Below are 131268 nucleotides of genomic sequence, written 5' to 3'. Positions count from 1 at the left end.
TCCCTATCAAACTACCAATGGCATTTTTCACAGAATTAGAAAATTTCACAGTTTGTATGGAAACACAAAAGACCTAGAATAGCCAAAGCAGTCTTGAGGGAAAAAAATGGAGCTGGAGGAATCAGGCTCCCGAACTTCAGACTACACTACAAAGCAACAGTAATCAAGACAATATGGTACTGGCACAAAAACAGAAATATAGATCAATGGAACAGGATAGAAAGCCCAGAGATAAACCCACGCACCTATGGTCAACTAATCTATGACAAAGGAAGCAAGGATATACAATGGAGAAAAGATAGTCTCTTCAATAAGTGGTGCTGGGAGAATTGGACAGCTACATGTAAAAGAATGAAATTAGAACACTCCCTAACACCATACACAAAAGTAAGCTCAAAATGGATTAGAGACCTAAATGTAAGACCGGACACTGTAAAACTCTTAGAGGAAAACATAGGAAGAACACTCTTTGACATAAATCACAGCAAGATCTTTTTTGATCCACCTCCTAGAGTAATGGAAATAAAAACAAAAGTAAACAAATGGGACCTAATGAAACTTAAAAGGTTTTGCACAGCAAAGGGAACTACAAACAAGACAAAAAGACAACCCTCAGAATGGGAGAAAATATTTGCAAACAAATCAAGAGACAAAGGATTAATCTCCAAAATACATAAACAGCTCATGCAGCTCAATATTAAAAAAACAAATAACCCAATCCAAAAATGGGCAGAAGACGTAAATAGACATTTCTCCAAAGAAGACATACAGATGGCCAAGAAGCACATGAAAAGCTGCTCAATGTCACTAATTGCTAGAGAAATACAAATCAAAACTACAATGAGGTATCGCCTCACACCAGCTAGAATGGGCATCATCAGAAAATCTACAAACAACAAATGCTGGAGAGGGTGTGGAGAAAAGGGAACCCTCTTGCACTGTTAGTGGGAATGTAAACTGATACAGCCACTATGGAGAACAGTATGGAGGTTCCTTAAAAAACTAAAAATAGAATTACCATATGACCCAGCAATCCCACTACTGGGCTTATACCCAGAGAAAACCATAATTCAAAAAGACACATGCACCCCAATGTTCATTGCAGCTCTATTTACAATAGCCAGGACATGGAAGCAACCTAAATGCCCACTGACAGACGAATGGATAAAGAAGATGTGGTACATATATACAATGGAATACTACTCAGCCATAAAAAGGAACGAAATTGGGTCATTTGTAGAGACGTGGATGGATCTAGAGACTGTCATACAGAGTGAAGTAAGTCAGAAAGAGAAAAACAAATATCGTATATTAACACATATATGTGGAACCTAGAAAAATGGTACAGATGAACCGGTTTGCAGGGCAGAAATTGAGACACAGATGCAGAGAACAAACGTATGGACACCAAGGGGGAAAAGTGGCGGGGGGAGGGGTGGTGGTGTGATGAACTGGGAGATTGGGATTGACATATATACACCAATATGTGTAAAATGGATAACTAATAAGAACCTGTTGTATAAAAAAATAAATAAAATAAAATTAAAAAAGAAACCCAAACAAAAAAACAAAAAACCCCACAAAACTCTTGTAAATATACTTCTTTCTATACCAGAATGAAACACAGGAAATGCTTAGGTATCCCTGGTTTATAAAGGGCTTCTCCAGCTATAAAATTGATAAATAGCTAAGAGGGGTAAACCCTTCTATTTTTTAGACTCTACATGGCATCATGCATTATTGTTTAGAGGCAAACATCTTCTGTCACCAATGTTTACTTTAGTGGGTGCCATTCTCCAGCCATTTGTCATTAAGCACTATTTCTAATCTTGCATTCACAGAATATAAATGGGACCAAAATTTGTAGGAGAAGTCTAATGTTAGTAAAATAGGCAGTTCAATTCAAAGGCTATAAAAAGCAATTTTAGTTTCTTTCAAAAAACAGTAATGGCTTATAATCACGATAACTAAATTTTAGTTTTATATTTTTCAGAGAAAAAAATAATATGAAATAAGCCACACTACAATTTTCTCATTTGCTTATAACTTCCTAAAACTACATTGCTAAATTATGTTTTGTTGGTTGTACATTTTATTTTTACTTTTAAAAAACTGATTAGGGGCTTCCCTAGTGGCGCAGTGGTTGAGAATCTGCCTGCTAATGCAGGGGACACAGGTTCGAGCCCTGGTCTGGGAAGATCCCACATGCCGTGGAGCAACTAGGCCCGTGAGCCACAACTACTGAGCCTACGCGTCTGGAACCTGTGCTCTGCAACAAGAGAGGCCACGATAGTGAGAGGCCCGTGCACCGCGATGAAGAGTGGCCCCCGCTTGCCACAACTGGAGAAAGCCCTCGCACAGAAATGAAGACCCAACACAGCCAAAAATAAATAAATAAATAAATAAAATTAAAAAAAAAAAAAAATCATCTGTTAAAAAAAAAAAAACTGATTAGATGCAAATTCCATAATAAAAATACTTTGATATTGCTCTGGAAACATGATGGCACACAGACAAGGCCTTTACAATGATCAAGAATTCATCAATTTATCTTATTCAAATTCCATGAATATTAATAACTATGTGAAAGACTTTTTTGTTGGACTGTTTCTAAATTTATTATTTTTTTATTGAAGTATAGTTGATTTAAAATGTGTTAGCTTCTGGTGTACAGCAAAGTAATTCAGATATATATATATACATATATATATATATATGTATATATATATATGTATTTTTTCAGATTCTTTTCCCTTATAGTTTTTTTTTTTAAACATCTTTATTGGAGTATAATTTGCTTTACAGTGGTGTGTTAGTTTCTGCTTTATAACAAAGTGAATCAGCTATACATATACATATATTCCCATATCTCCTCCCTCTTGCATCTCCCTCCCACCCTCCCTTATAGTTTATTACAAGATATTGAATATAGTTCCCTGTGCTATACAGTAGGACCTTGTTGTTTAACTCTTTTATATATAGTAGTTTGTATCTGCTAATCCCAAACTCCTAACCTCCTCACCTCCTTTCCCCTTTGTTAACCATAAATTTGTTCCTATGCCTGTGAGTCCGTTTCTGTTTTGTAAATAAGTTCATTTGTATCATTTTTTAGAGTACATATATAAGTGGTATCATATGATATTTGTCTTTCCCTGTCTGACTTACCTCACTTAGTATGATAATCTCTAGGTTCATCTATGTTGCTACAAATGGCATTATTCCATCTTTTTTTTATGGCTGAATAATATTTGACTGCATATGTATAAAGACTCCTTTTTAAACATAAATTCTTAGATGAAAGACCTCGTGACCTCATTAGGATAGAAACTGTGCCTGTCATGCTCTTTATGGACTTCAAGGTTTACCCCAGAGCATTGTACATGGGAAGACTCAATGGAATTAATCGGCAAGATTTCCATTACAATGAACAAATAACAATGAGTTTGACAGTTGGGTAGTTTATGCTCTTAGTAAGGATAGATGAGAATAAATGAACAGATCCTTTAATTATTTTATAACACACATATGTGTGCACACAAATCTCTCCCTCTACTACACAATTACCTGCGATATGCTTGTGTGGCCATACCCTGCCATGGAAATAGAATCCTAAACACACATATAAAGACACAAGGGGAAAATACAATGGGACCATCAATAAGTAGCTGGATGAGAAAAGCATTTATAAACACCATACACAGAGTTCTCAGTACCATTTAAATAAGTACATAAAGCTCTCTTCATTTCATGGAAAAATAAAATACCTTTCAGGTTGGCCTTGAAATTTATGAATATATTGTCTGCAAGAAAATGCTCATGAAGCAAAACCAAAGGCTGCAGTTGTAAATCTCTAAGAGGCCACTGTAAATCTGTAAACCATCTGCTATACTTAAATTCTATTTTCCTGATCTCAAAGCATCAACACCATCATTTATTCCTATTTTTTCTCCTCTCTAGGGCTTAATTCAGTCCAGTGGGCCAGATCTATGCTAATCAACACCTCATAGGACGACAATAAGGTCCAAATGTAGAGTTCAACCTCTTTTCAACCACTGTGAGCAAACCACCTGTGGCCGAAACTTTCCAACCAGTATACCGCTCCTCAGGCATGCTGATCACTTCAGCTTTCAAGGCTTTAAATAATTTATAGAGCTTAAGTGCATATAGCAATTTACTAAAGTTCTACAAAGTACTGAAAGAATGAGACACTGAAGATAATTAGTAATGAACTCCTAAAGCGAGCTCCCAAAGTGGATTCTAATGAAAAGACTGAGGCAGACCATCCTCAGTTCTGCCAAGCGAAGTCTCTAAAGATAATTGTTTATTGCTCAAGGGGAAATAATTATGCCAGAAGGAACTGTCATCTTAGTAATAAGTTACTGTACAATTAGAGGGAAAAGTCAGTTTGTCTGGGCATGCTAGGGGAAGAACAGGCTGGAGAGTTTTCTAAGGATGCAAATAAACACACTGGATCATCTTGGGTTATACGAAGAAACCATTTTTTTATTTGATTATGGTTCAAATCCCTCCTGGTACTAAATGATGATCTTTTAAGGGGATGGCCAAGTAAATTAAGGATGCTTAACACTGATAGCATTAGCAAGCCAGAAACAAAACACTGATTTCTATCCTCCTTCTCCAACCATGTTCTACTGGCTACCTTCCAGTAGAAAATAAAACCAATTCTACTGCATCATCAGAAAGATTGACTTTTTTGAATGATTGTTACAAGCACTTAAGTATTTCTAAAATATGGCCAACTTTCTTTTAATATAGAATTTATAAATAAGTTTACATTCTGGCATATAGTTAAAGAGCAGATTTTTATAATTTCCTTTCTGTACTTTAAGAAAAGGTGGATTTGCTAAGGAAAGCAAAATCAATCAATCCTACTTGAACATACTTTAGAGAAGGTTTAAACAAAGTACAATTCCAAATAATGAGATCACAAAATGCAGCTCTAATGAAGGATTGGGGCCAATAGACTAAAAGTAGGGAAGAATTTGTTTGATGGCTGCACTTCTCAGATTTCCTAGGACAGTCCAAATTCCAAATACCCTGTCCCACTCTTGCCATCAACTACTGAAATGATTTCAATATTTGACATGCAAGTTAGAATTTCCACATATCTTTTTATAGACAAAAGTAATACAGAAATCTTTTTAAGAGCATGCATTCTGATTATCTGATACAGAGTATGAAGTAAATGTGGAAAACAAATCTAGTAAACGTTGAAGGAAAATGAGTTTTACAAAAGGTACTGATAAACCACGTTTAATGGTTGATAAAGAAACAAGCAGCTCCTGGCATCCAGGTGCTGGCCAGGCACACACAGCTAGGCTGCTGTGTTCACCTACGGAACATCGACAGTTGAAAAGAACATCAACCTCAGACAAGTTCACTTGGTGACAAAGATGGACCAAGACAAAAACAAGACCATTCTGTAACTGTGTGGGACACAAACGTGTGAACACAAAAATTACTGTCCTCATATTCTGGTTAATATCTTTACCAATCACAGCTTTAGTCTCACTCCTCTTTTCTTGCCTTCTAGTTAAGAATTCTTAAGATATTCTGTTACAGATTATTCCCATTTTCAGACAGCATCCAATTCAGAGCAAAGCTTCGCTTCCTTGAACACTCCCCAGAATCACCTAACACAAGACTAAATCCCATAACATCCTCTTACTAACAGATCCACAGTTCCTCATGGTCTGCATTCTCCATTGTTACAAAAAGTAAATAAACCTAAGTTTGTTCAAATACAGATGTGTTCCTGGTGGTCTTCGGCTGAAGGTAATTGACATAGTAAATATAGATGCATTGCATGCCAACAGAGAAAACAAAATATGTTCATTTTGCTATAATAATGTCATTAATACCAGCTGAAATATATCATTTCTTCAAAAGATGTAACAACTAAAAACAAGACCAATGATTTTATGGACCAGCATTCAAGTACTATCTCTGCCTCTCTCTCTTCTTAATTCTCAAATAATTGCATTAGGAAGCCATGTGAGTAACTGGAAAATACAATAATCATATATGTTGAAACTAAACAGGAAATAGAAACTTAGTGCCTGTGTAAATTCACACAAAATCAATTGAGAAACAAAGGCTGAAATGAATAAAAGGGTTGTATGAATGTATCAACTCTTTAAATCACAAGTAACACATTTGATAAATTTTAATTTGAAATTTAACACGTTAGGAAGATGCCACAGAACATTTATACAAGAGGTAGATCGGAGTGTTAAAAGTATTAGCAGAAACAAGAAATACTTAATCGCCCACTTTAAGAAACCAATTTTACATTGATTTCAGGCCTCCTGTCCTATAACTGACCACATTCGATGCTTCTTATCTGTACCATGTGAAGTATTACAGACTATGGTGATAAGGCAGTGCTTCTTAAACTTTAATGCTCATACAAATCATCTGGAGATCCTGTTAAAAAGCAGATCCTGATTCAACAGATTTGAAGTACTGCCCAAGATTCTGCCTTTCTATCAAGCTCCCTGGTGATGCCAATGCTCTCTCTCCAAACATCATACCAAGTAGCCCAGTCATAACAATTCAGTGTTGTAAGGGCAGGCTAGGAAGTTTCTGTGGCTGATGCTTATGCCTGCAATCATACCTACTGAACTGTTACAGCCCATGACAGGCCCACACACTTCCTCTAGAGACGGCTGGCAGTCAGCAGTTTTTGGAAGTTCTCTGGCAGCCTAAGGTTGGCCTAGCAGGAGGGAAGCAGCTGAATAATGAAACTGCTTCCTGCGGCGTTAGCAACTATTCATATTCCACCAGGGCAAAACCAGAATATTCCTTTTCTGTACTTAAGGCAAAAGGAACCTTTCTTTTACTGGGATTTCCAATCTCATCTATCTTTGTCTCTTTGTAACTCTGCAACATTCACCTGCAAACATATTTTCCCTACTCCCCAAAGCTTGCTTCAATTCAGGCTTATATATATAATTCATATCCTAGGCATTGAAATTTCATAAGTGGTTTCCTGGAGGTTTTGGTCAGTTTGCTCTTAAATAATCATAAACACCAAAAATCTAGAGGCTGCTCAAGAGAAACCAGGAAGACCTTATATACCCTGTGTTTATAGCCCAGAAGTTGAGAGATAAAAGGGACCTAAGTGTTCTACTAACTCAGTGGGCCCCAACAGTCTTTGGTTTGGAAGCTGTGATACTTGTAAAGGACGTGGGGGTCAGGCCAGCTGGGCCACAGTGCAGCAGATAAACCATCACACACGCCCACAGACTAGCATTGTTCCACAGTCTGCAGTGCAGCTGTGCCTCTGTGTTAACTAACAGAACTAGAGGCTCAGTATGAAACTCCACCCAGAGCCTGGATTTTAGACTCAGGTGACCTGAATTCTGAAGGTGTTCTTACACCCACATTAAGTAATGGCACTAGAATTTCAGGGTCAGTGACATGGGGAATCAAGGCTTAGAAAAGACCCAATTTAAGGCTCCTCTGTATTGGCTGACAACTATAACCAACTTATAAGTGTTTTCCCACGTGAGAAAACTAGGGAGGACTGCAACAGACATGCTTACTTCATTTGATGCCATCCTTGTATCTTTTGCTCAGATCTGAATCAATTTCACTCACCAGAGAAAGGATCATTTGACTAAGATCTATGTGTCTGTAGGCTCATTCTCATCCTTTCTCAAACCAGTCCTGTGCTGGACTCCTTTCTGGAGAATACCACAGAATTGGGGTGTGTTTAACATCATTACATGAACTTCTAACTACATTATATACTAATTATATGTACTCAAAAACAGCACCACTAGAAGGTTCACAAAATTAAAATACAAATAAGTAAAACAAAAATCATAGAAGTAATCACACAAAATGGTTTGTGAGGTTTTCTTATAATTCTCACATGCTGAATATTTTCTTTAGTTGACCACTAGACATCAAAGAAAAGACGTAAATGCAAAAACTCTTTAATTGAGAAAAATCTATTTTTTAAAAAGGAAGCTATTTTACTCAATCAATTTTAGTGTTGAAATACAAGAATTCTCGGGAGAAAAAGCCAATTGCTATAGTTTACAAAAGAGCAAACCAGGATCCAGGAAAGTAGAGAAAAATAGCTCAAATAGGTGGTTGGTAGTAAAGCCAGAACTGGAACCAAGGTCCAGTGTTAGTGCCAAGACCTGTGGTCTTTCCTCTATATCACAATATGTTTACATATTTTAGGACTCAGTAATAATATCTTGCACAAAGTAAACTCTCAAATGTTCATTGGATATTTTACTGAAAAAGAAATATCTAACTGCAAGGGAAATATTAAATTCATACTCTTAAATCAGATCACGATGGGATTCTTATTTTTGTTACTGCTCTCATGTCACTAAAGAGATCTCTAGAAATTCAATGAGCCAATTCACAGTTCATCTTCTAGCCAGACTTCTAACTGTATATCCAGACATTAAAACACAGATCTTTAAAGCAAATGCAAAAGCATTTTGCTTTTGTATTGAAAAAAATGAAATTCATCTAAGCATCAAGAATGGATTATAACTTTACCATTTACTACAAAGTATATGGATAATCAGCTAAACAACCTATAAAAATAAAAACGAGAAGTTATTCCATACTGTTGCTCCAATCTATTTTTTAAAAAAAGAATGCAATTACCAGTTTGAGGCAGTAGAATTTTGGAGTCTTCAGATATTTTACTTGTAGGCACAATCCATGGCTTTTGACTTGAAGCTACAGCAAAAAAGAAATGGAATTCACTGAGAATTTTTTTGAGAGGATAAAGAGACAGAAATAGGTTGCTGGTGTGGTTAAGTGGCTACCAGTAGCCTGAAATAAAAAACACATACTGGTCCAATTAAACATCATCACATATCAAGAAGAAATCAATATACACCCATTCAGAGAGCATTTGAGTAGAGACTAGAAGGAAACTAGAGTTTGGTGTCATACTCTCACCTTTTTGAGGACGGAAAACTAACTAAATGGGCTATATATAGAATTAAAAGATTGATAACTGTTACTGAATTTGTAGAAAATCCAATCAGAGAAATAGTTGTTTTTGGCTTTTTTTTTGTTTAAACCAAATCAACCACTTGTTTGGCTGAGCTGACTGAATTCAGCAGTTCATTGAGGTTTGCATAGATAAGATCCAGTAAACGTGTTCTACAGAATTAAGCAATCACCACCCACGTCATAACACCAGATTTAAGGTGCTGTTATTACCCAAGGTGCCCCCAGGTTTCTCAAAAGGGAAGGGTGTTTTTGCCTGAGGAAATTCTGGAAGCCTTTTCGGAGCTGCAATGAAACACACAAGAAATGTTATGGCTTGAAGTGTGAGAGAAAAGGTTTTTAAAATCTCAAGCTTCAAAAACAAAAAACAAACACACAAATGCAAATTACTCAGGTAAGGTAAGGGACTGTTAGTAGTATATATTTCTTACTCTTGTGTTTCAATGATGGATAATATAAGACAGCTTCTTTTTCTATTTTGTATAATCAAGCCACTGCATGTGAGGAGTTTGGGTTCTTCTTTTCATCCTTATTAAACTAGTGTCCTAATTTCTTCAGCTATGCGTACGTGTGTTCTCAGATATATTAAGTTTAAACTCAAGTCAAGCACCAAACACATATGAACTAGAAAATGTCTGTCCAATAGTTTTTAAAAATAGAATTTCAGTAACTACATGACTTTATATTTAAGCTCCCCCAACAACTTTTTTGATATTGCACGTAAATTCTAAGAATTCTAAGAAGCAGTCTGCAGAAATACATAAATATATCTTCTCTTTCAAGAGAAACAGTTGAGTAAAAAGATATTTAGGAAAAATATAGAAAATAGTTTATTCAGTGACACAATAATGTTGAATTAAAAGAATCAAATATAATATCAAAATATGACTACGCCCAAGAAAAATTACCAAAGGATTTGTCATAGAGAAAGACTCTTTAGGATCCTAAATTATAAAATAAAGAATTTATAACATTTAAGGGCTTAGTATTGGAGAGTTTATTGTTCTATAAGCCATGTGTCCCTTCTTTTCTGTGAGGAGATAAATTTGAATGAATTAGCCTAAGGACTTCTTTCAAGCATGCATAATATTTCCAAGGTAATAATAAGCTGCAGTGTTTAATAATTTTTACCTAGAGTGCTCAGTGGCAATTCAAACCTAGGTATTAAAATAGTTTGCGGTGTTTCAGGGGTCCTTCCCCTGAGAACTGCAATAAAGAAGGATTCAGTTAGAAACTCCCTGAGTCGGGATTTGACATTGTGGCTTAACCATGTCATGTGAGGCATGCTCATAACAGAGGGTGCATTGGGCAGCTGATGCCTTTCATGGAAATAGCTGGCTTTCCCTGGAAAAGTTTTACATAGTTATAATTTGAAGGTATATGTTCAAATGGCCATGGCGTGGCATGGAAGATCAACATCGCAAGTACAGAACAAAATACGTACATGCTACTCCTTTTTTTTTTTTTTTTTTTTTTTTGGAGAAGAGAATAAAGCAGGTTAGATTCTCTTGGGCCAAGAAGCAGCTAACTCACATGACATGAAATTCTTAGTAAAAGGCATGACACTTTTGGGGATTCTCCTTAAGTTTAGTACACACAAGACTTGGAAAAGCCAACTGAAATGGAAAGCACAGACATAGTCAAGACTCTCACTCCTCCAAGCTTTGTAGGTTAAAAGGCTGGCATTCTGTTTTTCTATACCTCCCAAGAGACTGGTAAAAAGGGTGTACAGTTAGCATATAGCATCCAGAGCTGCCTAGAATATTAGTCATCAGGATCAAGGTATGTCGTTAACTCTTTAATGGAATTGGTCTGAGAAACAGAAGATGAACTACTGCCAGTAAGGTAGGAAAGAAAGTGGGGAGGATGGGAAGCCAAGGCATTGGGGTTACTTTTGTATGAGGGTTGGGAGGTTCTTTTTTTTTTAAGAAAAAAAGTTCTTAGAATTACCCGGTATTGTTTCTGAAATGTCTAATGCACTAGACACAGTGGGTTTAGTGGTTCTTGGAACTGATTCAGGAGTCACTGGAAGGTAAAAAAGACGACTTTACAAATTAAGATAAAATGATGAAACAACTCAAGACCATAAGGCACTTTTGTTGCCCTTTAGAATTAGAACTGACACTTACACGGACTAATTCTTTTCAAGTTAATTATGTTAAGGGCTCCCTGGCTTGTGTCTGAACTGACATCTCCTCCCGACCCTTCCTTTCTGGGTCTGTCCACTTTCCATGTGTTCCAAAAAGCACATGGAACTGACCCCCATGGAAGCATTTATCAGATTAATCATAATGTTGGGTCTGCCCTTTTTTCTTAGCACGAAGTCTGGGGTATAGTAAGCAAGCACAGGATCAATATTTATTAAACAAGTTAATAAATGGGCAGATAACATAATGACCCAGGTCAAAAAGATTTATTTAGAACTATTACATTTTTAAGACTTCTTTCTTCCAAACTGTAGTCAACATGCAAAGCTTGGAACTGGGTTGAAATTATGAGGATTCAAATGCTCAGTCACAGGGTTGTTTCAAGTGCTAGATCAAAGGTAAAGATGACCTTCAGGTAAATAGTTTTTGAGGAATAAGAACCAGGATCACTGAGATCCGGAACGAATTGTGAGCTACACAATTCCAGAATTTTGTAGGGTAAGGATATGAAATAAACACAGTAACACTGAATAATGAATTATGGTGTTTGCCTAAGTGTTTCTGAAGTGGAAAATCCTGAGGAAGGTTTGGCAGAGAACTAAGAACTCTGTTGACTCTCCCATCAGATACTATGCCAAGAGAAGAAGTGTAGTTGGGAATGCTTTTCTTGGTATTGGCTAATTATATTGAAATCAGAAAACTACCTAGGAATTTCATTCAAATAGCTTATTCCAGCATCAGAGTCTACCCTCGCTCCAACTCCCATGAACGTGGGGGATGGAAGGTCCATTTCTCACCTTTAGGTAGGACCAAGTACTTCTTACTCTGTCAGAAATATTTCTACTTGAATAGGTTTCTTGAAATCAAGACATTTTATTTCCCCACCAATCTTTATTTTCTCTGGACTAGTTAGGAGTCCAAGAGTTTAGTACAAGGTAAATATCACTGATATTTCAATTTATGGCAATTTTATGGGTTAAAAAATTCACTTTAGATTGGAGTTACTTTGCTAAATGTAGATTTGGAGGAATTCTTGCCAGATACTTGTTTCACAGAGCTCTGGATGAAGCGGTATTGCTCTGGCAAAAACTCTGTAGTTCAGAGAATAACGTGTCCCCAGTGGGCTGGACTTGGGCAGTTCATCCATAGAAGACATGCTGAATGTTTGTTAGTAATGGTTGATAAACTAGGGAAAATGCATACTGCGTTTATTCTTTAAAGGATTTTTACTGAACTATTAGGTATTTTCTACACGAGCATTGTTAATCTTCAAGAGACATTGTTACTAAATGATTCCAAGGTATTTTCATAGATATTAAACTATGGATTTATGAGGGATAATGGCATTTTGCTAAACCAATCACTTGTGAAAGTGAAGAAATGAAAAAATGCTCTCATGTCTTCTTATAAAAGGAAGGCACCAAAACCATGGTATTACATCTTAGTATAAAAATATTTCAGAATGTTGCGGTAACAGCTTTCACTTAAAGTGAAAAATACAGCTTCCATATTACATAGCAGTTATAGAATTCAATGGTTCATTTTGCATCTGCTGTTTTTCCAAACATTAAAGACCCAGAATCTCCTACTGTTGTGTGCTTATGATCAAAATGAATTTCCTACTGGCTCTTCACTGCAAAAAAAATGCAGGCTTGTCAATCAGTTACTATTTGAAAAAACATATTATTTATTTTCTCAGAGTTAATAACGTAGGGCTCTCATTACCTGTTACGGGCTGTGCTGGGATTTTTTCTACTTCTGGTGTTTTAGATTCAGCAGGCAGTGCCAAGGTTTCATTCTTAGCTAAAAAAGTCAGAAAACAAACAATTTATCTCACTTCCTCATAATACAGTGTCCAAATATAATTCCCTCAAAACAATCAAGCAACAGACTATTTCAAGAAATCTATTCTGCTCTTATCCCTTCCCACCAGGCAGTCAATAAATTCATTGTGCATTTCTACCAGGGATTAGTATTAGTAGTGACAGTCTTCAGAATTCCTTCTCATTAACCCTAGGTAATTCTTTAAGATCTAAGTTGGCACTGGAATGAGGAAAAAAATCACAACCCAGTACTTGGATAGCTCTCAAGTCATTCTGACTCATAAACAGAGTTTCTTGAAGGCACAGGCTGTAAGGCATAGCAAATGCTCCCTGGAATTTTATATTCAATTACTCCTAATTTTTTTTTTTAAAAATCAATGAATAGAAATTATCCGTTATTATGCATGGTAAAAAATATAATAGGTTCTGGCTCTAAAGTTTTAGAAAAACATGAATAACACACATAGGAAACTAAGTTATTTGAAGATATTTGTGGTTAGGAAAAAATACCAACAGTTATTTATCTGAACCTCATGTTAACATAGATCTTTTCTTTGGGTCTGTGTGGGAATTCAGTGTAAAACAATGAAGTCTGATTTTTTTTTTTTTTCTATTTCTTTTCTCTTCTGACAATTAGTCAGGAAACTTTCTTCTAAAATTTAGGTATTCCTTTTCAAAGGAAGTACTTTTCTGTACCAGAGTTGCCCAATGATTAAGATATTCTCCATATTCTTCAAAATGCACTTAGGATTAACTTGATTCAGCTATTTAGCACACTGAATCAATGACCTATTTGTAATATTTTGAAACAGTCTAGTGGCATGAAAGAATTCATTCATTTTGAGATACCCTGATCGTGTCACCTTGAACTGATTATAATCAGATGGGATTTTTTAAGAGTCCTAAGGCTGTAAGGAACTTCTTGGGTTTCTCAGCTTTGGCACTATTGACACTTAGGGCTGGACAATGTTTTTTATGGGGGCCTTTCCTGTGAAAGGTAGGATAATTAGCAGCATCTCTGGCCTTTACTCCCTGGATTCCACCCTTCCACAGCTGTGACAACCAAAAATGTCTCCAGACACTGCCAAATATCCTGGGGAGGGGACAAAATTGCCCTCTGTTGAGAACTACTGATCTAATCTGTTCTCTCAAAGTTCTTTGAGGATGTAAATTTTGTAACTTCTTCCTATAGTTCACATCACTGTTGTAAAGACCATTTTCTTCTTTTCAGTTAGCATGGGCACAAAATATTCATTTACTTCTGATGGACTTAAAGACAATTATAAAGTCATCCCCTTCACAAAGATCATGGAAGCAAATCAATTTTCAATCTGTATTATGGAAGTATATGATAGATTCCTAGAGCTTATGATTTTCCGGAGTGATTTGAGATGCTAGAAATAGGCGTCACAAGTGCTAGTGTACTTGCCATAGCTATCAGTCAAGTGCGTGTTCTGAATTGCTGTGCTCATGAAGCTGTACAGCATGTTTGTACAACAGAAATGTTTAATACCGTTGCTCAAATTAATTTAGCAGGGCATAAAGAGAAGGGACTCTTTCTGGAATAACTAAAAAAATAAACAGATCCAGTATAATTTTATGATAAATTCTATTTTTTAGATTTCTAAATCTCATCAACATTTTTTTCCTTCTTCTTTTGTAGTCACAGCTTTGGTTTAGAACCACTGTGAGTGTTAGCACAGGAAAAAATGTTCAGATTACAAATTTTGATGAGCTCTAATGCTGTTATTTTCAGCATGTACCACAGGAAGTTTTTTTTTTTAAACATAATTTTTTTCAATGATCTCTTCTTTTTCAGTGTCCTCTTCTCCTTCAGGATTATTTTTGCTAATCCTCTCCTTCCTGTGTAATATCCTACACTCTTGGTGTTTCCCTGGCTGACTAGGACTGTGTATTTATTTATTTTAAAAAATTATTTATTTATTTTAACCTCCAGATTCTAGACTTTCAGGCAATGCTCTGAATTGCTTTGCTTTAGCTCCTTATGCATGCCCTTATGGGGTAATACCATTAACCTAAAATTAGGCTGCTAATGAAGAAAAACAGTAAACTACCTTCCCAAGAGGTGTTTGTATTCTCTACCCATCACTAATTCCTTATAGAGGCATACCGTATTTCTAAACATGGCCCTTCGGGCGTGAGAGAAATTGATTGAAGGGAAAGAACTTGAATGGGGACTCTTTGTGACTCCCATCAAGCCATGAGCATTCACCTACATCATCTATGTACAACTGGTCTTGGCAACAGCAGAGTAAAATGCCATTAGAACACGGCCTAAACCCCAGGAAATTCCTTTTCCTCTCTGACTCTTCTGTACCGTTTTTCAACACAGTTGTTTCCTTTCATTATTGGCAGGCTAAGTCTTGGCTTTGGCAAACCCTTTTTATGCCCCTGGGAGGTGTGTGTATTACTATCTTTCTTGTTTATTTCTTTCATTATTCATACCATGTGTTCTTAGAACAAAAGCTATTAATTTCTTGATGTCCCACATTGGGTCCTGCTGGAATGAGGATATTATTTTTAGGATTTACCCCCTCACACAGTAGGACTTTTCTGAATTGCAGTGATAAATAACTTCAGGAAAGTTTATTTCTCCTTCATTGGTATAAAGAACTGTTTATGCTCACACTCTTCATAAAAACCAGTAAATCTAAAATGGAATTTGTAACATAGTCTAAAATGGTACATTTGATGGGTTTACTGGACATCTTCAAACATACTGCCTATCAGTCTCTTCAATGTGTAAGAAATTCACCATGTATTCAATTTAAGATAGGTGCTTCCCTAGAAATAAGTTTTAAAATACATTTACTATTTGCATTTTAATTTGTCTTCATTAAAATCACACTTAATCCTGAAGTTTTAGTGATTCGTATCAGAATAACAAAAGCAAAAAGCAAAGCAAACCAAAAAATCAACTGTTTAATTCTCTAAATTAAAGAAAATGAAAAGCTTGAACTGATATTAAGGTAGCAGGTGGAACTTTGCAAAAACAAAACAAAACAAAAAATTTAGGAAATAGTCCTTAAAACCAAGAACTAAGGAACAAAACACATTTCAGTTCAACAGTGACATTTCTCCAGAGACGACATACAGATGGCCAAAAAGCACATGAAATGATGCTTGACGTCACTAATTATTAGAGAAATGCAAATTAAAACTACAATGAGGTATCAGTCACACCTGTCAGAATGGCCATAGTCAAAAAATCTACAAACAATAAATGCTGGAGAGGGTGTGGAGAAAAGGGAACCCTACTACACTGATGGTGGGAATGTAAATTGGTACAGCCACTATTGAGAACAATATGGAGGTCCCTTAAAAAACTAAAAGTAGAACTACGATATGACCCAGCAATCCCACGCCTAGGCATATACACGGAGAAAACCAGAATTCAAAAAGATACAGGCACCCCAATGTTCATTGCAGCACTATTTACAATAGCCAGGACACGGAAGCAAACTAAATGTCCATCAACAGAGGAATAGATAAAGAAAATGTGGTATATATATATACAATGGAATATTACTCAGCCATAAAAAAGAACAAAATAATGCCATGTGCAGCAACGTGGATGGACCTAGAGATTGTCATACTGAGTGAAGTAAGTCAGACACAGAAAGACAAATATCATATCATATTGCTTACATGTGGATCTAAAAAAGGGTACAAATGAACTTATTTACAAAACACTAGTAGAGTCACAGATGTAGAAAACAAACTTACGGTTACCAGGGGATAAGGGAGGTGGAGGGAGAAACTGGGAGATTGGGATTGACATATACACACTGCTATATATAAAATAGATAACTAATAAGAGCCTACTGTAGGGGGCTTTCCTGGTGGCACAATGGTTGAGAGTCTGCCTGCCAATGCAGGGGACACAGGTTCGAGCCCTGGTCTGGGAAGATCCCACATGCCACAGAGCAACTAGGCCCGTGAGCCACAACTACTGAGGCTGCGCGTCTGGAGCCTGTGCTCCCAACAAGAGAGGCCGCGATGGTGAGAGGCCCACGCACCGTGATGAAGAGTGGCCCCCGCTTGCCGCAACTAAAGAAGGCCCTCACACAGAAACGAAGACCCAACACAGCCAAAAATAAATAAATAAAAAAAAAAAAAAAAAAAAGAACCTACTGTATAGCACAGGGAACTCTACTCAATACTCTGTAATGGCCTATATGGAAAAAGAATCTAAATATGAGTGGATATATATATATATGTATAACTAATTCACTTTGCTGTATACCTGAAACTTACACTGTAAATCAACTATACTCCAATATAAAAAAAAAGTGACAGCAGTGGTGTGGGAAAAACTCTGCTCATTTTTGGTCTCCTTCACAAATCCTGGTTTTTGAATTTTGATGAACAGATTAGGGACCAAATCAGTAAGAGACTGGCCAGCTCCTTCCTTTTCTTCTCCTTCCGAACAACTCTTTCCCAAGAGGCCACAACTAGAAACAAGAAAAATCACAAATAGGAAAGCTCACTGGTAAAGACAAACATACAGTAAAAGCAGGAAAGCATTCATAAGCAAACATGATATCAAAACCAGCAACTGTGAGAAGAGGAGAGTACAAACACAGGAAATCAGAATTGCATTTGAAATTAAGAGACCAGTAACTTAAAACAACCTTGTATATATATAGACTGCTTTATCAAAATTTCATGGGAAATGCAAACCAAAAAACTACAATAGATACACACACAAAAAAGAAAAACCTACCCAAATACAACACTAATATGGTCATCAAACCACAAGAGAAGAAAAAAGGAAGCGAAGGAAAAAGACCTACAAAAACAAACCCAAAACAATTAAGAAAATGGCAATAGGAATACACATATTGATAATTACCGTAAATGTAATTGGATTAAATGCTTCAACCAAAAGACACAGACTGGCTGAATGGATACAAAAACAAGAACCATATATATGCTGTCTACAAGAGACCCACTTCAGACCCAGGGACACATACAGACTGAAAGTGAGGGGATGGAAAAAGATATTCCACACAAATGGAAATCAACAGAAAGCTGGAGTAGCAATACTCATATCAGACAAAATAGACTTTAAAATAAAGGCTGTTACAAGAGACAAGGAAGGACACTACATAACAATCAAGGGATCAATCCAAGAAGATATAACAATTGTAAATATATATGCACCCAACATAGGAGCACCTCAGTATATAAGGCAAATGCTAACAGCCATGAAAGGGGAAATTGACAGTAACCCAGTAATAGTGGGGAATTTAACACCCCAATTACACCAATGGACAGATCATCCAGACAGTAAATTAATAAGGAAACACAAGGCTTAAATGACACATTATAAAAGATAGACTTAATTGATATTTATAGGACATTCCATCTGAAAGCAGCAGAACACATTTTCTTCTCAAGCATACACAGAACATTCTCCAGGATAGATCAAATCTTGGGTCACAAATCAAACCTTGGTAAATTTAAGAAAATTGAAATCATATCAAGCATCTTTTCCAACCATAGCGCTAGGAGATTAAAAATCAATTACAGGAAAAAAAACTGTAAAAAACACAAACACATGGAGGATAAACAATATGTTACTAAATAACCAGTGGATCACTGAAGAAATAAAGAGGAAATCAAAAAATACCTAGCGACAAATGAAAATGAAAGCACGATAATCCAAAACCTATGGGACACAACAAAAGATGTTCTAAGAGGGAAGTTTATAGCAATACAATCTTACCTCAAGAGACAAGAAAAATCTCAAATAAACAACCTATTCTTACACCTAAAGCAACTATCTCAAGAAAGAAGAACAAGCAAGTCTTTCCCAGGCAACGGGCTAAGTATTATATAGGCTCTGGGCAGAGAACAGGTGAGTGCAAGAGTCCTGAGCTCTGGTTCTAAACACAGGTCCACTCAGGGAATTTAATATGGAAGCTTCCTGGCTTTTAGCACAGCATTTAGATGATGTAGAGTTGAGTCTCAGGGTTTACAGGTAAACAGGAGGTGATCAAGTCTGATGCACAAATTAAAGAAATAAAGCCTAGAATCACTTGTCTAAATTCTTGGAAGTAACTCACCATAGGACTAACAGGTATGAATGTTTTACAGTAAAAATGTAACAGCTGCACAAAACCACAAAGATTTATGGGCAAATATGTTCATATCTTAATAAAATGGTGATGCATAGATTTTGAAAAATTTTCCAAAATTCTAAGTCCACTAATTATGCTTTTCTACCCACTTATTAAGGCTTTGCTCCTCCTTCTTCCAGGAAGTTCTCAAATTAACAGCTAAGGAGAACGTAAAGGTTTACCTTTTAGAACTGTTACAATCTGATTGCTTAACATCAAACAAGTAAACAGGTCAGACCTTCAATGAGGGAGGAGAAATTAAGCCTGAGGTTCCTGTGTGGGTGGGTCCTCTGCCTGTGTAAATCACAATCATGTCCCGAGCCACTTGCAGTTCTGGCCCCGAGTAATGCTTAATAAATATTTGTTGAATAAATGTTGCCAAACAGGGGCTTGGGCCTGTTTCCACACCCATAAAATGTAAAGATTCAAGTATATAAGTGCTGAAGTTCTTAGCCATTGCCTAGTTCAAGGAAAATATTCTACATTTTTAAGTCTTGTTCAATTTCCACCACATCATGCCACCTTCTTCCATATTTATCAGTGGCCCAAGACATTCTCCAGAGACTTTAGAGGGGTGGTTCTCAAAGTGTGGCTTCCAGACCAGCAGGACCAGTATCACCTGAGTACTGGGTAGAAATACAAATTCTCAGGCCCCACCCTAGACCTACGGAATCAGTATCCTGGGCGTGAGCCCAGCAGCCTGGGTGTAACAAGCCCGCCAGGGCTTCTGATGCTTCATCAAGGGTGAGATCCTCTGCTATGGAGAGAATTCAGACCAATGTGATACCCAAATGCAGCAACTAGCTTAGCCCACTGGCCACCTCAATTGTTTCCTGGACTCCTTTTACAGAATTTTGCTGTTTTTTTTCCCAAAATTGTTATGTTTTATGTTTTTTAAACACTAAAATCATATCAGGTGCTTTCTAGAAGTAGGAAGCAGTATCAATCTCAAAGTAAATAATAATTCTAACAGACCTGACCCTTACCTCAGTTACCACTGAAGACCTCTAGTGGCCCCTTGACAGTATAGTATAATAAGTATAATTTATAACAATGACTTCATTTGAAAATGATACCTGTATAAATGTGTATATTTTGGTTAATTTGATCATTCACTCTTCTTTCATAAATATAAAATAACTATTTCCCTATAGAATGTGATTTATATGAATAACTCCAACACTCCATCCTATCTACCCTTTACTTTTTTTCCAATTTTTTTTTTAATCGTGGTAAAAGATACATAACAAAAAATTTACAATCTTAATCATTTTTCAAGTGTACAGTTCAGTAGTATTAAATACATTCATAATGTTGTGCAACCATCACCACCATGCATCTCCAGAACTCTCCTTATCTTGTAAAACTGAAACTCCGTACCATTAAACACTAATTCCCCATTTTCCTCCTCCAGACTCTGGCAGCCACCATTCTACTTTCTGTCTCTATGAATCTGACTACTCTAGGTGCATCATATAAGTGGAATCACACAGTCATTTTGTCTTTTGTGACTGGCTTATTATACTTAGCATTATGTCCTCAAGGTCCATTTATACTATAGCAAATGTGAGAATTTCCTTCCTTTTTAAGGCAGAGTAATATTCCATTGTATATATATACCACATTTTGTTTATCATTTCATCTGTTGATGGACACTTGGATTGTTTCCACATTCTACTTATTGTGAATAATGCTACTATGAATATGAGTGTACAAATATCACTTTAAGACCTTTTCCCCACCCAGTTCTTTTGGTTATATACCCAGAAGTGGAATTGATGGATCATATGGTAATTCTATTTTTAATTTTTTGAGGAATCGTCATACTGTTTTCCACAGCAATTGTACCATTTTATATTCCCATCAACAGTGCACGTGCCTGTCCCTTAGTTTTTACTTTGAGATCCCCAAACAGCTCATTTGCTAGATCCCTTGGATATCCTAGGAATATCACTGTTAGTACTATCACTGCAAAGTTCACCTATAGATCTTTGCTGCTTACCTAACTGTGTCTTGATTGCATCCGAAATCTCAAACATTATGGAGGTAGGAAGTTTTAGGGTGGTTTCATTAAGACCTGGAATAACAAGGTGGACTGAAAGAAAACAGAAGGAAAAGAAAATGCATCCCATCACAAAGTTCAGAGCATTAGAAACCATGAAGTTTAGTGCTTATTTTGCTGAGTCAATTTTAACCCAAACTTTAAAATGTTGGAAAAAATATGACAGTAACTTTTATACAGAATCTTTTTCATATTCAGAACTGAACAACCAGAATATTCTGGCTTTTAATCCATAGACTCAAAAATTGTAAAATGGTTGCTTAAAATGTGTGAACAAACACCATTATTAATAATAACTTTTAAAAGAGTAATTCAATATGACAAAGACTCCCTCATAACAGCAACAGCCCTGTGGGGTAGGCAGGAGGGGAGCCATCATGCCCAACAGACACAAGCTAGAGTTGTTTCTCTAACACACTAGGATAGAGGTAGCATCTCGTGGATCCTGGCCTGGAATGGACACAAGCCAGGATGCTAAATACTGAAAGTAAATGAACCAACATCAATTTAACAGACCTGCTCACAGTGCAAAATTCCATAAGGCCTTATTATCAAAAAAAGAGCCTGACTTGACTAATGTAGGTGTAGATTTCAAGATAGACTCACCCAGTATTGTTCCTCCATAGGGAGTCTTTTCTGGGGATTTAGTTGAGGCCCTGTGAGTAACATTCTGAATCACTGTTGAAATACCAAAAGATAACAGTGTGAATGGAAAAAAAATAGTCAGGAAGCAGAAAGAAGCTAATAACATGACACCATCTGCACTGGAGAAACCCTGATCTAACTTTTTAATTAATAGAAAGGAACTCATTGGGCTGGCTACACAGGCAACGAAAGGTCTAGAAGGCACATCTTAATTCCTGTGCCTTTAAGTAATGAAAGTGTTCCATTCTAATTAGCTAAGAATTTCCTTTCTCAGCTCTACTCCCTGCAGCCTACCCAAGTTAAAGAACTAGCACAAAATGAGGCAAAGACTGACTCAGTAAATAAAGAGATTTAGGAAATGTATATTTTCAGAGCAAAGAATCGTTGGATAATTCCAATACTGACTGACACTGTTTTGAGAATACACTTGGGACACTGTGTTTCCTTAAAATGAATAACTATTTTAAGTGCTCAATCTCTTCCACCAAGAAACTTTCTGGAAATAATGGAGTCATTTAAATAATTTGAAAAACTGAAAGTCAAAACAAAAATGAGTGGATGCTGAAATAAAACATAACTCTTAAAACCTGGGTTTCCTTACTTTCCTTAAAGTGACCTCTATATCATGGTTATCATTTCATTAATCCAAATATCCTATTAATGATTTTCTACATGTAAGCTATCTTAATCCTGAAGAAAGCCACATATATTTAATTGGCTTTTTAAAACTTAATGCTTGTTAGGCTTGTTCTGTCCCTTGTTGTCCAGCCAATGTGCTTTGCCAAGACCTGGCCTAACAGTACAAGAGTCAAAATTATCTGTCAACTTCTAATTTACTAGACTGATTTCTTCAAACTTTTTCTGGAAAATAATCAGAAAAATTGAAAAAATATGTGCTATGTTTAATTATCTCAGTTTAAAAAGTATATTAAAATAGTTCTAAACACATATCCAGAGCAGACGCATACAAATTACCTTGCTTGATGATTGTTACTGGGATTAGCTTTCTTGGGACATATGCTGGCTGAAAAGAGAGGAAGAGAGTCAGCTTCTGAGTTACTGTTAACTTAAAAAAATAAATAAGTAAAAAAACTGGAAGTAGACCTTGTCTTTAGTGAAGTTCTCCATGACACGGGGGTTTAACAGCTGCTGAAAAGATCTTTAGTACATATATCTGCCTCTATTTTATTGTACTCACTTGGTTTTCCCCATAAGTGTCCAAAGATTTGACAGAAGCAGTTTCTTCAAAACTCCCCTTAGTTTAATTTACTTAGAAACTGCAATGGAAAGATATTAAATCCTCTGAATTGAATACTAGTTTATTTTCACTTCATTTGAGATGCGAACCAGCCAAATTCTGTCCTTACATTTCCTCTCAAAAAAAGATTTCAAGCTACATATTCTTTTAAAACCAATCAACATCAATTGTCTGAGTATGCCCCACTGCTGCCCTGCTACTTCAGACACAACTGCCGTGAACTCCTGATGCCAAGTATTTCCTTGTCCATGAAGGCAGAGCTGGGACTCAGATCCAGACATTTCTACTTCCAAAGCCTGTACTTTTAACTATTCTGTACATATTCATGCCCAGAGGACCTCAAAATTGGAAGGGCAGGTCCCAGAGGACTGTGCATTCTCCCTTCTTCCAAGTTGCCTCAGACGTCCCACAGGAAGTTTTGACGCCATAGAGTGGCTTGAGCTAGGGGCACGTTTAGTGTTAACTTTACAGTGGAGTCATCACTGGAGATTGTGAGCCAAGGATAAGACGGCCGTGGGAGAGACACGGAACAGGATAAGAGAAGGGCAGCAAATATACAGAGAAGAATTAGATTGAGGTAAAGGCGTAAGCATGACGTGCATTTTTTGATGCTTGATTTAACCTGTATGCATGGTATAGATACTCCATGTACTAGATCTGCTGACAATCCAGGATATGCTCAATGAGTTACTTAACCACATAGGTGTTTACAGTTGTGAACAGAAGAGATTTGCTTACAGGTTCCCATTCTAATAAACGATATGCCCGTAAAAAAGAAGTGCCACAATACCACATTAACTGTTAGCTATTTTTCTTCTTGTAGTAAAGTCCTTATGTTTGAAAAACGCAAACACTAAAAGTTTACTTTTATCAGATTATTTTTAAAAAGAAGTATCTATACTTCTTGTACTGTATATTGGCCCAGCGCTGTAGACTGAATGCTTGTATCCCCCCAAAATTCACGTGTTGAAACTTAATCCCCAATGTGATGGTATTTGGAGGTGGGGGCTTTGGGAAGTAAATAACTCATGAGGGTTCCACCCTCTTGAATGGGATTAGTGCTCTTATGACAGAGAACTCCCTCCACCCTTCCACTGTGTGAGATGGTTGTCTGTGAGCCAGAAGTGAGTTCTCCCCAGACACCAAATCTGCCAGTGCCTTGATCTTGGACTTCCCAGGCTCCAAAACTGTGAGAAATAATTTACTGTTTAAGCCACCCAGTCTGTGGTATTTTTGTTATAGCAGCCCTGATGGGCTAAGACACCCAGTAATTTCCTACTTAGCAGTCTAGCCTAAGGAAGTAATCCAAGATACAGGCATCATTTACGTGTAAGGGTGTTTATTACCACAATGTGAAACAACCTCCTCATTCCAAAGCAGAGGTTTTGTTAAATAAATTATGGTTCAAATTTCTGACATCTATTTACTAAAGTGGGAAATACATACAGTATAAATACAAAGGACACAAATTTATATTCATAGTATAACGTAACTGTATAACAAATATGTATAGACAAAAGACCAGAAGGAAACAGCTCATTTTTTTTAACATAGTTATTTCTTATAATCTCCTATTTTATTTTGTGTACCTTTCTATATTTTCCAAGTTCCTTACAAGGGTGAATTACATTTATAACTAGGAAAAGCTATTTTAACCAGCAGTCTCTTTAGCTACTATATATGCTTCTGTACTGCATAGCTCATACACTCTTGGTCAATAGAGGAATGATGTAAATATAATCTCTACACAACTTTTCCCAGGCAAGGGGAGGGGAATAGCAGGAATGCAAGTATAAACATCGGTAGAAAAAAAAAAAAAAAGTCAGCTTTGATGTCACACTGGCAGAAGACCTCTGGATTTATCATAAGAAAATTAAATAAATGTACCTGCTCACAGGACCCTTCCCCAGAGAGGGACAGGCAGGCCCACGGCCCTGCACTGGTGTGTCCACCTTACGTCCACCTGTGCTGCTTCAGCGAAAGGGTTGCCACACGTGGCCTGTATCATTCCTGAGCATTTAACCCCTGCTGCGGCAGCCTCCGGTTCCACGGGGGATGCTGGCCCGCGGAGCCACACTGTCCTTCCCGGCGCTAATAATCACGTTCGACAGAGCTGTGTCTACCGTTCCAAAGACTGTTGAATGGCTGGTCCTCTGTTTGCCCAGTGAGTCCTGCCATGTAGTGTATACTTGGCAGAGTGTGAAGTTTTTCAGAGACACATCACATTATAGCAGAAACGCCTGTGGGTTGCTATGCTGATTGCCTTTGAACGGCATTATCCCAATTCTTATTTCCTTCCCTGTGGATGATTTGTTTTAAACAAGTTTTTGACAAAAACAAATGGAAAATATTCCACTCTTCACTTGAATGGAACACAGTGTCTGTTCGAGTTCTTATATGGGTACAGACCAGTGTTCTGTTAAGATGATGACACGACTATATGGGCAGCGTGTGCTGCCAAAAAAAACAAGGAAACCATTTAGCTGCAGAATCCAGTTCTTTCTAGACCTATAATTATTCTTTTGCCCAATGTACAGTCCAAAGATGCGCCAAGACTAATGTGCAAGTACTAGCTCCCTCTCTGTAAGTAGGGTTTTTTTTTTAGTTGAAATATAGTTGATTTATGTTGTGTTAGTTGCAGGTGTACAGCAAAGTGATTCAGATTATACATATATAAGAATGTATATATGTGTGCATATATATATATATCTGTATATATATATATATATATATTCTTTTTCAGATTCTTTTCCCTTATAGGTTATTACATAACATTGAGTATAGTTCCCTGTGCTCTGCAGGTCCTTGTTGGTTATCTGTTTTATACATAGTAATATGTATATGTTAATTCCAACCTCCTAATTTATCTCTCCCCTCCCCTTTCCCCTTTGGTAACCATAAATTTATGTTCTATGTCTGTGGGTCTATTTCTGTTTTGTATAGAAGTTCATTTGCATCATTTTTTTTTTTTAAGATTCCACACATAAGTGATATCATATGATATTTGTCTTTGTCTGGCTCACTTCACTTAGTATGATAATCTCTAGGTCAAGGGCATCAGGAAAATCCTTCTATCCAAAGTGTTTAATGCTGAAGGCTCTAAAATTCCCAGTAAGAAATCCACACTATGAATTCTTTGTATGAATTCTTTGTCTTTCACTATGTCTTTTTATAAAAATGTAGGGAAACATCTGTAACCTGGACTTACTGAGAAATAAAATATTACGATAATTTCCAAGTTTAACAGTATGTAACCAATTACAACTCAATTTCAATTGAACTGTTTCATGTATGATGTTGTTTATAAAGTTACCAGTAACCTTTCCTTACAGTCACAGGTTTGCTGTTATGAGCATCTGTCAACGTGTATAGAAGTCTCAGTGCAGCTGGTGTCGGATGTCGGGGTGGGAAGCGAGGTAGTGAAAGTCCCGCATCCCACAAGATGCTGCGACAGTTTTGCTGGGGTGGCCTCAGCACAGTACTACTGCTTCCCACGGACACCACCCTGGTACCAGTTTCCTTTCTTAGGCCATTTCCTCCCTGGCTCTCTTTTCTCTGCTGCTTGCTGACCCCATTCCTGCAGCAAACCTCCATCACCACTTCCTTCTTCAGCTCTCATCCCTCCCTTCAGCAATTATTTTTTAAATGTTTATTGTATGTCAGGAAGTGAGCATATTTCCCTCCTACCCTTTAAGGGATTAATTATTGTTTTCAGTTTTGAGAAATGCTATTCCTTAAGAACCCAGGTTGTGCTATATCCTGAGCAGGGTGACTGGCTAAGGGAATTCATTTTTACCATTTTTCTGGGGACATTGTGGCTGAGTATCCAGTTGGTGAGATTCAACGGGGAGAGGATGCTGAAGTGGTCAAAGGCAATGCCCCTGGGGGCCAGCCCAGCTTGCCTTCCAGTCCCGGTTAGGGAAAACCTACACTCATCTAGAAATAACCACAGCAGCAGTAGCCACATGAAAGATTTTGGATTCACCCTGCGTTACACTACCTTCCTCCCGATATTATTTTGAAAATTAGCTTTAATAGAAGTAGTGGTAACACCAGGGTGCTGTTCTTTGCAAGTTACTCTTTACAGGTTTGTCCATTTGATATTTTTGTGGTGGCAGCATATCCATTGTAGATTTAACTTTATTCTTAGGCCCTGAGATAAAGAGGAACTGTCCATTTGGGGAGTGGCTAAGGGTTGCTCAAAATCAAATTTCAGTGACTCAAGAGCTAAACAACATGAGAAAAACTTGGGCATGTTACATTCTGGTTTTAATTCATTTTTGGATGTCCTGATGAAAGTTATGAAATATACTGATTCAATCTAACATCTGACTAAAAGTGAATCTAACATCCTTCTTGCGAAAGTCTCCGTATTTCCAGTCAGCTAGGGAGGAATCAGACATACACCTTTGGTGATATCAGTGGTCTAGATATAAAATTTTCAAGTTTCTGCTTAGGACAATGATTGCTAAGAATGGAAGGACACCTGATGTACTCACTGCATACAGTCTTAGGGTGCGGGTGGGGACCACACCGTATTTTTCCCTATTCACTCATCTGCTAACTGTTACACTTTAAAAATTGATACCACTTCTCTTTTTGCCAATGATTGAAATGGCTTTTTAAAAAGGTAGGTGGATCTCTGATGGAAAAAAATGGAAGGGTGAAAATAGATGTCATATTTTAGGGGAACACTTATTCTAAGGAGATTTGGATTAATTCAATAATTAAACTTATATTTTAAAATACCTGTTAATAAATGCTACATACTTCAAAAATTTATTGTTTGGTTAGTGAACTAGTTAGATAACTAAGTTTTTTTAAAATATAGAGAGAATGTATTAAAGTTAGGTCCTTTTAGCCATCGTTCCTTTTTTTTTTTTATATAATAAAACCTAATGAACTTATTTACAAAACAGAAAGACTTACAGATATTGAAAACAAACTTATGGTTACCAAAGGGGAAATGTGATGGGGAGGAATAAATCAGGAGCTTGGGATGAACATACACACACTACTATATATAAGACAGATAACCAACAAGGACCTACTGTATAGCACAGGGAACTCTACTCAATATTCTGTGATAACCTACATGAGAAAAGAATCTGAAAAAGAATGGATATATGTATATGCATAACTGAATCACTTTGCTGTACACCTAAAACTAACACAACATTGTAAATCAACTATAATCCAATAAAAATTTTTTAAAAGAACCTAATAGTAAACACTAGGTTTCACCTTGATAAAAAGAGTGTTCTTGCTTCTCAACGTGAAGAAAATAGCACAATTATCATCTGTTTTTTCTTCCGCAGTTACATGGATCTCAAGTGATACAACTAATATGGGAAGAATCAGGGTTATTGTTTATGCATACATCTTTTCTCTGATTTTTCTAGAGGTGTAGGCAGGGATGATATTGAAAGTATTTAACAAGCAGTAGAAGGAAGGCACTAACCTATCAGAAGAGACCCCTGCTAAGTGTCCCCTGGCACAAGTGTACTGGGACTTGCCTGCAGAACACATGCTTAGATACATGAATTACAATATATCATGTAACAAGATGCTTAAGATGGGGCTGTATTTAACATTCAAAATTTTAATCTAAATATTATTTATCTGTTAAAAATGGATCACCTCAAGTTCAAATTGTTTTTCACATTTCCAATCTCTTTTCAGAAGGTGTGAAGGAGTTTCTGCTGCATTTAAGTTTTAGGTATAAGCATGCATACATGAATAAAAACATTTTTCAATGTATCTTTTACTTAAAACTCTGGAATTAATTTCATATCTCTTGAAATACTGCCTTCTAAGATCAGTCTCAGAGAAGAGATGGGTAAACATTGGATTGATATCGACTTAAAATATTAAAATATACCTCTAAAATATCAAATCAACTTTCAGAATCAATTCTAAATGATCATATAAGATGGTCAAAGGCTATCCCAGCTGGTTCCTTTTCAACTCTCCCATGTTCCAGAGCTACCCAAATGCACAGAACGCAGCTTGGGAAACATTTTTTCTGCTATCTAGAAGGTAACAATGAAGAAAGGCTTACAGAGAAGCCTTAAAATATCTTTTCAGTTAATTCGACTTTTCCTTTGGAAATACCCAAGAGTTTCAGAGCACTGCTCATTAGAGCTGGCTGCAGTTTGGGGTACTCTGCCTCACAGCTTGAAGTGATAAAATATCTGGCTCTGTGTCATAGATGCAGGAAGTTTCTAACTGGACCTTCTTGCCATGGTTATTTATGATGTGGAAAATAAATTAAATTTCTTGGAAATAAAATGTCAATCATCTTTCCCAATCTTGGTGAGTAACTCACCCTAAGTGAAATATTCTGCCAAAAGAAATACAAATTATTGAGATATGATTGCTGAGAAGAAGGAATGAAAGAAACGACATCGAGCCACATGTAAGATAAAGCAGGACAGCCAAGAGGATGGGAGATAAGATGTGCTTCCTAGAAAACAACTCACAACAGTGAGGATTGTTCTAGAAGAGAATGGAAAGCAACTCTATTCCCTGTGATTGGATTTAAGAGAGACAAAGACAAAGGGACCTTAGGGAATGGCAGAATTCAATACTTGGTGCTAAGCCAATTGGTTAATTATTTGGGAAAAGTATATAACCTCATCAATATAGGACCTTACTACATATAATATAGCAAAATAAAATCCACATAGGTTAGAGTTTAATTACTACAAAATCAAACCACTTGTAAGACAAAAAAAAATAGAGAAATATTTATCTGATCTCTGGATAGGGAAGGGCTTTCTAAAATATAAGGCAATTGGAGATATGACAATGGAAAAGACAAATACCTTGATTAAGCAAATTAAGACTTGCCTATTTCACAAATTTCCATAAACAAAATTGATAACGAATGTGCAAATAATGTTTCTAGATGATATCACAAAGAGTCTTTGCTCTTTAAAGTCTTTAAACTATTCAATAAAAAAAAACCATGAGATGCCCAATAAACAAAGAACTGAAACTAAAGGTCATTAAGTGGAAAATACAAATGGCTAATAAATAAGTGAAGAAAGTGCTGCTTTATCAGCAATCAGAAATAGAAATTTAAAAACCATTTTATACTATTATACTAGCCAAAACTTTAGGGATGGAAATACATAATGTTGAAAATCAGGGTACTACGGAAAGATAACTCTGATCCATTGCCAGCAAGATTGTAAATTGGTAAAACCTTTCTGGAAAGAAAGTTGACCAAACATATTAGAAAGTTTAAAAAAATGTTAAAACTCTAAACTGTTAATTCCTCTTCTAAGTATTTACTTTAAGGAAACAATCAGAAATGGGAACAAAAATTTATGATCATAAATGTTCACCATAATATGACATAATTAAACTATTAGAAATAACTTAAATGCCTACAAATTGGAAACAGATTGAGTAGCTGATAGTGTACTTAGATTATGTAATACACAGCAATTGAAACTATGTATATGAAAAGTACTTAATGACATGAAATATGCTAGGCCATATTTTGGCTAAGTGAAAAGAATGAGATATAAAATTGCACGTATAGCATGATTTTAATTTTATAATGAAAACATGCTTGAAAAAAAATACAATGTTCTAAAAGTTTTAACAGTAGACCATAAATGGTTTTCTACTGGTCTTTATTTGGCAGTGTTATAGGTAATTTTGTTAATTTTTCTTTTCTCATTTTTATACATTATAAATCTTTAAATGTCAGATAATTAGTAAAATAGTCAAAACCAAACAGAGAAAGAGAGAGAGAGAGACGAGATGGAGGCAAGAGAGAAAGAAAATAAATGAATCAATCAATCCAGGCCTCAGAATTTACCTACAATCTCCTTTCTTATATTTTGATTTTAAATATACCAAAATACTGTCCTGGGCAGTCACAATAATTTAATAATCATGACAATAATTTTCCAATATACACACTTTTCTGCCAGTTCAAACCAAAGAAACATTTCCTTTATCAGCAGTAATTCTCAGTTCTATTTTATCCAAACCCATTTTCTGTCACTGAAAAGAATCTTGCATATTTTTATTCACTGAGGTATGTACTACCTTTTTTCCCCCACTGGGCTACATGAACAGTGGGTTATTCTGTGGACTATTCAATAGACATAAAAAACCATCTATCCACATACATCATGCACACATCGAATAGAACAAATTTGCAACCCTGAATAGAGTCTTTGCGTGTTCACTTGACTGTAGAATATTTCCCTGGCCGCATACTCCCAATACATAGAGACCAAAGCCAGCATCAAATTCCCCTCTTCTCACCAAAGTGCCTTCTCTGCCTGCTCTATGATGTAATGTTCTTTACTTTATAATTAGGCATGTGATTTCAATGGCAAATGTCTCTGTGATGGTTCTAACAATGGCTTACATTTATAACAGGTAGTATGGAACTGATATAATGCTTCCTGAGAACAGATTTTGAAAAGTGGAGGGAAAGAGGAGAACAAGGGACTGAGCTCCTAAGGTGAGAGAGAAAAGAGTTCTAGATGGGGAAAATGCTGGGCACATAAAATATACAAACATTCACTGCACTGAATAGAAGTTGGGCATGTTACAAAACCAAACCAGTTGCTTCATCATTTTGAAAAGGGTTGGCTCTTTTAAGTAGGAAATGATAGAAAATAGAGGAAAAGATTTGAACAATCGCAGGGTTAAGTAGTGCATGTACTTATTCACTCTTGAAACATGTTATAGTAAAAAACAACCCACAGGACAGAAGATAATAAGAATAATCTCAGAATACCTGGAATACTGAAATACTAGATAACTATACAGAATATCAGAATTTTAGAGCTTTAAACATATTAGAGATAATCTGGTCTCATGCTTCCACCTCCATTTTCTGAGAAAGAAACTAATTCCTAAAACATTATGGATCAAAACTTGACCCAAAACCCTATAGCTAGGCAGTTAATTCAGTTTCAGTATCTCATAATAGGACTACTTCCTTATTTAAATGAGAGTATAATGCAGACACATTTTTAAAAGAACATTCTTGAAAATAAGCTGGTACATACCACTGTGTGGACTTGGTCATAGGTACTTTGGATTTTCCCATTTACTTTGTTTTTACCTGACAAAAACAAGAGGAAAATGACATTCTTTTCATTCTTCTTTTCCCTAAATCAGTTCTTACTTGTCATTATGAAGACAGCTACAACTCCTGCTCTAACTTGGGCATATTATTTTATTTGCTCTCATTTCAAACACTGATTCCAATGATGTTCAGAACAAGGGATGATAGGAAACAAGCCCAACCCCACAAAGTCTTTGCACGTTCATTTCCACTGGCCCAGCTTTTTAACTTAGCATTTGTACACGTTATTGATTTTTGGCTCAGTTAGTGTTCATAGGTCAGAGATTGATTTAAAATATGACAATGGCCAAATAAATTGTTATCAATGATTGCTACTGTCAAATATTAGTTTACCATTTTAAAAAAAAAACACTCATTATAAAAAAGATTCTGAAATATCAATGCTCAAATTCTGTTTACTTTTGTATTTTCATAAATACAGATAATGAGAATTAACTCATTTCCTATTATGCAACTAATAAAATAATTTAAAATTTGATAATTAGGAAAAATATTACAGAAAGCTCACTCAAATAGTTCTAGGTACTTACTTCCAACAATAGTCTTGTGATTAAAAATCTTACTCCAAATTCCACCTTCTACATTGTCTTTCACTCCGAATTCATAAACTGTGTCAGGCTTTAGATTTTCCACAATTGTTTCAGTGGCCGGACAGAGTTGAAAAATCCATTTCTTTTCCTTATCCTTTTCTCTATAGCGAATTGTATAAAATCTGTTGAATAACCAAAATATGCTGTAAAACCACAGGGAGATTCAGAATGTACTTCAAGTTTCTTAATACATCATAGACTCCCACCTACTCTCAAGATTTAACATTGGCTTCTGTTTAGATTTTTTTTTAATTTTCAGAGAACATGAAAAAGTTTCTCAGTGTGTGCTTAAGTTTTTAATTTCTAATTGCAAGTTAGGGGACTAGGTAACAGCACAGTCATGGTCTAACAGAATTCCAGATCTCTCAATTCTATTATTTGATACTTTCCAAAATGAAAGTTGGAAAACACTAGGCATTCATTTTTTTCTAATTATGCATAGAGAAGAACATAGGCATATTTTTATAAATAGTTAATAATATAGTTTCATAACTGTATGGGTTTAAGCTCATGGAAGGTACATTAGAGGTAATATCATTTAACACCATGGAAGGTACATTAGAGGTAATACCGTTCAATTTTGTAAAAGAGGAACCTGATGCACTCTAATGCATCCAGGACTTTATTTCAAGGGTGAAATTTTCTTACTATTAAAAAAAGGATCAACACCAATAGTCAAGCTGAGAGTACAATGAGAAAAATCGAACAATGCAAATTCAAGATCACTGTTACCTATTTCCTTAGGGTTTCATAATATTCAGACATATATATCACAAGGTACTAATAATCCTCACTACTATTTTTTTTTTGCACCTTTATCACATGGTAGGTTTTATATATATTATCTCATTTAATTGTCACAAAAACATCTTAAGTGGTAGAAATCATTAATCCTATTTTACAAATGTGAAAACCATGTGTCTGAAAGATCGCTTAACTTGCCCAATGTCATCCAGCTAGCGACTTTTACTAGTGGCAGAAACAGAAAAGCAGGAAAAACTCCTCTGGCTCTGCTCTAAATAGTCTCACGAAGTGGGGAAGCAGGTCAGGAAAGGAAATTGCATTGCTACTGGATACAGCAATGAGAATGAATGAACTAGGGCTACATGTATCAATATGGCTAAATTTTACAAACAAAATAGTGAATGAAAATAGCAAAATGACGCATGGAGTTTCACATCATTTGCACAAAGCTTAAAACACTCACACAGGGCTTCCCTGGTGGCGCAGTGGTTGAGAATCTGCTTGCCAATGCAGAGGATACGGGTTCGAGCCCTGGTCTGGGAAGATCCCACATGCCGCGGAGCAACTGGGCCCGTGAGCCACAATTACTGAGCCTGCGCGTCTGGAGCCTGTGCTCCGCAACAAGAGAGGCTGCGATAGTGAGAGGCCCGCGCACCGCGATGAAGAATGGCCCCCACTTGCCGCAACTAGAGAAAGCCCTCACACAGAAATGAAGACCCAACACAGCCATAAAAATAAATAAATAAATAAACCCAAAGTTAAAAAAAAAAAAAAAAAAACACTCACACAAAATATGTTACCATATATCATTCCTGGCAGTGTAAAGGGACAAGAAATACTGGAACGATACAACATTTATGATAGTGCTTTGGCTCCCAGTGAGCAAGTAGGGAAATACATGAGACTAGAGATGGGGCCAACAAATAAACTTCATTTGCTTTTTATTCTTAAATAAACATTTTAAGTAAATAGAATAAAATAATAATTGTCATGTATTAACAATGGAAACATACATGCTTGTTATACTATTTTAGACTCTTTTTTTACATTCTAAATTTTCTCTCAAAAATTTAGTACCTCTCCCCAACTCCTCACCCTGACTAAGAATCAGGTCAATTGCTTTTATTTAAAGCCCTAAAATCCCTCATTTACTCATGCTAAAAATGTTTATTGTGTCCCCTCTAAGTGCCAGGCACAAGCTCTTGATACAAAAAAAAAATCACCCAGAATCTTTGGAAACAAGGGCCAGGACTGGCTACATCATTTGTGGAGTTCACAGCAAAATGAAAACATGGAGCCCCTTATTCAAAAATGATTAAGACTTTTAAGACGGTGACAACAGAGCATTAAACCAAGCATGGGCCCTGCTAAGTGGGGAACCTATGTGACTGTACTGGTTGCATGCCCATGAAGTCAGCAAGGGGGTTACAGTTTCTTAAGTACAGAAAAGGGATGTATTCGTACATTCAGCCTACTTTCTTACTAGTCACAAACTACTGAAATGCTCGAAATCATTCATTAGCTTGCTTCTTCCTCGTAAAAGCAGCTCTCTGGGCTTCATACCCCATTCCAAAGTCACGAAAAACAGAACAAGTGAAGGAGGCTGTTCCAGCCAGAACACTAACTGCTACTGAGAACAAATGTTATAGAATACGAATGCTCTGTGTCCCGTGAGTTGAACCATCAACAGTAGTTTATGAAACACATTTGTTGACAAGTACGTCGAACAGAATTTCTGTTGTTTTTCCCCTGCCCTGGCTATTACAGGACTTCAGGGAAGTGCAGAGAAACTAAAATCAGACCAGATGGGCCTCCAGAGTTATGCATCTCTAGTTTGGATACATTTCTGAAGTCCTGAACTGCTTGCATGATCTGGTAGGGGTGTGGGGCAAGGTTAACAGAACTACCAGAGGCCAGATTCCAGGATTCCCAGGAAGTTTGATTTTATATCCTCTTCCTAGGAATAAAATGAGACAGACATGTTCTAAGACTTTGTTAAAAAAAATCTAGCCTGTAAATTTTTTTCTATTTTGATCACGAAGCTTTCTAACTAACCTCTCTTGTACCAACTTGGTCAGGAAAAATAAAAGTACAGGCAGCTAGGCCTTCTCCTAGGCTTCAGTTAGGTTACCCTCACCAACATTGGCTTAATTGATACTTGTATAATATAGGCAAGTTCTAAATTTTAAAAGAGATAGTAAACAAGGCTACTTAGCTATAAAGTGGTGAAGTCTATTTTCTTGATTTTAAAGCAAAATATAGGCCTTATGATGATAATACTGTACAACCTAGCACAGAGTAGGCACTCCATATATGTTGTGGAACAAATAGAATGGAAACTTAGGTGCTCATAGGGTCATTCTAAAATTATAGTTGCTCTAAATGGCCAATGACTCAATCACCAAAATATACTGATTTAAGCCATTAGGTCTACAATTATATTTTGCAATATGTCGTTGCATAAGAGTTCATTTACCAAACCTCAGCATTCTTACAGAATCAATGCAAATGGAAGGAAAGTTCAATAAATGTCTACATGGTACATTTGCAGAGGGCTTAAGATTTTTAAATTTATTTCCATGTATTCATACAATAAATTCTGAAATGAGCACAGCAAGAATTATTATAGAAGAGAGAGGCCAAGAAGTGTCTAAAGCCTGAGAATCAGTGACAGAGCCAGGCAAATGGCTGTTTTCTGACTCATAAGCTAATACCTTCTGTGTTGCATTGGACTATCTACTGCAGGGCTCAGCAAAAGGAGATGCAAAAACAAGGTAAAATGACCCAGAATGGAAGAGAAGTAAAAGGAATCAGAAGTTCTTTTAGCATTACTTAAGGCTTTCGCATAATCACAGACTTCCCAATATTGTCTGAGGACATCCAGGATCAAATGTTGATTGCACTTTTTTTCTGTGGTTAATTAAATTTGGACACAAGTGCATAGAGAGGCAACAAGCCTATTAAAGACAGAGGTTAACAGCCAGTGAATGTCATCAGAGCAGACCTCTGCAAAGCCTGAGTAGCAATTTGGATTTTAGAAACAAGGATATCTCACATCCTAATTAAGTGGTAAGCAACTGTTGAGGGCAGTGTTTGGTTCAACTGGCGATATTCTGTGCTTGGGTCTCCCCAAGAGTCTCAAAACTGACAATAATCGTTATTATAACTTAAAAAATACCATAGCTCCACCAAATGTAATGGAGAAGGCAGATAGTGGCTTGGCTTGGATATCTGCCAGCTGCAAACTAGTAGCACGCCCTCAGGAGAGTCTCTTTGCCCACTTATACATCAACTTTCTACTTTGAAAAAAAGGGGTTAGATTAGACAATCTTTGAATCCTTTCTGTTTCTAAAATCTGATTCTAGCTACAAATTAGACATTCTATTCCAATAAAATACAGAGGCATAACACAGGCTAGAAACTCCAGAGGCAGAAATCCCATAAATAAAATTTATGATGTAACTGGCATTGAATTCTGCCAAGTGGAGAAATTGAATAGTGTCAATAAATTTAGTCCCTTCACAAACTAGCCTGGATTGATGCACATGGTTGGCCATCTTTGGGACTTTCTATACTTTTTTCAGCAATTCTTTTATTTCTATGTGATTAATTACTATATTTCCTAGAACATCTATTCCACACATCACACATTTTTTTTTGCTCTCTTCACATCAAAGGACACTTCCTGACGCCCCCCCCATTGTCAATATCCTTGCTTCTTGCCTTACTGAGACTGTGACTGCTGATATAAAATCTGCCCTCACTCCCTTCCTCTCAAAGTCTCTCTCTCCCCCTTCACTCTCTCCTTGCCCCTCTCCGATTCCAGGGTTCTCCCTTCTTCTGAAAAATAAGTGTCTTGGTAATTTTATTCCATTTTCTTATTCCACCTACTCTGCATCCTTTCTCTTGATTCTTCAAGGACCTTTCTCTGAGTCAAAAAGTTGTTTAACTATTTTCTACTATATCAAAGCAAAACTAAAACTAATACTCACTTCTTATTCCTGCCATTACCTTTTAATACAAGATTTCTCAAAATTAATCTACTTTCTTCTGTTTTCTTACCACTCATAATGCCTAAATCTCTTTGCAGTCTGGTGTCTGACCTGTTAGTACAGTAAAACCTCATGGTCAAATCCAATGATTTGATCATCTGTGAACTTCATAACTACTTTAAAATCTACTCATCTTTTCCAAATCTGTTCCTATTCCTGTTGTCTTCACATTCCTTCTCCCCGTGTTCAATCAGTTTTCAAGTCCAGTTATGTTTCCCTGAGTGATACCTCTTGCACTTGTCTTGCCTCTACTACTAAGTAACACTTAAAGGACCAGTTTGGGTCCTTACTATCTCTGAACTCTTAGAATAATTTTCAAACTGGTAAACCATTTCCAAAATCTTTTTATCACTCACTGCTGGCTGGTTTAAGCTCAACAAGAGAAAGAAGTTTCTAGTGATTTTAGCGCTATCTAAAATGGAATACCTTGCTTGAAGTGGCAATTATCACATAATATAAGGTAACTAATATCAAAAATAACAAGAAGACTAGCAGCAAACTCAGTATCATTTCTTTTTTTTAAAAAAACATCTTTATGCGAGTATAATTGCTTTACAATGGTACATTAGTTTCTGCTGTATAACAAATTAAATCAGCTATACGTATACATATACCCCATATCCCCTCCCTCTTGCATCTCCCTCCCACCCTCCCAATCCCACCCCTCTAGGTGGTCACAAAGCAGGGAGCAGATCTCCCTGTGCTATGCGGCTTCTTCCCACTAGCTATCGATTTTACATTTGGTAGTGTATATATCTCCATGCCACTCTCTCACTTCATCCCAGCTTCCCCTTCCCCTTCCCCGTGTCCTCAAGTCCATTCGCTACATCTGCATCTTTATTCCTGTCCTGCCCCTAGGTTCTTCAGAACCTTTTTTTTTTTTTTTTTAGATTCCATGTGTATGGTTTAGGATACGGTATTTGTTTTTCTCTTTCTGACTTACTTCACTCTGTATGACAGTCTCTAGGTCCATATACCTCACTACAAATAACTCAATTTCACTTCCTTTTATGGCTGAGTAATATTCCATTGTATATATGTGCCACATCTTCTTTATCCATTCATCTGTTGATGGACATTTAGGGTGCTTCCATGTCCTGGCGATTGTAAAGAGACCTGCAGTGAACATTGTGGTACATGTCTCATTTTGAATTATGGTTTTCTCAGGGTATACATCACTCTTTTTGAATTACGGTTTTCTCAGGGTATGTGTCCAGTAGTGGGACTGCTGGGTCGTATGGTAGTTCTATTTTTAGACTTTTGAGGAACCTCCATACTGTTCTCCATAGTGGCTGTATCAATTTACATTCCCACCAACAGTGCAAGAGGGTTCCCTTTTCTCCACACCCTCTCCAGCATTTATTGTTTGTAGACTTTTTGATGATGGCCATTCTGATCAGTGTGAGGTGATACCTCACTGTAGTTTTGATTTGTATTTCTCTAATGACTAGTGATGTTGAGCATCCTTTCATGTGTTTGTTGGCAATCTGTATATCTTCTTTGGAGGAATTTAGGTCTATTTAGGTCCTCTGCCCATTTTTGGATTGGGTTTTTTTTTTTTGATATTGAGCTGCATGAGCTGCTTGTATATTTTGGAGATTAATCCCTTGTCAGTTGTTTCATTTGTAAATATTTTCTCCCATACTGAGGGTTGTCTTTTTGTCTCGTTTATGGTTTCCTTTGCTGTGCAAAAGCTTTTAAGTTTCATTAGGTCCCATTTGTTTATTTTTGTTTTTATTTCCATTTCTCTAGGAGGTGGGTCAAAAAGGATCTTGCTGTGATTTATGTCATAGAGTGTTATGCCTATGTTTTCCTCTAAGAGTTTGAAAGTGTCGGGCCTTCCATTTAGGTCTTTACTCCATTTTGAGTTTATTTTTGTGTATGGTGTTAGGGAGTGTTCTAATTTCATTCTTTTACATGTAGCTGTCCAGCACCACCTATTGAAGAGTCTGTCTTTTCTCCATTGTATATTCTTGCCTCCTTTATCAAAGATAAGGTGACTGTATGTGTGTGGGTTTATCTCTGGGCTTTCTATCCTGTTCCATTGAGCTATACTTCTGTTTTTGTGCTAGTTCCATCCTGTCTTGTTTACTGTAGCTTTGTAGTATAGTCTGAAGTCTGGGAGCCTGATTCCTCCAGCTCCATTTTTCTTTCTCAAGATTGATTTGGCTACTCGGGGTCTTTTGTGTTTCCATACAAATTGTTAAATTGTTTGTTCTAGTTCTGTGAAAAATGCCAGTGGTAGTTTGATAGGGATTGCACTGAATCTGTAGATTGCTTTGGGTAGTATAGTCATTTTCACAATGTTGATTCTTCCAATGCAAGAATCTGGTATATCTCTCCATCTGTTTGTATCATCTTTAATTTCTTTCATCAGTGTCTTATAGTTTCCTGCATACAGGTCTTTTGTCTCCTTAGGTAGGCTTATTCCTAGGTATTTTATTCTTTTTGTTGCAATGGTAAATGAGAGTGTTTCCTTAACTTCTCTTTCAGATTTTTCATCATTACTGTATAGGAATGCAAGAGATTTCTGTGCATTAATTTTGTATCCTGCTACTCTACCAAATTCATTGATTAGCTCTAGTAGTTTTCTGGTAGCATCTTTAGGATTCTCTATGTATAGTGTCATGTCATCTGCAAACAGTGACAGTTTTGCCTCTTCTTTTCTGATTTGGATTCCTTTTGTTTCTTTTTCTTCTCTGATTGCTGTGGCTAAAACTTCCAAAACTATGTTGAATAATAATGGTGAGAGTAGGCAACCTTGTCTTGCTCCTGCTCTGAGTGGAAATGGTTTCAGATTTTCACCACTGAGAACGATGTTGGCTGTGGGTTTGTCATATATGGCCTTTATTATGTTGAGAGTTCCCTCTAAGCCTACTTTCTGGAGGGCTTTTTATCATAAATGGCTGTTGAATTTTGTTGAAAGCTTTTTCTGCATCTATTGAGATGATCATATGGTTTTAATTGTTCAATTTGTTACTACGGTTTATCACATTGATTGATTTGCGTATATTGAAGAATCCTTGCATTCCTGGGATAAATCCCACTTGATCATGCTGTATGATCCTTTTAATGTGCTGTTGGATTCTGTTTGCTAGTATTTTGTTGAGGATTTTTGCATCTATGTTCATCAGTGATATTGGCCTGTAGTTTTCTTTCTTTCTGACATCATCGTCTGGTATTGGTATCAGGTTGATGGTAGTCTTGTATAAAGAGTTTGGACATATTCCTCCCTCTGCTGTATTTTGGGAGAGTTTGAGAAGGATAGGTGTTAGGTCTTCTCTAAATGTTTGATAGAATTCACCTGTGAAGCCATCTGGTCTGGGGCTTTTGTTTGTTGGAAGATTTTAAATCACTGCTTTAATTTCAGTGCTTGTGATTGGTCTGTTTATATTTTCTATTTCTTCCTGGTTCATTCTTGGAAGGGTGTGCTTTTTTAAGAATTTGTCCATTTCTTCCAGGTTGTCCATTTTATTGGCATATAGTTCCTTGTAGTAATCTCTCATGATCCTTTGTATTTCTGCAGTGTCACTTGGTACTTCTCCTTTTTCATTTCTAATTCTGTTGATTTGAGTCTTCTCCCTTTTTTTCTTGATGAGTCTGGCTAATGGTTTATCAATTTTATCTTCTGAAAGAATCAGCTTTTAGTTTTATTGATCTTTGCTATTGTTTCCTTCATTTCTTTGTCATGTATTTCTGATCTGATGTTTATGATTTCTTTCCTTCTTGTAACTTTGGGGTTATTTTTTTCTTCTTTCTCTGATTGCTTTAGGTGTAGGGTTAGGTTGTTTATTTGAGATGTTTCTTGTTTCTTGAGGTAGGATTGTATTGTTATAAACTTCCCTCTTAGAACTGCTTTTGCTGCATCCCATAGGTTTTGGGTCGCCATGTTTTCATTCTCATTTGTTTCTAGGTATCTTTTGCTTTCCTCTTTGATTTTTTCAATGATCTCTTGGTTATTTAATAGTGTATTGTTTAGCCTCCGTGTATTTGTACTTTTTTACAGATTTTTTCCTGTAATTGATATTTAGTCTCATAGCATTGTGGTCAGAAAAGATACTTGATACGATTTCAATTTTCTTATATTTACCAAGGCTTGATTTGTGACCCAAGATATGATCTATCCTGGAGAAGGTTCCATGAGCACTTGAGAAGAAAGTGTATTCTGTGGTTTTTGGATGGAATGTCCTATAAATATCAGTTAAGTCCATCTTGTTTAATGTGTCATTTACAGCTTGTGTTTCCTTATTTATTTTCATTTTGGATGATCTGTCCATTGGTGAAAGTGGGGTGTTAAAGTCCCCTACTATGATTGTGTTATTGTCAATTTCCCCTTTTATGGCTGTTAGCAATTGCCTTATGTATTGAGGTGCTCCTATGTTGGGTGCATACATATTTAAAACTGTTATATCTTCTTCTTGGATTGATCCTTTGATCATTATGTAGTGTCCTTCTTTGTCTCTTGTAGTAGTCTTTATTTTAAAGTCTATTTTGTCTGACATGAGAATTGTTACTCAGCTTTCTTTTGATTTGCATTTGTATGGAATATCTTTTTCCATCCCCTCACTTTCAGTCTTATGTGTCCCTAGGTCTGAAGTGGGTCTCTTGTAGACAGCATATATACAGGTCTTGTTTTTGTATCCATTCAGCCAGTCTGTGTCTTTTGGTTGGAGCATTTAATCCGTTTACATTTAAGGTAATTATCGATATGTATGTTCCTATTAGCATTTTCTTAATTGTTTTGGGTTTGTTATTGTTGGTCTTTTCCTTCTCTTGTGTTTCCTACCTAGAGAAGTTCCTTTAGGGTTTGTTGTAAAGTTGGTTTGGTGGTGCTGAGTTCTCTTAACTTTTGCTTGTCTCTAAAGTTTTTAATTTCTCCATCAAATCTGAATGAGATCCTTGCTGGGTAGAGTAATCTTGCTTGTAGGTTTTTTCCTTTCATCACTTTAAATATGTTCTGCCACACCCTTCTCCTTGCAGAGTTTCTGCTGAAAGATCAGCTGTTAACCTTACGGGGATTCCCTTGTATGTTAATTGTTGATTTTCCCTTGCTGCTTTCAATATTTTTTCTTTGTATTTAATTTTTGATAGTTTAATATGTGTCTTGGCGTGTTTCTCCTTGGATTTATCCTGTATGGGACTCTCTGTGCTTCCTGGACCTGACTATTTCCTTTCCCATATTAGGGAAGTTTTCAACTATAATCTCTTCAAATATCTTCTTAGTCCCTTTCTCTTTCTCTTTTTCTTCTGGGACCCCTACAATTCGAATGTTGGTGCATTTAATGTTGTCCCAGAGGTCTCTGAGACTGTCCTCATGTCTTTGCATTCTTTTTTCTTTATTCTGCCCTGCAGTAGTTATTTCCACCATTTTATCTTCCAGATCACTTATCCGTTCTTCTGCCTCAGTTATTCTGCTATTGATTCCTCCTAGAGAATTTTTAATTTCATTTATTGTGTTGTTCATCATTGTTTGTTTACTCTTTAGTTCTTCTAGGTCCTTGTTAAACGTTTCTTGTATTTTCTGCATTCTATTTCCAAGATTTTGGATCATTTTTACTATCATTACTCTGAATTCTTTTTCAGGTAGACTGCCTATTTCCTCTTCATTTGTTTGGTCTGGGGGGTTTTTACCTTGCTCCTTCATCTGCTGTGTGTTTCTCTGTCTTCTCATTTTGCTTAACTTATTGCACTTGAGGTCTCCTTTTCACAGGCTGCAGGTTCGTAGTTCCCATTGTTTTTGGTGTCTACCCCCAGTGGGTCAGGTTAGTTCAGTGGGTTGTGTAGGCTTCCTGGTGGAGGGGACTGGTGCCTGTGTTCTGGTGGATGAGGCTGGATCTTATCTTTCTGGTGGGCAGGACCATGTCTGGTTGTGTGTTTTGCAGTGTCTGTGAACTTATTATGATTTTAGGCAGGCTCTCTGCTAATGGGTGGAGTTGTGTTTCTGTCTTGCTAGTTGTTTGGCATGGGTTGTCCAGCACTGGAGCTTGCTGGTCGTTGAATGGAGCTAGGTCTTAGCGTTGAGATGGAGATCTCTGGGAGAGTTCTCACCGACTGACATTACCTGGGGCCAGGAGGTCACTGGTGGACCAATCTCCTGAACTCGGCTCTCCCACCTCAGAGGCTCAGGCCTGACACTCGGCCAGAGCACCAAGACCCTGTCAGCCACACGGCTCTATAACTCTGTCCAGTGTAGTTTTTGCTTTGATAATTCTTATCCACATGGAAAATGAATTATGTCCCACAGGATTTGACTGGAGGTGTCACTCGCTTCAAGTCACAGGTCTCAAGTGATGCACTTTGGCAGGAATATCACGCAAATGATGCTGTGTTCTTCCTGCTGCATCCTATTGGGGGTGCACAATTTCAATTTGTTGCATTCCTTGTGATGTTAACTTTGTTTACTTGATTAATTTGATGAAGATGGTCTCTGCCAGATTTCTTAGCACTCAGAATCTAAGATCCAGTTGCTAAGTGGGTTCCTTGCTTTGGGATGTTGCAGTCCCTCTCAGTGGATAAACCTGAGATGATGGTGACTTGGATGAGGGTGGCAGAGGCGGTAAGAAGTGGGGGATTCTGGGGAATTCCCTGATGGTCCTGTGGTTAAGACTCTAAGCTTTCAGTCCCGAGGGTGCAGGTTTGATCCCTGGTTGAGGAACTGGAGGCTCTTGGGAAGAACCTGCTTCTAAACTCATTCAGGTTGTTGGCAGAATCCAGTTTCTTGTGGCTATGGCTCCGAGGTCCTGTTTCCCGGCTGGCTGGGAGCTCGGAGCTGCTCTCTGTTCCTACAGGCTGCCTGGACCTTTTTCGTGTGCCCCCAAACTCCTCACGCCTCAGTATCATTTCTTGAGTATTCATTGCATGCCAGTGAACATAGCCACATTTTACATGTGTCATCTCATTTAATTCTGACAACACTATGAGATATTACTGTTATTACTCCCATTTTACAGATGAGAAAATCAAGGCTTAAAGCATTTAAGTAACCTGTCCAAGGCCACTCAGCTAACAGAGCAGAAGTCTGAACTTAGGTCAGTCTGACCAGAATTTATACCCCCAGCAATCATGCTATGTACCATCCCTGGAGATACTCACTGGGACGTCTGTTTGAGAGATGTTTCAGAGGAGGTTCAAGGGCTGAATGGACTAGTTAGATGATTTTTAAAGCTAGTTTTGGACATTCCACTTGCCTATTCATTCATGCATTTGTTGAGAACTACTGTTGTAAAGTGTGATGCTACGTTGTATGTGTGACGGAAGACAAGTAAGACGCTGGGCATAAATTAAAAAATGAGTTCACAGAATAGGGAAAGAGGCAGGTGTACATTTGCATATGACTAAAGAAGGCAGGATGAAAAGCAAAGCATCTGAGGGTGGCTGGGCATGGCACCCTGCAGCCTGAATTTGTAAAAAGGCTACCTTGTAAATCCCACCTCAGTGGTAGATTTAGAGCAGGAAATCCTACCCAGATCCAGGGAAAGCAGAGTAGGCCAGATTTAAACCCCATGTCAGGAGTATGACTCGAAGATTCCTTGAGATAGATTCTTGGAGAGAATCTATGACCTTTTTATTTTTTTACCAGCCAGTGGGAACCTGGGGGAGATTCTTCAACAGAATCAACAGGTAAATAATAATAAAGTTATTTATTTAAATATAAATAAAGTTGAGCAGTAATGAAGGAAGTTAGATTTATCAGCAGTTGAAGAATCAGAGAAAAACTGGAGGGAGGAATCTTACTTTGCTGTAGTCCAGATATGAGATAACAAAGGAGTGAATCATGGAAGGAATAGAATGAAGGGGAAAAAAGGAACAGATCAAAGTTAAATTGATGAGACTAGACTCCTTATGGGATGTGGGTGCCAAGGGAAGTGTAAATAAAAATCAAAACTCAATTTTCAAGCTTGAGAAGAGGGAAGTTAAAGAGATGGAAAAGGAGGTTTTTTTAGTAGTATAGACAACATTGATTTAGTTTGAGTTTGAGGTGCTGAACACTGTTACCTGGTCATCCTAATGAAAGTATTCCACATACAACTGAAAATACACTCTTAGATCTTTGGAATTGGGTCAAGGTCAGAGGTTTAGCATTGGAAGTCATTTACATCCTTATACCACTCCTGCTGTTCCTTGTAGAACAGCAACGTCAGAAATTCCTAGGAGGTTTTAGAAATGCACAATCTCAGGCTCTTCCTCAGGACTGTGGAATCAGAACCCACATTTTAACAATATCTCCCACATGATTTGCAAGTACGTCAAAGTTTGAGAATCACTGTTCTATATAGAGGTGATAAAGACATGGCTTATAGCTGAGATAAGGAGGATACATAGGTGAGACATCCAAGGATATATCTGTATTCCACATTTGAGAGACAGGATAACAAGTAAGCAAAATATAAGAGGAAGAGGGTAAGAGGAAAATCGAAATAAAGATTTCAAAGGAAGAAAGAATTCAAGAATGGGAGGATGGCCAAAATTCCCACAAAGAGGTTTAAAAGGATAAGAACTGAGAAAACTCTACTGGATCTAGCAATTAATTGACCATTGATGATCACCAAGAGAAGTTTCAGTGGAATGGTAAGAAGAGGACCGAAGCCAGCGAAAGGGAATGAAGACTGTGAGTGTGGTAGAGAAGTCAAGAATATGAGAGCACATTAATCTGAGAAGTTTTGGAATTAAGAGAAGAGTCTGAAAAGTAGCCTAGAAGATATAACACAGTCAACAGAAGATGTTGTTTGGGACTAGGGAAATCTTGAGCATGTTTGTAAGCAAGAGGCAGGGCACCAATATCAGTGAAGAGGCAAATGTAAAAGAGCAAAGGCTTATAGAATATGGAAGCGACCAGATGATGAGCATTGGCTGAAGTCAGAAACATGTTCCTTGGTAAGAACCGAAGAGAGTTAAAACTAAATCTGGGATGAAGAAGCAGTGAGCTGACGGCGAATAGCCTAAATTTTCTTCAGTATTGCAGAAACCAGGATGAATTGGGATACAAAAAGAGTCAGGGTCAGTAGCCAGGATGCTATTCCCAGGATGCAGGGTAAGGTAAGGAGTGTCTGGATTGGAATCATTGACATGGAAATGGAGAAGCAGAAGATAAAGATACTGATATGGGTACTTCTCAGAGGCAAAACCAATGTAACTCAGAGCCTCAATACGTATAGGAAATGAAGTATTTAAAAATTCATGAAGTTTCAAATTATGGAGAGTGAAAGAATTATGATACTTCAGAAAGTAATACGGGAACTGATATTTCAAGAGAAAAGTATGAGTTCAATTTTGTCCTAAGTTTGAAGTAACAGTAAGGAATAAAAGTGAAAATGCTAACATTTTACTGTTTATTCATTCAGTATAAATTTACTGAAGGCCTACTATGTGCCAGATGCTGGCCCGGGGACTGAGGAAACAATGGTGGTTAAGATACCCATGGTCCCTGTCCTCACAGAGCTTAAAATTTACATGGCAAGACAAATGGGTAACAAGGCATTGGGCTCAATCAAGTGAGAATTTCCAGACATCAAAAATATTCACTTCTTAACAACTTGGGATAAAGAAAAAAAGAAAAAGGCAAGAGTCAACCCGGGACCAGCCAAAAAGGAGGGCCCTCATTCTACATTAAGAGCAAGTAAGTACAATGTGAAAGTGTTAGAAAATGTGAAAAGAAAATTCTAAAAGAATCATAAAGCTTTAATAAGTTGGCAAAGGAGTGAGAACTAAGGCAATCTTGAACACTTTAACAAGCTGGAAACATGGGAAGGAAAAAATATGCTATTAATGGTGAAGTAAATTGTGGTTTTAACACTTCATCTGGGCCAATTTGGAAAGCTTTCTTTTGACCTTAGATATATTGAGGACAAACGTGTACATTCTTCCTTTCAAAACCCATTAAGAATAAAAACTGTAAATTAGGTACATCTACTCTCCAAAGAATGTGAACTCAGAAAAGGCTCTAAAAACATGGGAGAACCATATGGACCCTATGCAAATAGGAATGGAAACACACAACCAAAGATAAAGTGACTCATTAATGTTTCCAAGCTTAAAACAAATAAAACAGAAAACAGAGGTTTTCTCACTAGAAACTCACTACACGAGAGCTTTGATATATAAAGTCAAAAGTCAAAGTATAATGTAAAGAAACCTTTCCAATAAATTACTTGCATTTGCATAGTAATATGCAAATTACTAAATGATGCTATACAAACCAATGTGAAACAATTTTGTTTTAAAAAAAATCAAAGACTTTACACATAGTGCCAAATATTAGAGTTAAGTGGATTAAAATGACATCAGTTGATGTTCCTGTGGCAAGCCAAGGGCATTCAGATTCCAACGGTTTTGTCAGAATATGCTCCTGAAGGAAAACTTGAGCTGTACTAATCTTCTAATTTTCAAGGAGGAATCATTCCCTATAACTATTATTGCTTACTCTAACCTACTGGATTAATCTAAATTCTAAAAAATACCATCTACATAATCATATGAGGGTGGATTTCTCCAATTCTGCATCTAAGTACACCAACTGAGTTGTTCTGGTGGATTTATTTGGGTGCTTATAATATGTACAGTATTTCCAGAGCTTTTAAATAAGGACTATTATTTTTTCTCAAATGTCAGCTCTTTATTAACTGTTCTAACTAGGGAGAAAGGAGGCATGGGTAAATAAAATTCACAAGTACTCCAAATGCTTCTCTTTGTCATTACCATTTAATTCTTCGCCTTTAGTCATGTCCTAACAATTCCCTATTTCTGTCAAGGATACTTTGATCCTCCCACTCACTCAGGTTTGAAACTTGCAAGCATCTTGACATGTTATTATTGAATCTTTTAAAAAACTTCATTCTAGGTAGAATTATTTATTTTAAATATTGTGATTTGATGGGCATGACTCCATCTATTTGATGAGAAGAGCAGAGCCAGGGTGTATGGGCAAGGGGATGAGAGGGTGAGGTGTACACGTGGTCTGAGTAGCTTGGGGCCTTCAAGTCAATTGCCTTGGATAAAATTCTAGCTCTATCCGGGCAACTGTTCCTATACCTTCTTCATATTCATTATCTCCTTGTGCTGTCAAACCGTGGCAACCTCTATCAATTAGAATCAATCATCAGATAAGTTGTTTCATGGAGGGGTCAGAACCAAATGAAATTGAAGGAAAGCCTTGAGGACAGGGGAGGAAATCGTATCCAAATCCTGCTATAGGAATTTGCAAGTTACTGAACCTCATGGATTTATCAAGCAAGTTGAGTAACCATTAAAATCAGCTACGTTTTGTTACAAGAGTATCAGGTCTCCTTCCTTCCCTTCTTCTACCCTTCCTGCCCATCCCCTCCCCTCCTTTCTTTTTTTTTCCTTCTTTCTTTCTTAGTAAGAGACTAAAAATAGGAAAAAGAAAGCAACCCGTAAGTGTTTGTTTTCTCAGCACTGGCACCCTGTGAACCCGTTAGAAACTGAAGTTATCACAAGAAAGAAAGTTCTTTCAAGAGTCCATTTCCAAACAAAGTAAGTTATGGGTTTAGTAGTGGTTGAAATAAGGAATAGTTCAGATTCTTTGAAACAGCTCAAAATTACTTTTCAAAAAATTTAGTTTTGGCATATCTTCTACATACTTTTTCCAAGAATTTCTTCCTTCAGAACTATGGACATGTGAAAGAAAATTTAATTTTTTTCTTTCTTAGTTTAGACTTCTTAATCAAAGTCATATGAAAGGTACTTCTGAAACTTACAAACATTTCAAAGCTCTTTCCTTTCTGTCCAATTAAGACAAATAAAAAGAAATAAAGCACTACAAAAAATAGATATATGGCCAAAAAAGTACATGAAAAAGTTTTCGATATCTTTAGCACAAGGGAAATACATATTAAAATTTTAATGAGATATGACTACACTAGAATAGCTAAAATGAAAAATGTTGATGACACGAAATGCTGGTGCGGATGTGGAGCAACCAGAACTCCCATGTACTCCTTGTGGGAATTTAAATGGAAAAATTAGGTCAAAAAAAATCAAATATACATCTTCCCTGTGACATAGCAATTCTACTTTTAGGTATTGATCTAAGAGAAATTAAAAGATATATCTACAAGAGTCTTATACAAAAATGTTTATAAAATTTATATTCAAAATAACCAAAAACAAGACACAATTCAGGTGTCCACCATCAAGAAAATGGATCAATAAATTCTGAAATATTCACATAATGGAATACTACTCAGGAATAAAAAAGGAATGAACTATTTATACTTGCAATGTCATGAATGAATCTCAAAAAACATGCTGAATAAATAAGATAGACACAAAAAGAGAACATACTTTATGATTCTGTTTATATGGAATTCTAAAGTAGGCCAACTCTCTAGTACTTTCTGGAGTAATGACGATGTTTTATGTCTTGATGGGGTGTACAGTACATGGTTACACACCTTTTTTTTGGTAATTGATTAAATTGTACACCTAAGATCTGCATTTTACTAGGTTTAAATTATTCCTCAATAACAAAGTTTTTTATGTAAAAAAGTAATGAAACAAATCTTAAATATTTAAGTCACTTTGAGTATTTAAAATTAAAAAAAAATCTTTTAAAATAAAAACTCCTTGGTTGAAGCTTGAAAATTTTGATTGTCAGATGCAAAGTTTTGAATTTTGAAGCTACTGTAGTAAATATTTATGAAAAGCAAATATCATCTTATACCCAGTTTAGAATCATGGTTCAGCATTTATACAGTGCCCAGCACATAGACAATGCCAACTACATGTGCTGGATGGATGAATGGCAGTAATTTTAAAATAAACTTAGGTTTTTCTTATTTTGTTCTGCCAAAGAAGATGGTAGCTTCATTTCCAACTGTGCTTTTCCTTGACCTACATTTCTCCATGTGTTCCTCCCTCCAGTTTTCTAAGCCAGTGATCCCTAAGCTTAGGTGGAGTTTCTGATTCAGTAGGTCTGGAGACCTGAGAATTTCCATTTTTGATAATTTCCCAAGTGATGTTGATTGAGGCTGATGCTGCTTAGTTTAGGGACCACACTGAGAGAACTACTGTTTTAGCACTTTGTCAACTGACAGATCAAAGATCCATCTTTTTCAAACCAAAGATCAACCTTTGCAACTTTTAACAGTCTCTACCAAGTGCTTTCAACCTCATCCTCTGATTTTTTTTACACTTATCACTGATAACCCCACTTGCCATTTGGCTTATTTTCCCTTCTAGTTTTTTCTTCAGAAAGAAAAAATACGTGCATGTGTTTTCTATTGAGATAGACGATAACTCCCTGAAGGGTAGGGGCCCTGACTAATGTATCTTCATTCCCCTTACACCTAGAACAGGCTCTACAGCTAACAGCTGGTCTGTAAATACTGATGCTCCTGACATTTACACATTCTTCTAAAGCATATGCAGATACTACTGAGAGCAAGTGCCAATTTTCAGATGAAAAACAAAATTTTCCATAATGGTGAACTACCTGTCATTGGGACAGTGACTTGGCAATGTCCAGTCATGGTGAGGGTTGATGAGGAAGCCCCAGGACAGGAAGACTGAGCTTGGTGTCAGAGTACCAACCACCAGCTGGAGAGGTTTGCGAGATCGTGCTTTACCTGCGGAGGTAACGGACAGGTTAATTCTCGTTAACATTTAGTGTATTTTCTTTTTTTTTCATAATTTTTAAAATATTTATTTATTTATTTATTTGGCGCGCTGGGTCTTAGTTGAGGCACGCGGGATCTTTAGTTGAGGCATGCGAACTCTTAGTTGTGGCATGTGGGACCTAGTTCCCTGACCAGGGATCGAACCGGGGTCCCCTGGAGTGCAGAGTCTCAGCCACTGGACCACCAGGGAAGTCCTTTATGATTTGGGTAAAATAGACAAAGACAATTTAGCAAGAGATGAAGAATGTGAAAGCATTAAGTTCCTTTTCTTTTTATATAGTGCACAAATATTAATAATGGTTTGCCCATGAATTTAAGCAGGAATCAAATGAAATACCCTTTTGAGATTTACGTGTGTGTGTGTGTGTGTGTGTATACACATATAAACTATATCCATTCCTAGTTTTTATTTTCTTGCGAGTCAGGGATGAATATGGAGGTCTTGGCTATTACCAATGAAATAAACACACACACATACACATATAGGCATATATATATATATATATATATATATATATACTCACTTTTCTTTTACAGACAAAATAAATTATACTTTTTCCCCCCCTGGGACTGTGAATTAGTGTGAAATAACACCTTAGAAAAGAAAGCTTACCATGTAGGTTGCAGGTTATAGTCTTTTTTTAAAAAAACTATTTGGAAGTGTAAAATCCCTTGTGAGACCATTGTAATAGTCTTTTTTTTTTTTTTTTTTTTTTACAGTGAGTATCTAAATGGAAAAGGTGCACACATTTTTAATGCTGCTGGGAGAGTAGGAATATTACAGGAAGCACAGTTATTCTGACAAGACTAATTGGATTGGGGCAATGCCAAGAGTGATGCTGATAAACCACTCTAGATTCTTTTCAAGTATGTGGTGGGGGGCGCAGACATTTGCTTTTTCAAAAATATTTGAAATTGCAGGAATGGGAGGAGAGTGAAAAAGAGGACGGAAGATTTTCAACCATGGAAACCAACACTGGCTCATAAAAAATATCAGGGTAAAATCTAATAGGATTAATTAAAAATCCAATGGGACCTAATAAAACTATGCAGCACTAATGTAAAACATATATGCTTTGTATTTCCATTACTTCCCTTTTTCATTTCATGATACTATGTATATTTGCTATAAAAAGAAATTTTGTTATCTTCATCTACTGTAGTGGGAGCCAAACAGCAAAATGGCCTGTGACCTTTATAAGGTGGGTAGGAGGGTACCCCTTGTATGAGCTTAGCTAAGGTTATCTGAACCAAATACCCTTGAAAATTGTGCCATGCCTGTTGCTTCTGTCAGATTTAAGTTGTATAAGTTGTTATTCTAGCGGAAAAGCCCTCTGAAACAAGAATATACATAACCTAGTGGTGGAAAGTTACTTCACTGTGACATAGAGGAATTTTTAAAAGATATTTTAAATAATTTTCAAAGATGGTTATTGTTTAGTTACTTGGAAACATGCAACTATACTTCTCTGAAAATTTGTCCAGACCCACCTGCAACAGTACATTATCTATGATTCAAAGGGTTCAAGTTTGGCCCCCAAGGAGGGCAGATTAGAATCTAAGATAAGGGTGGGGGGCACGGGTAGTTTGAAAAAGCCCTGAGGTAATTCTGATAAGGCTTTTTCCACCCCTGAGTTGATTTTCACTCACATAACACAACTGTCTCATTTTATAGATGAAAAACAAGGCCCAGAGTAGTTTCAAGGTTGTCCAAGGTCACAACGAGAGCAAGGTTGATTCAAATCCAGGTCTCCTGAATTATAATCTACTTTTCTTTTTACTATATCACTGGCTTAGCTCACAAGGTATGAAGATAATGCCACTTAGTGAAATAATTATTTGATAGTCATGTAAACCTTAGGTTCCTTGGGGAAAGAAAAATGTACCTTTTTCTCTAAGTTTGGATCTTACTTTAAAAATGATTAAATAATTAAAATTTATGTGGCAGATACAAATATAAAATGAATGGAAGCTAATCCATGACTCATTACATCACTCTTAAATGCAGATTATAAAAACAAAAATCATATCCGTTGCCTGAAAGGAAAGGTGGGGTATTATATCCTGAGCGGGATGAAACAATTTCCTGTGTTGGTCATCATAGTGAAAAATAATCTCTAAGGCCAATGTCACAGAAGCCCCCAAATGAAACGAAGTTATAAAACGCTATTAAGGTGTAATCACTCTCTTGACCTTCCTTACTTCTTTTTGTATATTTGTTTTATAATCATATTAATATTAAGAAAAAGTTCAGTGACTATGAAGCCAGAATCCCATAGAACCATACTCATGCTTCCTGACTTTATTGTTAAATATTTTGAAATAGAGTCTTGAAACATAGAGAGTACATTTCTTTTCAAGTGTATGGAAAGCTGCCTGGACAACTACCATTAGTAAGTTGTAAGTACTGATTGAAATTTCCCTTGCACTTTGGGATAATATAAGAGGTCAAGGAAAAGGATCTGTATTTCTCAAAATACTTGACCATTTATTGCTTCTCTAAAAAGAAAAGGAAACCAACAGAAGGAGGGGAGGGGATAGTGGCAACTGATTTCTGGTAACCAGGCATGGCTAATACACCTAGGAGACAGAATACAGAGCTGCAAAGGGCGCCTTTGCTCAGTGTATGTGAATATCTGTACGCTCCCCCAACCCTTCTCATCCCTTTAAGAAAGATCCTTTTCTCTGTGTGGCATCCAGAGTACTGTAAAAGACAAATATGATTAGGAAATAATTATTTTGAGGACAGTTCACATTAGAACATGAAAAAGAAAAGAAGAGCACTATGATCAACTTTATCTAGAGTAGGAAGATGTGACATCAGATGTTAAAAGCATATTTACAGTTCTATCAGTCCTTCGTAATTTCAATGGCTTCCTTATTTGATCTGAGAAGAAATTTTAGCAGTGAAATTGGGACAACATAGGATTTTTTTTTTTTTTTTTTTTGGCTGCGTTGGGTCTTCATTGTTGCGCACAGGCTTTCTCTAGTTGTGGCGAGCAGGGGCTACTCTTCATTGTGGTATGCAGTGTTCTCATTGTGGTGGCTTCTCTTGTTGCAGAGCATGGGCTCTAGGCACGCAGGCTTCAGTAGTTGCAGCACGTGGGCTCAGTAGTTGTGGCCCATGGGCTCTAGGGCGCGTGGGCTCAGTAGTTGTGGCGCACGGGCTTAGTTGCTCCACAGCATGTGGGATCTTCCCGGACCAGGGATCGAACCCATGTCCCCTGCATTGGCAGGCGGATTCTTAACCACTGCCCCATCAGGGAAGTCCTGGGACAACATAGGATTTTAATCTTCCTTAGTCATGCAGAAATGTTTCTACTTTTTTATACATATGGTATCTACTTTCCTGTTTTAAGTCTCCCTAGCCCTGGGAAGATGGGTGTTGCACTGCTGTTTTATGAAAGAAGTCCTATTTTCTATGTTTGACTAAATACAAGAGATTTAGAAAGAAGAGGCATAAATAAAATCCAAGTTCCAACCCATTTAACACACACGTAAATGAGTTATGCTTTGAAATGTCAACAGTTTCCTTCAGCAAATGTTAGACATCAAATTTTGCCCTAAAAAATCTGAAAGGCACAAGAGTGGGCTTTAGTTCACACATTGCAAAATAGAGACAGGCCAACAGGAGTTATCTAAATGAGCACTTGCTCTGGGTCTGGCCTGTCCTACGTGTTGCGTATTTGTGGACTCATTTAATCCTCATGCAGACCCTACCATACGGCAGGATGGAGGCACAGAGAGGTTCAATAATTTGCCTCAATCCCTGCAGTTTGTATGTGGTGAGGCTGGAAAAGACCTCAAGAGCCTCTCCCACCAGGCTATGCTACTCCCCAAGCAGGGTTGTGTTGACGGGGGTCTGCTGGGCATTGTTCATCTTCTAACCTACATTCCTGAGACATCCCCAAGCCGCGTGGTCTTTGTGGGTAGAAAAGAGATGAAAAGGCATGGTTTAAAGTTAATTAAAAAAAAAAAAAAATCAACAAAAATACCTGAGCATGACTTCTTTTGACTGGGAGGAGGAGCGGGCCGCACGACTATCAGATATTTAGGCTCAGCATCTGGAAACAGTAACATTATTTATCAGTAAGATTCTTTGAGAACAAACAGAGTTCACGATAGCAAACCCATTCCTGACTCAGTGTTCCCAGCTTTAGTCAGCTTTAGTCATAGTAACCACAGCACCGGTGGTTGAGAGGGCCCAGGAATTCAGAAAGTTCAAATTTCTTGGGATAGTTCAGGCCATTAAGTTTTTAAAATGAAAATTAAATCCAGATTTTCAAAACCCCATGGACAGGAGTCAGGGAGAGGTCTTAAAAGAATCATACTAGACACAGATTTCATGCCACATTTTCATCAGTCCTTTTCTCTGCAAAGAGATTTTTTAAAAAATCAGATCATATTTCTTTTGTTATCCTATTCCTCACAGAGGGTCAGTCTGGTGCTTCAAAGTCAGAGAAGGAAAATCATACTTGCACAGGACACAAGAGTCTCACCTGCTGAACGATCTGAAATTGCTCACTTTCTTGGGAATCTGAATATTCATAACATCCTGTCTATTTTTTTATCCTGTTTGCATAATTTCAGTCTGTTATCACATCCAATCAATCATTTTCATGAACAATTTTTAAACAAAATCACAATTGAAGTTGGTATAATTTTCAGCTAAAATATACCAATGGAAAATAAAGAATCTCTTTTAAAAAGATTTAGGTTTTATGAGGGAAATCTGTGGGCTGGTATCTTGACAATTTTAAAGTACACAGGTGTCTGTATTCATCAAAACTTATTGAATAGTAATGACAAGGTCCTACTGTATAGCACAAGGAACTATATTCAATATCCTGTGATAAACTTAATGGAAAAGAATATGAACAAGAATATGTGTATGTATAACTGAGTCACTTTGCTGTACAGCAGAAATTAAACACAACATTGTAAATCAACTACACTTCAATAAATTTTAGAAACCTAAAATAATAAAAATTAAAATGTGGACAGTAAAAAAAATAAATAAAAATTAAAATATTTAGGTTTTAAATAAAATGATATTTAGACAATATGTGCTAACTCAATCAGGGGCTGATAATTTATCAAAGTTTTTAAAATTGATGTTTTCAAGAGGAATGGTTGGTCTATACACAGTGTATAAATAAGCCAAATGCACTCTGGGCATATAAAATAGCATTTTATAAGCAGCTCTATTGGATTAATCAATCGATTGATGGGTATTATCTACAATATTTCTTCAGTAACTCTGGATCCTGGAACTCATTCTACACCACACTTCATCTGGATGCTGTAGTCAATCGCAGTTCACTCCTACTTGCTCAGACGGAGCTCACATCTCTGTTTTCTTTCAAATATCTCCCCTTCATGTGTTTGAAGCCCAAGGCTTTATGGGGCTGACCTCATTCTCAGCCAGAGACAACATGGCCTTCAACCATGTTTAATGACTCAAGCCTTTGTCTTTTTCCTGGACACCTCACACGGCCCTATTTGCTATAACCTGCTGCAGTAATTACCACTGCAAAAGATAAACCAGGTAACCTCTTGAATTGACCTCAGAGCTTTGCTCATTGATCGCATTGGTGTCTAATGACCACAATACAGATAAAGGAGCGTTCATTGTGTTTCAGTCTCATGTGTTTGAAAGCATATCTTGCTTAGTGGAGCTTATATAAGGAAAAGCTCAACTTAAATCAAGTTTTCTGGTAACAATATAATAACCATTTCCTGATTTTATTTGGGATATAGAACAATATAGGTATTAAGAAACTACTGTGTATTGAGTACTTCCTACGTGCTGGATACATTATATTCATAATTTAATTACTCCTCGTGGTAATCCTACCTGACAAGAACTATTCTCATCCCAATTTGTAGATGAGGTCACTGAGGCAGGGTCAGCCTCATGGGCAACATGTACAGTCACATGGGCCCCATGTTCAGAAGGGTCCCACGCTTGGTTTAATATCCTGCTGTCACCATCATGAAATTCTTAATACTTTTATCTTTGAATTCATGTTTTATAAGGGCTGTCCAATGGGATAATAGAGCATGAGTGTGAGCAGAGGAGATGGGAACAATAATGCATGTCTGCACTTCCTTCCATCCATGTACAGCATTCTAGGTACCCATTAGCATAGCATTCCAAAGGGCCCATGTCGTGTGGCAGTCCAGTAAGACTCAAAGGTCAAATAAGGTAAGCGTATTACATCTACCACTGAGTAAGGGGCTGTGGAAGGGACACTGACAGGCCTGTGAGGTCACACTTCCATTTGAACCAGAACTTGCTTCAAATGCAGAAAGAAGGCAACAGCATTTTAAGAAACAAAAATGACCAAAGAATCCTATCATGTCCTTTCTTATTCATGTTCCTTCCCTGTGTTAGGCAGCCACTGACGCTGAAAATTAGGACATAGAGGGAAAGGAAAAGCTAGAGAAACCCCTGCTTCCTTTTGTTTTCAGTTCTCCCTCACTCGTGAGTAAGTGGAAGGCAGAGAGTATTAGTAAAATGAGCAAGTACCAAAAAGTTGAGTTCTGTGCATTTCCACTAGTGTGGCAAGAATAAAGTACGTATGCATGTATGAACTACAAAATACAAACTGTGTCATTTTAGTGATACTGCTTAGGAGTTAAAGGGTCTTACATTTGCATCTAAAACTAGCATTTCTTTATATTGTGCAAGGCTAATAATTTACTCGTAATTTTTCTTTACTTAAATGACCTTAAATAGCAAATAAAATAGCACCATGACAAGTTGAGAGAGAAACTGTGGAAAAAAGGAAAAAACTTTATATTTTAGTAACTTTAATGACATTTTTTCCTGGTTTTTGAGCCATGGACCCTGTGTTTTTATTTTGCACTTGCCCCTGCAAATTATGTAGCTCTCTTATTCTTGTCCCCCAAATGCCCTTTTAATAAGTCTCTGGAACTCACTTCTAGAAAACAAAGCTAAATCCCATTTTTCTTAAATTGTTCTCATTGTGGCAGAGTCTCTTAGAGTTAGCCTTTTATTTCCTTCCTTGATACACGTTAATTCAACTATACCTCAGTGGTTTAAAAAAAAAAAAAAAAAAGGCCTGAAATACTAGAAAAATAACACACATAGAAGCCAAAGATAGTGCCATGATCCGAGACGTATGGTTACATGAGCAATTTAAACGTAATTTTTGTTATGATCACAGCTGTTCTGCATAGAGCATAGGCTGTTACAGCCAATTACAAACTGGAACAGATGTCGGGACTTGGGTGCATATGCTGGCTCTCACTGCTCATTAAAAACTTCCAAATTCATGCATTTCAGTAGTCTTTGCGCTCAGTTGGGAACACAGACGTGGAAAAATAGAACTGAAAAACAAGATTTCTGTTTCTGTTCTGCACTATGAAATTTTTTGTGGATTTGTAGCAGTCTGGAAATATATACACTGTAGCCTGATCAGAAATTTTGGCCACACGTGCCAAAATCAACTACTTCTTTATTTAGAGAATGTGTATTATAAAGAAATTTTAAGAAAATGTATAGAATGCAGTTACCTTGACAATTTTTCCATTCCTGACAATGTTGCAGACTAATTAAATCTAATTTGCTTCATATTTTGAATGCCCTGTGGTGGAGGATACGGACAGCTTCCTGTTTAAGGAAATCTACTATTGAAATTCTTTATAAAGTCCTAGATTTTTTGGTAACACAAATAATCTTCCCATACTCGCTCTGCTCAAAAAATCCTAATTTTCACATTTTTGTTAGGGGACATTTGCATTGCAAGCCACACTACTTCAGGATGGTGTCGTAGTGAGGTTTTTTTCCTTTTCCTGCCATGCGAGTTTCCACAAAAGAAACATAAAATAAGCCAGTATGATCCCAAAGGAAATCAGGTAAGGGACCTGAACAAACAAAATAATATACTTTACCCCTGCCATCTTTTTAACAGTTTGGTTTAATCACAAACTAAATTTCTGGGTAAGAGCATGGACCCTGGAGCCTGCAATCAGCTAGTTGCTAGTACAAGGAAAAATACTTAACATCAGTGCACCTAGTTCCTCACGTGCAAAATTGAAAAATCATAGTACCTGGGCTCATAGGGGTTTTAGTGATGATTATTCACAGAAAATGCTAATTTAATGTTAGCTATCACCATGATGATTTCTTAAAAGCAGAATTTTGTGTCCCAAGAGCCCTGAGGACATATCTTAAAAGGAAAATGTTCAAAACCGTTTTTGTTTTTTTTTTTAAAAGCAAGCATCAAAGATTTCAAAATGCAAAAATTTCACTAAAAAAGAAAATTACACACCACCCTGACAGAGATTCTCACTCTTGACCAAACTCTTACCAGGCTCTTCTGAGCTCTTGCTCAACTAGGCTCTGACGTTTGGGCTTCTGTGTTCATTTCTGCATTGTCCCATTAGAGCAGGAATCCTGAGACAGTTTAGCCAGAATCCCCCATCTTCCATACTTGATTACACTTGGTATCCAATCAAGTTCCTCATCATCCTCTGTCTCACAGATGATATCTGATCACCCTGGCCTGCCTTCATCAAGAACCCTGTTTGGTCAGTTTCACCAGAATCCTCCCTGACCCCTGATATTTCCTTTTAGTAATTTTCCATCCATTCACTCCTACTCTGCTCCTTAGCTATAATTCCCACTTTTCCTTGTTATATTTGGAGTTGAGCCCAATTTCTCTCCCTCACTACAAGACCCCACTGCAATTTTCCCTATACCTATCACAAGAACCCCCACCCCCTTGAATAAAGTCTTCCTTACCGTCTTTAACAAGTGTCACTGAATAATTTTTCTTTAACAATACTTGCTGACAAATATCAATGCAAAAAATCCTGTAAAATATATTGACAAGCTGAATCTGGCAGCACATAATAGTACATTACAGCTAAGTGCAGTTTATTCCAGGAACGTAAAGAGAAAAAAAAGCACCGACTTCCACAAGTGCTGAAAAGGCATTTGACAAAATTCAACATCAATTCTTAATTAATACGGATTTAATGGTATACTTCCTCAATATGATAAAACCTACTGTAAAATATCTGAACCACATTTTTTAAACACACAGGACCCTAAACATACATTTCTGTTGAGTAACTCCCTAGCTTTATCAGAATATTCAACCCTCATTATTCTGTCCCTTTTATTACTAAATATTTTTAAATGTTAACTAGGATTTTATTTTGTAACCTGCTTCAGCATTTTTACTGAGTGCCTGAGACATAGATTAGGAAAATAAACAAAGAATGATGTAACCAATTATATTACATAGTCTTTTACTCCAGTGATGTAGGAATATATAAAATGAGGCATTGGATTGGAAGCATTACTGGAATATTTACACCTAAAGCCAGCCTTACCAGAATTGTGAGTTAGAACAAACCTGCTCATGAAGACCCCAGATTTAAGCTTCCATGTCCATTTCCCTCTTTGAGGTACCACTTTACCAAATGTGCTAGTCCTCATCAATCTTATTTTCATTTGTTCTTAGAGAGGATCACAAAAGCAACTATTTACAACTCAGCATGAGTGAATTCATATTAATACAGTACCCCTACTCATGATCTGTTCTATTTTAATTACGTAAAAGACAAGCATATGTCCTCTACTAAATATATACATGGCATCAAGTAACCAATGGGGAGAATCTTTTGGCCTAGCACCCTTCCTAATTCCTTTCCTCTGTCCCTGAAGTCACAATGTACAGAGAGCCACCTTCTCCATAAGCTAAAGACAGCTGGCTTGCACACATCCTGTCAGAGACCAGATCTGTCGAGGGTGTGCAGGCTTTACTCTAGCAGGAGAGGGCCAGGCACCACTCTGCTCTCACCGTTGTGCTTTAAAGATCTGGAACCCTTTGGACCCAATCAGGGAAGGAAGTGTCTGGGACATCATCCCAGACACTCTTCAAGGCCCAGAGAGAAGTTTCAAGATCAAAATCAATTTCCAAGTAACTTTGAGCCTGTTAAAGACAGTCCATAAACACCTTTTGTCAGTAGTCAGGTTTATTTTTGATTAAAAAAAAAAAAGAGGCCAGATTGTTTCTATTGTGATTTGGAGGTTTAAAAAGAACAGTGAGGCTTAATCCACGGTTCATCCCCAAAGAGGGGAGAGACAACTCCCTCTAGGTCCCCAGTGGAGGCTGGAATCTCCTCTTGCTCTCCTGAGGTAGATGGAGTCTTAGGAATGCTTCTGGGCTGGAGAGTAAGACCCTTGAGCTGCCGCCCTGGAAACCCGCCAAGGAGAACACTGGGCACTGAGCCAGAGGCCTGTTCACAGAACGGGTCTCCTCTGAGCAGCTGTGTCCGCCCATGCAGGGATTTTGGCAAGCAGGCACCTGATACGGTGGTGGAGGACCAGCCCACAACAGGGCTTAGTGCAGGCGAGGTGGTCGTGAATGCAATTAAGCCATACAGCATGCAGAAGTTGGATGGGCCTCCATCGGGACTGTACCAGCTCCTTGGGATTTTGAAAACTGTGGGGGCAGTGATAGAGTCTTAAGGAAAATATATTCAACTTTTCATGAATCTAGCAGGTGGAAGTTGACTGGTTTTAATTTGATTTGGAGACATAACATCAACATATTTATGTCTGAACCCCAAATGGTAATTTGACAATATTCAATATAAAGCTGTTTTATAGGAAATGGCATATTAAAAGTTCAGAATACCATACTTCATTTGTTCTAAGACATACTTTTTCCCCAGCTTTTAAAATCTCTTAAATACATTTAACAGTCAGTGGCATGGTACACCGGCCAGGGGCAGTTGGGTTCTTGCTGCCACTGCCTGACACCTTCCAGTAAGGTCAAGAAAGGAACAGCTTCAAAACTGGATGAAGAGGGTCAGTGATTTGGAAGGAAACCCGGGGGAGCAGTGTTTCCAAAACATGGCCTAACCACTGTTCATGCTGGCACAGAGTGATGCGGTAGAAAAACAAGGTTACCGATAACTCTGAGTTGAAGGGTGAGGCACGAAAGTTGGATTCTCAAGGTGAAGAATATTTAGCAGTAATTTTTCTTTTGCTTACTTTCCTTTTAATATTTTTTTAAAAGTAATACATCTCTTCCTCCCCAAAACCCCAGTCTAAACATGAGAAAAAACATCAGACAAAACTAAACTGAAAGACATTCTACAAAATACCTAACTACAACTTCTCCAAACCATTAAGGTCATCAAAACCAAGGAAAGTCTGGGAGATTGAGTCTACAGGAGCCTAAGGGGACATGACTAGGTGTGATGTGGTGTCCTGCATGGGACTTTGGAATGGAACAAGATCTTAGGTTAAAATGGAGAAAATCAAATCAATTGTGGACTTTAGCTAATAATGTATCAATATTGGTTCCTTAGTTGTGACAAATGTACCATATTAACATAAGATGTGAATAGGAGAAATTGGATGTCAAGTACACAGAAATTCTCTGTCTTATAATTGCAACTTTTCTTAAACCTAAAGCTATTCTAACAAAGAACTTATTAAAAATAAAATCATCTCTTTTTACAAAAAATAGATAATATAAAACTTATGTATCAGGAGGTGGTTTCAAGATGGCAGAGGAGTAAGACGTGGAGATCACCTTCTTCCCCACAAATACATCAGAAATACATCTGCATGTGGAACAACTCCTACAGAACACATACTGAATGCTGGCAGAAGACCTCAGACGTTCCAAAAGCCATGTGGCTGACAGGGTTTTGGTGCTCTGGCCAGGTGTCAGGCCTGTGCCTCTGAGGTGGGAGAGTTGAGTTCAGGACATTGGTCCACCAGAGACCTCGTGGCCCCACATAATAACAGTCAGTGAGAGCTCTCCCAGAGATCTCCATCTCAATGATAAGACCCAGCCTCACTCAACAAACAGCAAGCTACAGGGCTGGACACCCTATGCCAAACAACTAGCAAGACAGGAACACAACCCCACCCATTAGCAGAGAGGCTGCCTAAAATCATAATAAGGTCACAGACACCCCAAAACACACCACCAGACATGGTCCTGCCCATCAGAAAGACAAGATCCAGCCTCACCCACCAGAACACAGGTACTAGTCCCCTCCACTAGGAAGCCTACACAACCCACTGAACCAACCGTACCCACTGAGGGCAGACACCAAAAATAATGGGAACTATGAACCTGCAGCCTGTGAAAAGGAGACCCCAAACACAGTAAGTTAAGCAAAATGAGAAGACAGAGAAACACACAGCGGATGAAGGAGCAAGGTAAAAACCCCCCAGACCAAACAAGTGAAGAGGAAATAGGCAGTCTACCAGAAAAAGAAGTCAGAGTAATGATAGTAAAGATGATCAAAAATCTTGGAAATAGAATGCAGAAAATACAAGAAACGTTTAACAAGGACCTAGAAGAACTAAAGAGCAAACAAACAATGATAAACAACACAGTAAATGAAATTAAAAATTCTCTAGAAGTAATCAATAGCAGAATAACTGAGGCAGAACAACGGATAAGTGACCTGGAAGATAAAATAGTGGAAATAACTACTGCAGAGCAGAATAAAGAAAAAAGAATGAAAAGAATTGAGGACAGTCTCAGAGACCTCTGGGACAACATTAAGCACCCCAACATTCGAATTGTAAGGGTTCCAGAAGAAGAGGAGAAAAAGAAAGAGACTGAGAAAATATTTGAAGAGATCAGAGTTTAAAACTTCCCAAATATAGGAAAGGAAATAGTCAATCAACTCCAGGAAGCACAGACAGGGCCATAGAGGAAAAATCCATGGAGAAACATGTCAAGACACATATTAATCAAACAGTCAAAAATTAAATACAAAGAAAAAATATTAAAAGCAGCAAGGGAAAAACAACAAATAACATACAACGGAATCCCCATAAGGTTAACAGCTGATCTCTCAGCAGAAACTCTGCAAGCCAGAGGGAGTGGCAAGACATATTTAAAGTGATGAAAGGGAGAAACCTACAGCCAAGATAGCTCTACCCAGCAAGAATCTCCTTCAGATTCGACGGGGAAATTAAAACCTCTATAGACAAGCAAAAGCTAAGAGAAATCAGCACCACAAAACCAGCTTTACAACAAATGCTAAAGGAACTTCTCTAGGCAGGAAACACAAGAGAAGGAAAAGACCTACAATAACAAACCCAAAACAATTAAGAAAATGGTAATAGGAACATACATATTGATAACTACCTTAAATGTAAGTGGATTAACTGCTCCAACCAAAAGACACAGACTGGCTGAATGGATACAAAAACTAGACCTGTGTATGTGCTGTCGACAACAGACCCACTTCAGACCTAGCGACACATACAGACTGAAAGTGAGGGGATGGAAAAAGATATTCCATACAAATGCAAATCAAAAGAAAGCTGAGTAGCAATTCTCAAGTCAGACAAAATAGACTTTAAAGTAAAGACTACTACAAGACACAAAGAAGGACACTACAAAATGATCAAGGAATCAATCCAAGAAGAAGATATAACAATTGTAAATCTTTATGCACCCAACATAGGAGCACCTCAATACATAAGGCAATTGCTAACAGCCATAAAAGGGGAAATTGACAGTAACAAAATAATAGTAGGGGACTTTAACACCCCACTTTCACCAATGGACAGGTCATCCAAAATGAAAATAAATAAGGAAACACAAGCTGTAAATGACACATTAAACAAGATGGACTTAATTGATATTTATAGGACATTCCATCCAAAAACCACAGAATACACTTTCTTCTCAAATGCTCACGGAAAATTCTCCAGGATAGATCATATCTTGGGTCACAAATCAAGCCTTGGTAAATTTAAGAAAATTGAAATTGTATCAAGTATCTTTTCTGACCACAATGTTATGAGACTAGATATCAATTACAGGAAAAAATCTGTAAAAAAATACAAACACATGGAGGCTAAAAAATACACTATTAAATAACCAAGAGATCATTGAAGAAATCAAAGAGGAAAGCAAAAGATACCAAGAAACAAATGAGAATGAAAACACGACGACCCAAAACCTATGGGATGCAGCAAAAGCATTTCTAAGAGGGAAGTTTACAGCAATACAATCCTACCTCAAGAAACAAGAAACATCTCAGATAAACAACCTAACCTTACACCTAAAGCAGTTAGAGAAAGAAGAGCAAAATAACCCCAAAGTTAGCAGAAGGAAAGAAATCATAAGGATCAGATCAGAAATAAATGAAAAAGAAATGAAGGAAACGATAGCAAAGATCAATAAAACTAAAAGCTGGTTCTTTGAGAAGATAAACAAAATTGATAAACCATTAGCCAGACTCATCAAGAAAAAAAGGGAGAAGACTCAAATCAATAGAATTAGAAATGAAAAAGGAGAAGTAACAACTGACACTGCAGAAATACAAAGGATCATGAGAGATTACTACAAGCAACTGTATGCCAATAAAATGGACAACCTGGAAGAAATGGACAAATTCTTAGAAAACCACAACCTTCCAAGACTGACCCAAGAAGAAATAGAAAATATAAACGGACAAATCACAAGCACTGAAATTGAAACTGTGATTAAAAATCTTCCAACAAACAAAAGCCCAGGACCAGATGGCTTCACAGGTGAATTCTATCAAACATTTACAGAAGAGTTAACACCTATCCTTCTCAAACTCTTCCAAAATATAGTAGAGGGAGGAATACGCCCAAACTCATTCTACAAGGCCACCATCACCCTGATACCAAAACCAGACAATGATGTCAGAAAGAAAGAAAACTACAGGCCAATATCACTGATGAACACAGATGTAAAAATCCTCAACAAAATACTAGCAAACAGAATCCAACAGCACATTAAAAGGATCATACACCATGATCAAGTGGGATTTATCCCAGGAATGCAAAGATTCTTCAATATACTCAAATCAATCAATGTGATAAACCATATTAACAGATTGAAGGATAAAAACCATATGATCATCTCAATAGATACAGATAAAGCTTTCGACAAAATTCGACACCCATTTATGATAAAAAGCCCTCCAGAAAGTAGGCATAGAGAGAACTTACCTCAACATAATAAAGGCCATTTATGACAAACCCACAACCAACATCATTCTCAATGGTGAAAAACTGAAACCATTTCCTCTAAGATCAGGAACAAGACAAGGCTGTCCACTCTCACCACTATTATTCAACATAGTTTTGGAAGTTTTAGCCACAGCAATCAGAGAAGAAAAAGAAATAAACAGGAATCCAAATCGAAAACGAAGAAGTAAAGCTGTCACTGTTTGCAGATGACATGATACTAAACATAGAGAATCCTAAAGATGCTACCAGAAAATTACTAGAGCTGATCAATGAATTTGGTAAAGTAGCAGGATACAAAATTAATGCACATTAATCTCTTGCATTCCTATACACTAATGATGAAAAATCTGAAAGAGAAATTAAGGAAACACTCCCATTTACCATTGCAACAAAAAGAATAAAATACCTAGGAATCAACCTACCTAAGGAAACAAAAGACCTGTACGCAGAAAACTATAAGACACTGATGAAAGAAATTAAAGATGATACAAACAGATGGAGCGATATACTATGTTCTTGAATTGGAAGCATCAACATTGTGAAAACGACTATACTACCCAAAGCAATCTACAGATTCAACGCAATCCCTATCAAACTACCAACAGCATTTTTCACAGAACTAGAACAAACAATTTCACAATTTGTATGGAAACACAAAAGACTCGAAATAGCCAAAGCAATCTTGAGAAAGAAAAACAGAGCTGGAGGAATCAGGCTCCTGGACTTCAGACTATACTACAAAGCTAAAATAATCAAGACAGTATGGTACTGACACAAAAAAAGAAACATAGATCAATGGAACAGGATAGAAAGCCCAGAGATAAACCCACGCACATATGGTCGCCTTATCTTTGATAAAGGAGGCAAACATATACAGTGGAGAAAAGACAGCCTCTTCAATAAGTGGTGCTGGGAAAACTGGACAGGTACATGTAAAAGTATGAAATTAGAACATTCCCTAAAACCATACACAAAAATAAACTCAAAATGGATTAAAGACCTAAATGGAAGGCCAGACACCATCAAACTCTTAGAGGAAAACATAGGCAGAACACTCTATGACATAAATCACAGCCAGATCCTTTTTGACCCAGCTCCTAGAGAAATGGAAATAAAAACAAAAATAAATGGGACCTAATGAAACTTAAAAGCTTTTGCACAGCAAAGGAAACCATAAAGAAGACAAAAAGACAACCCTCAGAATGGGAGAAAGTATTTGCAAACGAAGCAGCTGACAAAGGATTAATCTCCAAAATTCACAAGCAGCTCATGCAGCTCAAAATCAAAAAAAGCAAACAACCCAACCCAACCCTTGGGCAGAAGGCCTAAACAGACATTTCTCCAAAGAAGATATACAGATTGCCAACAAACACATGAAAGAATGCTCAACATCATTAATCATTAGAGAAATGTAAATGAAAACTACAGTGAGGTATCACCTCACATCAGTCAGAATGGCCATCATCAAAAAATCTACAAACAATAAATGCTGGAGAGGGTGTGGAGAAAAAGGAACCCTCTTGCACTGTTGGTGGGAATGTAAATTGATACAGCCACTATGGAGAACAGTATGGAGGTTCCTTAAAAAACTAAAAATAGAACTACCATACGACCCAGCAATCCCACTACTGGGCATATACCCTGAGAAAACCATAATTCAAAAAGAGTCATGTACCACAATGTTCATTGCAGCTCTATTTACAATAGCCAGGACATGGAAGCAACCTAAGTATCCATCGACAGTGAATGGATAAAGAAGATGTGGCACATATATACAATGGAATATTAGCCATAAAAAGAAACGAAATTGAGTTATTTGTAGTGAGGTGGATGGACCTAGAGACTGTCATACAGAGTGAAGTAAGTCAGAAAGAGAAAAATAAATACCGTATCCTAAACCATATATATGGAATCTAAAAAAAAAAATGGTTCTGAAGAACCTAGGGGCAGCACAGGAATAAAGATGCAGACGTAGAGAATGGACTTGAGGACACGGGGAGGGGGAAGGGTAAGCTGGGATGAAGTGAGAGAGTGGCATGGACATACATACATTACCAAATGTAAAATAGAGAGCTAATGTGAAGCAGCCGCATAGCACAGGGAGATCAGCTCGGTGCTTCGTGACCACCTAGAGGGGTGGGAGGGAGGGAGATGCAAAAGGGAAGAGATATGGGGATATATGTATATGTATAGCTGATTCACTTTGTTATAAAGCAGAAACTAACACACCATTGTAAAGCAATTATACCCCAATAAAGGTGTTTAAAAAAAAAATGTATGTATCAGTGCGTCAAAGGAAGCTCCCTCACAAGCCCCGAGGGATGCAAAAGCAGTATCATTAATCAGCAGCTTTATTCTTTCTTAGATTCATATAAAATAGTGGTATGATTTATAGTTAAAGGTACTTTAGGATTTGATGAGCTAAGGTAACTATTTTATTGGAAGTCAATGTGGCATATCATAAGGCTCCTATTAAGAACAACATCATCCACAAAACGTGAAAAAAAAAACATCTATGGTCATGGAAATCTCCATATAGAAATATTACTAGTTTTTCTCTGTATCTGCAAGCGTCCACATGCCACAGTTAGCTGTAATCTGACCTGAGGGGTACAATCCAAATTTAAGTATTCCCTTTAGCTTTTAACATTTGGCAGACAGGTCCTGTGCCTTATTTCATCAACACTGAGTAATGTCTGTTTGAAAATTACCCTTGAAAAGCCTCCTTCTGTTTTAAGCCCAGGCAGAGAGTTCTTAAAGTTCTGGGACTAGTCAGTTCTTAAAAAGCACAATCTTAAGTGCTGCCACGCTGCGGGTAAGCAAACAGAGCTTCAGGGGGGCCCTTGGTGCTGCAGTTCTGTCTCAGCTGCCTTGCCCGTGCTGCAGACACTGTTCCCTCACCTGCTGGCCCAAGAAGGAGGGCTGGAAGAGGGCAGTCTCGCTGAGAGAGGGGTGCAGTCTGGTGAGGGGGTTGGAGGGTAAAAAGACCATAAAATGCTACTTGTCTACTCATTGCTTGAAAGGCTACTCTAAGCAGTTGTAAATTTCAGTCCTGTAACCAACCTTGCTCCCTGCGCCCACCCCCATTCTCACATTCCGGTGACAAAGTAAAGATAACAGATTGACACCACAGCAGCAAACTGCTTTCAGCAATGGGGTACAAATGATTTGTATTTGAAGCAAAGTCCACGTCCATTCTGAAGCCCGGTTACTAGAAAATGAGAAGCTCAAATATCATTGAGGCAACAGATGTATCCTGTCAAAAGGTAGTATTAACAAAGCTCACCACAAAACACATCTGTGATAATTAAGTAACCCTAAAGTAATTACATATTAACAAGCTCTAGCAGTGGCCATTGATAGTCTTGACCAACTCAGAAATATCACTGACATCCTTTCAGGACGTTCAGTGTCCCTTTTGGAAAAACACTAATGGGGCATTGTTCTGGAAAATTGGGAAAATCCTGCTAAGTCATAGCTTTGCAAAGCCTCATGGAAGCCAGAAGTCCAAATAGAAGATAGTAGTTGTAAATTGTGTCAGTTCTGCTCTAAATTTACTATGCTTACTGAGTTTATGAATACAGAAGTTTAGCAATTTTTAATAAATCACTCAGTAGATTACTAGTACCTTGCCCTTAGCTGTACATAAAAATGAATGTCTGTAGCAATGTGAATCATCACAGATAGGAGTCCTCCACCTTTTATTAGAGTATTTCTAAGCCTCTGTAGGAATATGTGGGCTGAGGACCACGTGGGATCTGGCCCAGATTCAGTTCATATTTTGTTCATTTCTGTACCTTTAAACCTAGAAACATAGTAATTGCACAACAAACATTTTCTGAAAGAATGAATGAATCTTTTTCTCTATCCCTTTATTGTCTGGGGCTGGAGTGAAGATGGAGGAAGTTGGATGCTTTGCAGAAAGAAAAGAAAAATAAGTATAGGTCTGGGAAATAGCTGTCAGCAACAGCAAATAATCTTTTGAAAAGCAGGTAAACTTCAATCACTGAATTCGTCTTTGAGGAGCCTATCTGTAGAACTGATATTTTTTTCCTTTGAAGTTCTTTCTTACAAATAGTATGTGGTTTTGTGTGTAAGGATAATCCTTACCTTTCACCTGAAAAATAATTTAAGCCAAATTTTAAAGCAAATCCTACTCATCACTGTTCAGGCCTTATTTCTGTTAAACGTTACAAAATCAGGTAGAAAATGAACAAATGCCCATTTTGACAAAACATTCTGCTATGCCCTGGGGCTCCGAGACGACAGTTCTGGCTTCTCTCCTCCCTTAAGAGGCAGCCTGAGGGCCCTGGCGCCCAAGCAGGGTGGGACAATGGTGAAGGTTAAACGATCCATAAAAGGCGCAGCCACCTTGGACCACAGAGCAACTGCTAATGCAAAAATGACTAGAAGCATCTGCCTTTGGTGGGATTCTAGAATGTTCAGTCATAGACCACAGAAGGGAGCTGACATGAAGCTCATGTTGGTATGTATGTTACAAGAGGAACTGTTCAGAACTGATGGCAGCCGTAAGAAGCAGCCCCTCATCTCTGTGCTGCAGAGTGAAGCCTCTAAATAAGAGATGAGAACTCAGCTTTGATGAGAAGAGAGGATGCGGAAAAGGTGGAGGTGGGAGGAAGAGGCTCAAAGGGGCTTTTCCTAAACACTGTAACGCGGACCCCGAAAGCTCTGCCACACTCCTTCACTCTTCGGTTTGCTGTCTGGAAGGAAAGATGCACCCTTTTCCAAACAGAGGAGCATTTCAAAGACAGACTTCAGTGTGGAAGACATGGCTGAAAACTTTTTCTGAGAGTTTTCCTATAATTTTGGTGAGAGCTGGGGAGGCAAAGCTACTGAAAATAAACACCTCGCCCGGTGCTTACTACGTAAGTTTATGACCCCCGTCAACGCAAAAATCAAACGACGGACCTGCTATTGTAAAAGTAGCATTAAAGACACCAAAATATAAAACATTTTCTCTCTTTCAGGGACTCTGTCTTGACCTGTCATGGTATTTACTGGCTATTTCGTGTTGTGCCCTGCAGAGGCGTGCAAACCCTCACCTCCCCCCATCCCCTGTCTCCTGACTGTGTGGGACCCTTTCCCCCCAGAAGCAGCCTCAGCATCAAAGCGCCTTAGCCCACACCTCAGCCCCCAGGGCAAAAAAAAGCCAGACTCCCTTTCCCAAAGGCCCCAAGGGATTGTAACCTCAGTCCTGGGACAGAGCTACCTGAATGGGGGTGGGAAAGAAGCTAATGCACTGTGTCATTGCCAGCCAGTGCGGGGGACTGCTGCCACCTCGCCCTGCCAGATGTCACCAAGGGGGGAGGTGCCCACCAGACCCTCCCTGCATCCACACCCAAGTCCCTGCGAAGGTGGAGGGCAGCAGTAGTTGCTAAGTGGAGGTGGGAAGAGGAAGGCCGACAGCAGCGGGTGGGGGACCAGGCAGTTGAGAAGCAAATTAGGGGAGGGAGTGGCAGACAAAGACAAGAGCCCAGGCGCCAAGCCCTCCTCGGCGCACACACCACACACCGTTGTCCCATCCCACCTCACTGACAAGATAAAACTGAAAGGTAAGCTTACTAAAATTTCCAAGACAGCAAAGCATTAAACTTCACTGCAGGGCTCCTCTGAGTGCACTGGTCACATGCCCAGGAAGCCACACCCGACCTGCCCCTCCATCCACAATCCCTCCCCACATCCTGACCACAACCCAGATGGACCAGGTAATTCCTCATTTCCTGTCATCCTGGCTTTCAGTCTGGAGCTTCTCACTCACCCACTGTCCCAAGCTAACCCTGCCTCACTTGCAAGCGCTGACAAATTCTCTCCCTGACCCTGGAAACCAATACTTAACAAATTATTTCTCCTACCACTTGCTGCCACAGCCAGTACCCATCCTTTCCTAGCTTAGAGACCTGTTAGACATTAAAACTGTTGACTTCATTGCCGGTAGTTTTTTCCTTGCCTGTGTTTTATATGTGCACCCCACAGAGAAATTTAATGTAGGGTGTTGTCTTTAAACTTGTTTAATGTTTGGCAAGGGCTCGCTCTTGATGGAGAGCCTGCACACACACACATTTTCCAGTGAATGCATCACTTTGTTAATGTTATCTCTACAGGAAATATGACTGAAAAGTTGAGACTTTGGATATTTTCCTTTCAAATAATAAGGTTAGATCATGTTAACTATTAGGTGGTAAACCAGAGCCTTCACATCGGCAAGGTGTTTTCTTTCTTTTTAAATGCTCAGTCAGCGTTACCATGCAGGGGTTGAGGGGTCAGGTATAATTCCCAGGAGGCAAGTTTGTACATAGGGTTCAAAGGTCACAGAACACTTAGACGCCATGGGGAAAGCACTATGGCATGGTAGTCAAATGCACGGGCTTTAGAGCCAGCCTGCCACCTGCAGACTCCTTCACTTCTCAGGGATTTACTGCCTTCACTGGGAAGAAGAGAATGCTAATAGTAGCTGCATCAAGGGGTGGCTGTGAGGAATCAATGACCCGTCTCTGTAAAGCCCTTGGCCCAGCATGTTGTAGGTGCCCAATGACACTAAAGCATCAGCTCGTGGGTTGGTGAGAACCTCCACTCCAGCACTTGGTGAGCGGCTACCATGCACTCAGCCTCGTTCATGAAATGCATCAAGCCTACCTGTGGCAAACCTCTTCTCCTTGAGGAGTAACCCCAGTGGCAGAGAAAAGGCTGAGCTATTAGCTTGGAATCAGGTGATGAAAGACTGGGGGACGATGCTAAGAATTCAAGGCTTTCTCCCACGTGTGTATTACGCACATAATTTTTCAACTAAACTGGGACACTTTGGAAATGGGAGCACCGTTAATAATTAAGCCAGAACAGCAGGTGTAAACCATAACCAGGCCTGAGAAGTAGGGTAGAGTCAACGCTGCAAGCCAGTTACATAATTTTTTTTCTCTTAGAGATTTCTACCCCAGGCAAAGAGGGACTTTATTGTGTTGACTGGAAGACCTGCCCAGCAAACTCCCAGCAGATTCTGGGGAGTCAGTTCCTACACCCACGGATCTATTGACCCTGATCATGGAGTACACGAGGGATGGTGAGAGTCAGCTCTCACCCTGAGCAGCTGTTTGGTTGGTGAGACATGACTAGTGAAAACAAAAACAAAATAATGAAAATGGAACAATCCAAACCAGAATGTGACTAAATGCTGGTGCTCACAGCATAGCACTTCAGACGGGATCAGTATGTGACAGAGTGTTGTGTCCAGAGAAAGTAAAATGTTTAAGGAAATAATATATGGGTAGTTAGGAAACTAGGATTTGATTGTAGTCCTTGGTTTTGAGATGCATTCCTAAAAATAAAGGAAATTATAAAGTCTAAACATTATCTAGTATCTGTCCCAGATAACCCTCTAATTTATCCTCCTATTGGCAGCTATCTTTCTAAGACCACTTCTCATCAACAAGCCTCTTGCCATAAATCTGGGACAGGGTATACTTTTGACCCATGACAAAAGGGCCATACGTTATTTTGGGGAACCCTTCTAGAAATAATTAAGAATAAATTTTTAAAAGTTAGATTTTGGTCTCAGTGCACTGTGCAATACCTTTGGAAAAATTGTTGTGCTTTATATTAGAATATTGAGTTTCTTTTATTGTATTTCCAAGAAATGATAAATTTGGAGACAGTTTATCTACTGTTTGGTGAGATCAGGAAGACCATGGAAACATTATAGTTGAATCCAATAGAAAAAATAGAACTTTGAAAAGATGTTATCTTTATCAAAACAGGTGAAATGGGCATCTGTTATCAAACAAGGCTTTTCTGGTATAAACTCATGGCGAATTGTTTCAGTGGTGGCATAACATTTATTAAGAAATTGGTACCCACTAGGCCAATTTCTTTAAAAATTCCCCTTTGAAGCTTACTCAAGTTCTGCTAAATTTTGCACCTTGGAGGAAAATCAAGTGATTCCGAGACTCCTATTTTTTAAATGAAAAATCTGGATTAATCTTGACTATTTAAAGCCAAATACTTCCCAGTGGTAAAACCATTTCCAGAGAAAGAGCTAAGTAAGAAATAGTTTTAAACAGAAGAGAAAAATGCATCTTAAATGTGACCCACAGCTGTTTCAGACTTCCTGCGTCTCTCCCTTGACTCTCACCCATTCATTCATTCATCATGCTTCTAAATTATGACAACATTGGACGTGAAAAAGAAATCTAAGGCTTCTAGGGTCCTTAGCTCCTGGGAGTTTTCTATTTGTATAGAGTCTGGGAACAGACTAGACACACCAAAATAAAAACAAATAGCAATTTATTAAGAATGATGGTCAAAGAAAATGCTTAGCCTCTAGGATATTCACGGAGAGAGACAAAAATGTTGCCTTCCTTGGCCAGATATGGCCTTAGGAAGAGTAGGGGCAGTAGGGCTTGACAGATGGGCAGCTCACAATAAAGAAAGATGGTGGTGGTGGTATGGGTAGAAGAGACCAAGTTTTGGGGACATAGTAACTGCTTTACATATTTTAGCTCATTTAAACCTTAATGAGTTAGGTAGTCAATGGCTCCTTCCATGATACATGGCCTTTCTTTTTGTCTGTTTACTATTTAAAGGACATTATAAAAAGAAAAAAAATAGGTAAATAAAATAAAGGACATTATAGAAGCAACAAATCAGGGGCTTGTGTGTACTTTCCGCTGTAGAAGAACAGATAAAATTCCCTACATTTTGAGAGGCAGTAGAGTGCAGTGTTTTTCAGAGCTCAGGTTCTTGAGCCAGACTTCCTGGGTTCAAACCCTGGTGCTATTTACCATCTGAGGCACTTTGGGAAGTTTACTTAAAACTCTCAGATGTTCAGTTTTCTTATGTGTAAAAGGGCACTAATAATACTACCTACCCCTGCATAACTATCATATCCTTCATCTGCGTTGTATTCACCGCGGGCTGCTATTTTGCTCTTTCCACTCACAGTCTCTTGCTAATTCTGCCAGAGACAGGAGAACTGAGCTGGCTTCAATGGCTGACACTGTATCTTTTCTTCCTGTTAGTTTACCTTGCCCATTTTCACTAGTTATTTTTCAGCTTAATTAATTCCTTATATAGTTTCTTCAGTTATTTTCAACCTCCAGCTATTTTTCTTCAGTGAATCCACCATCACCTTCCTTGGGGCACTTAGCACAATAAATATTCACTTGTTTTTTGTCATTAGGTAATATTTATCCTTCCCTGTAATAATAAATAGTAGAATATCTATTATTTTGTATTTCATCCCACTTCCATAAAAATGAATACAGAATGCTTAAATATTTTTATGACGGCAAGAAAAGGACAGCTGAAGTTCTAAGGGGTGCAATGATGAGAGAAAATTGTGCATTTGCTCTTGCTTTCTATACAAATGTAAAAATTAAAACTTGTAAGGGGTGTTAATAATATAGAGGAATATAAATTGCATTTATAAGCATATAATTTTCATATCTGAATCATTGTAAATAAATTTTATTCAAAAATTTTTTAAATTAATTTTCCCCAGTGAAATAAAAGCAAGCAAGAAATGTCAGAATAAGAAACTGATGATTAAAGTTTGGCCTGAACTTGTTAAGATAAAACTACCATCAGTTAAAATAAATTAAACAGTGTCAAGGTCTTATTTTGATCTATATTTAGTAGGACAGTTCAAAATTCTTGCCATGTTCTTGCTAAAAATTTCTTTGTAAGACAGAGACAAGAGAAATCTAGGGATGCCAAACCCTTTCAGCTGTATTTTGCGAGGATTCACCTTCTTCTTTGGAGGCCACAGCTGTGAAACTCTAATAAGAGTCACCTGACAACGCTATTCAGCTAATTGCACTGAACGGGAATCCCCCCTTTATGACTAAAAGATGGTGACTATGGAAGACACTTGTGTGTGCGCCAAGAGTGCTGTGTCACAGTCTTAGCTTTTGCTTCTTTTGTTTCTTAATCAGTTTGGGGAGTTATCCTTTCCAAGAAAACACTTCTTAGTTGCGGTAGACAGGTAAATATGGTTACTTCTTTTCGGTTACTGACAGCTCTGCTAAAACAATCTACCTCTGCAATTTTACTGACACTGCATCCTCCAAAAAACAAAACAGAAAACGAAAGCACAGGACTATTACTTAGACTAAGGTTTTTCAATCTAAGCGCTAAAATCTTAGAGCTGACCAAAACTTTACCAGTGATTTAGTCCATTCATTACTAGCAACTGAAACAAAGCTCAGAAAGTTAGGTATATTATCTAAGACCACTCAGTTTGTTATAATAACTAACAAAAATTATAAAACATACCTACTCTGTGCTAGGGTTTATGTTAGTGTTATCATAATAATTTATTTATAGTCTTCACAACACTCCTGAATGATTATCTATTTTATAGATGAAAAAAATGAAACTCAGAGAAGTTCAATGACTTACCCAGAACTACTCCGTAGTAAGTAGTTGTGCTGAGTTTGAACCCAGGTCCGTCTCCCTGAAAACATAACATATTCTTTCCCCACATGGTGCTGCCTCTCCAGGCAGAGGAGGATCTTTCCTAGAATGTAGATGTTAGCGTTCTGGTCCAGGATCTTTCCAGGGCAGAGCACCTCAGGGCTATTGGTATCGCGTCCTCCTCCTCCCTAGCAGGAATCACTCTGAGGGGTTACCGGCAAGTTGGCGACCAGGACGAGTAACTGAGAGGCTCAGTGTGAGAAACTCGCTCTCTTAGGGCGGTGAATGTAAAGGTTAGCAGCTGTGAGAACATGAGGAGTAAGAAATTTGCCCTCTTATAGCCCTTTGGAGTCCTAACACCTGGTTGGAAGACAAATCCTTAAGTCAGAATTCCTGGTAGTGATAAATATATATGACTTTTTTCCAATTTAAGCTTTTCTTGCAGTAAGGATACTAAAATAACTCCTTAACTTGCTCTACAAAACTGATGGAATGTAACTTTTTCCTTCCCATGTGACGTTGATTAAAGTGTTTTCAGAGGTCAAGAGAACATCATAAAGTATGAGTCTATAAAGATTCAATGTCAAAAAATTCTCATTTTTTCCCTTTTTTGGATGTTTGCAAAATTACCAACAGCTGAACATAAAAGTAACAAAGCAAAAATTGAATGTGTAAGCCAGAAATGAGAACATTCACGATGTGGGAAGAGAGGATATGCGAAACTAGCAGATCTATTATACAAGAATCATGTTTTAGCACATCATTGCAGGACTCAAGGCCATTAATGGTTATTAATAGTCACCTGGGAAAATACTACTTTTTCTACTGCTCCAATTAATCTACAAAAATCTTAGATTCTACAGAAGTAAAAGTTTTACAGACGTTTCATATGAATCTTAATTTCCAAACTAGCAAAAGGGAATATTTTAAGTTTTTTATTTTTACATGTAAGACCAGCAAGTGACTTTTGAAAATACCTCTGTCAATACTAGATAGATAGATAGTAGATATTAAAATAAATGTAGAAATGCTTATAAATGATTATTTAGTAGGAGTATCAGTCCACATATCACTAAATGTTAACTTCAATATTTCTGAATGATCAACAGCTTCTCATTTCAGTGGTGGGATCTTTTAAACACATCAAGAATTGGAATGAGTCAAACAAAGTGACACTTAATATTTGTTTCGAAAACGAAAGTAAGTTACAATATTTGGGTATAGTTTGGTGCAACTGAAGAAATACTACTATCCTCTTACAGAATAAAGTAAGAAGAGGGGCTATAAGTGAAGCTTTTTTTCCATAAAGAAATAAAAATTCTTTGCTCCTGCAATTTGGACCCAAGGGATTTCAACTCATCACTTTATGATCATGAATTCACTAACATGCCCACAGCACATCTGTGAAAAATAGACTTTATTACTGTTTTACAGATGAACAGAATTGAGAATGACCATACTGTAAATTGGTAGCAGAAAGGGAATAGAATAGAGACACAAATTTCAAACATACAGTCTGTGCCAGGCAGAATAATAGCCCTCAAAGATTGCCCACATCCTCATCTTCAGGACCTGTGAATATCTTAGGTTACATGACACAGGAGAATTAAGGTTGCAGATACAATTAAGATTGTTGATCCACTGACCTTAAAATATGGAGAGTAGCCTGGATTATCCAGGTGGGCTCAATATAATCACGAGGATCCTTAAAAGTGGAAGAGGGAAGGCAGAAGAGATCAGAGTGATGTGGTGTGAGCAATGTTTGACCCAATGTTGCTGGATTTTTTTTAATTGAAGTATAGTTGATTTACAATATTATATTAGTTTCAGGTGTACAGCATAGTGATTCAGTATTCTTACAGATTATACTCCATTAAAAGTTATTATAAAATAATGGCTATAATTTCCTGTGCTGTACAATATATCTTTGTTGCTTTTCTATTTTATACATAGTAGTTCATATCTCTTAATCCCTTGCCCCTGCCCCCTTCCCTTTCCTCTTTGGTAACCACTAGTTTGTTTTCTATATCTGTGAGTCTTTTTCTGTTTTGTGTGTACATATATATATATACTATATATATATATATATATTCATTTGTATTATTTTTTAGATTTGAAAGTAGAAGAGGAATGTGGGCCCCTCTAGAAGCTGCAAAAAAGCAGGGAAACAGTTTCTCCCCTCAGAACCTCCAGAAAGGAATGCAGCCCTGCCTACAACCTTGACTTTAGCCTAGAGAGACCCACATTGGGCTTCTGACATACAGAACTGTAAGATAATAAATTTGTGATGTTTTAAGCCGCCAAGTTTGTGGTAATTTGTTATAGTGGCAATTGAAAACTAATACACAGCTGTTTAATCATTTAAGAGCCATTACTACAATCATAATCATTAAAAAAGACTGTAAATAATCAATTTAAGCAACCAGAGAATAACATTTAATTTGGAAATGCAAGTCCATTTTGAAGTAATAAAAGTAGAAGCACACAGATTCCTTGGCATAAAGAAAGATGGAAAAGGAAATATCTAAGAGGAATGTTTTTTGCCTTTTCCACCAGAATACTAGAAGAGAAAGGAGATAAATAAAAAGAGCACATTGATCTAAAGGATAAGGTAAGAGTTTTAAAAATGTTGCTTGCAATAGCCTTCCAGAAGTTTGGGAACCTTTGTGCTTAGAGATCTTTAAGGTACACAGTGATCTGTTCTAGGATGGTTTAGATATATATTAGCCTGATGACAAGGGCCTAGACTAGACAATCTCTCATGGCCTCCTCCAGCCTAAATATTCTACACAGACTTGACTCTGTTCAATTCAGTGCCACAATATTTATTACCTATCTACACAATGTAGGTCATCCTGCTATGAATAACCAAATAAGACATAAACTTTGACTTTAAAAAGTTCACAGTTTAATAGTGAACCAGAGTTAAACAACCAACCATATTTAAGCTAGACAATGAAAAGAATCATAAGGGATGGATGAGTGATATATTGATTAAAAATTATTAAATATCTAAAAATCAATGCAGAATAACCAATGCATTCTTACTGATTATAAAACAAACAACAATATCATTGGTCACCACTGCAGATTTCTAGGCATCAATTTATTACGATGAGAATTTATCCTGTCTTTCCTAAAACACTAGGTAAGAAAAATGAAAGAGTAAATAAAATTCTTTCATGTAGAATTTCAGCTAAAAAATGCAGAAGGAATGATAGAATTAGATTCTATCTAGAATGTAAAACTACCATTTTACAACCTCTGTATAAAATAATGCATCTGGGCAATGAGCATTGATAGATGCTAAAACCATTAAGTGAAAATTTGATGATGAATTTTATAATGGAGGGATCAGGCTAAGGCCACCTAAACACACCAAACTGCTTTAACATCACTAAGTATGACACCAGCCATTATGTACCTCTTTGGGAGTTGTTAGGAAATAAACCATACCATCTAAAAAGTATTCTTTCGCCCCAAATGCTTAACCCAAATCTAATACAGCCTCCAAATCTAAATATCTTTCACAGGAAAGTCAGGGATAGAGGAGTCAGTTCAAAAAGACATGGAAGCAGTCAGTTAAATACAGAATGTGGACCAGGATGCATAATCCACTTTCTCCAGCAAATCAATGACATTTAAAAAGGGAAGGGAGAGAGGACTGTTATAGAATAAAAGAGACTAATGAGACATAACAACCAAACCTAACATGTAGAACATGTAGGATCCTGATTCAAAAAAGAAGCAACTCTAAGAAGGCATTTTTAAAGATGACCAGAGAAATTTAAATATGGACTAGGTATAAAAAAGATATTATGGGATTATTGTTATAATGTGATAAAAGCAAGGCATTATTAAAATTATTTCTTATCTATTATAGATGCATACTGAGGTGTTCATAAATTTTACAAATATGATATCTAGTTATGCTTTTAAATACCCCTAAAAATAGCATGTGTGAAGAATACATGGAAAGAGATTAGCAAAACAGTGCTACGTATTTAAGTTGCATGATGAGACATGAGGGTCATTACAGGTTTCCCTCTCCTTATATGTTTGAATTTTTTCATAATAAAAAGTTTTAAGGAATGAAAATAATTGTAAAGAAATAAAAAGGTACCTAGTGTATTTGATCATCCCTCATCACTGAATTAGTGAAAGCTTGATATATCTGTGCTAGAAATTTTCTTTATAGTTTTCTACACATATTTCTCATTAGCAATCTGACTTCTATCACTTTAAGATTGAATGCCTTCCACATCATAGGGAAAGGATGTTTCCTACTGACCAAATTTGCAATCTATATTACCAAGGATAAAAAATTATCATAAGTAAAGTATTACTTCTAATGCTCAATAAGTAAAGGAGCAGTAGATCTGTTTCTGCTTGTTTGGGGGTATGTATACAGCTTCCAGTCACTTTTTATAGTGAAGGGTGAATATGGTGGGGAAATATTTGCAAATTTTCAAATTCCTTATGGTTTATGTGGTCAAGGTTAGTGTTGTTACATTTGTCAAAGTGCCTAATTCTCAAATTTTGAGGGGTTACAAACTGTAATGTGTCTGCTTTAAAGTGCTTATCTTATGTAAAATTCAGTCCAGACATTTATAATTAACAATGTTACTCTCTTGCCTAATTTTAAAGTACAACAGAGACTTCTCTATGAGAACAAAGGGCTGCAGGACAAAACAGATTCATCTTCAACATTGCTACATATATGCATGAATGTCAGATCTGGTCTACAGTAGTTCAAGTTATAGGATTAAACTTCGGAAGTTCATGAAAAGACTGTTTAGCAATAATCCTAGCAGTGGAGCAAAATATAAATCTCATCTTAGGCTATTCAGGAAGCCTTTGACAGCATTTTAAATAGATGATCCCTTTTTAAAAAAATGTTATCCTTTAAAAACCTTTTATTTGCAAATAATTTTTCTGGAGAAGGCTTGAAGGTGCCTACATCCTCAAATTACATTTTAATGTGATTAAAAATATTTTCAAAGAAATGTAAAATTTCATAACACAAATACAAACTTTAATCTTTTTGTCTGAAATACCCTAAAAATTTTTAAATGTAATACACTGTCTTTTCTTTTTAAAGGTAGCTTGGCATGAATAGACACCCAGAAAGCTGTAGATGGTATTTTCCACCAGAAGAAAGTAAAGACATAGCAGGGAGGAAAATTAATCCACATAAACAAGCTATGTTACAGAGATTTAAGGTATTTTAGCTAGTTTTTTTCCCTGTGCAAGTTTAGTTATGTGGTCAGGGATTGTAGGTATAATGGCAATGAAGTTGATTATTTCTGCAGTATAAGCAGGGTATGCATTACATATTTTTTAATGTAAAAAACTGTGCTATGGGTTACAACAATTACGAAGATGTTTTGTAATTATGGCATTTGGTTCGGCTGAGGGTATAGAAAGAATGATGCTTCAAGATTTATGTATCATATAACACCCATTACCTTTTACCTCTTCTTCCTATGCCTGAAACCCAAAGATCTTACCGACCACGGCCTCAGTGTATTTCCCTTCCGCAGGAAGAGGGAAGTACTGGTTTGGTGATAAGTTGCTGCCATATCCCAGGAGAAAACCTTCCAGTTTTACATTAGGATTTGGACGCAGGAACTTCAAGAGGATGGAGTCACTTGTGGTATTGATGTGGACCTTCAGGTTTGGCCTTTTACCTAAAGATGGGAATGAAAATATAGGTGGCTGTTACTTCACCTCTTTAGCATCCCAAGACAAATTTGGAGCCCAAGTTACTGGCTAGAGGCATTGTTATTGGAAATCGTGATATCTAGCTACTCAAGATCACAGCACACCCACCGAAATAGCTAAAATACAGCTAATTTTGAGATCAAAGAAAACAGACTTAATAACATATAAAGCAAAAGCAGTCTAGAATACAAAGTAAAATCTTAGGGTTTAATATTTTGTAGTTTATTATTGAGCAGGTAAATGGGATTTAAGGCTATCTTGGCTATCCACTGTTGGTCAGAACCTTCATTTTATACATCCTATCTGGGAATGGTGAAAGGATCTGAAATTTCTTATAGGTAAATTGAATTACTGCACTTTAAAACCCCCAGCCTCCTCAGTGCTGGTCTCCAGCAGTATCCTCACAGGACTTAGTGATTAACAGAGTTGGAAAGGGAGGGAAGTGGGTGGGGTTTGGCTTAGGGGTAACTGAGATAGTAGAATAAGGGATTCTAAAAGGAGCAGGGCTGAGAAGAAAGATGATTAGTTCTATCTGGAGTTCGCTGGGTCAGTGAGACAACTGACTGTTGTCTCACTGATAGTCAACTTACTGTTGGAAATATCCAACAGTAAGTTGACTATCTAAGTGTGATGCTCGCAAATGGGGTCCAGATCCATCTGGGTGTCTTCAGTTTATAAATGATTATTGGGTGAACTTCCCCAGAGAGACTGCAGAGTAAGCAGAGAAACTCTATATTTTCAAGGCATTATTATTATTATTATTTAACTATGAAGGCAACAGGGATGGATAATCACACTAACCAAATGTCTTGACCAAGCAATGAGGAAACAACACTGTCTTTTGTCTTTGGGGCCAGAAGGAGCTGGGTTCAAACTGCAGCTCTGCCATATACTTATAAGTGTGCCCTGGCTGCTCACTAACCTGTGCTTGAGCCTCTTCTTTCTTGATCTGTAAATTATGGATAACGATGTCTACTTTGACAGGTTGTTTACAAAGGTTAGTGCAAATGGCAATATCTTAAAGCTGGTACACAGTAATTGCTCGATAATTGGTTACTTCATCAGGTCCATCCAAAGCCCGTTAGTCACAGTTTAGAAATCCAAAAAAGCTTTGTTAGGTTTTTGTAAGTTCATGTCAAACTAATTTGGCAACAAAACTCAATCTGAACTGTTATGAGGCCACTTAGTCTTTCTTTAATCTCACTGAATAGTCAGTGTGACTTATTCACATGTTTAATTATAGGAATCTTTTTTAAAATTAATTTTTATTGGAGTATAGTTGCTTTAAAATGTTGTGTTAGTTTCTGCTGTACAACAAAGTGAATGAGTTATCTATCTATCTATCTCCACTCTTTTTAGATTCCCTTCCCATTTAGCTCACCACAGAGCATTGAGTAGAGTTCCCAGTGCTATACAGTAGGTTCTCATTAGTTATCTATTTTATACATAGTAGAGTACATATGTCAGTCCCAATCTCCCAATTCATCCCACCCTCCTTTCCCCTTTGGTAACCATAAGTTTGTTTTCTACATCTGTGACTCTATTTCTGCTTTGCAAATAAGTTCATCTGCACCATTTTTCTAGATTCTAATTATAGGAATCTTAATTCCTAGAATTAAATGTGCTTAATTAAAGGGTGCTGATCAAGACCCCACTGAAGAGGTTACTTAATACATGGCCTAGGCATCCTAGTACATTTCTAAAATCCAAAGATTTTCTGAATTCTAAAACAAGTCTGGCTCTGAGAGTTTTAGATAAGAGATTGTGGACCTCAATTATTTTCTTTCTTTATTTCACTGGGAATTCATATTTTAAAAATATTTTACCTATTGGGAAGACTGTATTTACTAACTTAATAATTCAGTCTATTTCTCATTAATCGAAGACTTATATTGTATATATACCAGTCAGGACCTCTAAATAGCATGGGTTTCCCAAAGCTATCACTCTAAATTTATACTATTCCAGTCAAAAGTCATCCTGGGCGACCTCAATATAGCCAATATAGAAGGATTCCATTAGGCCTTTGAAGCAATAAAAACAACACGTCTTGGAGACCAGGCTGTGGGAACCACTGTCTTACTTTAGCAGTCAGTACTACTATTTCCAGGTATGTGCATAGTACTTTGTACTTCCCAAGAATTTGATAAAATTTCTATAACTTCTTGGTTTTCTGACTGCTATTGCTACACTTGTGGCAAAAAACCCAGAGACACTGAGCAGCTTATCCAAAAGTCTGAGGGAAACTCATCCCCAGCTCACCTAGTCCAATTCTCTTATAGGACAAATGACTAAATTGAGGGCAGCCACACCTCTATCACTCTGCAGGTTAAGTGCAGGGTCCAAACCGCATCTTAGGTTCTTGCTAGGCTGGACTTCCTGCTCTCATTTTTATTGAGAACTTTGTCATGACCCAACTGAGTAAGGAGTAGCTAACCCCCATACTGTAATGCTGAAAATGATGCTAACTGATAATGTTTTGTCCTAACTTCATAAGATTTTGATAAGGTGGTTTATATATATATATATATATATATATATATATATATATATCTCACCTTATCAAAATCATAGATAGACAGACAGACAGATAGATAGATAGATAGATAGATAGATAGATAGATAGATAATCTCACATATATAACACAGATTTTGGTCAAGCCAATTTTCCCCTTCTTAGTTATGTGTGTAGATTAACCCTACAGTTAATCTAGGGTTAATATTCTGCTACCTTATAAGGTTATCGGGTCTCACAATAAATCAAAAAACAGCTGGCCTGTTTCCAACACCTGGTTGGGAAGAAGAGATTAGGAATCTTCATGAACTTAGGCTGCACTCTTTTTGGGCTAAGACCCAAGAGTCACAGCATCATCACATTAGACCTTTGCTCACAGACTGTGACCTGATGTACCATGTTACTCCCCGCCTTGGAAAGTGGGAAGGATGGCTGTACCAACTGAGAAAAAGGAAGGTTGTAAACAGAACTACTGACTAACAAAAGTGGAAGTGTTCTTGCTTCCTCTGCCCAGAATTTTCATGACTCCAGTCTTTCTCCCCTTTTTTTTTTTTAATAGAGAGAAAGTCTTTTTATTTATTTATTTATTTATTTATTTATTTATTTATTTATTTATGGCTGTGTTGGGTCTTCGTTTCTGCGCGAGGGCTTTCTCTAGTTGTGGCAAGTGGGGGCCACTCTTCATCGCGGTGCGCGGGCCTCTCACTATCGCGGCCTCTCTTGTTGCGGAGCACAGGCTCCAGACGCGCAGGCTCAGTAATTGTGGCTCACGGGCCTAGTTGCTCCATGGCATGTGGGATCTTCCCAGACCAGGGCTCGAACCCGTGTCCCCTGCATTGGCAGGCAGATTCTCAACCACTGCGCCACCAGGGAAGCCCCTTTCTCCCTTTTGCTAATAATTTGTCAATAAATACATCAACATCATGTAACTTTTTGAATAAATTAGCATTTATCTGACCTACTTTCTCCAAAATTCCAATTCATACTACTCTCTAGAGCTAAACTTTTAAAAGTCCTGAGAAAGCAAAAAGCACACAAACAAATCTTTTCTCAAAACAGCATCACAAATTTAATAGTATTTTGAGACTCTCATCCCAGTGCCTTACTGGATCTAGGAACTCAAATCCCTTTATTATCTTGCTACACATGAATTCTGTCTTTTTTTTTTTTTAATTTATTGGAGAATAGTTGATTTACAACATTGTGTTAGTATACCGGAAAGTGAATCAGCTATACATATACATATATCCACTCTTTTTTAGATTATTTTTCCCATGTAGGCCATTACAGAGTATTGAGTAGAGTTAGAGTTCCCTGTGCTATACAGTAAGTCCTTATTAGTTATCTATTTGTTACTTCTCAACATCTCTCATTCCTCTTTGGCCAGTATAAATCTTCTCACATTCTGCAATGCATACGAGGCCCTGGCCCTACACCTATGCTCACATTGTCACCCAGCATGGATTCCCTCAATATCCCTTTGCTCACTCAGTTATGACCCCATTGACACTTTCAGAGCTCAGCAAAATGGTTAAGCAATTTTTTTATCCTTTTCATCTGAATAAGTTCCTCAAGTGTCCCTTCAAATGAATGTTTGGACTAGTATTCAATTTTACATTCTTAAACAATTTCCCCAGTATTTTAAGGTATATCTCAGTGCATCCTATAGTAATTTTTCATCTTTGATAAATTTATCTTCACTCCAAGTAATTCTGTCTTAAAGGCCTGGAACACTAGTCATGTAATAACAGTTATCTTTCAACAGTTAGCACGAAGACCTCAGGTGAATGACTTAAGATAGAGATAATAAAAAAAAGTACAACATGATACAAGCTTAACTAGGAAAACATTGATAAGTAAAGTGGCATATATATCACCCAGGAAAGCCCAGGAGTACCGAGAAATAAGAGTACTGGAAGAATATTTTATTGCATCCTATATGAGAAACAAAGCCTATACTAATCAAGAGTGAGAGAAAATGAAGAATGTGAGCATTTCAGGAAAGCAATACTAGAACGGCTGAAAAAAAAGATTGCATGTTGGCAAAGTAGAACTTTGGATCTATGACAGTTGTTTCTAATCCTCTGTTTGCAACACCCTAGGGTATCTCTATAAATATTTCAAAGGGTGTTGTGAAATTTTAAAAGAAAAAAATCCCTTTCAAAACAAAATTAGAAATAATCCCCATTTAATTTTTAAAAGAAAATAAATGCCCTGTGGCATTAAAAACAGTGAGGAAGGTAGTGAGATGAGAAAAATCAGACAAAAGGTAGAGCGCTACAAGTTCATAGAACCCTCTGGATCAACCAGAGGAGTCAGGTTGCTATTGCTATTGCTATAGGTACAGGTGCTGAGCAGACATTTAATGTTGACCGCAGAATTCTGAGTGCCTGTGGTCAGTGTCAATAAAATTCTGTAAAGAAACATAGCCCAAACACAAGGCACTTAGTTAAGCCAGCTAAACTACCATGGACATCCAGTCACTGATCTGTGAGAAAGGAGTTCCCATCACAACCCGTTTAGTAGGAGAAATTCTTTCATGTCTAATTTCTCTTAAGCTTATCTTAACACTTTCCAAAATATTTCAGAATGTGGTCTAAATTGCTGATATGAAGTTGGTCAAGTTGATAAAACCACTTCAAGAGAAAAACTGCAAAACACGAAAGTTCTCTTCTAAAAGTAAAAAATATCTATTAGTGTAGTAGCTGTAAATGCCTTAGCCTGTAAGCTCTCAGTGTTGTAAAACAGTAAATAGCAAGTTTGAGAATAATCAGATTAGCAATTATTTCCATAAGATATTAAGTAAAAGAATAGCTATTATAGTGATGTCAATAAAATAATGACTCAATTGTTTCAGGATTAAAAGAATAAACCCTATTCTTTTCTATAAACCCATAGTATGTTCCTCTTTTTTTACACACATTCTATTTACACTGCCAACCTGTATACTTGTTCAGTCACTTATTTTGTTATACAAAATCAAATTTTCTAAGACATCAAAATAATTAAATCAATTCCCATCAGTTCAGATATGATATGTGAAGCATAGGCTTTAAAAAATGATAAATTGGACTTGATCGAATTTTAGTTTTGAACTTTAAAAGGACTAATAAGAAAAAGAAAAGGCTAACTGCAGGTTGGCAGAAAACATTTGCAGTACATTTACCAATTAGAGGCTTGCATCCAGAATATTTAGAAGAATATTTTCTACTCAATAAGACAAAAAAAAAAAAACATTTAAGAATAAAGGGCAAAAGGCTTGAATAGATCCCTCACTAAAGGAAATATATGATAACCAAGAAGCACATGAAAATATGACATGAGGGTTGTCAGATGTTTTCTGTAAGGGGTCAAATAGTAAATATTTTAGACTTTGCAGACCATATGTTCTCTACTACAACTACTCAACTCTGCCATTGTAGTACAAGAGCAGCTATAGACATTAGACATTATGTAAACCAATGGACATGTTTGTGTTCCAATTAAACTATATTTATAAAAATAGGCAGTTGGCTAGATTTGGCCACCCAGTCATAGTTTACCAACTCCTGGTCAACATCCTTAGTCTTCAGGGAAATGCAAGTTAAAACCACAGTGAGAGATACCATACACATTAAGAATGGCAAGAATGAAAAGACTGTCAATAACAAGTGTTACGCAGAATTTGGAGCAACTGGAGCTCTCATACATTTTGAGTGTGAATGATAAATGTTTCATGAAGTTTCACCACTGGTGAAAACTGTTGGTCAGTTACCAAATAACCCATCAATTTCATTCCTAGGTATTTACTCAGGAAAAATGAAAATATAAGTTTATGCAAAGGCTTGTGTGCAGATATTCAAAGCAGCACCAAAATGGAAAGAACCTAAATGTCCATCACCAGTTGAATGGATAAAAAATTATGGCTTATCCATACAATGGGATATGACCCAGCAATAAAACAGAACAGCATTTCAATGTGGTTGAATCTCTCTGGTTTACCATAATGCCACTGTAGAATGAGCCAAATCTTCCTCACCTCTGTAATCACCTTATACAGACTCTCCTGATGGGAGGACATTCAAGCATCTTGCCATTACAGTACTGGTGAAAGTAGTTTTAATAGTGCCTAATAATATTATTCACCATTAAACAAGTGGTACATATATAAAAGCAGCAAGTCCTTTTCAGGCATTACTATGCTCCAAGAACTGAACATTCTAAGTTTCAGAAGTTTTCTGTGTTCTTCTCAGACAGCTAGCTTGCAAGTGGAAACATTCCAATGCCTTCATGATCAGAGCAGCTAATTAAGGAACTGTCAAGACGTCACATCTCAAGTTTATGTATTAAACAGGGCAGTTACTGTCTGATAACACATTCAAAAGGTTTCCCCCAAAATCACAGCTGATGGCATAGATTGTGTTTAACTGAACTATAATGCTAAGTTATACAAACCATAATTTTAACATGGGACTTGGCAATAATTTAACATTTGTTTTAATTCTTAGGGAGTGAAAAAGGTATCATATAACAGTGGTGCTTACATGACTCTACCTGTCCTGGTACCATGATCCAAGGAAAGATGTTAGAAGGAGAAAGAAAACCATATGGAATTACATTAATTTTTCTGTGACAGCCATAAGGTAAAGGGAGTGGCCAAGGCAATTAGACAGGTGTCTTCAGTTGTTCCTGATCATTCAGTAGAAATGTATAGTCTGTAGTTTATGACATGGCTTTTCTTACCAATAACAAACACCTGAAAGCCAGTGACATGACTAGAAATTTTCCACAGCAAGAAAAGCATGGCACCTTCAGTTAAATATTTTAAGGAGAATGAAGATTAAATATCCCTATTAATCAAATAATATTGGGTATTATAAAAACTACTTCTACAAGTGCTGTAATGGCAAGATGCTTGAATAACCTTCCATCAGAAGGAAAGTCTGTGCAAGATGGTTTCAAAGAAAAGGGAAGTCCGGGCCCATTCTGCAGTGCATGATGGCATGCCAGACAAGATAGGTGGAAGGAATTAAATTGCTTTGGTGATGATGGTGGTGGTGGGGGGGTGTGTATTCAGAGTTATAATTAAAAGCACTCATAGAATTATACTAGACAAATCCTTTTAAAATTTCAAGTTGTTATATTCTTACTATTAACCCCATATATCTCATGGTACCCTGGCTCTCTGTATCTCCAGATTGGAATTCTTCCTCAAAACCCCATAGATTCTCTATCACTCTCTTCCTAACTCTTCACCAAGGTCCAGTAAAGAATTTTTGAGAACTTGCAAAGAGCTAGTGTGCAGTAAACACGGAGCAGCTCTACAACATGTCTTCCAGAAACAGGGATGTCAATGACAGTTGTTTAAGTTGTGCATTGCAAAAGTCTGAATGGCACCATTCAAACCATCTTTTATTTACGGCCCTATATAGCAGCCACATTCACAAAGATGATGCATAAATAATTGCTATTTACAAAAATGGGCAATTTGGTAAATGTAGCCATCTTGAAATTCTCTAATCTCTTCCCATAGGTCTCAAACTGCTCCCACCCACCCACCCCGGCTTTCTTACTTCATGCCTTTGATTTCTATCTTCCCTGCCTTCTGATTCTGCTGTCACTGGTAATGCGGGGCTTTGGGTGGTGGGTTGCCTGGCATAAGGAAGATAGGGACCTACAAACACTTTCGACATTGTGCTCCCTAACTTACAAATGAAATTACTTCACCAAATATATACAACTCAGATGATGAATCAGGGATCTAAATAAGAACAATAGGGGAAAAGAGATTCTGGGCATTCAGGAAATGATGAATTAATAGCACACAGCTTTAGAGGTGAACAGAAGGCATCCCTTCTTGTGTTTTTTACAATATAAGAATATATGTATGGAAGCAATCTAAGTGTCCAGCAACAGGTGAATGGATAAAGATGTGGTATATACATACAATGGAATATTACTCAGCCATAATAAAAGAATTAAATTTTGCCATTTGCAGCAACATGGGTGGACTTGGAGGGTATTATGCTAAGTAAAATAAGTCAGACAAAGACAAATACTGTAAGATATCGCTTACACATGGAATCTAAAAAATACAACAAACTAGTGAATATGACAAAAAAAGAAGCAGACTCACAGATATAGAGAACAAATTAGTAGTTACCAGTGGGGAGAAGGAAGAAGGAAGGGGAAATATAGGGGCAGAGGATTGAGAGGTACAAACTATTAGGTATAAAATAATCTACAAGGATATATTGTACAACACGGGGAATATAGCAAATATTTTATAATAACTATAAATGGAGTATAACATTTAAAAATTGTGAATCACTATATTGTACACCTATAACTTACATGTTATATATCAATTATACTTCAATAAAAAAGAAAGTATATAAGAAATACCTTTTAAGAATATGTAAGAAAATATCTGAAAATATAAGAAAAAATCCTGACTAAAATAATTTAGATATATATAAAGCAAGATTTTTATAAATCTCAGGAAAGATGGCATTTTTTAAAAAGTATAGGAAAAAAGTTGTGGTTAAAGTGCCATAAGCCACATGGACAGCTGCCAAAGCCAGGGACTGGGGGGTTTTAAATAAACTCACAATTTGACTTCACACATACAGGATCAATGTCAGCAAGCAGCTCACAGCAGAGCGCCCCGTGATCTCTGCTCCAGCTCCAGCAGAGCAGGCTGTTCCCTCTCCTGTGCCCCGAGGTGAGACTGCCAGCCGGAGGACACGTGCCCACAGGCAACATGTGCTCTCAGAGTTCAGGAAATAAAAAGTCCAGCTTACCTGGAGAGCTCCTCTCAGAAGCCACACCCGAACGATTCCCATAGAGCTAACACCCCCACCCCCACCCCAGCAGTCAACTAGTTAACTTTTTATTAGGACATTATTGTCATCAGCTACACAGAGGATGTTTTGCTATTGAATTCAGAAAGAAATGCCATTTTGCCAAAAATCTGAGGGGGAAAATGTTTTCTTCCTAATGGGGCACTTTATATCTATTTGCCCAGCTGTTTGTGTAAGTGAGTTCCATTTCAGCTAAAACAACCACGGTTTCAACCACAGTTTCCACCTTGGTAAGAATTCCCAATGCTCTGATTCCTCAGGCCAATACTTCACCGTCTGGTGACTTTGGATGACCGAGTTAGACTGAACCTGCCAATGTTGATATTTCAGCACCACTTGGCAGGGCTAACAGTTTTACTAAAGGAGCAAAAACTTCATTAACTACTTTATAACCCAACCAATAGCCCAGCAGGAAAATTACTTTTCATAGACTACCTTCTAAATCAATAGCCTCTCATCCTTAAGGAGAAATCTTAGCCTGAGACATATACAGTTGTCACTTGCACACACTTCCTTGATCTAATTCTCCCAAAATTAGTCTTTAAAGTCTGAAGCATGCTGGGGTTTTTTTGTTTGTTTTTTTTCCACCGGGGGTAGGTAGGAGGGGCAACTACATGCAATCAATGACCATGTATTTGCTATAAGGGAAGGGAGGCAGTAATGTGGTTCACTTCAAACAACTACAAAGTCTAAATAAAATCTATATTTGCTTTGGGGAATTTGGGGAATTAGTATTTTTACTCATCTGCTTTTCATTGTATCCATTCACTTACAACAAGGTACTAGGCATTAGTGATACCAATTCAAATATGACCTATCTGATCACAAAGATCGTGCATTCTAGTAAATTAAGCACATAAATAAGTCAACTATTTCAGTGCAGCATGATTAGAACAATTTGTTCAATGCAGCTACAGTAGAGGGGCTCTAGATCCGATGGAAGGGGTGGAACAAGAGGATATATAACAAATGTGTCCCTTTGGTTTTATTAAACTGGTCACCAAAATAGTTTTTATGCCATGAGGATTTGCCAAATTCAGGTAGGAAAGTAGATATCAAAATCTGTTTTGTAATACTTTTTCTGTACTGCTTTAGGCAACTGGTAGATTCTTAGTAATTATTAGTTTTTAATACATGTAAAAGAAAAAGAAGAAAAGGCTAAGGGACTTAACAAAACTCAGTCCTTTCTTTTCATTCTTTTTGTGCTTGATTTCATGAAAATCCTGGAGGTGATTTGCTTACATGTTCTTGCTATTTAAAGTAAGGCATGATAACAATAGGTCCTCCTGATGGAAAAAGGGATAGGCTCCATGCCAGGGTCCTTAAAGAGGAGTCCCCCAATTAGAGCATCAGGATCACCTGGGAACTTGTTATGAGTACAGACTCTCAGACCCCACTCCAGACCTCTTGAATCAGAAACTTGGGGGTAGGGCAGTAATCTGTATCTCAACAAGCTGTTTGGGTAATTCAGATGCATACTCAAGTTTGGGAACCATTACTCTTTGCAAACTCAGTGCATCAAAATTAAAATTAATGGGCCCAATGTCTTTTGAAAGAGATTTACAGATATGCAATACAGTATGGAGGAAAAAGGACCTCACCCACCATGTTAAATGTCCTGTCATGAGAATTTTATATATATTTTGGTCTTTGAAAAAACTCTGTGAATTACAGTTTTCTGGGATTATAATTTCTGGAGATACAAAAGGTAAATCGTTTTTAAATGTTAGGAACATTTCTCTGACTTCTAGCATCAATTACATGTCTTTAAATCTGACCAATATTTAGAGACTTAAAATGTTAACTCATCTTTGCTTCTATGTTAAAAAATTTCAAACATAAGAAAAGTGAAGAATTGTGCAGTGCACATCCATAGAGCCACCACCACGAGTCAATGATCAATATCATACTGTACTTGTTTTACCACATATTTATCCATCTCTCCATCCTTTCATCCATCCATCCATCTAAGTTTTCAATGAATTTCAAAGTAAATTGCACTTCACTATTCTTCCTCCTAAACACTTCAGTATGCATATCATTAACTAGAGTTCAATATTTCAATTTTTCTTTGGAGATAAAATTTACATATAAATTAAACACATAAATCTTAACTATACATTGCTGATTCTTTCCAAATGCCATACGTATATGTAACCCAAACCTGTATCAAGATTTAGAATATTACTGTCAACCCAGAAGGTTTCCTCACATTCCTTGTCAGCCCATTCCCAGCCCATCTGCCTAGAAACAACTATTGTTCTATTTTACTGTCATAAATTTGTTCCGCCTGTTCTAGACTTCAGTTAAATAGAATCATACAATATGTACTCTTTCATGTAAGGCTTCTTGCACTCAACATAATGTTTTGGAGATTTATCAGTTCTGTTTTGTGCATCAGTAGTTTTTGCTGTTGTTATTTTCACTGAGTAGTATCCAGATGATTATTAAAACTAACATTTTTATATCTTCCGATGTCTTCACAAAGTAGGAACCTCTCTTGATTGACTGATTCTTTAAAATATTGATTATATTGTAATACAATTTTCTCTGAGAACAAGTGAATTTATATATATACATATTTTTTCTTTCCGGGTATTTACATTATGCTATTTACCAGGTAAACAAAACTATTTATAAACTCTCCTATTTACAATAGACACCTAATCATAAGACTTAAATAAAGGTTTAATGGTAAAGTCAGACAAAACTATATAATGATTTCATTTCCACTGGAAGGCTAAGCAGTGGTCACTGATACTCAAGTTCTCTTATATCTTTCCCTGTCACTCCCAGCTAATGGAACACCAGGCCAAGTGAGCCACTTTTGAAAATATTGACTTTCTTATGTCTAAGAGTGATTTTCACTAGAAGAAACTAGTTAAATTTAAACATGTGTCATAAGGAAAAACTAATTGCTTGTCCTGACAATCTCAAAATGATCACGTATCAAAAAACAGAAAAGCTGTCATTCTGATTAATATCACTCTCTTTGGTCAATTTTTCCAAAAGGACCAATATTTCTTATTCTTTTTGTTTCTCAATAACTCCAATATGGCACAGAGTAAATTCTACTGACCAAGTAGAAGTTGAATTTAATCAAAGTGCTTCTTTATAGGACAAAGCAGAAGATGCATAACTTCTACCAGCACTATAAGAAATCCCTCATATATGAGATTATATAGCTCTTGTTAAAACATTGCTTGAGGGAGCAAGTTAGAAATACTTTTCATAAAAATGAAAATTTTGCCATCTTGTAAAACACCATCAAACAGTAACTAAACTTCCTTACATATTTCTGGCATTCATTCATTTCTGCAAAGTCTCACAAATAAAAACATAAGATGGAGCTGGAACAAATGGTTTCACCTGCCATCACTGTTTAGACATTTGGAATCTTCATGAATTGTTTATAATTTGTGCAGTTAATAAATACCCAGTGCTGATGGTATACAGCTTATTTTGAGATCTCACAGCATCAAAAGCCTTCCATGGGCTAGAAGAAAATGACTAAACCATCATGAGAGTGTGATCAGTGGTACCAAGTACCAAGTACTAAGGCAGGGTGGGCCAGGAGACTCAGGAAGCTCTAGGAAGGGCCATTTGCTAACAACCCCGTAGTAGGGCATCCCATTTTAATATGTTGTGGAAGAAACTGAAGGGGTTCTGGCATCAACTTTGCCTTTCAGCGTGTTTGACCTAGGTCAACTTCCTCTCTAAGGCTCATTTTTCTCCTCTGTAGAATGAATTGGAGAATTCCAAATCCATTCTCAATCACACATTCAAGGATATCTCTAACACCTCATCAAGAAAAAATACTATCTTCCTATTAAAATGCAGGAACATAAATGAGAAACTTGTTTATAAAAACACTATCCTAATAATTTTCAGAAGATATTTTTCACATGACTCCAAAATTGTACCTCAGATTTGAAATAGAGAATAAATATTTTCATAGGCACATGCAAAGAATGTGTGTGAGCATCACATATAATTTTGAACAGCTTTTGTGAGGCATAATCACACACCATAAAATTCACCTATTATAAGTGTATGGTTTAAATTTATATTTAGCAAACTTCTAGAATTTACTGAATCCACCACAATCCAGTTTGAGAACATTTTTGTCACTCTAAAAGATTTCCCTGTATCCATTTGTAGCAAATACCTGCTCCCACCCAGGCAACCACTGGTCTGCTTTCTGCTTTTCTGGTAATTTAATATAAATGTGATCTTTGGTATCTGGCTTCTTTCATTCATATTGATGTACAATATTATATAAGTTACATGTATACAATATAATGATTCACAATTTTTAAAAGTTATACTCCATTTATAGTTATTATAAAACATTGGCTATATTCCCTGTGCTGTACGATACATCCTTGTAGCTTATTTTATACATAATAGTTTGTAGCTCTTAATCTCCTACCCCATATTGTCCTTCCCCCCTTCCCTCTCCCTACTGGTAACCACTAATTTTTTCTCTATATCTGTGAGTCTGCTTCTTTATTATTATATTAATTTTAAGATTATGACTATTACTCTTGCTTGAGGACAACACCAAATTGCGAATATCCAGAAAATGAGCTATATTGTTCTATCACTACCACTAAATATGTTACATAATAAAATTAATAATTTTAAACTCTGAGATTCTTCTTTTTTTTAATAGTAATCTTTTATTTATTTATTTTTTAAAATATTTATTTTTGGCTGTGTTGGGTCTTCGTTTCTGTGCGAGGGCTTTCTCTAGTTGTGGCAAGCGGGGGTCACTCTTCATCGCGGTGCGCGGGCCTCTCACTCTCGCAGCCTCTCTTGTTGCGGAGCACAGGCTCCAGACGCGCAGGCTCAGTAGTTGTGGCTCACGGGCCTAGTTGCTCCGCGGCATGTGGGACCTTCCCAGACCAGGGCTCGAACCCGTGTTCCCTGCACTAGCAGGCAGACTCTCAACCACTGCGCCACCAGGGAAGCCCTGAGATTCTTCTTTAGTCATTAATGAAGATAAGACCACTCATCTTGTTACAATAATTATTTTAAAATGTAGTAACTCCAATTTATCCATTATGCAAAAAATGAGCTTTCTGCAAAACAGTACAATGATCATTGACATTCTTAACAATGATTACTATACAGGATAAATTACTGAGTTGTCTGCTCAATCTCCAATCATTTCAGGTTTAAGAATATTTTAGACTACACTAATTACGTGAATATATGTTTACCAGAGAATTAGCCAATTCTGTATACACTACTATGTATAAAATAGATAACTAATGAGAACCTGCTGTATAGCACAGGGGACTCTACTCAGTGCTCTGTGGTGACCTAAATGGGAAGGAAATCCAAAAATGAGGGGATATATGTATACATGTAGCTGATTCACTTCGCTGTACAGCAGGAACAAACACAACCTTGTAAAGCAACTATACTCCAATAAAAAAAATATATATGTAGAACTAAAATTAAATAAAAAATTAAATGTAAGCCCGGATAATATAAAACTCTTAGAGGAAAAAAAAAAAGTGAAATTTGATACAAACTGTGGCCTTGTGAACTAAATGAAAATGACATAGTTGTATTCTCCTGACTATGTAAACAAATAGTTACCTATAGTGGCTTGGGACTTATTTCTATTTTAATACTATTTGTCACTGTTTCTTTTTCAATGAATTAAAATTCAAACAGAATTAAACATTTATGTTTTTCAATATTGATAAGATATTGAAATTTCTGATCATTGTACTTATCTCATGTATATATATATCTCATTATTAACTTCTCTGATGTTTTATGACTAATGTAGCATTTGAACTTTTCTAGACGAGGAAAAGAAAGCCAAAATGGCTTGGTATCATTGCCTACTGGTCTGACATTATTAAATCTTCCCAGCCTGCACAGCGAATGTGACTCAAGCTTAAGACTAGGTACTTAAAATAGAATTTTATAATATTTATAAAATGTTAGGAACATCTAACTGAATGAACTATTTTGGGGGAATAAAAGTCTTATTCACTTAAAATTGCAGAAATAAGAAGGAAGCCTTCCTCATAACTTTTTTTTATGTAACAAAATTAGGGTGTTTTTTTTTTTCTTTTCCTCGTGTTCAGAACTCAGGAGCTATGATGAATTGTCCCCTCTCTATTCCAAATTCTAAACTACGAAATGAAGAAATGAGATTGTTCTTTGAGGATTCCAAGTACTATTCATGGGCAATTGTTCCTTAAATACTGAAGATGTGAATAATTTAATTCCTACTGGTCATACCATTCCCCGGTGTGGGATGAATCACTTTAAATTGTAAGGGAAGCAGAAGAAGAGAGGTGAGGAGACATAAGGGACCAAAGTAAGTTGAAGTTGAGATAGTAAACTGTTAGGTAACAAGAGCTATGAGGCTGAGAAAAAAAGATGAAGAATACTGGGCGGGACTACCCTGGTGGCACAGTGGTTAAGAATCTGCCTGCCAATGCAGGGGACACGGGTTCGAGCCCTGGTCCAGGAAGATCCCACATGCCACGGAGCAACATGCAGTGTGCCACAACTACTGAGCCTGCGCTCTACAGCCCGCGTGCCACAACTACTGAGCCCGTATGCCACGACTACTGAAGCTCATGAGCCTAGAGCCGGTGCTCCGCAACAAGAGAAGCCACCGCAATGAGAAGCCTGCCTGCCGCAACGAAGAGTAGCCCCTGCTCGCCGCAACTAGAGAAAGCCCACGCACAGTAACAAAGACCCAACACAGCCAAAAATAAATTAATTAATTAATTAATTAAAAAAAATAAACATTACATTAAAAAAAATACAGGGCAAGGCAGCTTATTGGTAGCAAGAAATAGACACAATGGAATACTAGAGTAAACGCCCAAAGTTCACTGCTGAGGTGCCCAAACCTTCCATAGCACCACAACAGCTATGACCTGAGGAGGCAACAAGTCCAAAGGATGGGTAGGAATCAGTCAGCCAAAGTGTGTGTGCAAATGGGGTGAGGACAGAGTGTGGGAACAGCGTTCTCAGGCAGCCAGAAGAGCAGGAGCAGAGGTGCTGAGGGAAGAAGTAATTGGTACATTTAGAGACCCTAAAGGAGGTCAGCATGGTTGGGATGTGATGGGGCAAGGGGTCGCAATGAAGCTTCGGAGGGTAGGTGCGGCCCCTGTAGGCCACCTTTAAAGATCTATCAGTGTATTAAAAGCAAACCTAAATTATTTTCTTCCACTAAGCTACACATATGCACACATTTCTGAGAAATGAATAATACAAAATGTAAATATTATACAGTTATAAAATATATCCGCATGGTAGAAACCGTGCCTCACATGCCCTTACCAAAAAGCAACAAGGTTTGATCAGGAAAAAATATGCTGTTTTTTAATCAAAAAACACCAAAGATATTTTACCAATAGATTACAGATTAATGGAATTCAATTAATACAGGTCCCTCCTGTGAACATCAGACGTATTACGGCAACCAATTCAGCCAGTTTTAATTGTGAAACAAGGAAATAAAGGCTTACTCCATTTAAAAAACCAAAAAATCAATTGTTATTAATTCTATTCTTTTTTTTTTTTTTTTAATTTTTATTTATTTATTTATTTATGGCTGTGTTGGGTCTTCGTTTCTGTGTGAGGGCTTTCTCTAGTTGTGGCAAGTGGAGGCCACTCTTCATCGCGGTGCGCGGGCCTCTCACTATCGCGGCCTCTCTTGTTGCAGAGCACAGGTTCCAGACACGCAGGCTCAGTAGTTGTGGCTCACGGGCCCAGTTGCTCCGTGGCATGTGGGATCGTCCCAGACCAGGGCTCGAACCCGTGTCCCCTGCATTGGCAGGCAGATTCTCAACCACTGCGCCACCAGGGAAGCCCCCTATTAATTCTATTCTTTAGCTAAAAGCTAAATGAAAAGAAACCAACTGCCTCTGTTGTCAGGGACAGATGGAGAGTTACGCTGTTGACAATGTACTATAATTCTGTCTTCCCCAGACCATTCCTGTATGGCACTGTCCACCCCAGGCTGCTAACATATTTCCTATTCCACTTCCTTGCACATTTTCATCTCCCTTTCCACCCCATCGCAATAATAATCCCTGCATTAACTTTTTATTAACTTAAAAATAATACAACTAATGCACACTTATTTTAATTTACAAATTCAAATTAAAAAGTTAAAATTTTGCAAAAGTGTTGCAAAAGAGATAAAATTTGTTTTAAAAATTACTCATTATCTAAGATGCAGAGAGGTATTCTGTAAAGAAAATGTCCTTCCAGATACTTTTTCCTGGTATGATATATATGACAGTATACCAAAATAGGATTCTATTCTGTGCTATTTTATAACCTGTACTTTCTTTAACATAAATACACCTCTATATACTCATTTTTAATGACTGTACTATCTTTTAGCTAATTCATAGGGACCTTTCTTTGACAGCAGATAAACTGATCCCATAACACCTCAGTGAGTTAACAGAGTTTAACAATCATCTCAATAATTTTGCAATTGAATTTATTTTGGTAAAATTTGGTATTAATTTTAGAGATAAGAACTTGATCTTATAAAGTTTGTATAGTTAGTTTGAGCCTAATTTTTCATTACATTTGAGAGCTGTCATATTGAATCCATATGACAATTGGATTAACTTGTTGTATTGTTTGTGAGATTATTGCTAACATTTTTTGGCCATGTAAGCACTAATATTTCCATGTCCTTGAGATTCTCTGCCTGGTCCTATAAGGTGTGGTGTTTTAGGGTTGGAGGACTGCATGGTGGGAAGATATGAGGTTTGGAGCCAGAAACCTGTGTTCAAGTCTCAAGTTAAATCCACAATTGCCCTTGTCATATGAATAATTAGCCTAAGGTCTGACTGTCACATTCTTCCATCTAAATTAGGATTAATCATACATAGCTACCCTCTCAAGAGTTGCTGGTAGGATTAAGTGAAATAGTTTTGAAAAGCAGTTTTTAAACTGTACAGCTCAGTGATAGTTGCTATCAATGAGACCTTATTCATGGATTCTTTCAATTTGGGTGTACTTTGAATTTTTAAAGTTCCCTGCATTTCAACCAGGCATACATTCCATAAATAAAGGTATAGCTTATACGTGATTGGAAGCTATACAAGGACACTGTCCCTGGCACAGAGAGAATATTCAACAAATATTTTTCAAATGAACAAACACATACAACATTTTTATTAAATAGGAGTTAATGCTCAGATAGATAAGTCTCCTCAAAGACAATTGATTATTTTAGAGGGAACAGACATGTAAGAGTTATTACTCAAAACACACAATAAATTCTACATTGGAGAGTAAGCCTCAAGCTGAAGTAATTCAAAAGAACACTGACTACTTAGAAATGGGTGGGTCAGGAGTGGTGTCATAGAAGAAGCAGCATCTGAGCTGGGTCTTGAATGTCAAGAAGGACTTGTCCAGAGAACAGGAGGAAGGGAATTTCAAACTGAAAAATAGTAAGGATGAGTGGGTGTGATGTCTGTAATAATCCATTTTACAAGACACTGTGTAAGGCATGTGCTATCAAAATCTCTTGTTCAAAAGAGTCCTTCCAACCATTCTTTAATTTAAAATTAGTATAAGATTATAAACGTCTGGTGCCATTTCATATTCCCACATGGAAACCTTTCTTCTGAGTGGGGAGTTTTCTAAGGGGACCAAACATCAAAAAATGCACGTACTTAATTTCTGTGGTGTGCATCCCGTTCCAGGCATCTCATACTAGCCATTCACAGAAACACGATGTCCAGCTTCATGGAGCTGGAACAGCATGGCCAGGGGCCATGACGCTAAGCCCAGCATACTCAATTCCATCCAATGAGGATGAAGAAATATACCTCATTTCCCGCTAATGAGCAGTGGTGGGCTAATTCTTAACATTTACCTACTATAAAGACTGTTCATGGGAGAGCAGCTGAAAATCTATTATTTCCCACACTAGCATTAGAACAACTTCAATGGTTTTAATGAGTCTAGAAATGTCTGAGATAAGTCTGGTGCAGATTGGAGAATTCCATGCTTCAGGTGTTTGCTTTAAGTCCCCATTCTTCATGATTTCTCTATAGCATTTAAAACCTTTGACCACCATAACGCATGTGTTTCATATGTGCACCCACACATGCATGCAACCAGCCACCCACAACCATACCCACTTTGGTTTTACTCTGTGACACAGTGGTATCCTAGATCTCATTTTTCTAAGAACGCTTCTCCACCTCTCTCCCTTACTTTTCTTCCTCTTCTGGCCCTCATAGCTTGGCGATTCATTAAGATTCAGTCTTTTGCTCCTTCAGAGAACTTTAACACTCAGGCTTCAATAATAACTTAGCTGATAACTACTAAATACTTCGCTTACTCTGAATTCTGCACCTCTAGTTCTGCATACTCAGGTTCAGTCCTCCCAACTTTTGGAACTACTGTTGCTGTCATTGATGACACCAAATACCAACCATCACAAGTGTCCTCAAAAACCAATTTACTTCTCTGCCTTCCCTACTTTGGCCACAGTCCTAGGCACCCGAGTCACCCTCGCAGAGTCATCTTTCATCCCTTGCTATAAAACTGGCATCAAACATGGAGAAATCCAAGTGCAAAGATGCCTATGACTTGGCTTCACTATCATCCTGGGGCTTTGGAGGAGTGCTTCTCTTCTGAAAAGCTTAACTTGAGGAAAAAAGTGACCTTTGCTCTTTTTTTCTCCATACTTAATCTCTTTTTTTTTTTTTTGAAAGCCCTTAATATAGTGCCTTTCACTTTGTTGTTGTCTATTATTTTTTTTTTTTTTTTTAAATAATTCCCTTACCTTTTTTTTAGAAATTCACGTTCTTTTATTTATTTATTTATTTTATTTATGACTGTGTTGGGTCTTCGTTTCTGTGCGAGGGCTTTCTCTAGTTGTGGCAAGTGGGGACCACTCTTCATCGCGGTGCGCGGGCCTCTCACCATCTCGACCCCTCTTGTTGCGGAGCACAGGCTCCAGACGCGCAGGCTCAGTAATTGTGGCTCACGGGCCCAGTTGCTCCGTGGCATGTGGGATCTTCCCAGACCAGGGCTCGAACCCGTGTCCCCTGCATTGGCAGGCAGATTCTCAACCACTGCGCCACCAGGGAAGCCCTGTCTATTATTTTTATCTCTGCTGCTGGGATTAAAATAATTTAGTAGAAGGATTTGAAGACTTATCAGAGAATAATGACCTGGCTAATTTTCAATACCTGATCCTACGATAAGATTAGAGTGAAATATCAGGTATATTACAGGCTCCCGGCATCCTTACTTATTCTTTTTTTTTTTTTTAACATCTTTATTGGAGTATAATTGCTTTACTCCATACTTAATCTTGCCCACTTCAGTATAGGTCGTTTCATCGCCCAGTACTTTTATTATAACTGAAGAGACTTTCAAGGAAAAACCACATATAGATTATGGTTTGATATCATTTAAATCACTTGAAATGAGTTGTAAATGAATCAGTGTTTCCCAGAAATTCCATTTCACCCTTTCCTAACCCTTTTCAATAAGATCATTGCTTATTTTTTCTCATTCACCACATTTGTATGCTATCGAATAAAATCCCAGCTCTTCCTATTCGCATCCTAATCTCTGAGGGGAAAAGGCATTTTTATCTTTATCTACAAACAAATCCCTTAAATTTGGGTCAAAACTACCCCTCTTCCAGTTCAATTCATCTCAAAAAAATTATTTTTAGGGAGCTTCTCATGAACAAGGCTCTATACCACACACTAAGGATATAAAGACAAAACCATCTCAACCTTGAATTGTCAGTTTCTCATATATGTAATCTAGATAAATTTTCCATACTATCTGTCTTTTTATTTCTGTAAAATCTTACTTAGTTCCCCTGAGCTGCTTACTTGCTCTAACTTCTTTTTCTCTCTGTTTCTCACTTTTCATTTCCATTTCTAAAACCTCATCCTGCATCCTCTTGATGTCATATTTTTTTTTCACTCTTCAAATACAGTTCTCCCAAACTCCCATGTAAGGTGGCCTCATCCCTCTTTAGGAAATGGGGCCATTGTATGTTCTGGGCCTGTATAATACCCATATATTTAACCTGAAAAGACCATTCAATCTCACCCATTTTTATTATAATCACCAAAGTCATCACATCTCCAATCTATCCCTCTTGATATTCCCAGGTTAATAATCATACAATCCTGTTTTGTTATGTTACCTCTTCCCCCTTTCACCTCTAGCACCAAAACAGTAGATGACTCCCGAATGCTCACAGCATAAAGGTAAAAATAAGGCTACCCTCATAAATGGGGAAAAAATTACAAAATAATGTTTCAGGCTCAGGGGGAAATAGTGCACATGCAAAAATGAGAAATATACTTCGCACCCTCGCCCCTCAGTAATGAGGGATACTGATCTCTAGGTGTTAACTCTAACACATGGTAAGGGCTATACCCAGAGAGTTACATCTGCAAAGGAAGAAAAGGAGTTTTCTGAGGCATGGGAGGAAGATACTTTCAGGAACACTTCTCAGAGGAAATGATACTATTTTTGCCCTTGAGGAGATTACCAGACGATTGGAGAGACTATTGTTATACAAAACAATGTTTGCCATATGAATTTAGAGGGTGTAGAGATTCCTCTCCAGGGAAAGTTTGGTGGGGAAGGTGGTACTTCAGCAGAGCCTTGAAAATAAGAGTCAAATGACAAGCAGGACTTGGAAGAGCATTTCAGGCAGAAAAAGGTAGAAGAAGAATGTCATGTCGAACTCTAAACCCTGCACACAGTTACAGAAAGCAAATAGGCCAGTTTGGCTGAAATGGAAGGTTCATATTCATAGTTACTTGGAATCTCAGAGTTGGAAGGGATCTGAAAGTAACTGCATTGGTTCTCTCTCTTGCGTGACACTAGACAGATACACTGGAGCCAGACCGTGGATTTGCTCTTAGGATGAACTGAGAAACTTCTTCCCTCCTAAACACTAATTTGTCTAACAAAGGGCCAGACATGCAACCCTAGGCACTGCATTTCTGGTTTTCATCAGACTATTTTCCTCTCAAACACGGCATTTACAGATATTTCCGTTTTAGAAATAATTCAGTGGTCATTTGAAAGACTTATTTTCTAATGTGGCATAATAAATCAAAACTTGGAATCAGCAATACAAACAGGAAGCATTAACTTCAGACCAAAAAGGCAACAACTCTGATTTTTGGCAAAATCATAAAAAGGCTGAAGAGGGTTGGGAGTCATGAAATCTTGGAATTACCCTTCTGATAGAATTTCACTGGCTAGACATTAGTTACGGAATCACTTCTAATCAACTTAAGGATCATTTTCAATTGCGTGCTCTCCCTAAATTCCCTTCATTACATTTATCTTTATTTACTTATTTTTTAAAATTTATTTATTTATTTTTGGCTATGTTGGGTCTTCGTTGCTGCACGTGGGCTTTCTCTAGTTGCAGCAAGTGGGAGCTACTCCTTCATTGCAGTGCGCGGTCTTCTCATCGCGGTGGTTTCTCTTGTTGCGGAGCACAGGCTCGAGGCACGCAGGCTTCAGTAGTTGTGGTACGCGGGCTTCAGTAGTTGTAGCGCATGGGCTTAGTTGCTCTGCGGCATGTGGGATCTTCCCGGACCAGGGCTCGAACCCGTGTCGCCCGCATTGGTAGGTGGATTTCTAACCACTGTGCCACCAGGGAAGTCCTACATTTATCTTTAGAATGATCATTCCCTGGTAGTCTCTCTCTCTTATTCCTTTCCCCTGTCCTTCACTGTTATATTGAAATATGAAATTTTGCAATGAAACAAATGAAGTAGCAGTAAACTGACTCTGGTAAGGAATCACAGTTACTTTGTCAGACACTCCCATCATTAACATGTGATATGAGACAAAACAAGTTCTAAACAGTTCCACAGGCCTTTATATTACATGTAGACAGTCTTAGTAGATAATCTGCATAATTTAGCATGAAAATGTTATCCTTTTAGGAGGCAAGATATTAATCTGCACTAGTACTCAAGGAATGGTGAACCCTTTACCTCCACAATTCTGGGCCCCAATTAAAGTGCCAGATAAATTGTCATATAAATCCGCAAGGCACAAAAGCACACGCAGTAATACCTATCAGCAGCTCTCATTGTTATCAGAAAACTGCACGTTTCTACCAAGCCTGGAGCAAAAGTAAAATGTGTTTGTAATTCCTTTCATTTTTTTTAACTCCGGTGGGGTTTTGTTTTTGTTTTTGTTTTTTTCACAGAATCATACAGCTTGGCTGGCAAGGGACTGGGCCGGGAAACCAGGACCTGTCTCCCCTTATACACTCAGCAAAGGTCCTCCATAACCACACAGAGAGCAATCAACACGCGTTATCACCAGGCAGAAAGAGGTAGCGGTTTTGATGTTGAACATCCCTGTTGCATATTTCTAACTCAAAGGTCTTGCTGTCTGCCCAGGAAAACAACAAATAGGGCCCAAGAAAGAAACAAGTTCCTGTCCCTGACAAAAGTGCAAGCGCTGCATTCAGTGCATGTCAGATGAGTGTCACAGGAGCATCCTCTGAGTGGGGTGGGCACAGAATTGGCCCTAGAGGCTCTCCTTCCTTGAAGATGAGTGGACTTCTGGAAAAACAAAAACGAACTTTGCCATCACGAATGACACTGCTGATCTAGTGTCCCTTTGCAAGGTGTTCACTGTGTGCCCTCCTCCTATCCCTCCCACGTAAATACTACTGGAAGATTTCTATTACATTTAACAACTTATTGGAAACCATACTACTGAATAGATATTTGACCTATGTATTTCTGTTATTCATAAGATTTTAAATTAGATTGTTCTCTGCTTGAATCCTCCATTATTTTGATAACTTTTAGAAATGTTTTTCATTTCACAGACATCTTCTAATTAGAATTATACAATAACAACAATAATAAGTAATATTACTGACAATACTTTACATGTAGAAGATTTTGCATCTATTGACAAATCTGTAGGGAAGGTAGGTTTTTTTTTCTTAAAATCATTATAGAAACTCATTCATTCATTCATTTAACAAATGTTTATTGAACACCTAGAATATACCAAGCTCTCTTGTATGAGCTGAGAATATGGCTGTGAATAAAACAAACAAAAAGCCATGTTTTCATTGAGCTTACATTCTAGTGAGAAGTGCTAGACAAATACTAAGTAAGACATCTGGTATGTCAGATGACGGGGCAGATACCACTGCTGTTGTTGATAATCTGATTCCCCTCTAATTCTGAGCACAAGAAAGGAGTATATGTTTCCATATCCTCGTAATTAGTCATGATTATGTAATTAAGTCTCATCAGTAGGTTGTAGGCAAAAGGGATGGTTGCCACTTCCAGGCCAACACATTGAATTGTTAGTGGCAGACCCTCTAACTCTGTTCTTCCCCTGCTGCAGGGAAGCGATTAACCGGATGGGGGCTGGGCCCATGTAGCCCCCATGACTACAAAGAACAGAGGCCATGGCCATTATCAGTGGACATGGAATTGAGCAAGCGTTATATTTTTGTCATTTTAAGGCCGTTGAGATTTGGGTGTTGTTTGTTGCTCAGGCATAATCTAGCCTAACCTGACTAGTGTAGAGGGAGACAGATGCTGTGGAAAAAAGCAAATCAGGGAAGCCGTTAGGAAGGCTCAGGCTGGGGAAGAAATACACTTTTAGGTAGAGAGAATAGAGAAGGCTTTGTTTAAGGATAAAGACCTGAAGAAAAAGAGAAGGTGAGTCATTCAGATATCTGGGGGAAGAACTTTACAAGCTGAAGGAGTACCAAGTGCAAAAGCCCAGAGAAAGGAACATGTGGCTACCATGGCTAAAGGAAGATGAGCAAGAGTGAAATGGTAAGAGGTAAAGCAAAAGGTAATCAGGCATACTGATAGAGCCTTCTAGGGAGGATTTGGACCTTTACTCTGAGATGGTAAGTTATGGGAGGGTTTTGAGCAGAAGAAGGATAAGATCTGATTTATGTTTTAACAGATTGACTGTGAGTGTTGTATTGAGAATATTCTGAAAGGCAAAGGCAGGGAGACCAGTTAGGGCACTACAGCAATAATCCAAGTGAGTGATGATGGTACTTTTAATCAGGATGGGAGAGAATGTGAGTGAGAAAAATAGAGAAATAAAAATTTGTGATAAAATTTGAAAGTACAGCTGAAAATATCTGCTGGTGAATCAAATGTGATTTTTATAAGAAAAAAAGGAGTTAAAAATGTCTCCTTTTTTCAACCTGAGTAAAGGGAAAGATGGAGCTTTCTTTAACTGAGTTAAGAAAGATTGTAGGGAAGCGAGTTGGGGAAGAAGGGACTCAAGAGCTTAGTTTTAGACATGCTGAAACCTTGGTGTCTATTAGAAAGTCAAGTGGAGACATTGAGTAGGGACTTGGATAAACGGGTCTGAAGTTGAGCACATGGTCAGGACTGGAGATATAAATTTTCCACTTATTAGTATTTTGATAGTAGTTAAAGTCACTAGACTAGATGAGGTCACCAAGGGAGTGAGAGGAGAGAAAAGAGATCCAAAAACTCAGTCCTGGGATTTTCCAATTTAAGAGATTGGTGAGATGAGGATGAATCAGCAAAGGAGATGGAGAAGCCGGGGAGAAAGAAGGAAGACCAGACACATGAAGAAACTGAAGCCAGAGATGGTAAATTATTTGCCAGAGGAGATTCAAACCTTAACTGTGACCCTGGGCCTCACTGCTCACAGCTCAGCTCATGGAACAGGGAGACTGTGCTGGGACTCAGCATAACTGCATATTATTTTTTGTGGACTATCTCATAAAAGTAGTCCAAATTGAGAAACATGTGGCTGGTGCTACAAACAGTAAATTGACTAAGAAATAAAACAGAGAACAAAGGAGAAATTATATGAATGAGAGAGAGACGAAGCAACAGTTGGCACAAGCATTTTCTTTGCAGCCTCACTCCATTAGAGTGAGGATAGGTACTTTGAGGATATATAGTACTTCACTGGAGGGACAAGCAATTCAGTGTTTTTATCCAGGATAATTCTGCCGTATGACAAATATCCTCTAATGTACTATTTGGGGAAAACTAATGAAAGGAGTATGTATACCTGTAGTTTTAAAACAGAAACATAGTATAAAAGTGTTCCAAAACTTCTCTAAAACACTGAATTTCTGACTTCCACTTAGGATGTAGGAAACTGGATAAAACATCACTGCCATCCTTATAAGAACCAAAAAAGTACCCCCAAACAAACTTTAAATTTGCAAGCTTTAAGAAAATAATCAAAGAGCTGAGGTGGTAGGGAAATGTGAAATCTAAGAAAAGACAAGCACATCCAAGGAGAGATGTCACTGGATGCCATAGAAGCTAGTAAGAAGAATTTGGTTAAAAGTTTTTTTGTTTGTTTGTTTTCTTTTTTTGGCTGCGCCACGCAGGCATGCGGATCTTAGTTCCCTAACTGGGAATTGAACCCCTGCTCCCTGCAGTGGAAGTGCAGAGCCTTAACCACTGGACTTCCAGGGAAGTCCCTGGTTAAATTTTAATGAATTCCTAAAGGCCTACTGTGGACTATAAAGAGAATATAAAACCCTTCAATTAAAAAAAAAAGAGAGAGAGAGAGAATATAGAACCCTTGGGAGCCACAGATACAAGGAGAATTTGCAGCCACTTGTAGGCTCTTCTCCATGACCCTCGTGGTTGCTTACAGGAAAGATTGGAAGTAGTGGCAGAGTCCTGAGAAAGCCTCCTGTGCGGGGTAAGCCTGGGATGGGGGGTTAGAGGTGGGGAGGGGGGTTATAGAAGTCACTGTGGGAAAGTCTTAAAGTACCATCCGGATCCTTCTTTTCTATCTTTCCTGTGGAACACAGCCTAACATCCTGGGGGGATAGACAAGCTTGATGCCCAAGAGCACAGGTGAGGGGCCACTGCAACTGGGAGAAGGGAACAGAAATACATACTTTATCCCTGGGAGGAAGGACAGACCCCACTCCTAAGACCCAGGGCACAGTGCCTTCCTAAGACTAAGGCTTGATCAGAACAACAGACGGAACCTGCCCAAGCCCCCTAGCAACTGTCTAATAAGCACTGAATTACAAGCAACCCCATGAGTTTAATGCTAAGGGAACATCAAGAGCATGGACAGAAACCTTCTCTGAGGTGTAGACTCAAAGGGAAGACAATAAGAAATATCCTCTGAAAAGCCAGTTCTCACTTAACAAGGGAATGCCAGAGAAATTTGAAGTCTGGTGCATTGGAGTAACCATGGCAAAAATGAAATACAAACCCACCTCAACTCATGACACAACTATCTCAACCTAAAGGCCTAACAAAAGAAAATACATGCTAATTTTCAGGCATAAAAACTATTTTCCTCTGTCTCTACTGTCCTATAGAAATGTGGGATTTAAAACAAAAAAAAATAATGTGAGAGGTATAAAGAAGCACGAAAAAACAACACACTGTCGAGAGACAAAGCGATCCACAGAACCAGAACTTTGATATGGCACAGCTGTTGGAACTATTGGATGGGATTTATAATATAACTATGATAAATATGTTTAAGGCTCTAGTGGAAAAGACAGGCAGTTTGTATGATCAGATGATAATTTCAGAAGAGAGAGGAAATGTGTAAGAATGAATCAATTGAAATATCAGAAATGAAAAATATGGTAATAGAAAAATAAAAAGAAGTGAAGTTTTTAAAAAGTAGAGAATCTAAGAGGGATGATATGAACCAGTTCAATATACATGTAATTGGAAACTCAAAAGAAGAGATAAAAAATTGAACAGAAGAAATATTTGAAGAGAAAAACAGTTGAAATTTTTCTAAATCAATGATGGACACCAAACCACAAACCCAAGAAACTCAGAAACCATCAAAGAGAATAAATACAAACAACAACAGCTAGATATACTGTCTTCAAACTGCTGAAAACAAAAACAAAGACAAAAACTGGGAGGCAAAAAGACATATTACATACAGAAGAAAAAAAAGATATGCTATATTAAATGGTAAAAGGAACTTTGTGGGTGTGATTAAGGTTATGGACCATAAAGTAAAGAGATTGTCATGGATTATCTTGGTGGGCCCAATCTAATCACATGACCTCTTAAAAGCAGAGGACTCTCTCTGGCTGGAAGCAGGATAGATGAGGCATAAGGAGAAGTCAGAGAGATTCAAAGCATGTAAAGGACTCAACCCATTGTTGCTTACTTTGAAGATCAAGAAAGGGGGTCATATGACAAGAAGTATGGATGGCTTCTAGAAGCTGAGAATGACTCTCAGCCAACAGCCAGCAAGGAAACAGGGGCCTCAGTCCTACTTCCACATGGAACTTAATTCCACCAAGAACCTGAATGAGCCTGGAAGTGGACTCTCCCCCAGATCCTTCAGGTAACAAGCCCACACAAGCCAACACCTTAATGTCTCCTGAGACCTAGAACAGAGAAGCCAGCCATGCGCAGCCAGACCTCTGACCTACAGAGCTATAAGATAATAACTTTGTGTTATTTTAAACTGCTAAATTTATGGTAACTTATTATGGCAGCAATGGAAAACTAATACAGAGTCTTTACATGAGTCCACTCAAAGCAGTCTTCGTAAACAGCAAGGCTTAGCAAAGGCAGCTCTAGCACCAACTATTCCATACAATAAGGAATCAAAGAAGGCACCATCTGGGGCCCAATTTCAGGCATTAAAAGGCTCTACCTAATAAAATATACTTCACTCCAGCTTCCCACTATCACATTTGAATCTCCAATTTTGAATCACAGAGTCAATCTTAGAGATAGAAGTTACCTGTATTAATAAGAAATAGAAGATGAATAAGGCATGGTCTCTCCCTGGGCTCATATTAGTTGTAAATGTATATTGCAAACTCTAGGGCAACCAGTTTATAAAAAAAGTATAAATAATATGCTAAGAAAGGAGAGAAAATGGAGTCATATAAAATGCTCAATTAAAACTACAAAAGGCAGCAAAAGAATAGAAGACAAAACTGGAACAAAGAGAAAGGGCAAGAAGAAGAAAAAAAGTAACAGATATGATAGATAAAAATCCAACTATATAAAAAAAATATTTGGACATCAAGTCTAAATGAACCAATTAAAAGACAAACATTGTCACAGTGACTCAACGAACAAGATCCATCTATATGTCATCTATAAGAAACCCAGTTTAAATATAAAGATATGTATAGATCAAAAGTAAATGGATGGAGAAAAATATACCATGTTAACACTAAACAAAAGAAAGCATGTGACCCAGCAATCCCACTACTGGGCATATACTCTGAGAAAATCATAATTCAAAAAGACACATGCACCCCAATGTTCACTGCAGCACTATTTACAATAGAGAGGACATGGAAGCAACCTAAATGTCCATCAGCAGAGGAATGGATAAAGAAGATGTGGTACATATATAAAATGGACTATTACTCAGCCATAAAGAGGAATGAAGTTGGGTCACTTGTAGAGACGTGGATGGACCTAGAGACTGTCATACAGAGTGAAGTAAGTCAGAAAGAGAAAAACAAATATCGTATATTAATTCATATATGTGGAATCTAGAAAAATAGTACAGATGAACCTATTTGCAAAGTAGAAATAGAGACATAGATGTAGAGAACAAATGTGTGGACACCGTGGGGGGAAAGGGGGAGCGGTATGAATTGGGAGATTGGGAGTGACATACATACACCACTAGGTATAAGATAGATAACTAATGAGAACCTGCTGTATAACACGGGGAACTCTACTCAGTGCTCTGTGGTGACCTAAATGGGAAGGAAATCCGAAAATGAGGGGATATGTGTATACATATGGCTGGTTCACTTCACTGTGCAGCAGGAGCTAGCACAACACTGTAAAGCAACTATACCCCAATTAAAAAATACATTTTAAAAAAACTTATTAAAATTAAAAAAAAGAAAGAAAGCAGAAGTAGCTATATTAAATTCAGACAGAGCAGACTTCAAAGCAAGGGATAAAGAGGGGTGTTACATAACGATAAAGGAGTCAATTATCCAAGAAGACAAAGCATTCCTTAACATATATGTGCCTAATAGCAGAGGGTCAAACTGTATGAAGCAAAAGCTGATAGAATGTCAAGGAGAAAATAGATTAATGAATCCACACCAGAGTTAGAGACTTTGACACCCTTCTATCAGAAATGGACAGATATGGCAGGCAAAATATCTGTAAGGACATAGTTGAATTTAACAATACCATTAACTGGGTATAATTGGCATGTATAGATTACTTCATCCAACAAGAGCAGAATACACATTCTTTTCAAGCTCACATTGAACGTTCAACAAGATAAGAACATTTTGGATCATAATACACAGAGTAAAAAATTAAAAGGAAAAGAAATATACAGTATGTCTGCTCTCATACCACAGTGGGATGAAACTAGAAATCAATAACAGAAAGATAACTGGAAAATCCCTAAGTATGTGAAAATTAGACAACACATGTCTAAACACATGGGTCAAAGAAGAAATCTCAAGCAAAATTGAAAATATTTTGAACTAAATGAAAATAAAAACTTATCAAAGTTTGTGGAATGCCGCAGAAGTAGTGCCTATTGGAAAACTTATAGTATTAACCGCATATATTAGAAAGAAGAAAGATCTAAAATCAATAATCTAAGTTTTCACCATAGTAAATTGGAAAAAGAAGAGCAAATTAAATCCAAAGCAAGCAGAAGAAAGGAAATAATGAGAATTATAGCAAAAATCACTGAAATTGAAAACAGGAAATCCATAGAGAAAATCAATGAATCCAAAATCTGATTCTCTGAAAAGATAAATAAAATTGATAAACCTATAGCCAGGTTAACTAAGGACAAAGAGAGGACACATATTAATAACATCAGAAATGAAAGGTGAGACATCACTACAGACCTTATGGACATTAAAAGGATAATTAAGAAATACTATGAAACGACTCTATTCTCACAAATTTGATAACCTAGATGAAATGACTCCCAGGTATGCAAGGCTAACTCAACATTTGAAAATCAATTTATGTAATTGATCACATCAACAGACAAGAAAAATCACATGATCATATCAATAGATGCAGAAAAAGCACTTGACAAAATCCAACACTCGTTTATGATTTTTTAAAAAACCTCTCAGTAAACTAGAAGACAATAAACTTCCTCAACTTTTGTAAAGAATATCTATAAAAATACCTCTAGCTCCCATCATACTTAATGGTGAGAAACTTGAAGCTTTCCCACTAACGGCAGGAATAAGGCAAGGATGGCCCCCTCACCACACCTTCTCAACATTGTATTGGAAGTCCTACCTAATATAGTAAGACAAGAAAATAAAAAGCATACATATGGCGAAGGAAGAAATAAAATTGTCTTTGTTTGCAGATGACATAATTGTCAATGTAGACAATCTGAAAGAATCAACAAAAAACTCCTAGAACTAATAAGCAATTAGAGCAAGGTTGCAGTACACAAGGTTAATACACAAAAGTCAATCACTTTCCTATACACCAGCAATGAACAAGTGATATATGAAATTAAAAACACAATACCATTTACATTAGCACCTGCAAAATGAAATACTTATGTGTAAACCTAACACAATATGTATAATATATATATGAGGAAAACTACAAAACACTGATGAACAAAATCAAAGAACTAAGTAAATAAATGGAGAGATAGCCATGTTCATGGACAGGAAGACTCAATACTATCGATATGTCAGTTCTTCCCAACTTGATTTATAGATTCAATGCAATCCCAATATGAATTCCAGCAAGTTAATTTTTTTTTTGGATATTGACAAACTAATTCTAAAGTTTACAGGGAGAAACAAAAGACCCAGAATAGTCAACAAAAGATTGAACAAGAACAAGGTTGGAGGATTAACGCTACTCAACTTTAAGACTTATTATGAAGCTACAGTAATCAAGACAATGTGGCATTAGCAAAAGAAGAGACAAATAGATCAATCTAACAGAATAAAGAGCCTAGAAATAGAACCACATAAATAAAGTCAACTGATATTTGACAAAAAAGCAAAGGCAATACAATGGAGAAAAAATAGTCTTTTCAACAAATGGTGCTGGAGCAACTGGACATCTACGTGCAAAAAAATGAATCTAGACATTCATTTTACACCCTTCCCCCAAAATAACTCAAAATGGATCACAGATGTAAATGTTAAATACAAAACTGTAAAACTCCTAGAAGATGACATAGGAGAAAACCTAGATGACCTTGGGTATGGTGATGACTTTTTAGACACAGCACTGTAGGCATAATTCATCAAAGGAAGAATTGATAAGCTGGATATCATTAAAATGAAAACTTTCTATTTTAAGAAAGACAATGTCAAGATATGAAAAGACAAGTAACAGACTAGGAGAAAATATTTGCAAAAGGCACATCTGAAAAAGGGCTCTTATCCAAAATATACAAAGAACTGTTAAAACTCAACAATGAGAAAAAAAATAACCTGATTAAAAAAATGGGCCAAAGACCTTAACAGAGAGACACTTGGCCAAAGAAGATATGCAGATGGAAAATAAGCATATGAAAATATGCTCCATATCATACATCGTCAGGGAAATGCAAATTAAAACAACAATGAGATACCACTACATACCTATCAGAATGGCCAGTGACTAGAACACTGATACCATGAAATGCTGGGAAGAAAGTGGAGCAACAGGAACTCTCATTCATTGGTGTTAGAAATGCAAAATGGTAAGGCAACTTTGGAAGAGAATTTGGTGGTTTCTTACAAAAGTAAATATAGCTTTATCTATGATCCAGTAATCATGCTCCTAGGTATTTACTTGAAGAAATTGGAAACTTATATCCACATAAAAATCTGTACATGGATGTTTATCACATATTTATTCATATTTGCCAAAGCTTGGAAGCAACCAAGATGTGCTTAAGTAGATAGCTTAAGCAGAATGGATAAACTGTGGTATATCCAGACAATGGAATATTATTCAGGGCTAAAAAGAAATGAGCTATCAAGCCATGAAAAGACATGGACAAACCTTAAATGCATATTAACAAATGAAAGAAGCCAACCTGAAAAGGCTAGATACTGTACGATTCCAATTATATGCCATTTTGGAAAAGGTGAAACTATGAAGACAATAAAAACATCGGTGTTTGCCTGAGGTGGGGAGGGGGAGGGGGGAAGATGAATAGGTGGGAGCACAGAGGATATTAAAACAGTGAAAATACTCTGTATGATAGTATAATGATGGGTATGTGTCATTATACATTTGTCTAAACCCACAGAATGTACAACACCAAGTGTGAACTATAATGTAAATTATGCACTTTGGGTGATTATGATGTGTCAATGCAGATTCATCAACTGTAACAAATGTACCACTCTGGTGGGGAATGTTGATAATGGGGAGGCTATGCATATGTAGAGGCAAGGGACATATGGGAAATACCTGTACTTTCTTCTCAGTTTTGCTGTGAATCTACAACTGCTCTGAAAAAAACAAATAATGGCAGCAAAACATTGTCCTCAGCTGACCTCTCATCATCTTCCACTTCCTGCTCCCTCCCCTCCTCTTCATAGCCAAACTTCCCAACATTGATTTTACTCACTCTTTCTATTTCCCTCACCCTTAGCCCACTGTGAATAGCTTCTGTGTCCATTACACAAAAGAAACTGCTCCCCGTAAGGTCAACAGTAACTGTATTTTCTAGGTCACTAGATTCTATAGACATGCCTCATCTTACTAGAACTTTGGCAGCATCACACGATGTCGACCACTGTCTCCCTTCAAACATTCTCCTAGTTCTATGACTGCTCCGTTTTGTGTCTTTGTAATCTCAAACTCCTCTACCTGGTAGTTAAATACTGGACAGCCTCGAGCCTCATTATGGAGGCTGTTCATGGCAATTTTATTAGTTAATTGATGTTGACCAACAATTTCAATGTGGTTGAACCCCAGTGTGTGAGATGTTCCTCCATCTCTCTCTCAAGTCTCATCTGTCAGCACTCTCCACTTGCTTGCTGCACTCCAATCACACTGACCAACTTTCACTTCCTCTACCTTATCTGCTCCATCCACAGCAGGATGTCTGCACAGAGCTAGCTCCTCTCCCAAGGAGGCTCTTACTCTCACTCCTCTCCTCACCTGGCAAACTCTTACCCATCCTTCAGACTTGGCTTAAGAGTTCCTTCCTATGGAAGCCTTCCCTGACACCCCAGCCTAGACTTGGTTTCTCTTTGGGGGGCTCTTATTCATGAAGAACATTGAGCTCAGCATTCTATTATATAATTAACACCTTCCTGCCCTCTAGAATGTAAGCTACATGAGAGCACAACTGTTCTTTTCACTTTAGTATCCCCAATGCCTGAGAACTGGCACACAAGAAGCACTCAGTAACTCAGAAATGTCAGTTAACCAGGTACCATCCCCTCAAGCTCCCTCCCTCCGTTCCTTCCTTCTTTCTTTCCTTCCTTCCTTCCTTCCTCCCTCCCTTCCTCCCATTTTTCCCTCTCTCCTCTTCCTTTTTTCCTTCCTTCCTTCTTTCCTTCCTTCCTTCTTTCCTTCCTTCCTTCCTTTTCCTTCCTTCCTTTCCTTCCCTCCATCCCTCCTCTTCCTTTTTTCCTTCCTTCCTTCCTCCCTCCTTCCCGCCTTCCTTCCTTCCTTCACTCCTCCTCCTCCTTCTCTCTCTCTTTCTCTCTTTCCTTCTTTCTTTTTTTCTTGTTGATTTATTTTATCTTTAATTAGAAAGAACTTGAGACTTTTTAAAATTAATTTATTTTTGGCTGTGTAGAGCTTGAGACATTTAAATCATTTTAAAAGAATAATCATTTGTAGCAAGCTTCTGCTTTATTGGTACTAGACTGGGGGGTGGCAGGGCTTCTATAAACAAAAATTTCAGCATCCTCCTGCCTCCAGTTTTAGTACATTTACCCCAACTCCTGGTTTCTGCCAGCCTCTCTACCACCATGGGTAGAGGCCTCCCTTCCTTAAAGCTCTTGTTGGCTGTCAACTGGAAAAGATCTGAAGAGCTAATTCCTAGTAAGGTGGAAAGACTGATAAAGAATGAAGGAGTTTCTTATCTCATGGTAAATGTTCATATCAGTATGGGAAACCAAATTGCATTATCTAACTTCTAGTAGTGTGAGTGCAGTGATCACAGATAACCCGGGGGTGAAGGCTTCTCATTGGTCATTTGTAGCTCTTTTCCCATGCTCACCTCCTCTTCCACACACAAGCCAACCCTTTTCAGTGTGAATATAAAGCCTTTGGACATCTGAATTGGCAAAATTATAGGTCTAAGATAAATCAACTTTAAGGGTCCATGATCCTAACTCATTTCAAGTTCCATCGTTCTCAAGTTCTACAAATCTCTCCTGCTTCAAGGCCTAAGAAAATTGGGTATGGTGACAGAATTCTGGGCAGCTCAAACAGTTAAGCACTCCAGTGTCTTTTAATAGCAGGGTTCATGAAAGAAATACAACTGTATAGTTTTAGCAAATGTCTTTCAAAATGGCCAATTATTGCTGGGTCAAAGTACATCCTAGGAGAGTTGCTATAGTAATGACATGAAAACATGGGAAGTCTTTACTCTTTGAATTAAATTAAAATATTTGATTCACCATCAGAAGAATGGGTTTTAGTAAGGAAAGGACTGAGTTTATGCATCATTATTTACTGAGTAACTTCTGTGTGCCAGGCGTTCTGGGTGCTCTGGTGAATGAAATCATGGCATGTTAGTGGCAGATCTAATGAATGAGGTCAACAGAGACCCAGACTGGTTTAGTGATTTTGCCAAAACATCACAGCTGGGGATAAAACAAAGTCCTTGTCCCCAACATGCTCAATTTTGTGTTCTAAATCATCTTTACAAATGATAAATGCTACCATTATTGTAGATGTGTCTGAAACACATAAATTCATGCATCTGCTGTGTCCCTGGGGCAAGGAAAGACTTCATCCAAGGCCAAAGATGGACAAAAAGAAGGCCATGTACCAGATATAGTTTTTTGACTAGCTTAGTTTTCCTCCTAATTTAATCCTAAAAAAGTGACATGAAAGCAAGATCAGCTTCATCATCCTGAGAATGCTTCTGTTCTCCAACCTTAAGGGGTCACATTGGACTCACAACATTAACTGTTTCCATTGTGCCCAGCTGTTATGTCACAAATAGAGAACAATGAATTCATGTGTGGATTATGCAGGCAAGAGATCTGCTACCAATAAGCCCAGACTCTCTAACTTGATCATCTAGGAAACTGGGTAAGACCTTTATCCATTAGCATAACTTTTGCCAACTTCTCTCTGGTGAAGTGAAGGAAGTGAGGCAATGCTATCTCTTAATTTCATGCTCCAAAGGGCAAACTGTGGCTCATGGGCCAAATCCAATCTGCCATCTGTTTTTGTAAAAACAGCAGAGTTGAATATAACAAGTACTGTATGGCTCACAAAGTATAAAGTATTTATTATCTGGTCTTTTACGGAAAAAGTAAAAGACTAGATAGTAAATAATAGTAAAAGAAAAAAAAGTAAAGTAAAAAAGTAAAAAAAAGACCAGATAGTAAAAATAATTAAGCAATAACAAAAACTTAAGCATATTCTTCATTATCACAAGGTTGGATGGCAAATGAAAAGTTGAGACAGTTTGTTAAATATAGTTTCTTACTTAGGTAAACCTATGAAACTATAGTACAGGTTAAGCTATAGGAATTTTATGAACATAAAGATTCAAATACACTTCCCTTGATCCATCACACATAGAAATGACTGGTCTGAGAATGTTGTTCTTTTTCTTTCAAGACGTAATTGGTTAGGGGGCTTTCTTGGTAGCACAGTGGTTAAGAATCCGCCTGCCAATGCAGGGGACACGGGTTCGAGCCCTGGTCCGGGAAGATCCCACATGCCGCGGAGCAACTAAGCCCGTGCACTACAACTACTGAGCCAGTGCTATGGAGCCCACAAGCCACAACTACTGAGCCCACGTGCCACAACTACTGAAGCCCGTGCGCCTAGAGCCCGTGCTCCACAACAAGAGAAGCCACCGCGATGAGAAGCCCGTGCACTGCAACGAAGAGTAGCGCCTGCTTGCCGCAACTAGAGAAAGCCCGCGCACAGCAGCGAAGACCCAACACAGCTAAAAATAAATAAATAAAATAATTTTTTTAAAAAAGACATAAGCAGTTATTTTTAATGTCAGGCTTGGTGGCTTTATATTTATGATTACTTCCCTAGGAGACTCTGCTCTGTCTCTGTGCCTTCCCCACTGCCCCTGCCTGCCTGCTGCCATGATGAGCACACGGTCTTGCACTAGGGAACTCAAATGTTGTTGCATGCGCAATAAATTTTAAATCTCTAGAATTTGTAAGCCTTCTTTTCTTTCTTTCTTTCTTTCCTTCCTTCCTTCCTTCCTTCTTTCTTTCTTTTTTTTTAAACAATACTGAAGATTACTCAGGTATGGGAAAGTTACTTATTCTTGTCCTTGACTAGCAGTGTTATCATGGTCAATTGACTTAATGTTCCTAAAACTCAATGTTCTTATCTGTGAAGGGAAAGCCTTGAACTGTATACCCTCTCAGATTTTGGGTTCTAAACTCTAAAGGTAAATCCCATTAGATTCCCATCAATTCCTAGGGACAGATCAAGTTTTTGCTGTACTAAAATTTTGCTAAATCAAATATGATTTGTAATTAATGCTGCCTCATATGTTGGGCCTCTCAACCTTTTGGAGTACCAATATAACAAAGGACAATTTATCCTGAAAATATGCAGTAAATGTAATCAATTCCAGTTTTATGGCGAGGTACCCATGTCTCTATGCAATTTTCTGATTTCAATCCATTCAAAATCAGTTCAATAGGTAGAATGATTACAACTAGCCTGACTTTTAAATTTTATTATATTAGTCTAAGAATAAAAATGTCTCAACAAACATTTTATGAGAGGTAAAATTTTAATCTGCAATTAACCAATAGTTTTCAGTTTTGCCTGGTCTTCATAAAAAAACACATTCACACACATGAAGAAAAAAACTGTAGCTATCTAGGTTAGTAACCACATAGCTTTGTGAAATCTACTAAAATAAATGAGATTAGGAAGAGCCTAATTACCGGATGGTTGAAGCTGGCATCAAAATAGGGCTCAGTGGTTTTGGAGGACAGAGGCAAAGACCGTCATGGTGACCTGGGGGAGTTCTAGTAGAACAATCTGGCTATACCCGACCCAGATTCTGGATATGATTGAAGTTACTTCCAGCCTATGATTCTAATAGTATACAGCTTTGAATCTCAGAATCCTGTTAAGAAATGATACATCTCACAGATCTTAAATATAATTTGCTATCCTAAGATAAATACAGGTTATCCTTTGAATGTGAGTTTTCCTGCAGACGTGGCTTCGTGCATAATTCTCCCTGGGATTTGTTGAGCTTTTCCAAACCTACAGGGGGAGTAATCTATTTATTCTCAGTTCACTGGCAGGGTCACCGCTGCCTCATCTTACATGGATCCAGTGTTTGACACAAAGGGCAGGGTGGCACAGACATGATCTAAGCGATGCAAACTATGAAGCAAGAAAATCACAGACCCGAGTAAGAGCCAAGCCGTCCACACGTGCAGCTGCAATGAGTCACAAAGACAATTCCCAGTGTGTTCTTACTTACAGAGGGCACCATCCTAAATTTTAGAGATAGAAAGGAGTTTAGAGATCGTAGAACACCCTCTTCAATTTAAAGCGGGGGTAACTGAGGCCAAGTGAGGTGAGGTGACTGCTGTAGAGTTCTAGCGCTAACTAGTGGCATTACCAGCATTGGAACCCTCCTGTTCACGAATCAGCCCCGTACCACAGACCCCACGCTACCCAATGCAGAGTGAGAGCCAAGAACTAAAGAGATGGGTACATCCAGTAAACATGGCCAGCAGCAGGTCCTTGACTCTGAATTTTATTATAAGCTTAAAAAATTTTTCTATCAATCACATGTATAATAAATGTTGTACTCAGAACAGCATCTTGTTCCAAAAACGTGCATTTGAAAAGAAAGGTAGAGAAACTGTCTTATCTTCAAATCTCCAGGCATAGCTCAGAACAGACAGAAAAGCAAATCTATGTCATCAAGATTTTTTAAAATATGCTTTTTAGAAAGAGAAGAATGGATTTTGCTGGAATAGAGTCAGGGTGGAGTAGAAAGAGTCCACATCTGAGGGTGTTAACTCATTTTTGTAAATCATCTGCCAAGAGTCAGAGGAAATCTCCAACGATACCAGCAGAGGAAAGTTGGGGTTTTTTTTAAGATTTAAAGAAAAATGCATTCTGTGCTTCTTTTTTTCCTCCTCATGTAAGGTTAACCCCAAACAAAAAGCTATGTTAGAAATATTCTTTAAAGGAAATCATTATTAAATGATCTTTACTTACAAACTTCATATTACATAAGGATTTACTGAATTTCTTTCAACAGAGCACCCCTATGGATTCCCACAAATACAGATCTTGGCCATCCCCCTAAAGCCTTGGTGCAGCCAGAATTCCCTTACAGCCACATGACTGGATGGCCAACAGCCTCAATAGCTGTTCAGGTCTATGTGATAAAAAAAGGCAAAGGGCACTTTTATCCATACCCATTCTGCTATGGTGCCTGTACTACAGAAGGTAATTAATTAATATTTTTAAAATGAATTCCTACTGCTTTGAAGCAGAAATTAGGCTTCTTATTCCATAACAATAGTGGCAAAATCAGAAGCATCAATTTAGCTTTGAAATGTTTGTTTTTGCTTCTGTCAAAATACAGTGTCCAGTTGGACATCTGAGAAGTTGTTATAGTTCCCCCCAAAGCGAACACGCTAAAAAAGATGACAAAGCCCATGAAGACTGACTCCCAGGTATCCAGTTGCAGAGTATTGTCACATTTAGAGACATATGGACCCAAACCGGGATTTGGGGTCTTCCTCTTGCCCCCCTCAAATATTGCAAAGAACCTAAGAACTTGGAGCCCAGCAACATGTATTAAATGCACTTGTTCTCACCCACTCCAGAGAGAGTCCCCAGACTCTCTCCTGACCAGACCTCCCTCATGTGTGCCATCCAGGTGATGCTCTTGCCTTTCTTGTCTCCCTCTCCTCTGGGCTGAGGGCCCATGAGCTCCGGGTTGTTACCTCCCCCTCCTGTATCCATCCCCTGAGAAGGGCAGCTCTTCAGTATGTGCTGAAAGCTTTCCTCTCCCTGTAGAGCATGAGGGAAGAAATACAAGTAGGCAAAGAGGGACCACGGGGGCTGTGAGGGTCCACCTGTTAGTATGGCTCCATCTTGGTATTCAAATGAAATACTGGGGAGTGGCCCACCACAGGTGTTCATGTCCCATGCTCCATGGCAAGAGTTTTTTCTTTAAATCTTAATTTAAACTGAGTTACTCCAAGGAGTTCATTGAACAAAAAGATCTTAAAACTGCTTTCTTGGTCATTATAACTGCTTCAAGAAATTTTGGTGATTGCTGATACCATTTTCTGGATAAATATACTACAGGCTTCTCCCAACATGACTTGCAAGTCCCCTGCAAACATGTATATTATAGTCAGGACTTTCTGCAGTGAAGACATTATTTGGTTCCTTTTCCAGGACCCACTGGACATATAAACAGAATGTCACTTCTTTGGACATGATTTGAGAGACATAAGGAAGACTGTCATGCTTGAACAGATTCTTCCCCTCTAAACCTACTTGGTTGAAATCTTCCTGTTAGAGAAGATAGATCTGATTGTTTTGCATTAAGACTTTATTTATACAAGCATCTTCAGATAAAATGCAAATGTCTCAGAGATATAAGACATTTAGCTATTACCAGCCAGCCATTAACACTTTACTATGAACGAGAATATCAGATTATTTTCAAAGAGTAGGTTAGCAGGAATGGGGCACTGACTATGGATATTTTGACAGGAAATAGTTATGGGATAATCTGGAGTATTACAAGGAGAAGGAAAGTCTGGAGTGGGGCAATAGAAGTCTTCAGATATTGGGCTCCAGAGAGGACAACATTGAGAATGTTTGTGGGCCCCATAGATAAAATGTGCTTCCACTTTCACATTTATGCCTACCACACATTTTGGATTTTCCCCCCTGAATTATAAAACATACCTTACCTAGGATTGTATCACACAATAGAAATGAATATAACCAGCAAGTAAAGAGCTTGATAGATGTTTAACAGATGTTGATGGAAGTTGAATTTCATTCACCTACTTATCGAGGTGTTTTTCTTGGTCCCAGCAAAACCCCAGGGTTTTTTTGTCTGTTTGTTTGTTTTAATGAATGGATCAAGAATTAGGTCATTAAAAATAGATTTTTTTAAATGGAAATTAAAACAGAAAGGAGGTGTCAGGGTTCTTGCCAGTGAAATCAACTTGCACTTTGTCAGTGAAAGAATCACAGAAATGTGGGCTGAGAAGGCTGTGCCTTCCGAAAAAGGGGTAGGAAGAAAGGCAACCAGGAATGGAATGTCATCCTTCCCGAAAGCACTGGATACCCACAAAAACATTTCTGTAACCTGGTCATTTCACCTCACCAGCTCAAGGCATTGATGTATTTACAGTTTCTTTGATTTAATAAAGCTAAGATTGCCATTAAAACAACCTCTGTATTATATTTTAGAAAATGAAACTTATACCATAGAAATTAAAGTAAGCAAAACCAAATTTTGATGTGGAGAAAAATCTACCTGTACTGAAAGGAATCTACAAATAAACTGATGATTGCAAATATTTATAAAGCACCTTTGAGATGCGAAAACTACTCCCTGAGCCAAGAATAGGAGTGATGAATGATCGCTTCATTTATAAAGGACCCTAGAAGACAGCTGCAAATGTTCACAAAAGCAATCAGGTTCCAGCAAGCCCTCACCCACCTTAAAGAAATCAAACAATGGAGCTATTATTTTTGCCAGTCAAGACTCTTTAACATGATGTTATCTTCATACGTTAATGCATATTTTTTAAGGTAAACAAACAGTTCCACTCGGCTATCTGGTTTCCCTAATCTGCTTATGGTGTTTGAGTGAGATATTTAAGTATTGAGATTTCTTTTTTTTTCTAATAAATGTTAGATTTCTCAGCCCCTGACTGGAGAAAACACCCATGCTAAGCAATAATAAAAGCATCACCATGTCCATTCACATAAACAACACATATGATTCACCCTGTGGAAGAGGGGTAGCAAATACAGTCCATCAATCCTCATTATTAGCAGAATCTGTATTTGTGGATTTGCCTACTCTCTAAAATTCACCTGTAACTCCAAAATCAATATTCACGGCACTTTTGCAGTCATTCATGGACATGCACAAAGTCGCAAAAAACTTGAGTCCCTCAATGTGCATCTTCCCAGCTGTGGTCAAACGGTGACAATCCACTTCCTTATTTCAGTTCTCAGACTGTAAACAAGCATACTGTGCACAGTCTATTTAGTGCTGCATTTTTCCCACTTCTGTGCTTTTTTGGGGGGTGATTTCACGGTTTAATACGGCCCCCCAGTGTAGTGCTGAGGTGTCGTCGACGGTATAAGCCCAGGAAGGCTGTGTAGTTCCTTGCAGAGGAAATATCTGGGCTAGATAAGCTCTGTTCAAGCATGAGCTATAGTGCTGTTGGCTGTGAGTTCAGCGTTCGATAAATCAACAACATAGGTTAAATAAGGTATCTTTAAACAGAAACATGAAAAGCAAAGTTATGTATTGACTGGTTGACAAAAATGTTGTGACCAGAGGCTCATAGGAACCTAACACTGTGTTTCTCCTAGAAATAATGGTTTGGTTGGTATTTGCTAATTTGATGTTTGCAGCAACGTTATAGAACGTTAAGTACTACGAGTGATGAAAATTGACTGTATTATGCTCTGTGCTTTTAGGTGAGGAAACTAAGACCCAAAGAGACTAAATTATTTCCTCCCATGTCACCCATCCTGTTGGAAGCAGAGTAAAAACTAAAATTGAGGGGTTTGTTTCCAAGTCCAGTGATTGTTTTTCTGCCTTATGCCTCCTTTCTCCAATTATACCTTGGTTATGAATAAAGAGAAGGGCGTTCGTGTCTTCATTACATGGGATGCCCCGATTTACTTGGCATTCTCCTACTCAGAGCACTGTCGTTCAAACTGTGTCTTTTCGGGACTACCCTGGTGGTTCAGTGGCTGAGACTCTGCACTCCCAATGCAGGGGGCCCGGGTTCAATCCCTGGTCTGGGAACTAGATCCCACATGCCGCAACAAAGATCCCGCATGCCGCAACTAAAAGATCCCACATGCCACAACTAAAAAGATCCTGCATGCTGCAACAAAGATCCTGCATGCCGCAAGTAAGACCTGGTGCAGCCAAATAAATAAATAAATATTTTTTTTTAAAAAAAGTGTCTTTTCAAAAAGAATAGGTATAGGTGTATGTATAGCTGAATCACTTTGCTGTACACATGAAACTAACACAACATCGTAAATCAACTATACTCCAATATAAAATAAATTTTTTTAAAAACCAAAAAAAAAAAAAACCCCACCAAGGTATCTTTTTTCAAGTGTGTAAATCAGGCTTACATTGGGTCAAAACTGAAAGAGGCAACAGACAAAAACAAACAAAAAAGTATGTGACAGTTCAATTTAGATTTATAATTTTAATGGGTGGGTTATGATGACTCATGAATACAAGATATAGGAAAGGAGAGAGATAAGAGTAAACTTTATTGAATGTTTTTTCTGTGTGTACCAGGCAAATGTAGCCAATTTCCATATTTTATCTTATCTTATAAGAAATTACTGTGAATTTCAGCAAATTAATTTACCTGTTACCTTTTAGGAAAGATTGTGGTTTCTAAGAAAACTGATCTCATATTTTTTTAAAGAAAGATACCTATCAAGTGTAGGCCAATCTCTAAGGTGTAAAGGTGTGGATTCAAAACTTATCTGATTCATTCCTATTATATAGCTCAAATTAAAAACAAAAAACTGACAATATCACGTAACGGCAAGGATGTGGAGCAACTGAAAACTTCATACTTTTCTATAAAGAGTACTATAGCCACTTAAAAAGCAGTTTGGCATTTTTTAAAGTTAAATATACACTTAATATATGACAAAGCAATCCCACTCCAAAAGAAATGTATTTCACACAAAGACCTGTAAGTAAATGTTTATAGCAGTTTTATTCATAACTGCCCTAAACTAAAACAACCCAAATGTTCATCAATGGGTGAGTGTGTCAACAAATTGTGGTCCAGCCATATAATGGAATACTATTCTACTAATAAAAAGAATAAACGACTAATACCAGCAACAACATGGATATATCATAAAAGCACTATGCTAAGTGAAAAAACCCAGACAAAAAAGGCTACATAATACATGCTTCTATCATAGGACAGTTTGGAAAGGACAAAACTGTAGGGACAGAAATCAGATCAGCAGTTACCAGGAGCTGGGAGTTGGGGGAAGGAATTAAGTACAAAGGAGCACGGAATTTTCTGGGGTGATGGAAATGTTTTAAATCTTGATTAAAACTGACAAAATATTTCTTGGATAGGATGAAACAATGGGGTAGACAAATAGGAAAGAGAAATGACATCTTTAGGGTGTGTTTAAAATTTAGAAAGGTAAAAAAAGTCATTTGTTACATTCCTCTAGATTAAGCTATAACTGCAGAGGACTATTTAGTAATTAGCTGAAAGTATGTAATGTTAAAATAAGTAACATTTATCTTTAGGGTGCAGAGTGGAATAACAGGTATCCCAAGAACGGGGCACTCTGGAACGTCAAACCTGCCCTAAATGTGGTTTGAGGTCCAATCTCTGTAAGACAGAACAGGAAGAGTGTTTGCAGACAGTCTGGACAAAAAACTTCTCCTGTTTGATAAGTTAGTCACTTATAATATATTTATCTGAAGATTATTTAATAATAGATATATTAACAATAGTATAGGAAATTTCTTAAAGAACATTGGTGTAATTATGTTGCCTAAGGAAAAAGAGAAATAAGGATATTGAGAAAGTCAAAACTGTTTACATTTGAATGTAGATAAAAGCTTTTAGTCTTTGGAAGTTACTTCCTTATTTTATTAAACTGCAATAAAACAAAACTTTTGCAAACAAGATAACAAAAGTGAACCTAGAAGCACTACGCTCCCACTTCTAATGAATGAGTCTAGAAGAGCAAAGTCATTTAAGAAGTGAGCCCCACAGCTGCCTTGTAGGAGAGGGGCCGGTGAGGATGAAGGGGTCCTACACTTCACGGACAGAGTGGGAAAACGATTCTAAAGGGGTTGATTGCAAGTCACAGTCGTGACTTTTCTAGTAGTACACTGCCTGTTTGGATGACGGTTTCAGATCTGACTCAATTTTTTGCCTTCCCTGACTTTTTCTTTGCCCACAGGATCCTTCACAAGTAGAACCTGCTTCAAAAGCCTGAAAGTTTTGCTTGCTTAATTAGGCGTGTTCATCAAGAGTGGATAAAGCAGTGGTAGGAAATGAGCTGTTTTTACTGCTAAAACAGCTGTTCCTTGGCAACTCTGATAAATGCTCTGGGAAGGTCAAGTCCATGGTGCCTTGAATCTGCATGAAAGCAAGGATCACATGGGGCCTTGTGATTTCCCGAATGATGATACGTATTGGAAGAAGACTCTAGATCCAGACTGGAGTTTGGTCTGGGACGAGGGGCTAAGCAGGTCCCTTGTGACTTGTATCATCCAAGTAACCCAAGTAACCCAGATATTGACTGGCCAAGGAACTAGCCAACTGGATGGAAACTCCCTACCTAATTTTATGTTTTTGTTACATGCTTTGTTAATAAGGTCTTAGTAACTGACAATAAGTGCCTGTGATTTTTCTTTGTAATCGTTTTATAAACAATGGTATTTTTCAAGGGAGCAAATGAGTTCAGCTTAAAGCCCTAATAGCATCCATTAATGAAGTACACTATAGGTAAAATATAGTTAGAACATCCTGAATGTTCTGGGAGAGCCCTAGTTTATGAATATGCCGTCTAGTTCTTCAAAAATATCTTTATATTTACCATGCATTCTGGTTTGGGGTTAGAAAAATTTGCTCGCCCTCCACAGACAGCACATATAAAGAAATTTCCCACATGAAGTATTTTTTTAAAACTTAACACTTGTGGATATGCCATAAAAAATTTTCATAATGGCAGAGAAGAGCCTGTCCAAAGTCTTTTCAATTCTTCCAAGCAAAATAAATCCCCTTTTTCTGTACGCCCCATTTCAGCTTTATTCATTCCGCAGTTATAGCCTTTATTACACTGTATTATCCTGTTTAGTTCATCTATTTCTTTTGCTACGATATAAACTCAGGGACAGTAACCGTTTTTCTTCTTTATAACTTCATGCCTCCTACTATAACATTAGGTGTTTATAAAATATTTGTTTGTTTGTTTTTCTGTAAGAGAGAAGAAATTTCACAAAGACCTAACCTGAAGATATAATTACATGAAGAAACTTCAGCATGAGGTCAAAGTTAGGGAAATGAGAGCCTGGCCTGATCCAGGTTTGTCCCAGGAGACCCATTTGCTCCTCAGGGGAATTTAGGGATGTAGGTTAGCTACAGAGTGGATCTTGGTTCTGGTTCTCCTAAAGCTGTCTTGGGTACAGGTTGACTCCTAAATGATAGCAGGACCAATACAGACCCACCCTTGGCCTAAGACCAGCCCTGAAATCACCTCCGGAATGAATGACAAGGCCATTTACCAAGGCCTTGGAAAACGTGGTCCTTAAGCCACTCTAAACTACCAAACATTTTCCATGATTCCTTTAAAAGGTTATTTGTTCACATATTTTTCCCATTACTCTTTGATCAGCATTTATGCCGAGCTTTTTGTGGTCCTGAAAAGGTAATTGATCCAAAAACTCTCTTTCAGAATTTATTTCCACTTATCCTTTGCCTGTAGGCAAGACTATATTTTCAGAGCCATATGCCAATAAAGACTACATTTCTTATTCTATTTTTAATTCCACTTAAATATTCCTTTAAATTATAATAAAAAGGGCAGCAAACACACTCCCCTTGTTAATTACCTAATGTTGCACAATAAATTAGCCCAAAGCTTTGTGGCTTCAACAATGATAGCATTTGGAAGGAATGCTATTGTGGATCAGGAAGGAACATGGGAACAGCTGGGTTAGGTAGATACGACTCAGAATCTCTCATGAGGTTGCAGTCGTGATATTGGCCAGGGCTGCAGTCAGCGGAAGGCTTGACTGAGGTTGGAGGATGCACTTCCAAGATGGCTCACTCATATGGCTAGCAAATTTGTGCTGGCTATGGGCAGGATTTCTCAGTCCCTCACCATGGGGACCTCTTCACAGGATTGCTTGAGTATTCTCATGACATGGCACCTGGCTTTCTCCAGATGTGGAGCTTCAGGGAAAGAGCAAGGTGTGAAGTGAACTACAATGTCTTTCATGACCTACGCTCCGAAGTCACACATGTTCACTTCACTTCTTCTGTACTCTAATGGATACACAGGCCAGCCACAATTCCATGTGTGAGGGGACTATACAAAGGGTAAGTACAGGAGGTGAAGGTCATTTTGAATTCTGTACTTCCACATTTAAATTTTTTTGCACCATATCAAAATCAATTACATAAACTGTGTATTCACAGCTTAGTTATGAAATTTGAGATTTTTTCATGAACCATCTCAAAGACCTTTTTGCATGTTTCATGAATACGGTGGTAATCCTTCCAGCCACTCACTTGATGCATCCTAATTCTAACTCAGTGAAAGGCATCTGCCTAGACATGTGGTTCTTAACTTTCATTGGCTCTTAGACATTTTGAGAATCTTAATATCTAAAGACCAGCTGTGCCCCACCCCCAAAATGTACATACCCACAAATGTGCTAGTTTACATACTTTTATGGACTCCTGGAGCTAAGAAAAAGAACTCTAACTTGCAAGCAACATACGCAATGTTTTCAACTGGCTGCCAAATATAAATGTCACAGCTAATGTTCAACAAAAGGCTGATGCCCAGTATTAGCTGAAAGACTGGCTAGTTAACAAGTCTATGTAAGTCAAAATAACAGAGGACTTTCATGTGAAGTACCAAATTCACCTTTTGTTTCACAGTGGTATTTTTCTTAATTGACCTGGTAAAGTAAACTGTTCATACTTTACAGTGGGCTATCCTGAGTTTGGGTTACACTTAACAGACGCTTCAGGCTAATATTAGGCATTAACTTTAATATACATACACACAAACAGAATGACTCACTAATATCTCATAATGTCACCCAAACCTTCCAGAGTTAAACATTACTCACCACCAAACAAGGTTAGTTAATGATGAATGCTGCTCATGCTTCAGCTAGCGATGCAAAAAAATGGTTTCTAAGTATAAAGCCAGACAGAAGTTCATCACAAGAACTAGAGCTCTCGCTGTCTGAAGCTAAACATTTTCTACAGTCATGTATCATATGCTGAACAAGTGAAAAGCACAGGTTCTCCAAATTTATAGAATTATAGTAAGTTAGCTAATTTCCTCTCAGCCACT

General features: G+C 37.5%; 1 protein-coding gene across 1 annotated transcript; it reads right to left on the bottom strand.

The window, feature by feature from the left end:
• Positions 1–10936: 10936 nt before the first annotated feature.
• LOC137765934 (target of Nesh-SH3-like) lies at positions 10937–91676 on the bottom strand. The gene is made up of 11 exons (XM_068545677.1): positions 91523–91676; positions 82204–82383; positions 55233–55301; positions 51054–51186; positions 32748–32929; positions 32138–32193; positions 22811–22859; positions 21797–21868; positions 21131–21223; positions 12885–12962; positions 10937–11037 (listed from the first exon to the last, which is right to left on the bottom strand). The coding sequence occupies exons 1-11, from the start codon at positions 91674–91676 to the stop codon at positions 10937–10939; spliced, it is 1167 nt and encodes a 388-aa protein (XP_068401778.1).
• Positions 91677–131268: the final 39592 nt, after the last annotated feature.

The sequence above is a fragment of the Eschrichtius robustus genome, chromosome 6 (genome assembly GCF_028021215.1).
Source record: "Eschrichtius robustus isolate mEscRob2 chromosome 6, mEscRob2.pri, whole genome shotgun sequence".
Classification (NCBI taxonomy): Eukaryota; Metazoa; Chordata; class Mammalia; order Artiodactyla; family Eschrichtiidae; genus Eschrichtius; species Eschrichtius robustus.
Note: the sequence above shows the minus strand (reverse complement) of the source record. Positions and strands in the feature narration are given on the sequence as shown.

Excerpts from the sequence above, each read along its gene's own strand:
- LOC137765934 (XM_068545677.1), bottom strand. The coding sequence starts at position 91,676 with ATGTTGCCTGTGGGCACGTGTCCTCCGGCTGGCAGTCTCACCTCGGGG. Across the intron at positions 51,187-55,232 it reads TCAAAAGAAGTCATGCTCAG|GTAAAGCACGATCTCGCAAA; the intron begins GTATTTTTGTTG and ends TTACCTCCGCAG. Across the intron at positions 11,038-12,884 it reads CCCAGCACAGCCCGTAACAG|TGACTCCTGAATCAGTTCCA; the intron begins GTAATGAGAGCC and ends TTTACCTTCCAG.